The 133,413-nt window shown below is 32.5% G+C and overlaps 14 protein-coding genes and 1 long non-coding RNA gene across 17 annotated transcripts; 7 read left to right on the top strand and 8 right to left on the bottom strand.

Annotated features, from left to right (window-relative positions):
- Positions 1-3,033: 3,033 nt before the first annotated feature.
- On the bottom strand, positions 3,034-6,004 carry LOC118054476 (protein LAZY 1). 2 transcript variants are annotated; one of them, XM_035066073.2, is made up of 5 exons: positions 5,876-6,004; positions 5,723-5,789; positions 4,362-5,179; positions 3,747-4,011; positions 3,034-3,323 (listed from the first exon to the last, which is right to left on the bottom strand). In XM_035066073.2, the coding sequence occupies exons 1-5, from the start codon at positions 5,879-5,881 to the stop codon at positions 3,304-3,306; spliced, it is 1,176 nt and encodes a 391-aa protein (XP_034921964.1). In that variant the 5' UTR covers positions 5,882-6,004; the 3' UTR covers positions 3,034-3,303. The 2 variants fall into 2 exon arrangements, with proteins under 2 accessions (XP_034921964.1, XP_034921965.1); XM_035066074.2 differs by having other exon boundaries at positions 4,374-5,179; positions 5,876-5,987.
- An 11,685-nt stretch (positions 6,005-17,689) lies between these two features.
- On the bottom strand, positions 17,690-19,032 carry LOC118054475 (uncharacterized). Its single transcript, XM_035066072.2, has one exon. The coding sequence runs from the start codon at positions 18,763-18,765 to the stop codon at positions 17,911-17,913; it is 855 nt and encodes a 284-aa protein (XP_034921963.1). The 5' UTR covers positions 18,766-19,032; the 3' UTR covers positions 17,690-17,910.
- A 6,727-nt stretch (positions 19,033-25,759) lies between these two features.
- LOC118054474 (uncharacterized) lies at positions 25,760-29,608 on the top strand. The gene is made up of 4 exons (XM_035066071.2): positions 25,760-26,582; positions 27,033-27,273; positions 28,845-28,962; positions 29,146-29,608. Exons 1-4 carry the CDS (start codon positions 26,002-26,004, stop codon positions 29,235-29,237), a joined length of 1,032 nt encoding a protein of 343 aa, XP_034921962.1. The 5' UTR covers positions 25,760-26,001; the 3' UTR covers positions 29,238-29,608.
- A 10,207-nt stretch (positions 29,609-39,815) lies between these two features.
- LOC118054473 (glucose-6-phosphate 1-dehydrogenase 2, chloroplastic) lies at positions 39,816-44,200 on the top strand. The gene is made up of 10 exons (XM_035066070.2): positions 39,816-40,288; positions 40,700-40,935; positions 41,061-41,155; positions 41,267-41,381; positions 42,268-42,473; positions 42,557-42,706; positions 42,798-42,918; positions 43,001-43,230; positions 43,348-43,548; positions 43,658-44,200. Exons 1-10 carry the CDS (start codon positions 40,069-40,071, stop codon positions 43,905-43,907), a joined length of 1,824 nt encoding a protein of 607 aa, XP_034921961.1. The 5' UTR covers positions 39,816-40,068; the 3' UTR covers positions 43,908-44,200.
- Positions 44,201-48,543: 4,343 nt separating this feature from the next.
- LOC118054472 (transcription factor TCP20) lies at positions 48,544-49,980 on the top strand. Its single transcript, XM_035066069.2, has 2 exons — positions 48,544-49,734; positions 49,845-49,980. Exon 1 carries the CDS (start codon positions 48,659-48,661, stop codon positions 49,565-49,567), a length of 909 nt encoding a protein of 302 aa, XP_034921960.1. The 5' UTR covers positions 48,544-48,658; the 3' UTR covers positions 49,568-49,734; positions 49,845-49,980.
- Positions 49,981-61,320: 11,340 nt separating this feature from the next.
- On the top strand, positions 61,321-64,528 carry LOC118054471 (ACT domain-containing protein ACR4). Its single transcript, XM_035066067.2, has 7 exons — positions 61,321-61,628; positions 61,807-61,852; positions 61,950-62,064; positions 62,163-62,230; positions 62,855-63,451; positions 63,567-63,671; positions 63,766-64,528. The coding sequence occupies exons 1-7, from the start codon at positions 61,558-61,560 to the stop codon at positions 64,108-64,110; spliced, it is 1,347 nt and encodes a 448-aa protein (XP_034921958.1). The 5' UTR covers positions 61,321-61,557; the 3' UTR covers positions 64,111-64,528.
- Positions 64,529-69,230: 4,702 nt separating this feature from the next.
- On the bottom strand, positions 69,231-73,160 carry LOC118054470 (photosynthetic NDH subunit of lumenal location 5, chloroplastic). Of its 2 annotated transcripts, none has more exons than XM_035066065.2 (7): positions 73,010-73,160; positions 72,696-72,923; positions 72,149-72,299; positions 71,950-72,038; positions 70,850-70,904; positions 70,484-70,569; positions 69,231-69,636 (listed from the first exon to the last, which is right to left on the bottom strand). In XM_035066065.2, the coding sequence occupies exons 1-7, from the start codon at positions 73,031-73,033 to the stop codon at positions 69,478-69,480; spliced, it is 792 nt and encodes a 263-aa protein (XP_034921956.1). In that variant the 5' UTR covers positions 73,034-73,160; the 3' UTR covers positions 69,231-69,477. The 2 variants fall into 2 exon arrangements, with proteins under 2 accessions (XP_034921956.1, XP_073264014.1); XM_073407913.1 differs by having other exon boundaries at positions 69,231-69,647; positions 70,485-70,569.
- Positions 73,161-79,213: 6,053 nt separating this feature from the next.
- Positions 79,214-82,915, top strand: LOC118054469 (uncharacterized). The gene is made up of 10 exons (XM_035066064.2): positions 79,214-79,531; positions 79,719-79,790; positions 80,351-80,430; positions 80,896-80,995; positions 81,077-81,130; positions 81,208-81,285; positions 81,444-81,541; positions 81,639-81,696; positions 82,265-82,386; positions 82,488-82,915. Exons 1-10 carry the CDS (start codon positions 79,286-79,288, stop codon positions 82,639-82,641), a joined length of 1,062 nt encoding a protein of 353 aa, XP_034921955.1. The 5' UTR covers positions 79,214-79,285; the 3' UTR covers positions 82,642-82,915.
- Positions 82,916-83,077: 162 nt separating this feature from the next.
- Positions 83,078-84,304, bottom strand: LOC118054564 (uncharacterized). Its single transcript, XM_035066203.1, has one exon. The coding sequence runs from the start codon at positions 84,302-84,304 to the stop codon at positions 83,078-83,080; it is 1,227 nt and encodes a 408-aa protein (XP_034922094.1).
- An 11,747-nt stretch (positions 84,305-96,051) lies between these two features.
- Positions 96,052-97,474, bottom strand: LOC118054467 (auxin-responsive protein SAUR32). The gene has a single exon (XM_035066063.2). It carries the CDS (start codon positions 96,786-96,788, stop codon positions 96,285-96,287), a length of 504 nt encoding a protein of 167 aa, XP_034921954.1. The 5' UTR covers positions 96,789-97,474; the 3' UTR covers positions 96,052-96,284.
- Positions 97,475-105,073: 7,599 nt separating this feature from the next.
- On the top strand, positions 105,074-112,130 carry LOC118054563 (protein MICRORCHIDIA 7-like). Its single transcript, XM_073408371.1, is given in 19 exon segments — positions 105,074-105,247; positions 105,547-105,621; positions 105,719-105,753; positions 105,831-105,909; positions 106,232-106,324; positions 106,408-106,492; positions 106,680-106,755; positions 107,131-107,259; positions 107,951-108,049; positions 108,162-108,263; positions 108,924-109,085; positions 109,161-109,256; positions 109,758-109,809; positions 109,913-110,024; positions 110,113-110,473; positions 110,552-110,670; positions 110,770-110,836; positions 111,589-111,732; positions 111,830-112,130. Coding segments are annotated over 19 exon segments (2,109 nt in total). The 5' UTR covers positions 105,074-105,120; the 3' UTR covers positions 111,926-112,130.
- A 1,847-nt stretch (positions 112,131-113,977) lies between these two features.
- Positions 113,978-115,292, bottom strand: LOC118054465 (uncharacterized). The gene is made up of 2 exons (XM_035066061.2): positions 114,971-115,292; positions 113,978-114,876 (listed from the first exon to the last, which is right to left on the bottom strand). The coding sequence occupies exons 1-2, from the start codon at positions 115,149-115,151 to the stop codon at positions 114,122-114,124; spliced, it is 936 nt and encodes a 311-aa protein (XP_034921952.1). The 5' UTR covers positions 115,152-115,292; the 3' UTR covers positions 113,978-114,121.
- Positions 115,293-115,431: 139 nt separating this feature from the next.
- LOC118054466 (uncharacterized) lies at positions 115,432-115,979 on the top strand. Its single transcript, XR_004688523.1, has 2 exons — positions 115,432-115,549; positions 115,707-115,979. It is a non-coding gene; the product is annotated as an uncharacterized lncRNA (long non-coding RNA).
- A 2,140-nt stretch (positions 115,980-118,119) lies between these two features.
- LOC118054464 (glutaredoxin-C1) lies at positions 118,120-119,125 on the bottom strand. The gene has a single exon (XM_035066060.2). It carries the CDS (start codon positions 118,844-118,846, stop codon positions 118,466-118,468), a length of 381 nt encoding a protein of 126 aa, XP_034921951.1. The 5' UTR covers positions 118,847-119,125; the 3' UTR covers positions 118,120-118,465.
- A 5,648-nt stretch (positions 119,126-124,773) lies between these two features.
- Positions 124,774-126,692, bottom strand: LOC118054463 (exocyst complex component EXO70C1). Its single transcript, XM_035066059.2, has one exon. The coding sequence runs from the start codon at positions 126,682-126,684 to the stop codon at positions 124,774-124,776; it is 1,911 nt and encodes a 636-aa protein (XP_034921950.1). The 5' UTR covers positions 126,685-126,692.
- Between the last annotated feature and the right edge of the window lie 6,721 nt (positions 126,693-133,413).

Below are 133,413 nucleotides of genomic sequence, written 5' to 3'. Positions count from 1 at the left end.
GAAGAAATTGCTCGTTTCGTGTTGTCCTATGATGCTTGGGCCAACTGCCAACTTCACCAGGGAGTAATTGAAATGGTTAAATTCCATTTTCATGCTGATGTAGAAACTAAAGGTTCTCAGGTGGGGATCTGATTCTAGATGGGAATTGACCTAGAAAGATCGTGTGAATTAGGATGTGATACTAGATGGGAATTGATCTAGATAGATTATATAAATGACTTAACATGTGTTTTTATGGACTAATAAGATATGTTTAGATTCAAAAAATCTAGCAATATTAGACTAGATTAGCATTCTAAACAATGATAATGAAATATAATCATTAAATTATGTTTAAATTTTTACAGATGATTTTACATATAGTTTTTCTTTAGATGCATGTCATGTTTTTCTAAAAGGTCATGGTATTTTGATAGCAGATCCATCCAAATGACCTGTAGCTCCTTCCATCTCACAAACATCCAGAACTAGAATTTCAGTAAGGCTTACAATAAAATTTTCTTCTAACGTAATAATCACAAAACAAAAAACAATTGACAAAATAAAGAGAATCACCACACCATCAAAAAACCAATATCTAGCTGAGAACTCTACAACTAGAACCCGAAACTCCAAACTAGATAACCCCTTCCGCCAATACCAAGAATACTGGAGACTTGCTTTCTGAAGCTACCCACAAAAAAGTACAGAAAAAAACAAGAAATCAAAAAGATTCAGCCAAGCTAAGAAAATACTATGAAGAGAATGTGAGGATAAGGTTTTGGTTTGAACAGCTCTCATTGTGAGAGTTGCATTCTTTATTTCTTTATATATTGAAGTTGTAGCTCTTTACAAGGTTAAAATCAGTCATTAATAGTATTATAAAAGGTAAGAGTAAACCCTATCAATTATATCTCTATTTACAATCCCCCCCCCCTTTCTATTTATATATATATATATATAGACACACTAAATAAGGAAACTGCCAACACTTCTTTCATCCATGTTCCTGAAAGTAGAAAAGTGTAATTATTAGAGACTATTTTAGTAGAGAATTAGCTAGATATTATTTACTAGGTTTGTAAAGTTGTGTATTTTGTCACCGTCTCAAGTTAAAAAAAAGATTGTTGCTTTATGCTCTGATAATGTTGGTTCATGCTCTGATAATGCGATCTAATCTGTTTTGTAGAGGGATTCATAAATTGTTTTTTTTTGTTTGAAAAAAATCAAATTAATACATAGATTTTTTTTAATAGTTTTGATATACTCATAAAAAATATTATTTTAATTAAAAAATATTTTTATCTCCACTAAATTCTTAAATACACACTGGATCACACTGTAATATTAAATTACAGTTTCAACTTAGAGTATATTTGGCTTGGAGATATAATGGTTTTTTTTTAAAGATACAACATCTTTTAAACACAATCAATATAACAGCTAATAATGGTATATAACTTTTTATTTTTCTGAATTGCCAATAACATTATTAAAACACCGAAAAGTAGCAACGTAGTGCTCCATATTCCGTTATATAACGAGGTTATTACGTGGGTGTGTGTTGGGATGATGCATGGGGTAATGTTTTTCACAGAGTTACGGTGCTCTGATGAACCTGGGGGCATGAAGGTGTCTCTGTCGAAGTTTTACATGTAAGCAATTTCACGGCGTAATGTTTTCTACCCATTGTGAAACTTTCTCTGATCTCTAAACTTTGCCTTCCGGTATCCTGGCCATCAATTATTCTTTCTGTATTTTACTTAAAAGAGAAAAAATATCGTCTGTCTTGGTCACTCTGGTGAGTGATTGGCTGCAGTGTTTTGGATAGGTCACCTGTCTAGTCATTGATGTATAAAAAGGGTCTGCAAGGTTGAGGATGAGGCTCACCTGCCACCCTTTTTCATTCTGTATGATTCCCAGCTCATGTGTGCAGTCATAGTCAAGGATGATTTTAGCAATTAGATGGTAGAGACACCTCCATGAATATGCTCCCCTTGAAACAGATTAAATTATGTATCAATCTGGTTTGTAGGGATACGGCCAACAATTATCCATAAGACTACCCATAATAAAGACTGGAAAAGGTAGAACTACTCATAAATGGACAAGATTTGACAAAATGTAGCAGCTTGACTGCTGCATCTGCCTCTTGGAGCTCCAAGAAAAAAATCTATAATCAAAACATTTGCACGAATCAAGAGGCTATCAACAGCAAAACAGAATAGTAGACACATGATAGCTGGTATCAGTACCAAAAGCAACACATCTGCAGTATAGGCCTTGATTTGTCTTGATAATGATTAAGCTTAGCGTGGATTCAATTCTTCTGCTGCGTGACCTTATCCATAGACCCACAATAGCAAGACCCACAATAGCAAGACTTTTTTTTTTTTTTTTTTTTTTTTTGTGTTAGAGAATAATATAAATCATATTATGTGATTTCATCTAATAGTTTAAATTTTTAGATTGAGATGATTCTTTAACATGATATTAGAGCCTTAATAACCAAGCGGTTACGAGTTCGAATCTCACAATTTCTATTTATTTGATAAAAAAAAAAAATTAAGTACAAAGTATTGTGAGCTTGTGCAAGTTTCAAGCCCAAAGGGCTTTTACTTGAGAGGGTGTGTTAGAGAATAATATAAATCATATTCTGAGACCTCACCTAAACAGCTTAAACTTTTAGGTTGAGATGGTTCTTTGATATTCTGCTTTTTTTTACAAGCTTCGTGTAGAGTAATTTTTAATAACAATCGTTAATTTAACATGTCATTTAGTGCTGATGAATATATTCTGCGCTTAATTCCAGTTATATTGTTATGTTTTCTTTCACTATCTCACCATGCATGAATGGTTAATTTGTTGTACACTTAGAATAACTTGCTGCATTTCCAAACGAAGCCTTGTGTTAATGTTAGTCACTCTTGTGTAAAAAAGCTTTGGCAGCTTGAGCTACCTTTTGCTTTTACCCTTCTGGCTCGGTTTGGTGTGTGACCTCTTTGTTTGGGGCCAATCTGTCGTTTGCAGCTCATTTACCCCAAGAAATGACGGTTGACATTCGAAATTCATTTGGATTATAACTGCCATTGCTTACCGCAAATAGATATACCTTACATTACATGACAATCACTCAATAGGCAGGTTACTGTGAGAACTGCCCTTTTTATTTATTTTTCCCACACGAGTTCTTCATAATATAATAATATCACTCACATATTACAAGCAACAATCACCTATAAGGACATGTTCTCAAACCCAACGTTACTTCTTTCCAATTGAAGGAGATACTTTAAAACCATACTTGACAGCTGCATTTGCCTTTCACAGCTCCAAAACCAGGTCTGCCAAGCAAAACACACAAAATGAATTAGGACAGTTACAGTTTCCACCAAAACAAGCACAAAATTAGACATATGATGCCAGGTTCTGATGCTAAAATTAGCTGATGCACACTATGTCCCTGAACAATCAATCTTCACAATGCTTGACAATAACATGGAGACCATAGAAGAAGTCACACTTAAAAGAATCTAGAGTAGAATCTCAAACAGAAGAATATCCCATGTAATGTCAAAGAACAGATGTGTTTGTGTTTTCATTGATCATAAAGAGTCAGAAACTGATCCCAGCCATATTTTCCAGAACTCGAGTTCTAAACTGTCAAGTTGTGACTTGTGATGACCACAAATTTAGTGAACATGTACTTGAAGGTTGATTACCCAATTATATTCCCGTAAAAGAGCAGTTCTGACAGGGATACTTACAGTCTGCATCTGTTTTAATCCAGCATTCCCTGCTTTCGTTTGATTCACAGCCAGTTAACGTGAAGTGGGGTGGGTTAGATTGACTCTTGAAGCGTCTTGTGCTCCTCCTTGAAAGGGTTCGAGGAACCATGGTGATGTCCTCATTCGGGAGTACCTGACCCCCATTGTTGTTGCTCTTCTTATTCTCATTTTTTTGGGGCTTGCCGGCCTTCCTCGTGGATGTTGAGCTTTCAGGATGAACTTTCCGGTGGAACATGTGTAGGATCTGCATACCACACATCAAGCAGGACTTCACAACTCAGGATATTGCACTTATTCAGTAAAACTGAAAAAATGCACACTACTTTATCGGGGTCCAAAAAAATGTCCGGTGCACGATTATATGTGTAGTACTTGATCTGTATTTCTGTCTTCGTGTTTGTTTTTTAATGAGGTCATGTCAAGAATTTTCTTTAAATAAGCATTTTGAAGAACATATGGCTGGGAGATAAAAACTGTTCCCTCATCTTACAAACCTCCCATCGCAATCCGTTGGGATTTGAAATTGGGATTCTCAAATTGGCCTACTAATTATATATACTTCCAATAATGATTTTAGTTTAGAAGTTATGATACCTGTAGACATACCTTGCGCAGTTTTGTTTCTGCTGAAGCAGAATCAAGAGTTCCTCCTCCAGCTGAAGTAGAGCTCCTAGAAGAAGCATGGAGCATTTTCTTCTTCAGAGTCTTTTTCACGAGATTCACGGCAGATTTATCAGCTTCCTTCTCCATGCGCTTCTCCTCTCTCTCAAATTTAATCCCAGAATTTTCCTCTGCTATTTTTGTTTTCTGAAATAGCTCGCCAAGTGATGTCCTGTGTTCCTTCTTTGCCACAGGTGTTGTCTCTGACAGTTCAATTGCTGATCCAAAGAGATATCCCTGCAGGGGACAGACTGCATTGGAATCTCGCCCTTCCATTGGCTTGCCACTGAGTGTTATAGTGCTGCCATGACTGCTTCTTCCAGCACTAACATAACTGTTCCTTCCTGATGAGTCATTGCAGCAATCTTCTGCCAGAACCTTTTCCAACTCATCATTAATGAGCTTCAGTTCATTCTCTGTCACCTCAGTCTCTTTCTCAGTTATATTCTCTACAGAGATGGGAAATGTTGGTGTTGATGGGTCGGTGTTGACTGGCTCTGAACCAAAGGTACCGATTGCCAGAAAACCATGGAATAGCTCGGATATTGCAGCTGATGATTCTCCTTCGTAGTCTCCTTCTTCTTCTTCTTTTTCTTCTTCTTCTTCTGCTCGAGCTGCTTCTAAGCCAGAAAAAGAATTTCGAAGCTGCTCTTTCTGGGCTTGCCTAAATGTTCTGGTCCCATAGTTCGGTTTTCTGTAGTGTTGGTGGTCATCAAGTGATGGCTGTCCTGTAAGGCAATTGCAAGCATTGCCTGCCACACACACACACACACACACACACAGAAGAAGGAGAACGTTAAATGAACTTGATTCTAGTAGTGCATTTTGGCAGGAATGCCATGCCTTGGTTCTTAACCGTATTTTGCTAAACTAATGGTACAAATTTATCATTTTTTCTGCGTTCGGGGTCTTATGGATGGTATTCCAGTCATAATAGCACGCAGCATGGAAAGCTATCGCCTTTTCCGAAAGTCTGGAAATAATTCTATTATAATATGCTCATCATTTTTGTTTTCCTTTGGTAGTGGCATCGCACATCAGATCTCTCATGATAGTTAACTACCTTTGCTAGGAGATTAATGAGATCCTGAAAGCCAAGAATCTGTCTTCTGTGCAAGTGTATAAACTGAGTCATGCATGACAACCTATTAATTTTTCACCTGCATTTGGCCTCTTCCTCTACATGGATAATCTTCTACCCTCTCAAAAATCTAATGGTCAACATTTCCATGTTCAAGCCTATTGGAAATAGGAAATGTTTGGCAGGAAAACTAAAAAGGATCGAAGATACTCACCAATAGCAAAATCCTTCAGTGGTTCACTACCATTTTGCCGGAGCTTACGGTGCATCCAACCGAGTAACTGCAATAAAGTGGGATTCAGCAATTAGATCAAGAAGCATTGAGAAAGATTAATATTTTCAATTTCACGAGTATAGTAGAATTTACCTTCATCTTTCTGCTCTCTTGAGAAAACCTCAGTTTCAATCACTTTGGTTGTTATGAGGGGCTAGGATAGGAGTTGCATTTCATAATTACAAGTCGAACTGTTCATGAATAAGATGTCAAATCCAACCTGGAAGCTCCAATGATCTCAGATGAAGGTGGCTCGAGAGAACCACAGAGATAGTTCCAAGATTCGGGTTGGCCATTCCTTGTCAAGATCAAATAATGTGCCCAAATGGACAATGGGTGCTGGACCTTATGAGCATATGATTATGTATAAGCCATGTACTCGTTTGGGTATGAGGTTGATAATTTATTTATTTTTACATGATTTCACATTGATTATTATATCTTTAGCAGCGTTGCAACATCTTATATGTCACAAATCTGATAGACCAGTATTTGCAGATGCATTTTAATGGCATTAGCTGTAATAGATGGCCCATGTATGTGCTTTTCGAATTTGACATGTTTACACGCATGCAATTTCTATATTGTTTTAATATTACCAACTGTTACTCCCATGGTTCTCTACTAGTTACTTCGTGGAAAGACTTCAAATGCAAAAGCGGGGACTGAGAAGAACACCGTGTCGGAGTTTAATGAGTTCAAGGACAAACTGACAAAGAAGAAGATCTTTTCTTATCGGAGCACAATAAGCTGAAATATCCTTTTGCTTTTTCCTTGGTCGACCTCAGGGTGGGGTATTTTAATTTCTGAAAGTCTCTTATCAGATGAACAACACTAAATTGTGATTATATTTAACAAGTATCTTGATTCTGCATTTTCTTATGTCGTAAACTTTTCCATGTTTTGCTTTCGCAGCAAACATCATAGGCATGGCTAAAATCTAAACCTTTTCACAGTTCTGGTGCCATGGAACTCCAAAGAGCCTGGTTCTACTCATGCCAGGTAACAATCCTATTAATCACATTCAGGCCGTATGTTCTACACCGCTTCCTGGCAATTTCTGCCGTGGATGGCTAATTAAGTTGCCAAAAATACTGATCAAGTTTTGTGTTTTCAGAGAAAGCCATCAAATATTATAGTATATCACAGTCATTATATGTGTTTTCTCTTAGATCGTTTGGAAAAAGTCTGTTGCCTGTTGGCTATAAAACAGTGACCGTGCCCCACAGGCAACTTTATGAACAGGAGTCAGCTGAAAAATGAGGAAAAGTGTTTTTAGCTTAGAGACAAAAGGTAATAGGTAGCTAGAGACATCCTTGCTGAGAACAACAATCTTTCCACGATAGCCGAGTAGCGTCATACTATCGAGCAACTTTGGTTTCAGTAAGTGTATAGGAGGATAAAAAAAAGAGACTTTTTAATGGATTCATATAAAACTACTAATCAAATATTTCTAAATTAATAATTGAGACAAAACGCAAAACACATCATAAAAATAAATGTAGCCCTAGAGGGACACTGTGTAAAGCTCCATTGGAACAAACAGATAGTTTCGATAAAAGATCAAAAAAATTCAAAATGATTTCTGTGATGGCAGCGCTTGTAAACCATTTCTGATTGAAACTGGCTCACATGTTCTTCGGCTTTATAAAGCCTGTATTTGGGCAAACCTCAGTTCTAATAACTATCTACTAGTGCTTGGTCTACCGCACCTTCCATGTTAATACCGGTTGCTTCGAGTGGATATCTAGAATTACCTTGAATTTGCTTCCATAAATTTATTTTAACAAAAAAATCCTGGCAGAAAATACTCTATAAATCCTAAATACTAAAGAAGCCTTGCCAAGGACGGAAGCTAGTAAATAATTGTACTGCTGATTGATTGATCTGCTAGTTTAAATCTATCATCATCAATTTGATTTTACTTTTTAAAGTTAATCAAAGATAACTGGGCCATATACTTTGATATTGTACAGGGTCAATTTCATGATCTCAGGATATTGTTCCCTCTTAATTTGTGTACTATCAAATTGATCTTTGGAAAAGAATAAAAGTATGATGATTATCTAAGCATGACCTACTTCGGAATAGAGATTTCAGAAAATACTCACTGATGATGGTGATAAAAAAAAAAAAAAAACATAACCAATAAACCAATCAAATCATAAAAACCAAGAATAAAATAAAAAACCAAACAAAAAAAATGAATCAAAACAATTTAAAAACCATAAAACTAACTTGGTCTGGTTGGGTTTTGATTTTAAAAATTAAAACCAAATAACCAAATCGAACGCAATATAAATTATAAATTCAATTAAAAAAATAGTATAAATAGAAAACTAATGACCCAATTTCACTAACTTTAAAAATTTTCTCCATTTCCACTTCAAAACAACTGTCAATTATTTTTCTCTCATTCCATCTCTCTCTTTCATTATCTCTCCTATTAAAACTTGAGAGATTATTACAAATAACCTCCATCTCTCATGATTTGGTCTTTTCTTTTACTCTATTGTCTTTATTTGATGATTATTGGCCTTGGTTAACGCATTTATTTTTCTTTATCTCAAATGTGTTATTTTCTTTTTTAGTTTTCTAAAGTATTCAAACTCTTATTTTATGTTTCTTAGCTGTATAGAAAATGAAAAGCATGTAATGCATGCTTATTGTTATGTTTTGGCGGGTTAGTTCTTGCTACAATTAGGTTGAGATTGTCTCTTATTCTGGTCACTAAAACTCCCCAGGTCTGTGCTTAATTTCAATAAAAATTTGTTGCCGCAACTTTATGTTTTCACCTTTTTTTCTTTTATTTTGTTTTTGTTTTTCTTTTCTTTTTTTTTGATTTTGGGTTTTTGTTTTGATTTTTTATATGAAATATTTGTTTTTTTTTTCAATTTCAATCTTGAATTAATAAATGTTATTTTTTCCCTTGTTTTTTTTTTTGTTTAGATTTTGATCCTCGTTCTTTGATGTTGTTTTTTTTTTTTGAGGGGCCTTTTATTAAATTGATTTGTTTTTCAATATGTTCTCTAACACTAAAAAGTTATTTTTCTTCTTATTTTGTTTTGGTTTAAGATTTGATGCCTTTTCTTTTGAATTCAGTTTTTTTTTTTTTTTGTAAGAAATTTGATTTTTTTTTTATTTAAAAAACACACCATCACTCTTGGTATTTATTTTTAACACTAGGATTTTTTTCTAGCCCGCCGTGTAGTGATGATCTTGGACTAGTAAATTACTGAACTGAGTTAAGAAGTTGGCAGCAATAAAAGCAGATTTCAGGGAAGGGGAATATGAGCAATCCCCTAGGACATTTTCTCATGAATTCGGCAGCCATGAAAACAAAGATGGGAGATTTAGGGTTTGTCGCGCAATTTCATCCCGAGACAGTACTTTCATCATAAAAATTAAAACCGAGCAAGACTAATGAGGATGTCAATTTGTTCTATACATAGCTATGAAATTTAGTATCAATAATATTCAACATGGTAAGAAGTGGCTCCGCTGTCACATGATAGACTAAAATAAATATGGAAACGCATGTAATCACAATAAAAATTAATAAGTTATGTATTTTATGTCATGATTAATTAAATGTTTAGACAATTACTAAATAGTAACTTAATTTGTTAAAGAGAGTCTTCTAGTTTATACTAAACATAATGTTTATACTAAATAAATATATAATAACACATGGTATTAATTTAGAAAAATAAAAAACATCACCTGATACATGGATATTTTTTTAAAATAAAATGCTCTGGAAATGAAAGCTTGCATATAAAGGAAGCAAACCATGTGTTTGCATCCAAATTATGGGTCAGTTGAGTTTATGTTCCAACCTCTTTTGACTGCCAACATGAAACTAGAATACGAACCCGTGGAAAGTTTACTGCCACGAACATGAGGGGAGCCGACTATGCAGGAGACACTAGAAAAGGTCATCTATTCCCACTTAACATTTTCCTATCATCAAGTCCAGACACACAGATCCCCACGGTGATACGAGTGCAGGTCTGATCCCGAAATACGGTGGTGTTTGTCTCTATCCTAGTGAACTCTCATTTTCGAATCAATTTTGAAGATGGTGGGGCTACCTTTAGTTCTCCCTCTGTTGACCAGGAGGGTTTTTGCTACCAAGCAGCAAAGATAGCGTCAAGCAAGTGGTGCTGATGCACAAACGGAGTCGTGAATGAGGATGACTTCATATTCTTGAATTCTTGCAGGCGGTGTCGATCCTACTGGACGATTGAATCTCGAATAATCGGACATGGTGAAGTACTGGATCCTCTTCGTCAACTTCAGTTGTGGATAGTGTCGAATAGCCATTTAAAGCCTTAAAATTGTAAGGTCATGGATAGCGCAAATAAATGTAGGCAGTAGCCCAATCATGGCTGAGAGCGAGAGGCTCTGATCAACCTCAATTAGCAAAAAAACTACGAGACAATTCATCCCAAAACTACGAGACCTGGGGCCTTTTGAGCTTGTCCTGGATTGCGGTAAAGGAGGCCGATCATCACTCTGTTCCTGCCCGACTGCTCCTCGACACTCATATGCTTCTGTACAGAAGAAGGCAAGGAGGAGAGTGACAGATTCTGGTTTTGATCATAATCAATCCAGAGTTGTCACTTCTGATTTTGTCTAAAACCTCTGTAAGGAGTCCTCATTTCAATTCAATCGCAGGTTTCATATAGTTATTTATTTTCTATTTTGGTTTAGGATGTTCATTATTTTAATTGATTGATTCAAGCATAGTTTACAGTTCAGAGATTTATGCTCTAATCAAGGAGTAATTGCACCAGAGATATCCGGAGAAAATGGTGCACTCACTTATTTCTCAAAACCAGTATACTTTGAAGTTTTCGTCAGGCGAAGAAAATAATGCATGCGCAACTCCCTCAGAACTATTAAGCTTAGCTGGTTGGCGATAGCTTGATACTGTGAAAGCCGCTTGCAATTTGGAATTGGAAAATTCTTGTTTTGTATCTAAGGGTTCACTGAACCATAAACTTACTGCATCAATAATTAAATGGCTGTTGCGGGATTGCAAGGAAAATATTGGGAAAGAAAATATGCGTTTGGAATAAATGATCTTGTTTTCTTAATACCAAAACCATATAATTGTTCTCCATTTTATGCATTTACAGTTGCAGGTTTATCAATACACAGTACATTACAATAGAGTGCAAAAACATTCAAGCACGGTAGTAATGGTTTATCGGCAGAATTCAAATGTTGCAAGTGTTGATAAGATAAAGAAGATAAGGAAGAATCTGGGTGTTAACTCTAAATTGGTAAATATATTTCTTTGAAAAATAAGGCTAATAAAGTTTGTCTTCTTAAAGTTTTATAAGAATTTTAAATAGATTGAAAAACTCTAACCTCATCCGTAGCCACACATAACAATGTTTGATTAAGAAAAAAAAAATATGTTTTACTAGTAGGACTCACATAAATTAAAGATTGAACCGCAGGTTTTGAGAAGCAGCATTTTGCTGCTTCTCGTGGTGAGAAAGGAACCTCAACAGTGGAGCCATGCTCCATTGTGCACTATTTGTTCTTCTTATGAACAATTTTTTTTTTTTTGCAAAACCAATGCGCAAAGTTAATTTTTTTTTTTTTCTGAAAAACTAGTGCAGTTAATTAATTGCACTTGTATTATTCACGTGAACATGAATAATATATATATATTTTTTAAAATTAGTTTAAGGTAAATTAAATTTGTTTGTACTGTAATCTCAATTTTATTCCTGATAATATTTTACCTAATTTTATTGCACATAGGATAAATCATGATAACTGTAGTTATTGTCGAATGAATTTTATATTGTGTTTTACTCGAAAAACTAGTATTTAATATTATTTAATAACACTACATAAATTAAAAGGATATCGCATGATGACGTAGCATTTGTGAAATTTGATCACAATTTCAATTATGTTCTTGTCGGATCTGGCCCAGTTAAAAAAAATCTGTTTTTATTTTTATTTTAATTGTGTTCTATTCAAAAAATTAGAAGGAGATCGCTTAATGACATAACAAAAAATTTAGTTTTTGTTGTTGCGTGCTTAAGAAACCATGAAAAATATAATCTTTGTTGGATAGATTTCATATGTGATGACATTGCACATAGTTTAATGGAATAATAAAAAAATATTTGATATCAATATTATTTATTTCATGATGTAATAACAGTAGTTAAATCTACAATATTTAAATTAAAAATTATTAATATATATATATATATATTTTTTAATTATTGTTATTCTAATTTAGTGAAATCTAACATCTTTTTAGGTTTAGATATATTATACCGCTTTAAAAAACATCAACATAATCTACCTAGATTAAACTTTTATTTAGTTATGAAAAATCCACATTCAAATGCTAAGAAACTTTAGTTTCTACATCATATAAATAAAAATGCACACCAATGTAAATCATTAAGGCACATTGCATTGATTAATTGACTATTATCATGACTCTCAAATATTCAAGAATTAATGTATTCTTTTAGATTAATTGGATACCTGCAAGGGAATGTTAAAATTATCCTAGCATACGTAACTAGTAAAATTTTTAAAATATATATTAATATACTTAATGAGTAAAATTTACTTTATGTGATCTCAACGTGCTTAGAATTACAACGTAGAATGTTTTTTAAAATAATTTTTTATTTAAAAATATATTAAAATAATTTTTTCATTTTAACATTATCATCTAAAAAAACATTAATTTAATATTAAAAAAACTAAAAACTAAAACAAAAATTTTCTCAAACGCCGTCGATATATATAATAGCTTGTAAAGATGTTGCGTATAGTTGGCAGCAATATTAACATGATCCTTATGGCAGCATCCATCACCATCTGATGGGACGTTATGTTGACTTGATTAAACCATTGCACCCACCACCCAAGCGCGTTCTTTAACTATAAAATAAAAGGAAATTTAATTTTTTTTTATTTTTAAAAAAAGCAAAAACAATCTGCCTCAATACAGCTAATTGGATTACATTTACAAGCATCTACAACAATCCACAACCTCATTAAGAGAGGAGAGTGGATACCATCTATCTTATTTGTTTAGTTGCTGCAGTGACTGGTGAAGTTAGGAATTTTTTATTGCGTAGAGGGGGGTTAGAAAATTAATAAAATATTAATTTCTTAATATGAATTAATTAAGTATGAAGCAATTATCTATAAAATTAGCTCAGTAAAAAACAAAAAATAAAGTATCTTCTAATATATGTCAAGCTTTTAGGTTATTGTGTATATGGATGGAAAACACACATGTATCCATCATGAATATACCGGGCTTGTCGAATTTTAACTTCTTCTGTGGGAGCACGCATGTGATATCCTTTCAGATGAATGGATCTTGTTAAACACGGGATCTAAGAGAGAGAAATCACTGTTCGGTTGATGTTTTTGGATCATGCATGCAGGAGTGTCTGTGCGATGCATACATTTGAAACATGTTCTTTAGGTTTTTTTTTTTAGTTTAATGTGGATGTCCAGGGCAGCTTGCGAGCACCTCGACTAATCTCACGGGCCTTGAAGTTAATGACCATGTAAGCCTCCAGTGGCTATTATATGAGCAATCTAGGGCCCAAACCTAAAACTACAGAGAAAACAAATTTTTTGATTCCAAACTCTTATCATTGGTCCACCATCTAGATGATTATGTTATTTAGTTTTTATATCTTAGCAGTGGTGAAGTTCAGGATTGGGCAAATGAAGATGATATCGGGACTCATGTCCGAATCGTTTCTAAACGTAATTTAAGCCACGCAGGGATTGGTGGTCGACTCAATCCATCCCGTCCTGGTCAATATCCGAATTAACCTGCTCTTTTGTCTTTTGATTCAAGGTTCATGGATTTAGAATGGTAACGTCTGACAAGTCCTTAACAAGTTCAAGAATCAGAGGGAAATTGTCAAAAAGTGCAATCTATTATTAGATATATGCATCAAAACTTTCCTTTTCTATTGTCTCCTGCAACCACTGCTCCGAATACAGTAGCTCCAGCTAGCTTAATTATTGAAGATCAGTCGCTGCATAACACGTGAATGCCTCCGAGTCTCAGGCAAGAAAGCCAAGAGGAATTGTTAAAAATGTGACTTGACATCTGGGAAACTATGCTAACTTTTCCGGTTGCCTGAGAGAAACAGGCAGGGTTCGACATTCACGTACCGAATACGTTTTCGGCACCTTGTAGCTGTCAGATACACTTTAGGTCTTTCAATATATGACATTCTATTTTATCCTATGATCCAATTGTATACTGTGGTTTTTTTAATTTTAAACCAAGTATATATTAAACTTGAAATCAAGGTGATTTAAAGCATTAACTGAAAATTAGAGCATTATGATTCTTGTAATTTCTTTCTGCCCTTACATAATCATCCATCTTCAATAATTTCCCAGTCTATTAATCGGCTTATTCCAGCTTACTGCTTGGCATTCTGAAAATTACTACTCTTTGCTGGTAATCTGGAGCATCAATATCGCATGCAAATAAAACATTGTAAGCACCTTTCGATAGCTTGATTAAAAATGTGTATTAAGGATCTAATTTGTCAAACAAGGATTTCTATATATAATTAGCATAATCTTTAGTTCCTAATACATACCTCTTACAGTGATGCCATTACATCATAAAAGAATAATAAAATAGCAGTAATAATTTATGATTTATAGTTTGTAACTATACACGGCACATGTTTGCTAAGCCCAGCCCAAATGTTTTTTAACATAACAAAAAAGTCAAGGAGATGCAAACAAACTAATTTCAATAATACAAGTAAAAAAATACAATTACAATAAATAAAACTTACAAAAAAAAATTTACAACATAAAAAATTAGATAATAGCATGTCAAATTTATAACTTGATTGTAATATTAGGGTAACTTTATTAAAAACAAACCTAATAAAACCATGAATTTTTAATATTTTTTTTATATTTTTTACGGAGCTGATTTTCGATTTATTTTGTCTTCAGCTGATTTTTTTTTTTTTGGAATTAAAATGTATACCCGACAAAGCGCATTTCAATTAGCTAGTTCGAAATTCTATAGGATGTCCGAAAAGGAACAGCATTTTCAATTACTAAAAACAGGAAATAGTATTCTCATTATTTACTTTGCTAGACTTTAGAGGATCAGTAGGGTTTGAATCGAGTCGACAAAAGAGGGCTTGCACGTGGCCCAATCTTATTGTATGGAAGGGGCGCTTTTCAATTAGCCTGAATAAATTTTTAAGACATTATTTTTTAATATATTTTTTCGGATTTTAAGATCAGCATGTAAAATCTTCTATTAAATTATTCTAAAAGCTTATATAGTCCCGGCTTAAGATTCTCGAGACCTATTTCAAAAGGTTATAAAACATTTAAATTGAATTAAATAAATTGTCCATTTTCTAATTAAAAAGTCTCACAAATTGCTTAAACCAGTTCTCCGAAATTTACAATTATTTTTTAGCATGCTTTAAACTAGTTAGACTAGTCTATTATAATATGCTTACCTCATTTATATATTGATTTTGAATTTATTATTACTGGAACAAGAAAAAAAAAAACCCCAACAACATAAAATTGCTATAAAAACACAAAACAATAATATTGCTTGACACTTTTCTGTGTCCACAATTTCACCAGATTTTTTTCCGGTCGCCTTTTTTTTCTAACTGCCCAGCAAAAATCATCTATACTTCCAAACACACACCTCTTGAGAGGTTTGTTTTTGTGGCATAAACGTGCTTTTTTAAAAAAATGAGTTTTTCTTCTTCTTTTTTCTCTCTTTTATTGTCTCAATTTTCACCCCCCCGGGGTTCAATGTTTTCCTTTTCTTCAATTTTTATTCATTCTTGCAACTTAATCAACTCAGTATTAGGATAATTATTTGATGTAATAAAAAATCTTAATCAACATGGCATAAAAAGGATGAAATAAAAATAAAAAAAACTAATAACTTAAAACCCATTAGCAATTGTTATTCAATTTTCTTTTTTGAAAATACATGGAATTGATATAATTTTTATTTTTTAAAATTTATTTTTAATATAAACACATAAAAATACCCCAAAAAAATTAATTTTTTACAAAAATATTTTAAAAAAAAATTAATAAAGGATTAGATTTGAAAGCAGCTTTTTAAAAAAACATTAAAAGGATACTGATTTTTCAATTTTGATTTTTTGTTTTAAATTTTATCTAAACAATAAATGAAATTAACTTATTTAAAAATAAAAATGAAATTATTTTATATGAAATTGAACACCATTCAATCACAAAGTATTTTTCCCAATATCACATAACCATAAAAAAAAAATTCAAAATAAATTATCATCTCTCAAAACTCCAACAAATACACACAATGCAAAGATTAAATTAAAAAGAAAAAAAAAATAACAAAAGATAAAAAAATAAAAAAATCATAGTGTTTCCCCGCAACATTAATTAAGGCCCCGTTTGTTTGCAGGAAAGTGAATTCCTTTTGGAAAATGAATTCCGGGGAAAGTGAATTCCTGGAAAGTGAATTCCGGGAAAGTATTTTCCGATGTTTGGTAGTGTTATGGAAAACACTTTCCAGTGTTTGGTTGTGTTATGGAAAATGAATTGGAAAATAATTTATTAATAAAATAATTTTTTTTTTTTCAAATTTATCTAATATATATAAAATATTTAATCACTTACAATAAAAAAAATAAAAAAAAATGTATAATGATGAATTTTTTTTATTATATTCTATATTCATACATAGCTTATTTTATAAAATATAAATATATATATCATATCATATTATAAAGAAATAAGCTTGTGAAATATTTTTTACTATTCTATGAAACCATTTATAATTTCATTACGTACGAAATACATCCGACAAAAACTATAGTTTTAATAATATTTTTAGCATGTAATAAAATTGGATAAAATATTAAGGTATAAAATTCACTCTAAACTATTTTTTTTTAATGTTAAAAAAAATAGCACACATTAAAAAAAAAAAAAAAAAGTCCCCCCAGGCAAGTGAACAGTGCACTAAAACTGCACTGTTCACTATTTTTTAGTGAACAGTGTATGCAATACACTGTTCATGTTAATTGTACTGTTCAATGAACAGTGCAATTAACATGAACAGTTACGTAAAAACATGACAACGCAGCATTGGCCCACGTCAGGAAAGTGTTTTCCGAGAATTAAAAACGGAAAACACTTTCCTTATGTTAAACTTAACATTTTCCTTTGACTGGAATCCGAGAATTAAAAACGGAAAACACTTTCCTTATGTTAAACTTAACATTTTCCTTTGACTGGAATTACATTTTCTTTGACTCACTTTCCATGTATTGCCAAACATGAGAAAGTGAGGAAAATGGTTTCCAGGAAAGTGAATTCCTGGAAACAAACAAGGCCTAAGTGATCCTAGAGAGTGATTAGACGCGCATTTATAACTACTCTTGAATACTTGTGTTAGAAGCGCACTCTTGGTCCTATGGTAAACACATAGGCTTCAGCCTCTAATCGCCATTTCAAACAACAAGATCTTATGCTATCTCATTGGGCCCCAAACTCCCAATCTGTTTGATGCAGCACTAAATGCAAAAAAAAAAAAAAAATAGCACTTAAAAGATCTAATCGCCATGTCATTGGCCCACCAGCAGCAGTTAACCCAGCCGAGAGGAATCGAAAGAAAGCATAGAAAACCACATTAAAAAAGAGGAGAGCACCGAATAAAATAAAGCAAGCTTCATCTCTCGTGGATTCCCTATATCCCAGTTTATTTTTATGCACAATATAGTGTAATCTCCACCATTTCTTTGGCTAATCACAGTGCTTAGTTCCTAAGCAAACAAATTAATCCATCCATGTCAAATCGGAAAACATCCAAACAACTTCCTCGCCGAGAAAATGACTTGGTGCCGGTGAGTACATATACTTCCCAGCAGCAGTATCACTAATTAATTATATTAAAAGAGAGAGAACTTCTTGAGCAGTGGTTTCCATTGGGAGGGGGCCATCATGCCCATTTACTCTACCCAACACAAAAAGAAAAAATCCAAATTTCTCGAAAAACAAAAAGAAATTATAATAATAATAATTTCTTTTTTTTTTTTTGGAACTTACACATTCGGACTCAAAAGACTCCATAAACGAGAATTTAACAACCCTAACACATCCGGCAATACCTTCCTGGCCAAACCCTTGTGGTGGCTACACACCGCCACCCCATGAGAAGCCGCTTCCACTTCTGTCTCCGCTGCCACCACTTCCTCTGACACTTCATCATAAGGCTTGACGGCCTCCTCCATTTCTTCCCTCTCGGTTATCTTCTCAGGTGACAAGCCATTATCCGGACAGCCAACATTGACAGTGGACACATCAGCAACCGAACCAGTAGGGGGAGATTCATGGGCAGTTGTATTACTGGTCTCCAGAACTGGTAGTATCTCGGGTTGACCCGGAACATCAAGAACCGGTTTTTCACCGGCCCGATGAGCCGTTTTGTCTCTCCTTTTACCTCTAGCACTTTTCCTTGACATTTCACCGCTGGTCAAGTGTTCTTCAAAGGCTTCGATAACTTGATGAATGAGTTCACGGTTAGGAGAAGAATCCCACCTGAACCAGTAGCTTCTGTAGCAGTCAAAGCAATCACAATCAAAGATTGGAGCTCTATGGTTACTATTCTGGCTATTATTATTGTTTTGAGGTTTCTTGGAGGATTTTTTCTTAGAATCTTGAAGGAAAGAAGACGGATTGTTTGTGGTAGTGGTTTTTAAGGACCTCGTAATCATGTAAGCAAGAACTTCACGATCTTCAAGTGAAAGAACAGAAGCTAAAGCAAGAATAGCAGCAGGTAAAAGCTTTAACACAGAGAGAACATCACCATCTCTTTTAGCACCGACAGAAGAGGAAGAAGAGGAGGAAGAAGAAGATGATGGAGATGGATATACTTTACCTTTGTTCTTTATCTTCATTTTCCCTTTCTTGGCCTTTTCTGGAATTTGGTTAGGTTTTTTTCTCTCGATGAAGCGACTGATGGGCACAGAAAAGAATTGGTGAGGGTGGATTTTTTTTGGTTTTTATTGTGATATTTGGTGAGGTGAGAGAGAGGGGAAGGGGAAGAGAAACTAGGGTTTGTGTTGTTTGACTTGAGAACCAACGAAGAAAGAGGTGCTGCGTATGAATTATTAAAAGTTGAAGTTTACGGTAATAATAGACGAAGTTCCTATTTGCCGATACTGTCTGAATTATTAAAGTATGGATAAGATAGTCTCTATGGAAAGTGGAAGAACAAAACGAGAAAATGGAGGGGAGAGGTTTTCTGTTTTTTTTGCTACCGATTTTTGTTTTGTATATGAATGGGGTAATTTATTTTTAATTTTTTTCCCAGTTTAAAATGTTTTTTTTTTATTTTTAATATTAGCATGTAGAAACAAATCTAAAAAAATATTAATTTAATATTTTTATATAAAAATCAATTTAAAAAACACTTTAAAAAATATATATATATATAACAGAGAATGTCTTGTTTTCTTAGTTAAAAGAGAGGGAATAGAAATTTTTAGTATTTACCAAATACATGAGATTTGGAATTATAACAAGTTAATTGCTTTGTCTTGTATTAAAATATTATATTAAACTTTATAATATATTTGTTAGTATGTTATTATTTTATTTTACTCTATTTTATTTTTTATTTTCTTGTTAAACTTTTTAGCAAAGTGGATTATTGAAAAGGATGTGTATTATTTATACTCTAGAGGACACTAGAGTGATTGCAGTGGAATTTTTTTTATTTTATTTTTTCAGGCTCATCGAGTCAAAATAAGTGATTCGTAACCCGGATTCTTTTCTTGGCCGGGTCGAACCCTGACTGGATTTTAAAAAAAGGGCGTCCCCGGCGCGTGGTTGTGGCACCACCACTATTTGACAGATAAGGGACCACTGTCTTGTGATACAAGTGGGCGAAGCAATTTGCCCATCACCTCTCAGCCACGGATCGTACAAACTTTTCTAGCACAAAGTTGGCCTGGTACGGTTTCTTTACGTGCCTAGATTTGATTATCTTCTGGGTCGGAGTTCGGATAAGGACAACCGTCCACGAGCACAGAGAACCGTATAAGAAAAATGCAGTCATAATATTCAATATGTTTTTCAGAGAGGATTGACAGGTGCGGTGTTGCACATGTAAGACTAGGATTGGTCAAAGAATCAAAATATGTATTTTCACTTTCTCAGCTCCTGATTTTTGACTTTTTTAAAAAGGAAACAGACGGAAGGCTAAGTTTTTCCGTTGCAAATGCAAAAGCAACCCCCTCGGTTACTGTCAATTCTGCAGAAGCTGCAATTTTAATAGTCACAGCTTCGTAAATTGTACGCTATGGGCTGGACCTCTCAATTGTAATTGCTGATGTTTTCAAAAGAATTTCTCACTCCCAATGCAGTTTCTGTAACCGAACTATGACAGGTAGAGTTTTTTTAAAAAATATATTTTAATATATTAATATTAAAAACAAATTTTTTAAAAAAATTATTATTTCAATATATTTTTAAATAAAAAATATTTTAAAAAACAATCACTATCACAATATCAAATAAATTTAAAAAAAATTAAAAATTAAAGATATTAATTTAAATAAAAATAAATAAAAATAAAAATAGAATAATTAATTTGAAAGTTTTCTACTAATACATGTACAAATTTTATCAAAATTTCATTTTAATTCTATTGGTAATTTGTTATTTCAACTTCTTACTATTATTCTCATTTTTATTTTCTATTTTTATTAATATTATTATTTTATAAAATAAAATGATGTTAAATTTTCGGTACAATCTTTACTTTTGGATCCATCCTTTGTTATCTAAATTCTAAACAAAACTCCTCGTACAGACATCGCGCAGTTTGATCGACAGAGTTAGCAAATGGCGAAGGTTCTTCCTTTATGTGAGCGGGGAAAACATGCAAGACCACGCAGCCTTGACATTGAAAGATCACCGTATACGTTTCTCCCGGGAAAAAATGCAACATGGAATGGGTCAATTAAGCATGTTGGAAGAGTCAACGGAAATTTATTGAACAATCTACCTCAGATCTGTTTACCTCCCAGATCCTTATAAACTGATGTTTATGTGGTGAGTTGACCTTTAGAGCAGGGGCGAGGTGGCTGCCTTGTTCTATCATTTCCCCTTTTCTCCTGGCATAATGCTCTTCCGGCCTTACCTATCTCATCATCATAATATGCTTTTAAACTGGGTAATGGATCTGCGATATGATACGTTATGATTAAGATTTAAAGTTAATTTACTTGGTAAAAAAAGATATTGCCGGCATTACAAATGTGTTTTTCAGCATCATAACATATTTTTAATGAATAAAAGGATTATATTTATATTTATAAAATAAAATAAAAAATATATATCAACTAATGAATCATGAAAAGAGCTGTGAAGAATAGTTATTGACCAGGCATGAAGCAAGATATAAATGCACATATAAATATTTTACCATTGTTGTCTTTTTAATTTCTAAGTACATATGGTTTTTATTTTTATAGATACATCATATAAATACAATTTATCTATCTAAAATTTAATATGGAAAATTTTAAAGATAGATTACAATATCTTTAATTAATTACCATGTAAAAAAAAGTCAAATTAAATAATTATAAAAAACAAAAGTAATTAAAATTTTAAAAAGAGACCAAACATTGTCAGATCTGAAAGGAAAAAACCTAAGCATGCTTGGTTTTGTTTTTTTTCTTAAGAAAAAAAACAAGTGACACTTTGTTTTCTCAAACCCTTTTCTTTTAATAGAATGGATAACTTATCATTTGTTGATATATTTTATGATTATCTTTATTAATCAAAAAAATCAAGGTACAACAATTTGAATTTAAAATTTAAAATTTTAATTTATTTTTACCTAAAAATATCTTAGAAACCTCCATAAATCTAGTTCAACCCTAAAACAACCTCTAACTGATTTAGAAACCCAAATTCAAACGGAGTAAAAAAAATAATTTTAATCTTTTTGTATTTTTGTTGAAGGGAAAAATTATCTTTATTGAACTTTTTTTTTTTAAACAAACTTATTGATATTAAAATTAAATTTTTTTATGGTCAAAATATGACCTATCGATCTTTTCTCTCTTTTTTTTTTGACAACTTTTTTTTCTCTTCCTTTAAAATCTAATAATGAAAATGTAATAAAAATAAGATTTGAGATTGAAAGGTGAAATTCTAAAATAAAAAAGACCAATCGATGTATAAATAAAAACTTCTTGAAGTTTTTTTGTTTCTTCTAAACACTAAAATTAAATAGGGATTTTATTTTTATAGATGTTAATCTTGATAGTTTTTCTTTTAGTTTTTTAAACTGTAACAAAAAATGTTATTTCGTGATATCAATCCTTAATTTAAAATCAAAATACTCAATAACATGTTAGGTATGTGAGAGCATATAGATTGAAATTGATCCGAACATATAAAACTATGTCAGCATAACTTACAAAGATCAAAGTGTACAAAAATTAAAGAGAAAAGAAAAGAAAATCTATAAACAATAATATAAATAGTAAAACATGAAAGTTGTATAATATAATACTAGTTTTATTACTTGCCTGTGGAGCATTGTCTTCTCAAAGCAAAAAAAGGGTGCAAGCATTGTAATTTTTTTTTTTTTTGTAAATTACCTTTGTCACCGGTACTTTCACTGATTGTTTTGTGACTAAATTAATCAATATTTTTAAATTAACTTGGGGAACCTTCTCCAAATAATAGTATTGTTATTTTATTTTATCATTTGCCTTTTAATTTCTGTTAAAATTTCCCATCATTTAACATCTTTGCCCATCGTGAACCATCATCTCCACCGCATCTCCCCCTTTCTTCTTTTTGTCTGCACAATAACCTTTCTCCTTCACGTCGTAGAAACCCGCTCTGTCACCTTCATCCCTTAATATCCAGCAACTAGAAACTCAAGGCTCGTTTTGAATATTTCCACGTACTGATTTGAAGATGTGAACCTTGTAGAATTGCTAGGAATCTACCTATTGTCCTTGTTGACACTAAAGTTACGATCTTGGAATTGGTCAAATCCGAGTGTGATAGATTTGAAAGTATGCGAGAAATTAGTTGAACGAAATAAATGGCAGCAAGGACGCCCACCACAAAACAGTAAAACACAATAGTTTAGTGAATAATTTTTAAAATTCTGATATGGGTTTTTCTATCTGGGCATGGGCTTGGGTCGTGGGCATATGGTTTTGAGGGAATCTTGCATTTTTCATAGCCTTAATGAACTTGATTTGCTTGTCAGTAGTTTAGGGTCGAGTAAGAGTCGCCAAATATCCGAGTACTGTAAGTAAACCAATGTATAAGAAAAACTATTAACTGTATGTATTAACGTAAAATCAAGAAAGAGTAAGAAAAAAACCATTACTTTCAAAAGGTGTCGATTGCTTGAAGGAAATGGTTGGGTAAATGATGGGAATTGAAAAGATGAGGGCGACAATGGCAGTCACAGTGTGTTTATGTTGTGAAATGATTCAGTTGAAGCCCCTGTTCAGGAGTGTTGTTAGAACAGGAGTCGGCACAATTTTAAATTTCTAAGTAAATAATACTTTAAAAAATAATTAATACCATACTCTCAAATATTATCAAAATCTAGACTATTATTATGAGATAAAATGAGTGTTGTTATGAGTCATGGGTTTAAAGAAGGAGACTGTGATTCTTGACAGGGAGTATGAGATAGAAGAGAAGGTTAGTGGGAAGAGAAAGAATTAAGTTGTGTGGTAATGGTAACAATCCATATTTTAATTCATATGGAGGTATTATTGTTATTTCATTGATTTTCAAAGTTTATTTTAATCCAAGTTGCAAAATATAATATTTAAAACTTATGTATAATGAAAAAAAAAATTATAGGATTCTTTGAATAATTTTCATGTAAAATGCCTTTGATAACTATTAAAGCTTGGTTAGTATTGTAATAGTTTTTTTAAAAATAAATACATTAAAATTATTATTATTTTTTTAAAATTTATTTTTGATATAAATACATTAAAATAATTTAAAAATATCAAAATAATTAATTTCAGATAAAAAAATAAAATAAAAAAATATTTTTTTTAAAAAATAATTTTAAAACATAAAACAACTATTTCAATAAAAAGGGAAAGTTGCGAATACTTTGTTCATGGCCTTGCTGGTAGGCTAATTTATCAGACCAGGGCCCAGGATTTTCGTAACAGTTGAATCCATCTTGCAGATTCAGCGGCAGGGCAGCCGTGAAAGGTGAAATGTGTTTAAGTGTTTTTAGTGGGATCTTTTAAAAAACTAAAACAAAATATATGTATTTTAGCTTTTAATAAGATATAGTTTGTGTTTTAAAGAAATTGCACAATAAAAAATAAAAAAAAGAACTTAGTCTCACCCCACCGCATCTCATTACAAAACATACACAATTGCACACAATACCAATTTTTGTTATCCCCTCGGTAATTGCATTGGTGGCCATAAAACATGTCTAAACATGCCACCGCTTTATTCACTTGGGGAGCGTAAGCAGCCAAGACATTCGCCTAAACAAACTCGGCAATCATGCTTCCCACTCCTACCACAAATTCGTCAAAAATCAACGAAATCCCATTGCCCATAATAAGGAAATTAAGATTCTTATCCCCACTATCGTCTCTTGACCTCTCGACAATCAAAGAATCATGCAATAGTTTTTGAGATTTGCATTGCGGAATACTAGATCGTATATTTGAGCTGTAATGCAGTTGGATCAAATTTATTTTTATGTACTCGTATTGTTGTTGTGTTTTCTAATAAAAAATTAATCATGAATTCAAAATATAATACACATCAGAAAAAGAAGAAGATTGATTGAGAAATATGCTTGTACATAATATACATTATATTTTGAAAGAAGGAGATTGATTGGCAGCTGCTAGACTCCTCCCAGACCAATGCCACGCAATGTCCTCAATCGACCACATGAAATATGTTAAGCTAATTAGCTCTCATTTAAGTTAAATCTTAAATTATTTTTAATATCATTATATTATAACGATTTACAAAAATAAAAAAAAATTATTTTTAATAAAAAATTCAAAATTTATGATAACACGTATTGGGGCCTCACAATTACTAGCCAGTATGCTATTTTCTCATGTTTTTCTTCGTTCATGGTTTGAGATTCTGGTGTTCTAGGCATAGAGGAACCACACCAATTCATTCAAAACTTGGTTTCAATAATTTTCCAATTTGGTTGGATAAAGAGGCGTTGAGGATTTCAATACTCGTTTTTGACCGTTGCTTTGAATGCAACGCCTTCCACAAGTAACGCCTCCCCGAAGCCGCACAGTCTCGCACACACGTGCTTTCACGGACACAAAACCTCATAGGCAAACAGGTCCCACTTGTGATGACTTGGCAAGACGCAAGACCCCATTTGCTCTTCCTAGACACATCAGCATTTACACCCCCCCAAGCCACAAACTTCATTTTTAAGTTTCAATGTTCAAAATTAAACAATTTTATCATCAACCCATTTTTATGATACAAATATAATTAATTATTTCTTGATGAGAGATAGATGGATGATGAAAGTAAAAAATTAAATTTGAAATTCATAAAAATAATAAAAATATTCCCGAAAACTATTACAAAAATATTAGATCATTAAAAATAAAATCAAATCCCATAAAAAGTGGCGACTAACAAATAAAATGACACATGGTTAGGTAATTTTGAAGGAATTAACCATTAAAAATAAGAAAAAGCGTTAATTAGGCATAAATTATATGTTTTACTTGAAATTATATTAGTAATTTTGTTGAAGGTAATTAAGAACTCTGGAAACTGAAAGGAAGCCATCTGAATACTCAATATAATATTTCTGGTTTCAACAAAAAAACAAAAAAAAAAATTTCTGGCTCAGATTTGCCCCTAATGGTCCACCGGCTTACGGTAGCGTCTCCCACCAACCAAGAGCAATAAATTCTGAGACCACATTGATTCTTCCACGTGTTCTTAAAACTCCCGCGTCTTAATCTATCCGTTAAACCTTAACGTTAACTCTCTCTCCTCTCTCTCTCTGCAGCTCACCTCCCCGTTGAAGAAGGAAAAGAAAAAAGAAAAGAAAAATATTCAAGAATTTTTTTTTTCCTGTTATTGATTTAAAGAAAATTCAAAAAATGGGAAAGTTGTTGTGCGATTCAACAGCAGCCGTTGCCGAAACGACATTTCAAACGCCAACTTCACCGGCTGTTCATTGGAGGGACGATCCAAAAGCCACCGTAGATCTTTCAGAACAGACTCTGACCATCGCCGCACAACCTACTTGGGAGGACGTGATTGGGTTGGAAGACCAGCAAAGACGCCACTTACAAAGGCTCCAAACGAAAGGAGTGCTGTGGAAGCATCCCAAGAACGACGATTCATATCCGGCGGTGGTCTTCAGGCTGTCGCACGGGGGAGACGTTTCGGCGGACGGGAACTGCCTGTTCACGGCCTCGCAGAGGGCGATGGCGGCGCGTGAGCTGGACGCGCGGAAGCTGAGGAGTAGGACGGTGAGGAGGTTTGTAGAGGACTTTGGATCTGTTAGCGTAGAAGAGAGGGAAGTGATAAATGGTGCTATAAAGCATATGTATTCGCCGGATCTGAAGAACGGGTGGGGGATACATGTCGTTCAAGAGGTTAAGCTCTTAGCCAACAAAGAAGATCGTGTTTCGCTAGATTCTGCTATCGAGGAGCTTGTTCTCTTAGGGATGCAAAGGTGATTGTTTCACTGTTTCTTTCTCTTATCTTTTTTTTTTGTGTTATTTTTTTGGATCTGTTTGTGTTATTTTCTTTAAGTTCAAGAAATAAAGAAGATTTTTTTGTTTTTTTTTTCTTTTTTTCCTGTCTTTAATTAAAAAATTGTGTTTGTAATTTTGAAATGATATGTTATATTGGGATTTTATAGCAGCAGATGGTTTTTGCCACATTATGTTTTTGTATATTTTTGTTTGTCTAAGAAGAGTATAGAAAGCTATGGTTTGTGGCCGATTTAAAACGAAGTGTTGAGGGTTTTGTCAATGCGTTTCCTTGGATCTGTAAAAAGTGAATCGTCACTGTGTTTAGTCTCAAGAAATTACAACTTGAAAAAAGATTTTTTTTTATTGCAGATGATTGTTGTTGCTTCTGCTTTTTTTTATTTATTAGAATTTATTTTTGTGATTTGAAGAGAAATGGCGGCAGAGTCAATATACAAAGAGAGGTGTATAGCGGTGAATGATGGCCCGAGTTGGGCAAAATACATGTTGATCTCTGGTTCACCTGATGATGAGGATGATATCATCACTTTGCAGTATACCGAGGAAGGTTTATTATCTGTAGATGAGAATAGAGAAGGTCATGCTGCTGCTTTTGGTGATGATATTGCAATTGAGTGTCTAGCAACAGAGTTCAAGCGTGAAATCTATGTGGTAAGGACTAGATTTTGGAAGTTTAATTTGTTGTTCTCTCTCTCTTTTTCTTTTTTGAATCAACATATACATTTAATCATTTATATTTGGGTTTACGTAATTGAGCAATATATATGCAAGTATGCTAGGAATGAATTGTGACAGAGAAGCATGCTTGTAAAATTCATGTAATTCTAAATCAGATGTGTGGCATATTCAACTAGTAATTTAGATAAACTACATTTAGGTTCCAAGTCTGATATTGCAGAAATGCACCATCAATGCAACAGCCTCACAAACTAGTTGTTGTTTGTTACACATACATGTCTTGTCATAGGCCAAAATTATGTGATTGTTTGGCACCATTTGATAATGGTAACTATATGGTTATTTAAGTGAATGCACAATATTTTCCAATCTGTTAACAAAATGGACATTTTATGTTTGTCAGGATATAAAGATATTCATTCTATGTCCCTGAGGCATTTCCTTTGGCCTTTTCTTCCTTTTCTTGTTCACATAGTCTGGTATGCTCTTGGTATTCATTTCTTGAGATCAAACTATCTCAGATGACAAAATCTCTTGTAGCCTAAAATGGTTTGTTACACTACCATGTGATCTAGTGGATTGCCTCCCTTTCTCTTATCACCGATATTAAGTGGCTATTTTTTTTAGTTTGTGGAGCTCCATTCTATGTAGTGGATTGCATGAGTGAAGCTGTGGAACTGATGCATGTCACTGGAGAGATTTGAAAAATGAATTTTTTCAGTTACTGATTGCTGATGGTAGAAAATAAATAATAATAATAATAAAATTCTTGTACACTGCTAGAGTAAAAGCTTTTCCTTTCACTGATATGGAGGAAGATGCTACAGATGGTCAGTTCAGTTGGATAGCTATTGCATATTCCGTTTGTGTTTGTTTAGCAAGCTGCAAGAGGTCATTGTGTATAGCCACTCTTTTTGGAGTTGTTGTTCTGCTGTTTTAATATCAAATTCCTATCTGTGATGTTGATGTAGGACCATGGAGTTCTAGAATTAGGAGTTTTAAAACTCCATGGTCCTAAAATTAAAACTACCATTAGTCTTTTAATTTTTATATGTAAATTTCTATTGATGATGGATCTAATGTTGTATGGCTAGTTGTATGTTGTGTTTTTTTAGAGATACTGTAAAAGCTAACTTGTATTTCTTGTATGGAGATACGGCAAAAGCTAACTGCATTACGAACGCTCAAATTAAATCAGACTTGTAGAAGTTGTATGTTGAATTTTAGGTATTAGAGGTACTGTAAAAGCTAACTTGTATTTCTTGTATGTAGATATGGTAAAAGCTAACTGTATTGCGAACGCTCAAATTTCCTCGTAAATCTGACTTGTAGAAGTTGCCATTGTCTCACTTCAACATTATGTAGTTTTTAGTGCATAGAAAGGAATATTAGGAAAGAAAATTCTTTATCATTACCATGCAACTATGTATTGCTGTTGTTTCCTGATTGAGTTTAGTTTATCAAGTCTTTCCAACATGGATAATTTGTTAGAGAGTTCCACTTGTAATGATTTAGCTCTCATGTTCTGGTCAAACATTTTACAGGTGCAAGCACATGGATCTGATGCAATGGTTGATGAAGAAAATTGTGTCTTCTTTCTCCCACATCGTCCCAGGACTGAAATTTGTGAACCCCCCTTCTTTCTCTTTATGAAAGGAACAGGTAATGAAATTGCCATAATCTATTTGAATGTTCAGGGTGAAAATTAAGTTCATTTTTCATCATGAATTTTCCATATATATATATTGTACACAAAGACAACTCACCACAAAAGGTTAACTATTTGATTGAATTTTAGATACTTTAGTTGCTGGCTAAAGAATTAAATTTTTATTTGTAATACAGGCTGGTGTGGTGCTGGAGCTGATCACTACGAGCCTTTAATTGCTCAGCCATCTTCACTTGTTTCCCAGGAGAAGGTTGCTTTTGTACTTTGAGGGAATTAGTCCCTGCAGTTTTGTGACCTAGAGAGGTTGAATAGAAGTAGCCGCTGAATTTGTTTTTCTCCACAGAGTTAGACTTGCAATGTTCTCCTGATATTTTTTTTCCCAAATAATCAGGAGGATATGATTGCATGACACAATTTTTTTGTTAAGATCATTTAGCATCGATCATCATTTGACTCGCAGGTTCAATGCCAGCACTTGTAGTATTTGTAGTGAGTTTTATCGGCATTTGTTTTGGTTGCTGGGTTTTCATAGGGTGCTTGTATGATCTTGAATTTCTGGCCAAAGATGGAACAGTGCTTGTATGTTCAAAGTTTAATTTGACTGATTAATTTCATCTATGCACCACAATTGTGGAACTATGATGACAGCTTATTTTCTGAGAACTCAGGTCATGGAAATTGCGAGGCACTGAATGAAGGCAAGCTGAACTGTGTCTGAATATTAACTACTCAGCTTGGCTAAAATGGTTTATTTCCATGGTTCTATACAAAGAGAAGCTAAAAAAAATATGAGGCGATCTCTCTACTGTTTTATTTCATTAGCGATCTCCATGGGCCCTTGCGTGGTTCTTCGGTTCTTTTTCGCAGAATGCAATCAAAGCTCGGACAGCTCTCACGATTTTATTAGATTCTGTAATGAATGAATGGTCGAAGATGCAAAACGATATTGTGATGCTCTGTAATGTCACAAAACATTGTAAGAAAAGCAAAATGATTATAATTTCTCCATGGTTTGTAGAAATTCTCTTATAGTCAGCTTCGTGAGGAGGTCCTGATTATTTGCCTTATCATGGGGAGCATTAGTTGCCTTGTCAATTTGAGGGATAAAAAGACAGCCTATGAGCTATAGAGAAGATAAGCGAACTTTAACATATTACTTCTCTCAGAGAAAAAAACAGAAAAAAAAGTTGGAACAAGTTGTTTTAGAAAAGAAAAAACTTAATCATAAGAAATAATGCACCACAACTAATATATGATCAAAATCCACTTGAAATATCAGCAAATAATGATCAATGACAACATGTTAGAAAAGGGCCTTCATGGATAAGTGTTTATGAGATAACAAGAATCAAATAATCAGATGATTTATTTACTTATTTTACTGTATTCTCATATTATGATCCGAAGATGCATTAAGAAAATAAAGTGGCAAAAGATTTTGGATGATAAAATTGATATTATTAAGAAAAGCAATATCCAAGAATTAATGAAGTTTTCAAAAGAATGAAAATTGATGATGGAATAAAATAACGCTTTAATTTTTGTCATTCAGTCTATTTTCTTTTTATTTAAGTTTGTTACAGTCTCTGGTGATAAATGATGTTCAAGACAATATTAAAGAAAAATCCTTTATTTTTAAATTGAGTGCTTAAGAATATTAGTTTAAGGGAGGGATTGTTATATAAAATTCTAATTAATATACGAATGTTTGATAAAAAAAAAAAAGATTTGTGTTGGACTAATTATTAGAATATTTGTTTAATTAAATAATTAGATTTCTAATTAGATTTCAATAGTTAAAAAAGTACTTTTTTATATAAATATAAGACCAATACATCTAGAATTTAAGTGAATTAATAAAAAGTGCTGATATAAGTGTGTTAAAAAAAATTGTTGAGAGTTGAATATCAAACAATAAAGTTTTAGAGATTCAAATAGCTGTCTGTTTTGTTTTGTAGCAACTTTTGCACGTCGTTCTTTCTTTCAGAGCTCTTCTTTTAAGCTTCGAGCGTGTTTGGTAGTGTGGTAGCGGTTGTTTTTTAAATAGCTTTTCGTACTGAAATACATGCCAATGATATTTTTTCATTTTTTAAAAATCATTTTTGACATCAGCACATCAAAACGATCCAAAAAGTACAAACCGAACTCAATTTTAATAAAAAAAAAAATTCAAAATTTGACGAAACACAGGTTGAAACGCACTACCAAACGGTCCGAACGTCATTGTCAAATCACTTCTCTTTCTATCTCTCTACGGTGAACATGGTTCCCTTGGGAATCTAGGAACATTCTTTGCTTGCAAAAGCAAGTGTAAGCCAATGAACCCACAACGCCTTCAAATAAAATAGGTAAAAAGAATGCAATTGAGGTATTGGCCCGTGAAGAGACTTGTTTTTTTTCTTTATATTATGGGTTTAAATCTCATCGTGCACGTCTGTCATCCCCACGGTGCCTTACATGCTCACTGGGTTTGCAGGATGTTCAGTGAGCCGTGAGATTAGTCGTGGTACGCACAAGCTGACCCGAACACCCACATAAATAAAACAAATATATGTAAAAAGAATTATTTAGGAGGTGGTCAGTAATAATAATTTAGGATTAAAATATTTGTTTTTTATGATTTTAAATTTAAGTTTTTTAATTACTCATATGATGGCTACTGGAAACTTACATGGTTATTAACTTTAAAATTTATGAGATTATTCAAATTACATACAAGCTGATCCAGACATCCACGTTAATAAAAAAAAAATAATTAGTAATACTTAGGGTGTGATTTAATTAGTTAAGTTTTAAGTTTATTTTTTTAAAATTACTAGTTTGAATTTTATAAATTTCTAGGTTATTAAAGGTTTATATGGTTGTTAATTTCAGGATCTAAAAATTAATTAAGACGCGTATAAACTGACCGAAAACTAATTTATTATTAATAATAATAAAGGATAACTAGCATTTGTATCTCTGAGAAGGAAGAAATATTTTCATTAACAATATTTAATTCATAGTAAAAATAATAGAAGTAATCGCCGATGATAGTGGATGGAAAATACATGGCGGTAATAAAAATAGTATAGCAATAAAAATAATATATTTTAAAAGTATGAGTGCCAACACAGGACTTTCCTTGGTTTTCTTGACGAAAAAGATGAATTCTCTATGTTAAATGGACAATGGCGTTAGAAAGAGATATAAATGAATGCCATGTAAAGTACTTTTATTTTATGATTTTTATATTTGAGTGCATGTACTGATTTTTTCCCATTATAATACTTATAAATTACTTATTATTTGCTTTTATTACTAATCAACTAACATAATAGTTATCTACGTGGCAGGTGCACCACGTGTCAAGAAATAAAAAAATCACAATTTTACCATTTTCAGCTTTTTTTTTTCTCATAATGATATTAGAAAAAAAGAAAATGAAAATAACAAAAACTTAAAATGAAAAATTTTAAAACTAATTAAGCAAGTGAGTTTATAATTATCTTACTTATTAGCTAAGATTTAATTTTAGGTAAGAATAGAAGCTTAAAAAACAGTACCAATGAGTAATATGAATATAAAATAACCTAATCAATCAATTAGTTTTTTTTTTATTATTTTTTGTTATTTTTCATCTTGATATAAAACCAAAAATATTAAAAGTCATAAAAAATGGTTGCTCAAATCCACTTATACTGAGTATAAGTGCCACATCAATTAATTCATTGATTATGTTCTAAAAATCCAACTAGTTTAGGAATAGGGTTTTTGAGTTAGATAATCAGTTAATCAGTTGACAACTTATACTTGGTGCTTGGTAAGTTAAGGTAGCTTGTGGCCAGTACCTATAAAAGGTTTCTTTTTGTGGAGGTGGAAACTCTCTGATGTTTAAATAAATATATTTTTAGAGGGAGAAAATACGAAAATATTTTAGAGAGAGATGTTCTAAAAATATGTATGAAGTAGAAAATGAAGATTGTAAATCTTTGCTCTGAAGATCTCATTGTGTATTTATAGGTTATGAGTCTTATTTTTTTGTGAAGAGGAGGGTCTAGAGTGCAATCTTACTTTGATAGCATTTAATGAGAGATAAATATCTCTTACATCTATATTAATGTTTAATGGGAATATGATGGGTCCTCGAATGACTTTTATATATCTAAAAGATGTAATCTTACCCTGATAATTTTAATAAGGGATAAATATATCTTACATCCACATTAATGCTTGATGCAAATATGGTGGGTCCTTGGAGGACTTTCATATACCTAAAAGGTGTAAGGAGATTAGGGTTTAAGATGCCAAATGTAGTTGAGCTCATGAAGATTGAGTTCTTTTCCAAGGTTAGACCTAAAGGAGGATGGTGGAAGATGATCACTACCTTAGACTTAATGGGCTGTCAAATTCAAATGTCTTAAGTCTGACATATTTACCAGATCCATACTACCTTGAAATTGGTTATTGCCAAGTTCAAGTGGCGGAATGCCAAGCCCAAGTACTTTGAGTATGACATGTTTTCCAGACCCATGTTACCTTGAACTTTGCTAATTGCCAAGCCTAAGTATTTTGAGTCTGACATGTTTGCTAGACTTATGTTATCTTGGATTTGGCTAATTGTCAAGTCTAAGTGTCTTGGGTTTGATATGCTTGTCATACCTATATTATCTCATTCTCATGGGCTTGCCAGGGAAGAATGATCATTCCCTCGAGCGTTTTAAAAAAGGAAGCGGGTCAGGGGCTTGACACACTGCCAAACCCAAAAACGTCTGGGTCTGGCTGGCGTCAGACCCATATTCCCGGAGCATGGCACACTGCCAAGCTAAATTACATATGGGTTTGGCTAGTGTCAAACCTAGCATGTTCAAGGCTAGGCACACTGTCAAATCTCTGCATGGTTAGGCTTGGCACATCCAAGTCCCCACTCAGGGTATCTTCATTTCTTTGGACATGCTAAAATAAAAATGTCATAAGAATTTTTTAGACTTGTTAAAAATACATTTATCATTTATAAAATAAATTAATGAAAATACTTATCAAAATTCTTGAGTTAAATATTCCAATAAAAAAAATAATAATAAGTACAAGCATTCATGTAGAAATGATCATAACGTACAAGTACTTCATATCTCATTTATCTTTGTCGAATTTTGACATGTGAACTCATTTGATAAAGAGATAAATGTGGTATCAGTATATTGTAACAAAAACTAACTAAGATTTTTTATTAATCCAATTTTATGAGTATAAGTATTTAAATAGAAAAAAAAATAATATAAAGTACAATTACTATTATCTTTGCACCATCTATTAAAAAAAAATCATTCTTGTTCTTTGTTTTTTTCATTTTCCACCTTCTTCATGAAAATTAAACATAAAAAATGAAACTATACATACTCGATCTAGAAAATTTTGTATGTGGGCGAGTCTCTTTCACATGGCTTGTACTGTAACAATTCAAATGTTAAGTTGGGCATAATAAAGTAGCTTTCCATCTATAAAATCAAGCATGGCCATGTATTTGATTGTTAGTTTAGACACTAAAGATCGTGGAGGTGATCATGGCAGGCTGTACATATAGGAATCTTGCTTTGCCTAGTAAAAAATTACCAACCTAACTTTCTAAGTATTTTGACAATGACCTTGATACCAGTGTTCATGGACGCTGCACCTCCTTTACAAGCTCCTTTATCGTCCCCATTCAACAAACGTGCTGCCATCTGCTTTTATTCATTTCTAAATGTTTTGAAAAGTAACCACAGCTATACTCGGTTTCTAGACATACAAAATCATGTCCAAAAAGCATAGAAATGAAATGCCCATTTTCACCACGATTCTCTTAATTCTGTTCAAAAGCTTAAGCAAGAAGAATATTAAACATGTATTTCTTTCTACGAGTAACCTTTTCTTTTCTTTCTTGTTTTCCTATTGAATAACATAGATTGAAACAATGTATTTATGCTACATGCATACTTAATTCTGTCCTAGTTCATGTTTATGTAATGCCTATGGGTTTTACAGGCTGGATTGTTGAATCCAGAAACTAGGGGTCTTCACTGGTTGCCGACGCTAACACATATTTATTAAGTGAAATTCCAGATGGAGAATTCAAAACCATTAACAGAAATAGTGGAAAGCAATGGAGGCTATAACATATTCTCAACCCGCCTTGCTTTTTTACATAAGCAACTTCCTCTACAGTACCTAAACAACAATAAAGTAGGATCTCTTGAATCCCCACCAAAATATCCTTCCATCATTTCCCTTTCCCTCCCTATATAAGCCCTTGTCTCCATTCCACCATTGTCTGTCAGATGCGTGTCCTCACTGAGCCTTTTCTAACTAAGTTCTCATTAGCTTTCCCCATTAAAATCATAATCTCTAAACTCACTAAGAAACCCCACTAAACCTCTTGTTATACCTCTTTCAACAATGGATACTATAAGCAAGGCTAAAAAGATTCAAGCTATGCACAGTTTGAAGACTCAGTTTTATTACAATCTCATGTTTCGTTCTTTCCTTGCCTTGACGTGTAGTTTGCTTTTTTCCTTTCCTCTTTGGTTTCCATCCCTATGTTCATCCATGAAGCTATTTCTATCTCTGTCCATCCGAAATAAGTTTTCCTCCTTCTTTAGCCCCAAGTGCTTGTTTATAATGGTAAATGTCATCGTTGTCTTTCTTGTTGGAGAATCAAGGTTTGGTGGGTCTCACTCATCTCCAGTGGGCGAAATTTATGATGAATATGTAGAGAGGAGCTGGAGTCTTAGAGGAGTGTCAGCTCATCAAGACAAGGCAGAGGAGAGTAAACTGGAGGTGAACTTGGTTGACCAAGAGACTAATGTTCAAGATAAAGAAGTAGTACTGGAGGAAGAAGTTGCTGAATTAACCAACAAAGAAGACAAAGAAGTATCGGTGAAGGAAGAAGATGATAGAGAAGTTAATGAATTAACCAGCAAAGGAAAGAAGGATGCTCATGAAGAGGTTAAAGTAAAAGAAGATAGGCATGAGGAGAAGGAAATAAGTGAAGAAGAAGAAGAGAGTGGATTGCCTCCTGAGGAACTAAACAGAAGAGTCGAGGAGTTCATTGCAAGGGTTCATAAGCAAAGGTGGCTTCAAGCCCAGTTATTAGTCTGTTGTACGGCATGATTACTAGGATCCAGGACAGTACTGTAGTGCCATCAGAAAATTGGAGGAAATACTGTACTCCTTGCTGCTATGGTCATTATTTTTGGCACAATAAATCTGCCAAGTTTTCTGTACTTGGAACTTAGGAGAAGGGCTTTCTAATTAATCTGTACTTGTAAATATTTATCTCTATTGACAAACAGTTTATAAATGAAGGACTCTTCATTTTTAATATTTTTACCTTTTAATTGAAAAGGAACGGCGAGAGGAGGGGAAAAAAAATGCTCTGGTGCTTTAAACAGAAGTGTTGACAATAAATATGGTATTGTAAAGGAAAATTTGGTGTTCTTAATTATCTTAGCCCCTCTGCAACTCCCAGGTTGATCCATGAATTATTATTTTTTTAATTAAGCGAGGTACCTCAATATACATAAATTACATAATTTAATGAATCATTAGAGGACTTCCAGATGACATGATTAAGTGAATTATTCTTATTAATTCCTTGTTTTTAATCTCACATACATGCAAGTTTAATTTTCTTTCTCATTCATACTCTTCATTTTCATTTTAAAAGTTTAATTTGCACCCCAATCATTCCATTTTTTATTACCAAATAACATCATCATGGCTGTGGAATTCCACGACACTTGAAATCATGATCCATTCCCTTGTTAAGTTATCCAGAATAAAACAAAAACTCACAATATAAAGAGGTTTAAAGAGATGGACAGAATTAGCTACCTGTGCAACCTCGCTGTAGACATTGACAGGAAAGAAAACTATTGGTTGTCTGCATAAAATATGCTCTAACAAATAAGATATCTAAGCAAAACCCAGTTATCACCAGCTTGCAGTGTAATGTTGGGTCGTGAGACATGGAAAACATCCAGTTGTTTCTGTTGACTCTTTAGGTGGTGAAAGGTGGGTTTGAAATGTCAAGGGGAATGTTGCTTTTTTAGGAGGCAAGACAGCGCTATTTCAAATGGAACTCCTTGGAATCTGGGAGTATTTTCTGGGCCAGCCTGCACCCATTGTGACTGACTGTGACCCCTGCATGGCTCATATTCCTTCCTTAGCACATAAGAGTACAGTATGTGAGCGGTTGTAGTACCAAAATACTATACGTCAAGGGGAATAATCGATTGATTTCTGAATTGAAGTAATTTGATTTTATTTTTTTATAGACAAACTTGATATAAAAAGTTTAAATGATTGATAAGTGATAATAGATAATATCTGATAATATAGGTGATAAATAATTATAATTAGTAATAGGTGGTGTTTAATAAGTTAGGTGATTGATAAATAATATATGCAAAATATCTTACTAGGTGTGGAGATTTTTTAATTGTAAAGTTAGTAACTTTAGAGAGTGAGAAAATACAATGATGTTTTGCTTCCCGCAATGTTTTGAATCCCATAAAGAAATCTTAGTGCGACTATATGGTCATTTTCGAGTTATTTTTATATGATAGGGTTAATTTATACGTATTTCGATTAATTATATAGATTTTAAAGTTAATAATATTGTAAGTTTTTATTAGCTTTAAAATTTATGGAACTTCAATGGATAATTTTTAAAAAATAAATTAAAAATTTATTAGTTTAACAACACGTAAAAAATCTTATTTATTGAGAAGATGCTAGATGGCATGGTCCATATAATTTTATGTGTGGGCTCATAAACACTTGCAATTTTTTACCCAATAAGAATGTGGGCCCAATATCGTTATGGGCCTCGAAGTTTGCCCGAATACAAGTCTCCTGAATTGGACTTTTACTATTTTGGAGCTCGACTTAGCCCTAGGGTGCCTTGGAAATCCAATGCTCCCAGAGATGAGCAATCCTCGACTTGGTCCTAAGGTGTCATCGGCCCATCACGCTTTCTGCCTAAGCAACCAGCGAGCCAGACGACACATCTCTTGAAGCTCCTTGCCTAAACATAGCCCATTTGTCACCAATTAAAGGAACAAAATATATATATGCAGGCACTCTCTCTCATACACGTGTCATCCTATGGACTGATTAAGCACTCGTCATCAATTGGACTCAGCCTACGTAATCTATAATGGAGACAACTTTACCAGTGGCTCCTTTTCGAAGTATAGGTTTTAAAGTGAAATTGCATGCAACTCACGGTATGGCTCTGTAATTTACTCAAGAATAATATTCTTTGCTTTAGCCAATTAAAAGTGGACAGGTTGTTAGTTAAAAAATAATAATATTTTATTAAGGCATGCTGGGACAGGTCAGATTGTTAGGCCCTTGAGCTCTTTTGATTGCTGCTGGGGCATCGGGCCATTCGGCCCATTTACGAGTTGGTCTTAGAAGCTAGTTTGAGTTTATTTGTGGAAAAATAATTTCAGTCTTTTTTTTAAAAAATAAAAATAATTACCATTGTTGTCCCTTTTATCTTTACTATTTACTAATAAAAATAACAATCATAGTTAATTTTATATCACTGTAACAATTACCATGTCACCATCATCACTCCTCTATTTATCATGTATTTACTATAATGTCACTATGTCATATTATTAGTTTTATATTTTTTAAATTAAATAATTTTTTCTGAAATTTTTTTCCTTCATGTACCTTGTTGAGAATTTTTTTAAAAAAAATATTATGAATAATAAATAAGAAACAGTTTCTATTTTTATAAGATTAAAAAACCAAACGTCCTCTAAAAAAAACGCATTTGATAGTTAAAATGACTTTTTTTTGAAACGCATATTTTCAAATTGTCAACTTGTTCAGAAAATTAAAAAAAAAGAAATCAAAATAGTTGTTTTTCAAATCATTCACTATAAAAACAAGGGCATTGTTTGAGTCACTCAATATTTTATTGTCATTTTGTTTTCAATTTAAGCTACACAAGTCCCTTGTTTTTCTATTTTATAAGTTTTATCATTAATAAACATATTTTCTTAATTTATTAAGAAAAAATATATTTAAAATAAAACTAAAAGTAAACAATTATTTGAAAGCAGCCACTCATAGGGATCGGGAAGGGAAATGAAAAGGAAAAGGAGACTTTTTTTCTTCCTCTACTGTTTAATATACGTGAAAAAAAAATCCACTCCAACAGCTTACTGTAGTCTCATGTACAGTTTAATTTTATTTTTAATAATATAAAAATATAAAAAATATTAATTTAAAATAAAAAAAATATATTTTTTAACTTTTTAAAATATACTTTTAAAATATAAAAATAAATACAACCCTTGTAACCCTTGCTTATACAGTTTAATCGCAGGATTTTGACCACCCGAGAAGCCCAATTATGACCGCACACCAGACTAGATGAGTTTGTTGGTTTTCCATGTAAAATGATATCGTATCGTTAATTAAATTTAAATAAAATTGAACAGTATCTTCACAGAATATTACACCCATATAGCATATTGAAGAATAAAAAAATACAATAAAATATTAAATAAATACATAAACTAATTTTATGCAAATTTACTATATATTAAATAAACTACCAATTGTTAAATGATCCAAATTAATTCTCGACTTTTCTTTTTAGTTTGAAATCGATAATACTTAAAATAAATTGTTAAATCTCTCTTGAATCCTGAATTAACCCGCTGAAACAGCCGAGGTTTTACAATAATGGAAAAACCTCCGGTTTAATTAGAGAGGAATCAAATTAAAAAATAATTTTTTGTTGCCATTTGTCTTCTATTTGTCTCTATAAAGGAGTAGAAGAAGTAATTAATTAATTTATTCTCCTTCTCTCTCTTAAAAAAGAAAATCAAATACAGGTGTTGCTTGCAAAGACAAAAGAGCAGCCTTTCGGAGATCTCAAGGGCCTTGCAATTGCGCTCACCCCTCGACGTTTCCGAGGTTATTCTGAGGCCTCGGTCACCACCATTGCCAACTCCCTCAAAACCCATCTCTTTGATTCTCCCAAAACACACACACACACTTTTTTAAGAGAAAGCAGAGATTGTTATCAATTTACAAAGATAAACAAAAGAAGAATGGCTGCACTTTTTTCGACAACGTGTCGTTCACATTCATACTCTCTATTACCTTCTTCTTCTTCTTCTTCATCATCATCATCATCATCATCATCAATCCATGGGCAGAATCATCAACGATTAAACTTCTCTTCTTATATTGCGAAAAGGGTATTACCAGCTAAGGTTTCTTTTCATTCTCGAAGAAATTATCATTTAAATGTGGTTCTCATGCAAGATGGTTAGTCCTTTTAGTTTTATTGTTCTCATCTTTTTTTTTCCTTTTTTTTTTTTTCTAAAAACATTGTTTTTTTAGTCGTATGAATTGTTTAGCAGATTTATTTGTATATTTTTTGATATGTTTGGTTAAATTGGCTACTTGTACCGTTGTGTGTCTTTTTGATTGCCGAATGCTTGATTTGCCTTTTGTTTTATTGCTATAAAATCCAAGGATGCCCTTTAATCTATATGGCTATATGGCTTCGGTTTATATATATATAATTTTTTTTTTAAAGTATAGAAATCAGAGAATTTTTCTGCTTTTGATATTTTCGCTCGTCATTTTTTGAGATATTACTTGATCCCTCTCTTTGTGAATAATGAATATCTATCCTCTCCTGTTTGTTCTTATTTGAATGGTAACTGATTGCAGGTGCAGTGGCCACTCCAGCGATCCCGGTTGAAAATGAGACTCCTTTTAAGAAATTGAAAGGTGAGTTGTTGACTTCAGTACCATCAACTCAGGAATTCAAGGAAGCAGCTAGTTTTTATGTGAATAAAGATGAGTCAACAGTCAGTATCACTGTGGTTGGTGCATCTGGGGACCTTGCGAAGAAAAAGATATTTCCTGCACTTTTTGCTCTTTATTACGAGGGTTGTCTCCCGAAGGTTCAAATTTGATTTTTTCTTCGTCTGTCTACACTTGAAAGTTTGATTTCAATTTTCGATTGTTTATAAAGTTTTCTTTTTGAGCTCATGATAATATATTAAGTTGTGAAGTTATTTGGTGGCAGCATTTTACAATCTTTGGCTATGCTCGGAGCAAGATGACTGATGCTGAACTTAGAAACATGGTTAGCAAGACACTTAATTGCAGGATTGATAAAAGGTGACTTTGAATCATTTTTTTTGGCCTTGACGTGAAGTTTACATGCTATAAATATCCATGATTTATTTGGAGGTTGGGACATGATATTTACCTCTGCTTCTGAATTTTCAGGGAGAACTGTGATGAAAAGATGGACCAGTTTCTTAAGAGATGTTTCTACCATTCTGGTCAATATGATTCACCAGAAAACTTTGCTAAGTTAGACAAGAAGTTGAAAGAACATGAGGTAATGGGGGTCTAGGTCAGCACCCTAACAGAATGGATTATCTCTTTTAGTAGTAGATGACTTATTGGTGATTGGCATGTAAATTGAACGCTTAGGAAAATTCTCTTTTCCATCTATGGTTATGTGGATTGGAGGGCTTCCTGATAAGTATATCACTTTTGACTCATGGAGTCAATTGGAAACTGTGCATTGTTGTTATCTGTAGACATTCCTAGTAAGGTGCAAAAAATTGGCTGATTGGGTGTTAGGGAAGTTTTAGAGTTCAGATATTTTCTTCAATGCCTAGATTTTATGCACCTTAGCTTTTGCAACTCATTATTGCTGCACATCCTTTAATTGTATTGGAAACTTGCAATGCTATATCATATAGAATATTCTTGCACCTCTATATTGGTGTTACCACTTACCATTTCCAAGCTGATTGAAAGAGTTTCGATGTAATTATGGGTATAATTGTTGGGTAGGTGCATTTAGGAATGAAAAGCAGCATTGCAGTTAATGAAAGAGGTATTTGGTCATATAATTTTCACAACTGGTCATTGTGACTATGGGCATGGCGATTGAGCTTGCAAAGTGGTGGCATTTTATATTGCTGGATGCACCTTTAAAATTTTATCACCATCCTTCATTACCATTTTCATGATTTCGCCTTTAAACTATAATTCACATTGTTCTTTACTATTTTGGTTTTATGTCTGGTGAATTATGCTACCACTGAGATGCAATTAGTATTTTATCTGTTGTTTAGAATATTGTAGAATGTCATCTCTTTTTTTAAAAAAAGGTTAAGATACAATGAGGCTCTTTACAATTTTCTATAAATAGTTCTACAACATGAGCATTTATATAATCGGATTCTGCTTGATAATGAAAGTTACATGTGCAGGGTGGGAGAGTTTCTAATCGCCTCTTTTATCTGTCAATTCCTCCAAATATATTTATAGATGCGGTGAAATGTACAAGCTCATCAGCTTCATCTGGTATTGGCTGGACCAGGGTCATTGTTGAGAAACCCTTTGGCCGAGATTCAGATTCCTCAGCTGCTTTGACAAAAGCCCTCAAGCAATACTTAGAAGAAGATCAGATATTCAGGTAGAAGATTTCTAAACTCAATCAGCTTTTATGAAGGGATTTGGAGCACAATCTGATCAGATGGATATTCCTTTTTTTTTCAGGATAGACCACTATCTGGGAAAGGAACTTGTGGAAAACCTGTCTGTTCTTCGCTTCTCTAATCTCATTTTTGAACCCTTATGGTCAAGGCGGTATATCAGAAACGTACAGCTGATATTCTCTGAAGATTTTGGCACTGAAGGACGTGGAGGGTACTTTGTATTATAAAATGAGAGCATACTTTGCAATTCTGCATTCTATTTAAGAGCTTACAGTTAAAACTTTTGAATTGGTTGCAACTAGGTATTTTGACAATTACGGAATAATAAGAGACATAATGCAGAACCATCTGCTTCAAATACTAGCCCTCTTTGCGATGGAAACACCTGTCAGTTTGGATGCAGAGGACATCAGAAACGAAAAGGTTATTGTTACTTGCTTGAAAGTGAGCCATTTTAGCATAATCTTTTTCCCTTGTTTAAATATCATTTCTTGTTGGATTGCAGGTCAAAGTTTTACGATCAATGAGGCCTTTACAACTTGAAGATGTTGTTGTTGGGCAGTACAAGAGCCACACAAAAGGGGGAGTTACTTACCCAGCATACATTGATGACAGCACTGTGCCAAAAGGCAGCTTAACTCCAACATTTGCTGCAGCTGCTCTCTTCATAGATAATGCAAGATGGGATGGAGTGCCTTTTCTAATGAAAGCTGGCAAAGCATTACATAAGAAGAGGTGAGCATTACTACATTGATGGCAAAATGTACCAGGTGTTTGCTTCAAGAAACTAACCTTTTCTCTCATGACCGAGTAATATGTTTATAATACATGTAATTTTCTTGTTTTTCCCAGGACCGAGATAAGGGTGCAGTTCCGGCATGTGCCTGGCAACTTATACAATCAGGATTTTGGGAATGATCTTGATCTGGCTACAAATGAGCTTGTCATTCGAGTGCAGCCAGATGAAGCTATTGATTTGAAGATCAATAACAAGGTCCCTGGATTGGGAATGAGATTGGACCGTAGCAATCTAAATCTTCTCTATGCAGCAAGGTAATGTTTAAGATCACTTGAATGTTATACTTGAAAAGCCTTCTTTATATGCAGCAAGGTCCATCCAACAACATCTTGATTGCAAATTAACTTGGCATGCCATTTTTAGATATTCAAAGGAGATTCCAGATGCATATGAGAGGCTTCTGCTGGATGCAATTGAAGGGGAAAGGAGATTGTTTATCAGGAGTGATGAACTGGATGCAGCCTGGGCACTCTTCACTCCCGTTCTCAAGGAGCTTGAAGAGAAAAACGTTATCCCCGAGTATTATCCTTATGGTAGTCGAGGCCCTGTTGGGGCTCACTATCTAGCTGCAAGATACAACGTCAGATGGGGCGACCTTGGTATAGAGCAATAACTCGGGGGGTTTTTGACACTTAATAGTGTAGCGGGATAAGACGAGCAGATCGCTTTGTTATTTTTCTGTCATCTGTTAGGGTTACTTAATTTTCTTTATCTTTGTGGGTTACGAAAGAGCTCTTGTATATGAACTCGTTGGACACTAGGAGCATGCCAGTTACTGGTGCAAGCAAGCAAAATTTATCATTGAAGAAAGGAATATTTTTCCTTTTGTTTTTGGCTTTGCCATGTATTGTTGGTTCTTCGAGTTGAAAATTAGAAGAAATACAAATTGAGTTTAATTTTTGTTAACACGTTGTATTTTAGTTTTGTCCTTTCCCTTTTATTCTCTGCTGGGAGGTTTACTGAGCCCGTCGTAATTTAATTTTTTATGCTGATTTCTAAAAAAATATAAATTCAACGTAATTAGATCAATTATAAAAATAGTTAATGATGACTCGACAGTGTAGATTTTAATATGCATGAACAAGAAGAAGAGGAAGAAATTCACATGTATATTGATATTGATCTTAAAGTTGCTCATTTATTCAGGCAAGCCTAATGAATGCAAGTCTCTGGAACAAAATATTTATCTACCTATGATGATGATATTAATGGTAGAAATAAAGTTCTATTGTTTATTGGAGAAGAGGGTTTGAGTTTAGATATTGATGATGATGATATTGGTGTTAAAGAGGGTAAGTTATGGTGTTGAAGTTGGTGTTAGTATTAAAAAGGGTGTTAATGTCAAAAGTTATATTGTTGATTCTTACCTAGGTGTTGATGTGGGTAGTTTAGATATTATAAGAGAAGTGATTGGGTTAAAAAGGTGGTACTATAAATATTACTAGGATGATGAAACTAAAAATGATGAGAAGGATTATGTTTCTTCAAATGAGAGATAAATGGATTGATAACTTATAACGAAAAACCTATTTTGAGGTGTATCAAAGTTGGAGAATGAATGGAAGTTAAACATTAAAGTGAATGATATTGATGTTGAAGTTAGTGAAAACTCTGACAATAATGATGAAAGTAATGAGGATGAAAGCGGCAAGGATAAATAGAAGCAGGAAAAAAAATTATTGATCTTATAATTGACTTTAGGAGTAAGACATTTAAGATGGATGTTGATAAATAGATTAAGTTTGCATAATATCAGATTTTCATTAATGTCACTTACTTCATAGATATTTTGAAAGAATAGAAACATAAATATCATTTGAAAAAAAATACATTAATAAAAAAAAAGGTTAGAGCTACATATATGGATGATGGTTGTAAGTGGAAGATATATACTTATTTGGTTCTCGGTAGTAAGATTTTATAATGAAATCTTTAGGAGATCAACATAATTGTGTTAGTCTTGGAAATATAAAAATAGCTAATTTTAATTGGGTAGCAAAGAAGTTACTTCCAATAATTAATGTTGACTCAAATATTTTCAATGACACTCTAAATAAAACTTTGGATGAAAAATTTTAAATTAAACCATACCTGATATAACTACGAAGATCTAAGACTAAGATTATAGTTTTTTTTTTTTTTTTTTTTATGAAAAGAAGTCATAGTCTTAAAAGAATACATCCCAAGTTTTGATGTGTTAATAGGACATGATCTTAACTAAAACTCTAAATTACATTCACCAAGAAAGTTTTAAAAAATATATGTATGTTTGAAGACGATGAAGTAATGATTTGTTAATGGATATAGACCTTTTATTAAGATCGATAAAATCATCTCAAGAGTCTTAATGGAGAAGTTTATTGTCAACAACTGGTTTGAAAGGTAATAATAAAATTTTCCCCTTGCATAAGTTGTTGATGAGTGTGAAAACAAGGACACATGTAGATGGTTTTATATGCACTTTATTGATAAATCAAGCATAGAATAAATGAGATACCTTTTTTGCATCATGTCTGACAGACAAAAGGTGTATATCCCATTTGCAGCTAATGATTTTTTATGTAACTTTTGCAACCCCTTTGATGTTTTCATCTTATTTGATGCAAGTTTTGTTCACAGAGTCTACCAAAAGCTGTAGCAGAGACTTTCCCAAAGGCAACCCACAGACACTATTATAGACACTATTTCAAATATATTTATGCTAATAGAAAAAAGAAAAGATTCCATGGTTTAGAACTAAAGATGTGATTTTAGGTCGCCTCAAAAGCCTACACAAATCTAGAATACAATAACCATGTGAAGGATATTAAGGTTGTAAATAATGGAGCTTTAAATTGGTTAAAAAATCCCTAAAGGGTAGTATTGCATTTTTTTTTCTAGTATAGATCATATTTAACCACATTAAAGGATCATATTAACTCGAAAACAACACTCTTATTTTCAGACTTCCAGAATGAACTTCGAAGCAGCACATCACTCTCCAAACTCGTTAAATTGGACATAGTATCGACAAGATTTATGATTACACAGAGATGAACAACCTGTTTCTCACGCATACACACTGCATAAGCAACCATGCTGGCTAACAAGGAAGATGAAACTGTCTGTCTGCATAGCCCATGTTTCGTGATTGGTCCCAAAGGCTAAGGAACTGGAGGGTCCACTGCATTTGCATGATCCAAAACTAAATGTAACTCCTGGATTCAAGGCACTCGTTGTCTGCAATGAAAACTCGGCCATGACAGTATCATTGATCCCATGTCCACAGGACATCTAAATTGTTATCCTCACTCCTTTCTTCTTCTCTACTAGAATAGGAAAACTCACTGCTTCCAAGGGTGATCAAATTTGATTCGGATCGGTTTTTATTAAAAAAAAAGTAATCAAACTAAATTTTTTTTTTAAAAAAAACCGAAACCGGTTCGAACTGGTTGGTTTTGATTTGGTTCGGTTTTTTAGGGAAAAAACTGGTTGAAACCGGTTTGGCTTGGTTTTTTTGATTTGACTCGGTTTTTTTCCGGTTCGGTTTATTTTTTTTGTTTTATGCTTATAAAACCGATACCAAACTGATCAGTTTTTTTAAAATTTTAATTAGTTTTTTTATGGTAACATTTTTTTAATTATTTTTTTCTCAATTTTCTTGGATTCTCGTTTTTTTCTCACCATACTGCTTTCACACATTCACAGTCGCACGCGGCCCATAAGTCTACTAACCGACAATCACGTGCTAGTGCTAACTAGAGTGTGTTTGGTATTGTGGTAGCTGTTGTGGTTGTGATTTTAAAAAAGTTGTTTTATAAAAAGTACTTTTAGTTGAGGTTGGTTTGAAAAAATAGATGTTTGGTTAAAACTGTGGTTAAAATTGAGGTTGAAAAAAAAATAATTTAATATGTTTGTTTAAAATAATACTTTTCAAATTGAGGTTATAAAATAATTAATATATATATATATTAATATTGATGATTTTTAATTTAAATATTGTAGATTTAATTACTATTATTACATCATGAAATAAATAATATTGATATCAAATATTTTTTATTATTCCATGAAATTATGTGTAATTTCATAACGTATGAAATCTATCAAATAAAGACTACATTTTCCAAGATTTCTACTACATTTTCCAAGATTTCTTAAGCATACAGTAAAATGTTATCAAGAATAAAATTAAGGTTGTGATCAAATTCTGCAAATGCTATGTTATTAAACGATTTTTTTTTAATTTTTTAAATAAAACACAATTAAAAAAATAAAATTTTTTTAACTGAACCGGAACCGATTCAATACATTTATTTTTAGACCCGGCCGGCTAGAACATTGGAGTTCAACTCCACTGCTCACGTAGTGGAGTTGAACTCCACTGTCAGCTCCATTGTCAACTTTAATTAAGTGAAAAGTGGAGTAAACAGTGGAGTTTACTCCACTGTTCACTTAATTAAAGTGAACAATGGAGAGTTTCATTAACTGTACAAGAACACAGCAGGAAAAAGCATGAAAAAATTGCTTTAGCTTAACCTACGGTGAAAACTCAATTTTGGTGGTCCCCACAAGCCAAACCACAGCCACAACTTATAACCAAACACTGAATATTGAGTTTGAAAAAAAAAAGCAGCAGCTGCCGCGTTGCCAAACGGATTCCTAGTGTGGTCACTCAAAAACCTGAGTCACCCTAATTACAACCTCTATTTTAATTTCTTTAGCTTTTTCATAAGAAATAAGCTAATCTTTTCAGTCTCGTAAAAAAAGGCATGTGTACCGAAATTAAGGAATTTATGAGCATTAACTTCTCGGAAAAGCTTGAACTCCTAATCCTAGTGGATAAAGAAAGAACACTCTTGAATCTTAACCATCAAGCCATCCTTTTGCAGTTCATTATCCTTATAAACACTAAACAACAGCAACATACAGATAATTATTGCCTACCATGTACATTATGTAAGACAAATGGAAGGTAGTATTTAAGTTGATAAGCATAACAACAACCACCACCTTAATCATAGTATCGTCAAATTATGTATTAGGTTCAGCTCATGTGTTAACTGCTTAACAAATAATGTTAGTGGTCAGATCACATAAAAGCTTTCATCCTTAAATCATAAATATTCAAGCACGGTGAACATTAAACTTTTCTGGCTATAATAAAAGATATGGCCCAGTCAAATGAAAGAGAAAAGCGGTTACCTTAATCATTTTGTAGTAACTTTAAGTTGAAACATTGTGACAAAAAAAAAAAGGTTGGAAATTTCAATCTTTGAACATGAAGCCAAATATGTTGACAAATGAGATTGAAAGGACAAGAAAGCAGAGCCCTTTTGAGGTCACCTTCTTCAATCAAAGAGGCTCCTATTTTCCCCTGTTCCCATGGAACCTAAGAGCCCAAATCAATATCAACAACAGATGCCCTCTTTCTTGAATCCTCCACAAGAAGCAAGCATGTCAGAGAACAACATCAGCAACAATAACAACAAGCCTGCAGAGATCGAAGATTTTCAAAATATGATTGCGGACAAAGATGATAGCAAGAAGAAATTAGCACCAAAGAGAAGCTCCAACAAAGACAGGCACAAGAAAGTCGAAGGTAGAGGAAGGAGGATAAGGATTCCAGCTATTAGCGCGGCCAGGATTTTTCAATTGACGAGAGAATTGGAGCATAAATCTGATGGAGAAACAATTCAGTGGTTGTTGCAACAAGCAGAACCATCGATTATTGCTGCGACTGGTACTGGGACCATTCCTGCATCAGCTCTTGCAGCTGCAGGGGCCTCTGTTTCAGAGCAGGGGGACTCTGTTTCAACTGGATTGCATGCAAAAATGGAAGGGTTGGGACCAGGAGTTACTGGGTCCAGAGATAGGAATGATTGTACCATGTCGAATACTAAATTAGGAATATCTAATGTGGCAACTGGGGTCTGGCCATCTGTTGGTGGAATTGGGTTAGGATTTGTTCCCAATTCTGGTCAATCAACATCGAATTTTGGAAACGAAAACTCCAGTACTTTACCGAAATATGGGTTCCAAGGGGTTGAGTTTCCAAATATTAACATGGGTTTAATGAGTTTTTACTCCATGTTTAGTGGCACTAACCAGCAACTTCCTGGCTTGGAGCTTGGACTTTCACAGGATGGCCACAGTGCGATGTTAAATCCTCAAGCTTTGAGTCCCTCTTACCATCAGATGGTGCAGGGTCGTGGTGTCTTAAATTCGTTGAATCAAGAAAAGCAGCAAGAGCAACCTCCTGATAAAGATGATTCCCAAGGATCAAGGCAGTAGAAATACGAGATAAGTTTCTAATGGATGGATATCCATTAGAAATCAGTAGAATAGTAAAGCGTACAGTCCCATATTTTCTTGCCTTTGAGGACTAGAAATGAGTGCAAGACTTGATCTGTACCGGCCAATCTCTTGATCAACAGTTTCATCTAAGTTTACTAAAACAGGTGCTTTTCTGCCTTTCTTTAGTTCTACAAGTCAATGAGTACATATTTTCTTCGTTTCTTATTTGGAAGTATTAATAAAAAATAAACTTCTTCTAACTTGTCATATGCAGGTTGAGATTTGAAGATAACATGGTTTGAAGTTTACATTTGGAGTTTGTTTCATTTAAGTTTTTGCGGGAGTGTTGTTTCACAAATATTTTGGTGCAAGATGATCAAAAGAAAAATATTTTTGCCACTATTAGACCTCCATGTTTCCTGTGTTTTCTTGCCTATATTTTCAAGAATTAATGTTTCTCTGAAAGATAAAATTGAGTAGTTTATAGCCCTGTTTAAACAAGATACACTTTTCTTGAATAGTCACCCTGGGAATCTTGTTAAACCAATTTCTCTGGTTTCTTTCGCTCGATATTGTTTCCTGCATTAACCGCAGCCAAAACGATAACCTTTCTGAATCAAGCAACATATAGCTGGTTGGGTCCTTGAAGTCATCCCTTTAAGCTATTTTACCTTTGGAAACAAGAAAGAAAGTGTGAGCTTCATTGCCTGCAGCGTCACATGGCTACAAGCCTACAAGTTATACATTTCCATTTTGAGAAAAAAGGTCAGTTCTCACCACAGAATGTTTTCCAATCTTAAGCATAGATATTTCATGGCGGTACAGTCCTGAGTGATTTAATAATCAGGTTGAATGCACATTTCCTTGAAACTCACTTTTTTCCCTAGTGAAAATCTGCTTTGCATTATCGGCAGTCAATGCATGAAATTTCGCTTCTTCCTCTCCAAGGAGGAGTTCTCGTAGGTCCTAACACAGATTGACAAATGCCTGCTTAAGTGATCATTATCCAATTAACTTAAATCCTAAGCAGCTAAGACTGGTGGGTATGAAATTGATACTGCATTTCTCCGCGGGGTGAACACAGCTCACCCCCTCAGCTTATGCTGAAACTGACTCTAATTTCCACCTGAAAGATTTCTTCTTCTTCTTCTTGGTGCCAGCATCTAAAAATATCTGGAATTTCTTATAGCTCTCAAAGAAGAAGAAGAAGAAGAACTTGCCCCTTCATTTCAAACTTTGCTACGCTCTTACAATTCCATGAATCTGGAGAATAATGAACGATGTCCATGAAGTCCAATATATGATCCCCCCCCCCTTCCCCTAGTTTTTCCTGAGATAATGTGATATGAACGTCTTTAATCCAGACACTAGTTGAGCTTTATATTTTATTGTAATTTGACAGGCGTTTTGGTATATCTTTTAATCCAAGCTATACCTTGTGGATTTGTAATGTGCAACCAACGGGCGTTGTAGCTCAATGTATTCTCATTTTGCTTGAAGGAGGGAGTGAGGTCGTTTTGGGTTCAAATTATAGTCTTGTTATTTTTCTCAAGAAATCTTCAAGTTCTACTCTTAGTTATCATCCAAAAAAACAAAAAAAAGGGACAAACCTAGGCAAGATATCGAAAAAAAATGATAAAATGAAGCTTACAAGTCCCAACAATATGCTAATGCCTCCCCAGGTGGCTTTATCTTATCAGGATTTGTATATCTTAGATTAGGCAACATGGCCTAAGCCCAACCAGGCATTCGCCAGTATTTGACAGCAGTGACCCAGAAAACTTCTTTAATCCACCTTCACTGGTACACCAATTCATCCCCAACACCAAATAAATTGTCCCCAACCAGTATACTTCTCTTTTTGTCAGGAAATAGAGATCGGAATCCGATATTGCTCGAGGAGAGGAAGGATGTGGATATCAGCAAGGACGGAACTACTTGTTAGACGGGGAAGCCTGGTTTCCGGTCTATCTTCTCTTTTGCTTTATTTTATTTTCAAATTCATCCTCGTGTTCTTTTATATGGTACCCCTAGTTGTGAAGTTTCAAATCTCTCCTGGACGGTAGAAACCCAGGTCGAGATATCCCAAAATTTGATTTTTTTTAGTATTTGTTATTTGTTATTGGGCTTATATTGAGGTGGGTTCCTGATTTGAAGGAGCTGAAGAAGAAGATGGTGAAGATCTCCTCAATCCTTGAGGTGTTGATGAAGTAAGTGCTGACTAATGAGAGGATGGTTTGGGTGTAACAATGGCATGCCTAGAATTCTCTCTGAATTTGAAGGCCAGGACAAAGAATGTTTTTGAGATGACCTGACCATCTGAAAAGAAGACTACAGTCCTGAAAATTACTTTCTTTTCTTTTTCTTTAAAGGACACTTTAGTCCTTTAATTAATTATAACGACAAACATATAATATTTCAAAAAACATTTATTGAGTTTCTTCTCAATCTATAAATTTATTATCAATTATGTTAACAATAATATATAAATACGAGAGAGATTATTCTAAACAAACTTTAGAATGTTTCAGATAATTTTTCACGTCGCTGCTTCCCTCGCTTTCTAGGATTCAAACCTCAAGATGTTGCAACATTCAAGTAAATTAATAGCGTTTAAAGATTGTTTTTTTTTTTTTTAATTAAAGATTTTTAATTTAATTTTTTGTATTATTTTAATATTAAAAATAAATTTTAAAAAATATTTTTATTTATGAATAAATAACATTTTAAAACAAAACAATTACTGCTTCTTTTGAAGTGTGTACACAAAGACTTATCGGGAATGAACATTAACGAATTCACTTTGAGTATTATAAGTGTGTTTGAAAATGTAATTGCGGTTATTTTTTAAAGTATTTTTTATTTGGAATTGTATTAAAATAATTTTTTTTTTATTTTTAACATTAACATATTAAAATAATTTAAAAATATTAAATAAATATTAATTTAAAATAAAATAAAATACAAAAACAAAGAAGTGGTTGGAAACTCAAGACTTCATAATATGCTTGATCTGGTACGTGCATGATGACTTCATAATGTAACCCTATAGCCAGTAAGCGGACAAAATTTATTACTTTTCCGAAAACAACGGAACCGCTTGTTACAAGTGGACAGTTCAACGTTGTGAAGTGGCCAGATTGGCTAGTGGTCCAAATCAAATGGGTTCTTGGACCACTTACAGATGAATTTGGGTCCAGTCCATTAAGGATGATGGCATACAGCACACATTGACACTTCCCTTGCCTTGCCGGAACATGTTTTTTGTTTTTACTCTGTAGGATCCAAATTCGATCCAGCGAAGAGGAGGGTTGGCACTATTCAAAAAACTTTGAATTACCTGGTAAGATTTTTTTAGATCTCTCGAAGAATAAAAAATCCGGGTCATTCTCCTAAATAAATTTCAAAAATCCTGGATAAGAGTAAAAAAAAATAAATTGGGGCGCCCTGAATTTACCCAAAATTCTTTATTGTTTTTTAATTCATTAATAAATAAGTAAACTGTTCATAGATAATTATTATTTAATAAAGCTCGAATTGTCTAGAGTGTATTGAGCTATACTCGGAAAAAATAATCATTTTTTAATTTTTCAAACGAAAACTTGGAAAACAAATTAAGAATTTAAGGAAAAAAAATTATTGACAATTTTTTTTCTCTCGGAATCACCCGAAAGCTCAACCTAGTTAAGAAATAGTGATTTTAAAAGCAAGCTATCTAGAATCACTCTAGAATTCACAATCACTCGTATGGATGCTGATTATGATGTTTTTTTTTTATGTTTCGTTTGATAATGACATTGATTATTGACTAAACTTAAGGAAGCTATAGTCTAAAAGTTTTTATTATTATTATTAATGTGGGTGTTTGAGTCAGTTTGCGCGTATCTCGATTAATCTTACAAATTCTTAAGTTAATGAGCACGTAAATCTTTAAAAATCTATTTTTACTTGCACTACTCATTGTCTCTAAACAAGTCGAGGGTTCATGTTGTCGAATGTTAGTTGCCAAATGGTAAATGTTGTGGAAGGTTTGATAGGATGGACTTAGGTTTTATATATAATCCCTAGAATTGCACTTGATTCTACATGAATAATTGTAGAGTTTCATTTTTAGTAGTTAGGCATTGAGTCCATGCCATTCACAGAAAAATTGGTTCATCACTTATAAATAATTATATATATAGAAATTATGAAATTGAAGTGTTTGGTGAACATACAAGATTGAATTATTGTTTCATGATGTACATAATTTATAAAAAAAGATCGTGTAACATGTTTATCATGTCTTAATTATTATTTTTTTATACAACAACCAAATACTATTTAAAATATTGATTATTTGGATATAAGAGAAATACGTAAGGATTATCAATAGAATTTAAATGGGTTAAGAAAAATAGAGTGTTTAATCTTGTTAAATAATGTAATGACAACATAGATAATCTCTTCCATGTCAATCTATTTGCTTTCAGCTGTGAAATAAAATATGATCACCAAGTTTTCAGAAAATGCTGATAAATTACCTAAAGTAACTGGCATCCATTGCTTCCACTCATACTTCCTTCTTCTTCCTCTTCTTTTCTCAGGGGGGAGGAAGTTAAATTTCGGGAAAAAAAACAATTGATTCTTTACCTCAAGTTGTCACCTGTGAGTGGTGCAGAGGATTGCTCACTGACTATCATCGAAAGGACAAGACATATCACAGCCAAATGAGCAGCGATGATTTTTTAAAGGTTTTTTTTAATTAAAGATATATTAAAATATTTTTTTATTTATAATATCAACACAAGATATTAAAAAAACATTAATTTATTATTATTATTTAAAAAATAAAATATATTTTTGCAACATGTATAGAGCAGGAGCTAAAAGAGGCGGATGACTCCCTTGCCACGGCAGGTGGGCCTTGTATATATAACCTCTACCTCCTGGCTTGGTACGGACATCTGTCCCTTTGTCCTTCCCTCTACTTTTGATTTAAATAAACACCAATGAGCTTGATGGCTTGATGCCATGTAGCATAGGTATTTGGTACATTTAGCATTTACCATAAAAGTTAATTTAGTAATTTTTTTTTTATTAGACCAACTTACACATATCTAGACTAATCCCACGGGTTTTTAAATTAACGATCATATAAGTCTCAAGTCAAGATTGTCAAAAATATTTTTTTGACACGACACGGAATATACAATATAAACTTGAATCGTAAAATCATAAGTAAAATATTTTAACTAATTATATATTAACAATTTCAATCAAGTAATAATTAACAATATAACACAATTAAAATAAACAATAGAAAAATTCAAACACCTTTATTTTGTTCACATTGATTCCTCTATTTCTTGGACAAATCGACCAACTTACTTTGTTATTTACAAGAAATGAATCCCTTTAAATTTTTATAGATCATTTAACATTAATTACTCCAAAAGTCCAACATGCCAATTTGTATTTTTTTTATTTTATATATTTTATAGCTAAAATAGAGTAATATATCAACTGATATGTTAATAGTTTACATAAAAAAGTGTGAAGAATGAATATGTATTTTAATTTTATGAAAATAAAATCCACAAATAATTTATATTGTTAAAAAAATTGTAATAATTATAGTCAAAATCAAGCCCTTGATTTTCAAAATTACACAAGTTTTGCAAGATACAATTTTAAAATAATAAAAATGTTAAGGTGCAGATTACCAAAATACACAATTTTATATTTTTTTCAAACTCGTAAAATCAGTCCGATTTTACCAAGTTTGAATGAATTTGACTGATTTTACTAATTTTCAAGTTTTAATCTCATTTGACACGTTAGATATATGTTGACTGATAAAATCGTAAAATTTAAGAGTTAACTCGTTTTTTTAACAATATTATCTTTAGTAATTATAATATTAGTAATCATATTGCTTAAATTTCAAATCATAAAAAAAACAAATTTCTAGATTCCAAGCTCTTGTTACTGAAGATCTGCTAGATGGTTAGTACTATTAATTTTATTGTTTGCCAAAATTGAGTTCAACGGAATTTTGGTCTATTCAGCTTTAAAATTATGGGGACTCAATTGTCCGATGGGACTCTTTAAAAAATAAAACAATATAATATGGACAACCCCATTAAAAAAAAAACCTAGCTCACTCATGTCACATGTGATACTGTCCGAAATGACCAGAGTTGCATGTAATACTGTCCGAGATTACTAGGACAACAAAAATTTCAACGACTCTGAATCCCTCTAACCTCCATGTGCACAAGAAACGGGCATGGGTGACTCCATTCCTGTGGTCTGCTGTTTTTCTATTACTCCCACATGTTCTCTTTTTTATATACTTAAATTGATTCCCTGTGTTATGTTGCCGACTGCCACGTTGTTTTTAAAAATGTAAAAAAGATGTGCCCACATTGTTAATGTTTCTTTTTTTTTTACTGTTAAAAAATATTTTAACAACAAATTTAAAAATTTATCAATACATTTAATTAAATAAACTAAGAATTATACATATATATATGTATGTATGTATGTATAAATAATACTAAATTTGTTAATTTCATCCAAAGATTGAGTTTAAAACTGAAATAAAAATGTTGTTTTTTATAAGAGAAAAAATCAACACTTTATTTTAGTTTGAAATTGAGTTCTAAAATATTAATTAGTTTGAGTAAATAACATTAAATCTTATTTTACCAAGCAAAGCATTAACTCAACATCAAAACTTATTCTTAACAGCACAAGAGTTCCATATAAATACCTATTAAGAAATTCTATCTTCATTTTTTTGTTTAATTTAAGAGAAATACAAAAGAGTATTTATAATACCTTTAAACTTATAAAATCAATAATAAACTTGTGATTTAAATGATTTTGATTAAATTTATCAATTTTACATGAATTGAATTTTTAAATTTTTGAAAATCATAATTTTACTAGTATAATTCTTTCTTTCAATGAACTTTATCAAATGGTGTGAAAAAAGGTATAAAAGAAAGATGTGCTATCGCTATCATATAATGTTTTCTTGTATCACAGATTCCTACCAGCAGCACACCACTCCCCCCGGTATAAGACACTAAATACATATTCGGATTCCAAGGAGTGAGGGGTGAGAAGGATTTCCATAACCAAATATACTGATGTATAAAATTGGAACATCAAATGATTGTGATTCTATATTTCTGCAAGTAGCCAAACCAGTCTATTTAGGGAAGGGGAGGGTAGATACAAGATTTCTTGTTCTTTTTTTTAAAAAAAAAACTAAAAGGGATTGATATTTTCCATTAATATCCGAGAAGAAACATTGTGAATTCAAGTATTGTGTTAACTATTTTTGCCATTCAATGCATTGAACGGTCACCTGCTTTCAGGGGTGGAGTTGTTTTTTTTTTCGTATGATTAAAATAATATTACTTGTCAATTAGTCGGATGTAATATAGTAAATTTATGTTTTTTAAATTTTATGAAATTACCCTATCACCCTTGAAAGCTAAAAAAATAGGCCTTTGTTGGGGGCTTTTGTGTATTTCCAACTTTAGTTGCATAGTTAAAGGACATGATAACCTTAAAAACTAAAAAATTCTGGCCTTGCAAAAGAATTTGTTTTTTTTATCTTTGTGTATTTTTTATAAAGTAAAATGATATGTCTGGACTTTGACTTAAAAAAAATCTAAGCCTAGCTAGGGAAGGTGTGTCTGTCTTTTCCATACTTTTTTTTTTTTTGATATTAGAATTGTCTCTGGGCATTTTAATAATTTTAATTATTAAAATATTAATAAATCAATATATAAGGTGAATGTGTGCAACGTGTCATTATCTCTCCGTCAAATTAGTGGCACGTGAGACGTATTATGATGGTTAAAATCCATCAATTGTCATGTCATTTGACTCGTCACATGACGGTGCAATTATTAGTATGGCGTGTTTGGCCTGGTTAGCGGCGATTTGACGATGATGAAGGTTTTATTTTCAATTATTGCTCTTTTTTATCCTTTTCAATTTAATAACTATTTATTGTCTTTCAATTATTTTTCTCTGTATGATTTAGTTCTTATTATTTTTATTTTTTATTTTTTAAAAAAAAATTATGATTGAGAATTTTGCTTCATTATTTTTTCGTGTTTGTCTTTTATAGTCATGACTCAATCCACCAGTTTTGATAATTAGCCCAATTTAAATTTCTATCTTTTTTTAAAATCCTTTTTAAAAATTAATTTTTTTTTAATTTTTATCATTTGACATTAACTTGTTGGGTCTTGAGCTTCGTGATTTGTTTTGATTTTTTTGTGAGGTTATCTCCATTTCATATCACCGGGTTGTGGGTTATTAAAGTTCAGCATTTTAAGCATCAAATGGTGTATTTTGATTTTAATTTTTTTTAAAAAAATTTCCTTTTTATTGAACATAGTCCTCACTCACTTGATTTTTATTTATGTTTTGATTTTTTTTTGTGAATATGTGGACTTCAAAATTTTCAATTTGGCCCTTCATTTCAATATTTGATGGTACTTTAGGTTTTGGCTCTCAATATTTTGGTTTTAAATTTTTATTCTTGACATTTTTATCAAAATTTAATTTATTTTTTCTCATCATCTAATCCATAATCTTGGTTTTTTTTTATTCTTTTTATATGATATGGAGGTTGTTAACTTTTTTTTTAAAAAAAAAAAAAATACACTTATGACGCTTTGTCATCATTTTTTTTACGCTTTAAAAAAATCAAGTTGGCCCGTAACAAAACGTTGGCAAGCTATTTAATTTTTTTTTCTAAATGAAGAATCTAAATAAAAAGACAAAGTGATCTCTCCCCCATTATATATGTTTAGTGTGTGTTTGGTAATGTGGTGCAATATATTTTTTTTAAAAAATATCATTTGAAAAAAAATATTAAAATTATTTTTTTTAGATTTTTTTTTATTTTTAATCTGAACACATTAAAATTATAAAAAAAAAATATTACCAAAAACACCATTATGATATATCTTCCACACGAACACATTTTTAAAACACTTTCAAACGCCTTTTCAAATATAAAAATAAATGATGCCTTAGCATCGAGTAAAAGGATGAAAAGTTACTTTTATAATTTTTATGTCGCTTTTACTTGTGTTTGGTTGAAGAAGATGAGAAGTTTCTCGAAGATTAGCATTTGACTTAAAAAATGAGGTTAAGTGTTAACTTTGCAATGAGGGAGGGGTAAGGAAATTTTAAATGGGGAGAATCTTGAAGTCCCGTGTCCTTTCCATTTTTTTAATTTAAAATTATTTTATTCTTATTTTTTTTTTCATTCATTTATATTTCATTAAATCATAAGCCACTTAACACTTGTTATATATTTAATATTTTCATTAAATCTTAATTCTTTAACAATTTTTTTTTTTTTAATTTTAACTTTATACCAAACACAAGCTTATCGAGGAGCTTGCCATTAAACCAAGGGAAGAGAGAGTAACCCTAAATCCAAACAAAATCCAACCCAGATGTGAAGATGATTAATGTTGTCACCCAGATGAAGGGGGACCCTGAAGCGCAGCAAAATCTTGCTACATTTTCATGTGAACCTGAGATGGACCCAAAGTGAAAAAATGGGTGTCAATATTTATTTTTTAAAAATTAATCTTGATACAAGTATATTAAAATAATCTTGAAAAAATAATAATTAAAAAAAATCAATATTTAATGTAACGCCTTTTGAAAACCAGTTAGAAACTCTGAAGTCCGTAGAGTATTAAGACGTAAGACGTTCTATTGACAAAAAGGAGTCTATAAAACCAGGGCAAGAAATGTTGAAAACCCACTTACACTAGCCAAAGAAAAACTTGGAGCCGCCTTGTGAAAGGATACCAATCAATAATCACAAACCCTCAAACGGAGAAGAAGAGTAGACCAAGTTCTGGGAGGAGGGGGCGTAGGTAGGCCCCATGTTACCAGGCGACAACAAGCCTGTTTGACAGTGCCCCGTCCCTTGCTTTCTCCTCTCTTCTCTTATGCTGATTAATCTTTCTTTTCTTTTCTTTTTTCAAGGGATTAGTGTTGTTAATGTGAAGTCCCTCCAAAACTCTTCGTCCAAACCAAGAGCCAACCCAACAAACACACAACACAACCAAGGGCGGAGCTAGGAATTTTTTCTATCCTGGGCTATAATATAAATATACATAAATTATTTTTTAAAATCAATTATTAACTTGTATATATAAATTTATCAAATTAATAATAAAGTTTCAATCCAAATACATAATACAAAATATAAATAAAATAAAATTTAAAGTATATAAAATTGAAAATAAAAATAAAATACAATATCAAAGTTGCATCCTTCGATGTTTTGTAGAATAAAATTCATCTATGATCGAATCCGAATCAATATCTTCAACAAGCTCTTGTTCGAAGTAAATCATTATAGAATACGTTAAGAACTATTCTTTTATTTTATTGCGAAGTACAATTTTAACATGTTTTATAGCTGAAAATATCCGCTCTGTTGTGGCAGTGTAGACAAAGTCAAAACAAGATGAATTAACTTGTCAATCAAATGATAGTGCTGTAATTTATTTGTTTCAGCTAATCCTCGACATAATTCAGAAATGATAGACATTATGGGTAAGCAAAAAATCCAAAAAACCGATTAAATCAAGAAAATAAAAAAACAAATTGAAAAAACCGAACAATAAAAAAACTGATTAAACCGATTAAAATTTTAAAAAAATTGACTAGTTCGTTTTCGGTTTTATAAGCTTAAAACCGAAAAAACTAAGCCAAACCGGAAAAATCGAGTCTACCGATTTGAACCAGTTTTTGTTCTAAAAAACCAAACCAAACCAAAATTGTTCGATTGGAACAAGTTTCGGTTCAGTTTAGGTTTTTTTCAAAAAAAAAATTTTGGTTTGGTTACTTTTTTTTATAAAAACCGAACCGAATCGAAAATGATCACTCTTAGTAGATATATTTTGAAAGCTCTTATGATGAATCACATCAATCTCATAATGCTCTAGCTAAAATCTTAAATAATATATTTCTTGTTCATTGAAATCTTCAGGATAAAATTTCTCAGCAAGCTTGGAAATAGCATCGCTTTAAATGATTTAAAGTTGTCCTTAAGTTCTAAAGTAGAGTTAGATATAATTTATATTTTTTTATTTGAATTATTTTATAGAATTGAAATTTTTTTTTCAATTTCATATCCTTGTAATTTTTAAATTTATTATATTTGATTTTCATTCTTTTGATTACTATTTATTTTATTTAATTTTTTTTTTGCGATTTTATCCTCCATTTTTTATTGTTATGTTTTTAAATTTTATATATATATATATATATATATATATATATATATTATTTCTTACTTTAACATGATCTGGGCTTCTTGGTTGAGCCTGATTTTAGAATTTAATGAGTTGAGAATTTGGGATATTAACCTAAGTTTAGGTGATTTGTCTGAATTTATTTTTTTAAGTTCAAGTTTTTTTATTTCAGTTTCATCTTTCAACATTTAATTTAATTTGTTTTTTTTTTAAAGTAGGGGAAAAAACTCAAAAATTAAGTTGTTTTTTTTTTTAAACTTTACTATGCAAGATAATTGAAATTTTTGTTAAAAATAATTTAGTGGTCGGAAAAAAAAATGATAGAACTCCATTTGCGTTTTAGTCTGTTAAAACCAGACTTGATGGATATTTTATTTCCTAGCTTTTGTTCTTGAAAATATGCTTCTTTAGTAACTGTGAATTTTTTTTTTCCCACCCTGGGCTACAGCCCTCCTCAGCCCTGTAAGTATCTCCGCCCTTGAACACAACATAATTCAGAATTCAGAATCCAAAGGTACAAAAAACTGATGACACTGATGGATAGAAAGTACACCAGCAAACCAAAATAAAGCCAACCCATTTCTCTACGTTTTTGAAACACACAGACATAATCCTCTGCTTTGGTTTTATAAATCTCTCCTTTTTCTTGTTCTTCTTCCTGTTCTTGTTCTAGTTGTTATAGAGAATATGGACTGCTGGTCTCGTCTCACGATAGATGATGAATTTGAGAAGCTTGTAATTCGAATGAACCCTCCAAGGTGAATTTACTTTTGTTTGCTTTTAATTTCATTTAACGTGCGAGTTTTTTTTTGAATTGAAAGGGGTGGTTGTGTTTTCTTGAAATTTTCATTTCTTGAGCTCAAAGTTCAGATTTTTTTAAGGATTTGGCAGTATGCGTGTGTGATATTGTTTTTTTGTCTGTGTTTAATTTTGCAGGGTCACAGTTGATAATGCCTCAAGCAGGAAAGCCACTTTGATTGAGGTGTTTGATTGAATCATTTGGATGTTATTGGTTCGTTTTATGAGCTTTTGTGAGTTTAAAGTCTGTAACTTGATTTTGTTTTGCTGATAATTTTCAGGTTGATAGTGCTAATAAGCGTGGTAGTTTGTTAGAGGTAGTTCAGGTCTTGACTGATTTGAATCTTTTAATCAGACGAGCTTACATTTCTTCAGATGGAGAATGGTTCATGGATGGTTAGTTTTTTGTCCTTTGCCTTTTCATTCAAGTTTGGTGGCTCTGTATGTCAATTAATTGTTGTTGATTTTCTCGTCTTAAAATGGTTCTTTTGCAGTGTTTCACGTTACAGATCAACATGGGAATAAGTTATCCGAGGATGATGTGGCTGAAAGAATTCAACAGGTAGGTCTGCTAAACTGGCCTCCATTTTAACCAAAACTGGAAAATGAAAATCTTTACATTTATCGTTTCCATGTGAAAGTGGAATTAAAGAGACTTTAAAGCATATAACTTTGGTGCTCAGTCCTGACTTCTTTTCTAAATGTTTTATGCCCTAATGGAGCCTTAGCTCCAGCAAGTGCCACTGTGTTTTTAGCCATTTCACTCGTCATTAAATTTTGACAAGAATCCGAGAGCAAGGCCTCATTTTTTGTGCACATTTTTAGACTATAGTACTTCTATTCTCACTGAATTCCAATTTTTCTTTCAAAAAGGAGGTAGAGAAATTCATAGAGAAGTTCAAAACTGTTGAAATTGGTTAGATATATAAATGTCATGGAAGGAACAGACAAGTCAAATTGTATAGAATTCCAGATGCAGTGAGGAAGTCACTGGGCACTTCTTTTTGTGGATCCAAGTCCTTTAAATTAATTATTCTCCTTAGTTTCGCTCAAGGAGATAATGAAAGGAGCAGACGAGGAAGAAATGGTGGCTGTTGTTTGGTCTCTACTATGAAAGTTTTACAACAATATGTGTGGAGCCATGTAAGTCTCAAGTCATGTTCATGAATTAATTTACATGTCACAGTCACTGGGACCAAGAGGACCAAGCTTCCGATCCTTGAGACGGTCTGTGGATGTGCAAGGAGCTGCGGAGAACACAACCATTGAATTGACAGGGAGCGATCGACCAGGCCTGCTTTCAGAAATTTTTGCTGTTCTTGCTGACCTCAAATGTAATGTGGTGGCCTCAGAAATATGGACCCACAATTCAAGAATGGCATCTGTTGTTTACATCACTGATGAGGCTACTGGATTGCCAATTGATGATCCTGATAGGCTCGCTAAGATCAAACAACTTCTCCTATGTATTCTAATGGGTGATAGAGATAAACGAAGTGCCAATACAGCTGTGTCCGTGGGTTCCACTCACAAGGAGAGGAGGCTGCATCAGATGATGTATGCTGATCGTGATTATGACGTGGATGATGCAGATTGTAGCTCAGCAAGTGAACGCAACCGTTTTGTAACGGTGGAAAACTGTGTAGATAAGGGTTACACTGTTGTGAACCTGAGGTGTCCAGACCGGCCGAAGCTAATATTTGATACAGTGTGCACGTTAACTGACATGCAATATGTAGTATATCATGCAATTATCATAGCTGAAGGACCGGAGGCTTGCCAGGTTACTCTTTATTCCTTCAAGATGCATTTAATAATTCTGTTCTTTTTTTTTTTTGACCAAACAAATGCTTTTTAAACATTGCTACGGAGGATCTCATTTGTTACTTGTAATACAGGAGTATTTTATTAGGCATATGGATGGGTCCCCAATTAATTCCGAAGCAGAGAGGCAAAGACTAATTAATTGCTTGGAGGCTGCTATTAGGAGGAGAACTTCTGAGGTACAGATATGCTCAAGTTTGATTTTAATGCTAGTTTCAAACTTGTCAACATCTCACTAGTATTTGATTTATTGAACTGTACGTCTTGATGCAGGGCGTAAGATTGGAACTTTGTTCTGAGGACAGGGTCGGCCTTTTGTCTGACGTGACTCGCATTTTTAGGGAAAACGGTCTTTCAGTCACTCGAGCTGAGGTTACTACCAGAGGTTCCCAGGCTGTGAATGTTTTCTTCGTCACTGATTCATCAGGACATCCAGTGAAGAGTGAAACTATTGAAGCAGTTAGAAAAGAGATCGGTTTGACTATACTTAATGTGAATGATGATGCTTACTCGAAGTCTCCGCCCCAGGAACGTGGGTTCTTGTCTTTAGGTAATATCTTTCGATCAAAGTCAGAGAAGTTCCTTTATCACTTGGGTCTAATAAAGTCAAATTCTTGAGCTGTTCAATTGCTAAACTAGGCTGGTCAGCCACGTAAATGTTGGATTGTTTGACTTAGCTGCACAGGTTGTTCCTTAGAGCTTTAGTTCACTTCCCTGTTGATCTTGGACGAGGCATCAAAGTTGCAATCAAATTTGAATTTGTAAAGCTTGTTGTAAATATCTTGTTCGAGCTTCCTTGTCCCCATGTGACTTTGTAAATATAGTTATACTGGCTCAAAAACTTCATCCAAAATGCAGCGCTGAGGGTCATTCTGCGTGATGGTTTAAGCGCTATGATCAACATGATTTGCATTTTGGATCCTGATGCCATGTAAAGGCTCCTTTAGTGCAGGATGCATTGCAGATTTGATTTTATTGGATCATTGAATTTGAGAGTGGTGATTCCATCGCACAGCTGTGCATTAATTTGATTGTATATTTCCTTTGGTCCCTCTCTTGGCATTTTTCTCATTAGCAGGTAACTCATGAATAGAGAGCAGGCGCTACAGTGCTGAAGATTATATTCCCCTGGCAACATTATGGCCTAGGCATACAAATATCCATTGGTGGGATGTTTTGGTTGTGCTTTCGCCTACCAAGAGTGTACAAAATGGTGATGTGTAATGAGACAGGGAAGTTTGATGGTGGTTCAACTTCCCTGTATATATATAGTAATAAGCCATCAAGATTGACTTTTTGCTGCAATTCCGACTAAAGAAAGTGCTTAGTGCTCATGATTCGATACAAGTTGGGTTGTGGTGGTGACATGCTTTGATTCAGGGCTTTCCTGAAGCAAGGGACACCTTCAAGTGCTCACGAGTAGGTAAGGGGCACTCCAAAAACGGTACACCCCAAACTAATCGCTCTTTTCCATGTGGAACAAGTAATTATGTGGGAACCCATCATTTCAAGGCCAATTTGCATTCCTGAATATGGCATGTTTTGAGGAATCTGTGAAAAAACTTGTTCTTGATTCAATTTATCCAATGCTTTTGGTTTCTTCTGTGCGTCCGTTTATAATTGGAGAGGGGCTGAACATGAAAGTCAGAGCACGATATCAACTAGTATGATTAAATGCCAGTATAGATGATTGATACAATCGATTCTATACTTCTAGCTTTTGATAGAGTTTCCAGTTCGGCCCTTGAGGGGTTGGATCATTCCACAGCGAGGAAAACTTTTAACGAGTAATTGATCAATCCTTAGATCATGCATGTGATAGACAAATAACATAATTATGACATGGGAAAACTCTAAAATGTAGGCTCGGCGATTGGATAAGAACGGGAATCTGAAGTCTAAGATCATAACGATGCAAATAGGAGACTTTGTTAGTGACTTTGTAATCATTTCGTAATTAAGACTTTCTAATGAACAAAGACAGCAGAAAAGTCACCGACAGTTCTCAACGGGGGAGGAAAGATGTTGCGTAATTCCACATCCTCCAGCACTCATTGATGTGTCTCTTTTCCCTTTCTGATTTATAGTTCTTATGATTATGATAGCTGCATCAGCAACGTAAACGTGGCCGGATAAGGATCTCACAAACGTCAGCCGCCAGTACATGTGGGGTCCTTTTTCTGGTGTCGTGGGACCCGGTGGCGGAAGAGGACTGGATCCTTGAACGAATAGAATAAAATGGTAGGTCTCGCAGTTGAGATACTCTATAAATCTTCCTCGAAGCACGTAAGTTGAGGAGATGGAGTGGTAGAATTTTTGAGACAGAATCATTATGTCTACTGTATCATGCATTACATTATTATTACGTTTACAACGTAAAAGACGAGTGTTGCTGGCTGCTTACTATGCAGAGAACGGAGATACGTAGCCAAATTTAACGTGACAACATCGAACAGCTGTTGTACCTGGCTACAAGTATAGTATTAAAATTGATTTTATTATCTTCATTGTTTAGGTTGTGTTAATTTTATGAAAAGTGTTTTTGAAAAACTATTTTTAAAATTTTTTTTTTATTAAAAAAATTAGTCAACAAAAAAACTTTTTAATCAATAGAAAATACTTTTCTGTTAAAGAAAAATTTAGTTTGATTTTCAGGAAAGTGTTTTTCTTTTATTTTGGATAAAAATCACTTTCTAGAAGTTGTGAAAATTTTAAAAATATCATATTATTTACTAATTATGTCAAATTTGATCCTCAAACTTTTGATTGCTATATATTTTGTTTGAATTTTTTTTTTTCAAATTCATCCCTTAAAATTTGATTTAATTTGATTTTTATATTACCTTTGATCTTTATTTTTATGATTGTTATTTACTTTTCTCTTATCATTTTTTAAATTGAAATTTTTTATTTATCAAATTTGGTCCTCATTCTTTTGATTGTTCCTTATTTTATTTAAAATAATTTATGAAATTATAATTATAATTATAATTATTTTATTTTCATCATCTTTTAATTTTTTTACCTGTTAGATTTGATCTCTATTATTTTGATTATTATTTATTTTATTTGAGATAATTTATGAAATTAGATTTTTTTCCAATTCCATTCTCATTCAACCTTTTAATTTGTAAGATTTGTTCTTTATTATTTTAATAAACTTGAAAAAAAAATATTAATAAGTTATTTTTCAGCTCATTTTTCATAACATAACCAAACACTGAAAAGTGTTTTCCAACTTATTTTTCATGACACTACCAAACATCGAAAAATAATTTACTTTTTCGGAATTCACTTTCCAAAAAAACCTCTTTTTTCAAAAAAACTACTTTCTTGCAAACAAACGGGGTCTAAAAAGAAGTTTTTTTTAAAATCTTGTTTAGGTTTCTTGTAAGCATAAGACATCATTTTTTTTCTCTATTTAAATGTTGTGTTGCATATATAAAATCAACATATATAATATTTACTGTTTTTTTCTCTATTTAAAATTGTTAGGAAATAATAGATAGGTATATGTCAATATATAATATATTAGTATTATTTTTATCTAATATAAAGATAAGAAAACCAACATATAAAATATTTCTAGAAAAATATATACAAAGTCAAATTATACAATAATCAAATGTAACAAACATAAAATTTTTATTATAAAATAGAATAGCATAAAAAATAAATTTATTTTCAATGTGTACTTCCAATCACCAATATCTTCTATCTATTTTTTATAATATGGTCAAACATAAAAAAAAAAAAAAAGAAGATAATTTTCTTAGAATTGGTTTTTATAGAATTTTTTATCCAAAAGAGTTTTGTCTCCTTAAGTTTATCAATCAACGCCCCTTCTAGGCTTTTAGCTACCACAAGTTTTTGTTTTTTAAAAAACATATATTAATAGTAGCAAACACAAGTTGATAGGAAAGTGTCGAGAAATAGCCGACTATATGCTCAGCTATTAATTATTTAACGGCAATTATTAAAATAAAACATCAACGACAACATCATCATCATCATCATGATGATGATGATGATGATGATGATGATGATGATGATGATGATGATGATGATGATGATGATGATGATGATGATGATGATGATGATGATGATGATGATGATGGTCATGAAAGTCACCCCACGAGAGTGGCGACGTCGTCGTCGGCGCAGTCATAATTAACAAAATACCAGGAAGCCAATTCCTGACGTGTTAAAGATGGAAACAACGTGCACTTGAGGTCTTGACCCAGCAGTTGAAGGGACTTGTTCCCTTCCTCTGCATTCTGGGTTCAAACCTCACCATGCACGCCTGTCACCCCCGCGGTGCCTTACATGCTTACTGGGTTTGCAGGATGTTCAGTGAGCCGTGGGATTAGTCGTGGTGCGCACAAGCTGGCCCGGACACCCATGTAAATCAAAAAAAAAAAAAAAAAAAAAAGAAGATGATGGAAACAACGTTTGCAACTTGCGGTCATGTCATTTTACTTGACGTACCAAAACTAAACATTCGATGTCTGAATGATTGATGTGATTTACAGTGGTGGTTTTCTGGTGGCTTCATGGAGCTTTTGTATCCTAAGGCCCTACTCGGGCACAAGTTCATCGCAAACCCAGCTGTGAACTCTGTTACTTTTAACCCACTTCCAGTTTATTTTAGTGTTCTTGGTGGTGATTATGCCTCACTTTCAGTTTCCCGTACTGGTGCCTTTCCCCCCACTTTCTCACTTAAATTACCGCATGTTTTAATCGTGCTTGGACTCACCAGAAATCTAATATCTATTAGTACATTTAACGTCTGGTTTTCTTTATTCTATCGCCTTTATTAATGATCGTTTTGTTATATATAATTGAGTCACCAAAGGGATGGTACTGGTGACTTGAAAATGGGCCATATGTTCTTCAGCGTGGACTTCAACCTCTAATTTTTACTGTTAGGGCATCCACAATTCAGGCTGTTCTTTGTTGGCTTGACGTCAAAAGGCATTTCTCAATGGTTTGTCTCTCACCCTATCTTCTTCATGAGACCTTCTTGCTTATTTTGATGCTAATTGGACTGGATGCCCTAACTCAATTTTTGGTCACGCAATTTATTTTAGTGATAATCTAGTGTTCTGGAGCTCTACAACCAATGGTATCCTGATCAAGCTGTTAATCGAAATATCAGGCTATATGACACCCACCGCCGCTAAAATCAATTGGCTTGGTCATCTTCTTCAAGACCTCAAGGTGTCTTCATCCTTGCCTTCGATCAAGCTTTGTGATAGTCAAAGTTCTATCTTTATTGTTGTTAATCCAGTATCAAACAAACATTCAAAACACATTGATTTGGATCGTGACTTTGTGAGAGAATTGGTGGCTTCGAAAAAACTTCAGATTCACTATGTTCCAAATAATCTCTCAATTACAGACATGTTTGCCAAGAGCCTTGGTCGATCTGCTTTCATTTTTCTTCATTCCAAGCTATTTAGGACAGGCTTTAGAGGGGAGGGTATTTCAGTTATACAAGGATCCAAAGAATCCTCTTCAAATCATGTTTGTGACAACTCCTTGACTGTAGGAGATAATATCTAGTATTTGAATTTGTATTTATTTAAATATATTTTATTATATAACAGAATTACTATACACCACAAAGAATTGTGCGGTGATTTCATAACCTTTTCACTGCTATTACCTTGGAATCACATCCCAAGTCCACTCTGAACACTTAAAATAAAAACCATCGCCATGCCATCATGAGCACATTTAAAACAAAGCTGTGGAAGTTCGGATCAATTACTGAAAATGATATGCTCCAACAACCATGTGATTATTTTATTTTTTTTCTATCCGAGAAACAACCCTTTTTGCTCAAGCTTTCTAATGAATACAAGTGAAGAAAGAAACTTTTTCAGAGGTTAATTCCATACTCGTTTAACGAAAGCCCTCCAAATGGGGCAGACTACTCTCATGTTCGATGTTGAGGAGAAGGGATGGATAGAATTGATAGCATCAAGCTTCATTCATGGGAAGCTCACCACTTTCAAGGATCACCACTCTCTTTGTGGGACGGTCTCCTCTGTCTGTCTCTTGTGACTCGATCAATTTAACAATGTCCATGCCTTCCAAAACTTGACCAAAAACAACATGCCTTTGATCTAGCCATGGAGTCTGTCATTTCCCGTGAACAGAAAAACAAAGAAACATGTATCAAGCCATATAAACGTAACATAAATCTGCAAAGATTTGACCACTTGACAAAGCTTTTAACTAGATGGAATTGATCAACAAAATCAATAAGCATTTGTAGAACATAACCTGTCTCCATTAGTGACTGCTAAAAACCACGCTAGCTATAACAAATAGGTGCTAAGCCAGCATGAAAATGGAAGCTACTCTAAGAGAATGGAACATTGTTGGTGAAATTTAGATGATATAGACCATCAGCTACCACAAACCAAAAAATGCATTCCAGTCTTCAAGACCTACATATACTATCTAAATGCAGGTATGGTCAACAAGAAATATAGACTAATTCTGCTTTCTTTGTAATGGCCACGTTGCATACAGAAAAGTCCGGCAGGCAAAACCACCTGCATACTTTCCAGCAGAAAAAGGGGCGTAACCTGGAAAATACACTGCTGAACTTTTTATCCTAATCCTCTTTCCTTCTGGGGAGGTTTTAAGTTAAACCCAATTTAACTACAATTAACAATTTATTTTATACCATAAACACCACCAAACCCAGTTAGTAGCAGGGACATTAGCTTCCTAGCATAGCAAAGAGAGGAAAATTTAGTATATAGGAATTATTTTCCTTCTTTGATCTCTCTATTTGAGATTCTGCACGGATTATATTAAAAAAAAAAAAAAAACATCAAAAATTCAAAACATTCTCAGCCAAATTGAAGAAACTGTAACAAGAGGATATCACACGTTTGTCTGCCCAGCCACAAATGAGCATGCCTCTACACACGTGCATGAGGAATATGTGTCTAAATAAAATGACAATATCTACCTTGACAGTGCAGATGAAAAATTGGCTTCCATTGGTGTTGGGCCCTGCATTTGCCATACTAAGAATTCCTGGTCCAATATGTGACACTGCAAAAGATATGAGATTTCATAATTAGGCATGCAGTGGCACATAGATAAAATATACAACATGCAACACCAAAATTTAAAAATGATGACCAGGAAGAATCAATCACTCATATGGGGAATTTTCAGTTCAGTGACTGCTCAATCTCAGACATGAAGAGAGTGAGAGATGGAGAAGCGATCATCTGTCTTCGACCAAGGAAACATCCTAGGTGAGATTTACAGTTTACTGAGCATGGGTTTCCAAACTAGTACAATAGATACATGAGAAGTATCAACTTACACTTGAAGTTTTCATCTTTAAATGTACGGCCGTATATGCTTTTACCTCCAGTGCCCTGCAAGTCTTTCCAAATATCAGAATACAAATCTAATTGAAAACGCTTACAATGCCCCAAGTACAAAGCTAGTTGGTAGTGGCACAGATGCATGTACAAGATATAACATGAGCTTAGAATATCATTGACAATGTTTCATTTCTTAACAAACACACGGAGAAACAAGGGAACAAAAGCATAGAAATTGAATAAAGAGCAAATTTCAAGGGTCTCATACACTGAACAACACACCTCCTACACTATTAAGAGAATAATTCAATAGGAACTTGAAAGATGAAAATGTTTAGGAGATAAGAAAATATAGGTGGAAATGAGACATTGAAGTTCTCATAGCATACCAGCTCAAAATTCTTGGTTTGTCATTGGATATTAAGCCAATTACTATTTCTAGCAAGCCAATAAAAGGAGGTGAAGATTGCCTTTAAAAATAACAAAGGGGTCAAATTTGCATCAAGTTACAAAAACATATTTGTTACTATTTTTTTAACCTATTCAGTTTATTTATGTTATATATAGGTTATTTAGGAGTCAAATAAGTGTTTTCATTAATTTTTTCTGATGTTTTATTTCGAGTCTACGTATCATCCATATTTTGCACAAATTCGTTTTGCTACTTGCGAAATCATAATATTAGTTTTGTTTTGCTTGTTTTCAGTATCTTATTGATTCTTGATTCACTTTGTGTATTTTTAGGAGAATTATTCAATAGGTACTTGAAAGATGAAAATGTTTAGGAGGTAAGAAAATAGAGATGGAAATGAGAAATTGAAGTTCTCATGGCATACCAGCTCAAAATTCTTGGTTTGTCATTGGATATTAAGCCGATTGCTATTTATAGCAAGCCAATAAAAGAAGGTGAAATTGCCTTTAAAAATAACAAAAGGCCTCTTGCACGGCAAATTAGTTGGTATCTTTGACTGCGTGTATACTTAAAATTTACAAAACAGGGATTCAAATCTCAGCTAACTAACAAAAGAATATATCACAAGACAAAAAAATATCCTTTTAGTTGAGATGCACCCAAAAGTGTGAAGAGAGAACTCACATTTCCTTTGTCAAAGTCCCCTCCTTGAATCATGAAATCTTTAATGACACGATGGAAAGCAGAATTTTTGTAGCCGAAGCCCTTCTCTCCTGATCAAAATACACAATTGAAACCAGATTTAAGAAAATATTCAGAGCATTGATGTTTAGAAAATAAATAACTGATGGATAGTACAGATCTTAAGTTCATATGACACAACCTGTGCATAAAGCACGGAAGTTCTCCACCGTTTGTGGCACATCATCGCCATATAACCCAATGACGACTCGCCCAACAAGCCTCCCTACCGGATTCCCAATCCCTATATCAAAATACACTTTGTTGGTCACCTTTGACTGTAACTCTGCAACCTGAAATTTTTTTTAAGAAAATAATTCAAGACATGGGTATGCAAAACCACATACAAATCAAACTTCATTAATCCAAAAAACTAATTCCACATCAAAACCATCACAAAACAAACTCTAATACACATTTCACATAGCAAATCAAATTTTCTGATCCCAAATCTGTTCTTTGAACACAATGAACAGTTGCGTATATCTCTAAGTGCTCAATATAGTCGTCAGAACTCAAGAAAGTTTTTTTAAAAAAAAAAGTTCACTAAAATCTAAAAAAATCTCACTGTCCAGGTCTCAGGCAAAAAAAAAAACTCTCAATCGATTGAACCGATAAAAACCACGTTATAAACTAGAAACATAGAATAATCCCAGAAAAGGGGGGGGGGGGGCTGCAAAAACCCTAACCTCTGCACTAGCTCGAACGGAGCTGAGAACACGGGATTTCTTCGGAGAAGAGGTTGTGAGAGAAGCAAAACGAAGCGGACCCGAGAAGAAGAAGCTCGATGAAGACGAGGAAACATTTGACGGTAACACATTTCTAGTGGGAAACCTTACCGCATTACACTGGGTGGATCTTACTGATTTTACCTGCAACATAGTATTTTGTGGAGTTGATAGTGAGCCCACATTTGTCTGCAAAAAAAAAAAACACATTTTTTTGTTGGGTCAATAAATGGGGTGTGCTTGGTTACTGAGAAAATAAAAGGGAGAAGGACTACCAGGGTTGTAAAAGAAGCCGCCATTGATGGGTATGTGTCTGAGAGAGAGAGAAGGCGTTAGGCGTGATTTTCCTTGGTTTTAATTTATAGAAATAGAAAAGAAGATGAAGCGACGATGATTGTGAAATTACAGATATTGTGTTTGTGTTTACAAAAATGACAAGTATGTCCTCTCAGAATCTCCTGGGGTAAGTGTCGAATATCCAGGGACCATGACCATACCAATCAAGGGAGGCCCATTTTTTTAAATGAAAAATAAAAAATAAAAAAACTAGCATTGGGCAGCTGAAATTAATGGTAGCAAATCACTGGATATGATATGTTCTGTAATGATCGATGTCTTGGATTTTTTATTTTATTTTTACATTGGATCGGCTATAAATATCAATTAGATTTTAACTTGAGAGTTTTTTTTTTCATAGTATTTTTTTTAGAAAACATTTTTCCTTATAAATAAATTAATAAAAATAATTTCAAATTAATCTCTAGATAGTGCAAATTAAAAAAAAAAATATTATTTACATTTTTTTTTATAATGATCTCACTGTAATCTTTTATTATCACTATCATGAATCAGTATAATTTTTCATCAATCACAAATATTTTATTATCAATATAATCATTATTTTAATATAATTTTATAACATTATCACAATCATTATTACTATAACTTCACCACTATAATCATTATCACTATTATAACCATCTTATTATTAAAATGACTATTATTTCATTATTATTAAAATTGACACAACAACCATCATTTTATAACCATTTATTAGTATCATAATTATCATTGATTTTATTATTATATCTATCATCACCATTATTTTTATCACTAACATTGTAATTTTTTTCTTGTTTTATTGTCATCATTTACAAATTATAATAAAAATTAATTTATTCTACAATAAAATATATATTTTTGATACAGCCAAACAATGAAAACAGCTCATTTTCTATTAAAAAATTTTCCATACTATTTCTCAATGCAAAAGAAAAGAAACACTAAAAATAAGTCAAAAGAAAAAAAATTCAGTCAATCCCTAGATAGCATTAATTTAAAGAAAAATATTTTAATTTCTCAAATGAAATAAAAATATATTTTTTTAAAACTATCAACTTATGATATTCATTGTTATTATTATAATCACCATTACCACCATAAGTTTTTTTTTATTATTAATATAATCATTATTTTATTATCATCTCATCATTACCACCGTCACATATACCCACCACCCCCACTATTTTATTATCAATATAATCACTATTAAGTTTAATTCGAGTTGGATTTTATGTTAAATTAAAAAAATATTGGCCTCTTGAAAGGTTTGGTGGGTTGCTAGAATTTTAGTAACTTGTCAAATTCAATTTGGATAACATTAAGAAAATTAAAAAAAATTAATAAAATGTATTTATTTTAAAAAAAAATAATTGATCTAATTTAACATAGTAACTTGTAGGCTTAACCAAATCTATTTATACTCATCTAACAATCAATTTTTTTTTCAAACTCAAGAATTCTTTATTGTCATTATTATTTTCAATAACCACAAAGATGTAAATCATTATTGCTGACTATGGACACTTAATAATCTTCAAGGGAAAGTATATTGCAATTAATGCTTGTGATTTCTTTATCTATTTAAAATTTAATTATACGATGGACATGAAAGAGCCTTCTAAACAATATATCTAGCAAATCATAGAGGTCCAAAAACCCCTTCATCGTATCCATTTAACTCAACTCATACAGATACTTTCAACTTTAATCCTATAACAAATGTAGATATTCTTTTAAATATATATGACATGTGAAAAACCAATAATATGACATCGTTCTGTCGTAATATAGAAGGGATATTCTTAATATAATTATGAAAATTTCACCCCATAATTTCAAATTACTGTTTTTATTGCATACTATAACGTTCTTAAAATCCAAATCTTTCTGTAAAAAGGTTATTCCATGTAAATTATAAAAAGGTAAAACGAGCCACGCAACTTTTTATATATTATTTAGCTACTATATCGAGATAAATAAAAATAAAAAATAAAATATTCTAAGTACATTTTATTTTGAAAATATAGAAAATCATTCTAAAACTATATCAGATTTATTTTATATTTTTTATCTTTTCAATTAAACACGTTTATGATTCTTTTATGTTCATTTGTTTTTAGACATTAACCCAAGCGACCTTAATAATACATAATTATATTACAAATACTCTAAAAGGTACGGGATAATATTGTTCCCCACATCACGTGGACAAAGACTCATGGGTTCTGTGAATTTACTGCGATCTTGAGGTTTATATATATACTAGCCTTGGTACCCGCGCTATGCCGCGGGTCTTTTTTTTTGTATAAAAATATTAAAAAAAAACAAAAATTTAAAAATTTTGGGTTTGGCTGCAACGCCTGATCTAAAAGTAATATTTATAATCGTAATAATAAAATTAAACTTGCATGACCCAAGTTTAAGTGAGCCTAATTGCAACACCGGACTCAAGAATTTTGGATGTGGGTTTGGCTATAAAGTCGTGTTATAAAAATGTAATAATTAAATAAACTAATTAAAAAAAAACAAAGAAAAAAAATAAACAGAAAGGAAAAAACTAATGAAGAAAAAGAAAAAAAAAATTAATTGGGTTAACCCTTTAAACCAGGTTATCCCGTAAAACCTGAGATTTGCGTAATGAAAGTTTGATAACTAAATAGAAAAAAAATGACGGGTTTACCCAGAATTTATTGGGTTAACCCATCAAACCAAGTTAATCTGTCAAGCTCAGGATACGTATCATGAAAGTATGGAAGTCTGATAACTAAATAGAAAGAAAATTAACTTTAACAAACTAAACTAAATAAAAAAAATAACTCGTCAAATCAGGTCAACCCATCAAACTCGAGATCCGTATCATGAAAATCTGATAACAAAATAAAAAAATTTAACATTAACAAACTAAATCAAACAAAAAAATTCATTAAAAAAAATTAAATTCTATTTAGTTATCAAACTTTCATGACGCAAATCCCAGGTTTTACGGGATAACTTGGTTTAAAGGGTTAACCCAATTAATTTAATTTCTTTTTCTTTTTCTTCATTAGTTTTTCCTTTTCAGTTGATTTTTTTTCTTTGTTTTTTTTAATTAATCTATTTAATTATCAAACTTTTATGACACGACCTTATAGCCAGACCCACATCTAATATTCATGGGTCCGGTGTTACAGTGAGGCTCACTTAAACTTGGGTCATGCAAGTTTAATTGTATTATTAATATTATAAATATTACTCTGCAACGCCTGACCTAAAAATAATATTTATAATATTAATAATAATATTAAACTTGCATGACCCAAGTTTAAGTGAGGGTGGCTGCAATATCAGATCCAATAGTCTTGGATGTAGGTCTGGCTGCAAGGTCGTGTCATATAAGTGTGATAATTAAATAGATTGATTAAAAAAAAAAAACAAACAGAGAAAAAAAAACTAATGAAGAAAAAAAAAAATTAATTAACTGGATTAACCTGTCAAATTTGGAATTCGCATCATGAAAGTTTGATAATTAAATAAATAAAAAAATTAACGGATTTACCTAAAGTTAACTAAGTTTACCCATTAAACCAAGTTAACCCGTCAAGCCAGGATACATGTTATGAAAATCTGATAATTTAAATAGAAAAAATGTTACGAAGAGAAGACTGAATTGCAAAAAACATAAAGAAAAACACAGTATAAATTTTAAAAGCATTTAATACAGAATCATGATGATGTTAAAACATAATGATGTCGCTTTTGTAAGTTAAATATTCTTCAATCTGCTTTGAAGAATATAATAATAAGAAAAGGCTGTGACAAATTAACGGAAAGAGAACAAAAAGTGGACATTTGCAAAGCATTTAAATGAGCAGCAAGCTAAAGCTTTTCCTATTCAAATCATCATGGTCTCATCTTGTCACACAGCACTTCGAAAGAAAATTCTCATCCTGTCATACAACACTTGGAAAGCTATAGCTTTTCCTATTTAAATCATCATGGTCTCATCTTGTCACACAGCACTTCGAAAGAAAATTATCATCTTGCCACACAGCACTTAATTCATCAAAAAAAAATAAAAAATAAATAAATAAGACAGTTAAATAATCTAATCTAATATAATAATAATATATTAATAATGAGTAAAGTGAAGCGTGAAAAAGAATATAATATAATATAATAATAATAATAATACAAATAAATAACACAAAATACAAACACACCCATTAACTATTTTCATTTCTTTTCTTTTCTTTTTTATTTTCTTTTACATCCACAATACAAATACAAATACAAATTCAAAATAAATAAATAAAAATACACCAACACACACATCCCCTTTTGTATTATTATTTTCTTTTCTTTTCTTTTCTTTTCTTTTCTTTTACATTCACATATTACAAATTTAAAATAAATAAACAAAAATTACATTAAAACTTTAAAATTTACAAAATGGTCCCTCAAAACTCCCGAATTTGCACGGAAGGACTTCTGGGTATGCATGAACAGTGACGGCGCGTGGAACCACGCACCACCGCCACTGGCAGCGCGTGGGTTCATGCGCCGTCGTGAAGAAACTTGGGAACAGCAGATCCCGAAGGGCTTGTTCTTCTCTGTCTTCGCCGGCATGACCTGCAACAATCAAAGACGCACATAACAGTTGATTTTACTTTGTTTTTTTCTTTTAGATCAGTTTCGTTTTTCCTTTTTTAGATCTGCAATCAAAGCCTTCTATTCCTGGTGGCTAGTCCTTCCTTCTTCAGATGGCGGCTCTGTCGGAGGCGGGAGCGTTGGAAGTCGGAGCCACAAGGGGTGGTGGCTGCCGATCTGTGGACGGCGTTGCTGTGGCTGGTCTGTCGGTACTGTTGAAGCTGGGTCGGCCGAGAGAGGGGAGGACGCTGGAGGTGGCTGAGAAACCAGAGGACGAAGGAGCGGCGCTGCTGTGGTGGACGGTGCTGCTTCGCCGTTGCTGTTGAGGGAGGAGAAGGTTGGTCTCCGTCCGGTTCGCCTTTTGCTCCTGCAACTGAGAAGGTAAAGGGGTTGTTCTGGTCCAAAGGCTAAAGGAAAATGGGGGAAAGAGGAGTGAAATTAAGGGCTGTGTCGATGGCTCTGTGTTGATGAATGGTGGCGGCTTCTTCGTGGGCTGAGTTTGGCTGGCGAGAAGAAGGAGAACCGTGGGGAGCTCCAGTGAAGAAGAAGAAGAGAAAAGCTGAAGAGGGCGGTCCGGTGAGGAGAAACAATTCAAACCCCGGGGAGGCGGCTGTGTTTGGTTTTTTTAAAGAGAGGAGGGGGCTGCAGCGTTTTCTTCTTCTTTGTTTTTTTTGTGATATTTAACTAATGACTAATGAGTATAGTGAGACCTTTTAAAAACAAAAAATACTTTTATTCATTGATGTACAGTAGGCGTGGGGAAGCTACAGTGTTTTCCCCGCGCGTTTTAGAGTTCTTTAATATAGTAATTTTTTCTTTTTATCTTCCCTTACGAGGGCTTGATTGAAGGCTAGCTTAGCTAAAATTATTAATAAACGGTAAAATTATATTGCATGCGTCATGTTATTCTACTCCATCAATATTTATTTCAATGTTTTATATAAATAGTCAATATTTATTCTTTGATATTATTTCTTATATGTGTAATTTTATATAATAATTTTTTTATTTAATTAATTTTATGTATATCTATTTTTATTATATTTTGATTAAATAAAAAATTTGACTTTGACAATCAAAATTATTAAATACATTGGAGTTAAAAGGCTGTATTACGATGTCAGATATCTTTATCTTTATATGTTTCTTGATTTTTTTTTATTTTTATTTTTATTTGTTATTAATGACTATTTATTTATTAACACCTATAATTCTTAATTTATTTGATTACATGTATGTATAAGTTTTTTAATTTACATTTAAATGTTTTTAATGTACAAAAAACAAGATAATTTTTTTTTTTAATAAAAAAATATATCTCCAACCGCCTGTCGCGAGTAAAATGTCTAATTACATTCCTAAAATCCAAACCCTTCATGAATTACGAAAAGGTGAAAGTGAGCATTCTGTGTGTGTGTGTGTGTGTGTTTTCAAATATTGCTAAACCCCTTTTTTTTTTTAACAAAACCGATATATTGCCAAACCCACTCAAACGCTTCGACTTGCAAAAGCCCAAAGTTCTCCGTATTACCCCAAAATAACAACAACCACGATAACAATTATAACTATAATTTCATCTCACCATGTCAATGACATGTGGCCAATGGTTGTTGAAGCCCTTGGTATCAGCTGCTAGTGCAAGATCCTCTCACTCCTCCCACTCTTATCTGTCTACTGTTTCAGTGTTCAAGCTCTTCGCTAAAGAGACACCAAGTTCACCAACCCTAGTCTCTGCAGCAAGAATGGCCACCAGTAGCGGAGCTGACAACAAGACAAACCCCGCCAAAGTCATTGATTCACACTTGCACGTTTGGGCATCTCCTGAAGAGGTAAACCCAAAATCCCAATATTGTAGACACTAACAGCCTTTTCTTTCGTTTTCAATCTAAGATAATTGCATTGCTTCTCGCCTAATGATGAATACCCACAAGTGCTACTACTTACAAAATTCTCCGTACCGGTCTGATTTCTAATTCCTCTTATTCTTCTTGTATATCTGGTGGGGTGTGTTTGAAGGCTGCTGGTAAATATCCTTACTTTCCAGGTCAAGAGCCCACCTTACGTGGAGATTTGGATTTCTTGTTGCAGGTATATATGTCTTTACATCAACCTACATGATTGTCTGTGTTTAAGGTTGCCTATATAATATCTTGAGATCTTTGAAATTCAAGAATGTCAGTTTAGAAATTAAGTCACTGTTTATTCTCGTATTAAATCGGTTTCTTAATCTAGTACACATTGTGGTCATAGTAAACTGGCATCAACATTTCTTCATTCGACTTGGTGAAATATGATGACTTCTTTTAACTTATTTGATCCCATTGTGCTGCTGTAGACTAAATTCATGACGAGTCATTCCCTATCCCCGTAGTTTGTTTTTTAGTATCTTGATTTTGTTTTCAAGACCAAATCAACTCTGTAAGTAATGTAAATGAGAGAGGTTGTTGCTAACTGAAACCAATCCTTTCATATTTGCTATCTGTATATCTTGTTTGTTAGATGTTCATGTCGATAATCTTGAATTTCAAACTCAAATCAATTCATGTAATACATATAAGGAAAAACTGCTCCCAACCTAAACACTTGTTTTTAATAACTTTCATGTAATAACTGGATAACTTGTGCTGTTCTGTTTTGCTCCGCTACAGTCCTTGGAAGAAGCAGGTGTAGACGGTGCACTCATTGTACAGCCCATTAATCATAAGTTTGACCATTCTCTAGTGACAAGGTTTGTTGAAGTTGTATGTATTCAGTGTTTATAGTTAGTTAATCTGGATGTCATATATTGCATTTGTACATGAACTGGCATACTGTTAGAAAGCCTCATAAAAATGTATGGAACATCCACTGTAATTAATACAGCGATCAGCATATAAACAATTCAGTTTTTCTGAAACCCCTCGATGCTCATATGCAAGAGAGAGAAAGACAGAGTTCAGTAGTCTGGGGTTTAGCAATGTTTGATAAGTTATTCTGCTCGTATGATTTTGGTTAAAGAAATGGCATTTTGATATTTATTATACCCCCTCCAAAAAAAAAATCTGGTGGTTCCATAGCATGGGAGCATGATCCTTAAAGACGAGGACAATAGATGATACTTTTTCTCTAAAAACAAATTTCATTGGCTGTTTTCTATGTACTTCTCCAAAAGTGCTATAAGCTACTGTTTAATGACAGAATTTTCCTTGGCCAGTGTCCTGAAGAAGTATCCAAACAAGTTCGTTGGTTGCTGCCTTGCAAATCCTGCAGAAGATGGAAGTGGACTCAAGCATCTCGAAGAACTTATTTTGAAGGTGTATTCCTGTTATTTCATAGCCGAAACATTGCCTTTGACAGATCATTCTGACATTTTCTTTGGTGTCTATTCATGCTAGGATGGTTATCGTGCTGTTCGCTTTAACCCATATCTGTGGCCATCAGGAGAAAAGGTAATTCCCTGACATATGCAGTGCACTGAGATAATTACCAAGAAAGCTGTATTCATCGAAGTTGGTAAATTATGCAGATGACAAATGACATTGGAAAGGCACTGTTTTCCAAAGCAGGAGAACTTGGTGTACCAGTTGGTTTCATGTGCATGAAGGTATAACCATTCTTATCTATTTCCAATTTTCCACTCAAACCAAAAGCTCAAAAGAACTAACAGAACCCTATTTCTCGTCATGTAAAATTTACTTCCAAGTGCACTGCAATATTTGCCTGAATGTTTGGGATAGCATTTACAAGGTAAAATCTTTACAGGGTCTCGATCTCCATATTTCAGAAATTCAGGAATTATGCACAGAGTTTCCTTCCACAGTTGTATTGCTTGATCATTTGAGTTTTTGCAAACCACCAACGTAAGCTGTCTCTTAACTTCTCTTGATTTGATGAAGCTTTTCAATCTTTATCTGGGTGGAAGACATATTAGCTGTTTTTGTGCATGTTATCGTGCAGAAATGATGAGGAAAGTTTTGCCTTCTCTGAGCTTCTGAAGCTATCAAAATTCCCTCAGGTATGGTTTCAATGCTTGCTTGATTTGCATTTATGACTAATGCTGCCATTTCATGAATCCAAGGCTGCCTAAATTTTAATCAAACCCAGAACAGTGGTATACAGCCTCTACTTTCTTTCCTTTTGTTTTCCAGTTTTTTTAGGAAAAGAATCATAGATGGCATGAAATTAAGACTAGTAGATTTTACTTTCTATTAGATTTCCTTTTAGATTTCTCAAGCTCTATTTAAGGTGTCTTGGACTTTCTCATTAAATATACTCATCTTTTTGCAGACATCTTTTTCTGTCTCCTCATGAGGTTACACATAAAGCTTCCGAGATGATCAAAACATTTCAATCGAATTTGAAGTCAATTTCAATTATTAGTTACACTGTTAAATGCCTTATTCTGAACCTTTTCATCTATTTAATTACTTTTCCTCCATATAGCATCCAAATCATCCAGCTGATGACACAGATTTTTCATTTGTTCCACTATGAAATGCTATTCCCTCTTCTTACATGGCATTCAGATCATCCAGTTGACTTAACTGATTCTCTATCTGTAAAATGAAATTCTATATGTGCAGGTGTATATTAAATTCAGTGCCCTGTTCAGGGTGTCAAGAATGTCATTCCCATACCAGGATCTGGCCCCCCTCCTCTCCCAAGTTGTTTCGAGCTTTGGCGCGAGCCGAGTCATGTGGGGCAGGTAACTGCTTTATCTATCATCTTTCCTATCACCCTAGAGACTGGAGAGAGGCATGCACAGAAACATCAATGGCTATTCTTGACATTTTCTTTTCGCTCCAGCGATTTCCCATATGTTGTTCCTGAATGCGGTTACAAAGGCGGAAAGGAAGCAGTACTATCCATCGCCAATCAAGTACCTTTATCATCATCCGAGTTGGAGTGGATAATGGGTAAAACAGTGATGCAACTCTTCCGAGGCCAATGGGTTCCATGAGCTTGTACAAAAAAGATTACCCCCGCCATGCAAATCACAACAGAAGATGGTTAATTGTATGGGAAATAATTGAGGAATGTTTCTCGTAGCCTTTCACAGGCCCATGCTTGATCCCAAGTCTCCTTGTTTTCAGAGACTTGTGAAGATGCTATTGGATGGTATGGGCTGAACATATAAAAACTCCCCAATCCATCCCGTCCTTCAAATTTTTATTTTTTTTTCCTTTTGCTAGATCATTTAAATCGTATGAAAGGTAGCAACTTTTCCATGCCCAGATGAGATATGCAATACGAAACTTACTAGGGAAAAAGACTTTCCGTCAATGGAATTATTCAATCAGTTGCTCTAGAGCTGGACTGAAATTTACAGAAAGCAAAGGAGCGCAAAACACATTAACAAACATTAAAAAAAAAAAAAAAACTATGCATGTTCCAATTTACAATTTCTTGGGTGTTGATTCCATACAATCCAGTACGCCAGCAGCATTCCTCTTCTTCTTCCTTCTCCTCAACTGGTCACAAATGTAAGCCCTCTCCAGTTGCTCAACCCTCTGCGATAGCGAGCTCAACAACCTTGTTTGCATCTCATTCCTCTCAAATAACTCAGCCATCAATCCCATCATTCTCTCATTATCCTCCAACATCCTCTCCAGTAACTCTTTGCCCCTCCTCCTTGTACTCTCGTCATTGCTTTTCACTTCTCCTTCATCCCCTTTCTTCTCAATTTCCACCCCACCGGAATGTTCTTCTTCATCATCTCCCTCCATCAAACTCGCAGAGGAATCCGATTGACTTTCCGTCTGACTCGTTCCCATACAATCACCATCTTTATCAACTTGTTTTTCCAAATCTCCATCTTCTCCTTGGCAAGCCGTCTCATCATTCTCTGCCTCTTTCAATTCCACAGTTTCATTAACCACTTCCAGCACTCTCTCTGGTTCACAATAATCACTCATCAACGTCGGCACATCACCATCACATTCCACTTTCTTCTTACCTTCACAAGCCTTGTCAACATTCTCCAAAGCTCCATTAAACTCTTCCCGGGCCTCTATCGAATCAGCAAGCACAGAAACAACAGCCTCAGACTCAGCAGCACCATTCTGCAATTCATCAGCAGCATTCGCAACACTGCCATTTTCTTCCTCTCCTTCTCCCGTTTCATCCACACCTTTCTCTCCAGCTGACACAACAGAATCATCAGTATCATCACCATTAGCAGCAGCAGCGATAGAATCAACAGTCTCCTGCAACGCAATCGCCTTTTTAATAACCGCCTTCCTACAATCCCTGACACCAGAATCCACTCCTCGCACCGAATCCAACTTCAACAACAAACTCATTAGCATCTCATTAATCTTCAACTTCTCCTTCTGATCTCTTCTCATTAATTCAAGAGTCTCCTTCATCAAAATCCTCTTCTCAATCTCATCCACTTGTCTCTTTGTCGCCAAAATCTTCTTCATGCTTTTCCTCACCAGGAATCCTCTAAACACCTTCTGGATCTTGATTGCAGATTCGGACCTGCTACGCTCCGACCCGACGTAGCGGACCGGGATTGAAACCACTTTCTTTGGAAGGACCGTCGTCGTTCTGTGATGAACTGGAATTTGAGGTGAAGAGGAAGGGTAGTTACGGTGAATCCTGTAGAATGGAGTATCCATAATTGAAATCGGATCTTGTTGGGTTGGAAATTGAGGTATTTTTTCTTGCTTTTAGTATGGTAAGATACTTTGTGAAGGCTCCATGGTGTGAGATTTATAGAGAAGGATTTTACATTCGTTCCATTCCGGATGGGACTGGCAAGTTCCAGAAGGTTTTCTTCCGGGTTCTACTTCTAGAAAACAGTCGAATGTTCTTTTTGCGCGCGCGTCCAGTGAAATAGACTCTGACGTGTCGCGTGACGATTGCTTGCTTGCTTCCTTTTCTTTCTTAATCCGTCGTCGGTTGCGTGTTTTTGAGAAATTGAGAATGTAACCCTTTTGTGTTTTTTTTTTTTTATTTTATTTACTACGGTGCACCAATTTCTTTCGATTTTGTCAATCAAGTACTTTCCTCAATTTCTAATTTTCCAATATGGTTTTTCTAGTAGAAGTACCTCCAAAATGATATTGTATTTAATTAGTAAAAATATTTTAAATTAATAAATGAAAATATCAGCATCTCATCACTTAAAATTAATTTTTTTTAATATTTTTAAATTATTTTATTATGCTGATGATAAAAATAGATTTTAAAAATAAAAAAAATATTAATTTGATATATTTTTAAACAAAAAAATACTCTAAAAATCAATCACTATAATACCATAAATATTTTTTTAAATGACAGGATACCGAGTAAGATTAAAAAGAAAAAGAAAAAGAAAAAAAAAAGAGCCATTAGGGGAGAGCTGATTTTCGATGCAAGACTCATCTTCTCTCGTTAAATATGAACTCCTTTAGCAAGCACAGCTGCGGTGTCATCTGGGTTACAAGGATTAGGGGAAAGTTTTGGTTTGTCATCTGTTTTCAGGAAGAACTGCAAACATGGATCAGAACCTTCAGAGAAAACAATTAGAGGACATAAATTCATTCTGTTGGGTATGCTAATGCCCAGCCCTCTTCAGAAGTTTGCTCACATCAAAATCCACAATTGAATCAGCTAAGCAGGCCGCAAGCCCAATTTGTCAACAGCTCGCCCCTGCTTCAGCAAAGCAAGTCAGCTGTACAAGTTAAAATAAATAAAAGAAACTGAATTCCGATTCACCGAGCTGCTGCTACTGCTCTTCATCTCCCTTTCTCTCGCGCTCCGTGCTTGTGCTACTGCCTCCTGCTTCACTCTTGTTTTGACTTCCGATAATTGCTTCGATTTAAGGCTTAGATCGCACCGTTTTGCAGATGTTTTAGGGTTAAAAATCAATTTCATCCTTGTACTCGAGGTTTATTCTTAATCCCACCACTACACGAATTCTTGTCATGTATAATGCAGAAAATTATGAATAACCAAACAACAACAACAATAAAATTTTAGATTCTTCAGTTGGGATTATTTTATATTCTTCAGTTGGGATTTTTTTATAGCAAAAAATGATTTTAAGAAGCTTGTATGTTTTATTTTATTTTATTAAAAAGTAAAATTATTAAACTTGATGAGCAAATATCAAATAGCAAGTTTTTACTGAGATACATAGTAAAATATTATTTTAATATATTTTTGAATAAAAAGTATTTTAAAAAGTAATTATAATTACATTTTCAAACAATCTTTTAATAAGTCAATTTAATAAAATATTCTTGGTGTTTTTAGTTATACTATTTCAAAAAAGCTTTAATGTTATCAGTAGTACTTTTTTAATAGTATTATCAACTATACCAATAATTGAAAGGAAAAGGTAGAGAAAAAGAAAAAGAAAAAAGAAAAAACATGAACAAGTGGCACTACCAAAAGGGATTTGTAGACGATTAAGAAACAGAATCAATGTTATAAGCAAAGAGTTCGGGTAACAAGGAGATTCTTATTTAATCTACCCATCACAATTCATGTGATATATTAATTAGCTACATTGATAAAACTATTTTATGTTTCGTCCTTAGTGTGCGGATGTAAATCACCTAATGTTTCTTTCTTTTTCTTTTTCTTTTTGTTTTATTAACATGGATATTCTAGTTAGTTTGTGAATTTCTTGACTGATTTTACAGGTCTTAAAATTAATAATTATATAAACTTTTAATAACGTTAAAATTTATAAAAATTAAATTAATAAAAATAAAAATAAAATTTTTTTGATGTATGATAAATATTATTTTTTAAAGTATTTTTTATTTTAAAATATATTAAAATAATATTTTTTAATTTTTAAAATTAGCATATTAAAATGATATGAAAATATTAAAAAATTATTAATTCAAAATAAATAAATAAATAAAATAATTTTTTTAAAAAAAAAATACTTCCAAGATGTAATGCCAAAATACACTTAAGACCGGCTCCTATACCATCACGTTCTGAGGTGAACCTATTATCTAAACGTTGTAAAAAAATATACATGTTTTTTTTTATAGTGTTTTACTATTAATATAAATAGTAAAGCATTTTAATATATATTTTAATTGTTTTATATTAATTTTGTATTGTCGCTTGAGTGGTTACAAAACTAAGTTCATGAGTTTAATTATCAGTGGGAGTGCTCATATTATTAAGTAATATTCTAAAATGTGTGGGGAAAGCACTGTAGCTTTCCTCACGTATCAATTATTGAAAGCTTCTCTCTTTTTTTGTTTTTCTCTTTTCTTTTTTTTTTTTTCCTTTATGGGTTGTTTTTTTCTTTTTTCTTTGTGTTTTTTTTTGCTTTTAATGAATTTTTTTTTGTTTAATTTAATTTGTTAATGTGAAAAAAAAATTTATTTAATTATCAGACTTTCATGACACAGATCTCGGGTTTGACAGGTTAACCTGATTTGCGAGTTAACCCGAATTTTTTTTTAATCAATTTTTTTTTAGTTTAGTTTATTAATTTTTTTTGTTTAAACTGTCGATTTTTTTTTTCTATTTAGTTATCAAACTTTCATGACGTGAATCCCAGGTTTGACGGGTTAACTCAGTTTCTTCATTTTTTTTTCCTCACTAGTAACAGGTTTATGTCTTATGTTTTTTTTTCTTTTTTAATTAATTTTTTTCATTTAATTTAGGTTGTTAATTTTCAATTTTTTTTTCTATTTAGTTATCAAACTTTCATGGCACGGATCCTGGGTTTGACAAGTAACCTGGTTTGACGGGTTAGCCCAGTTAATTCTGGGATAACCCGTCAATTTTTTTTATATATTTAGTTATCAAACTTTCACGACATGAATCCAAGGTTTGACGGGTTAACCTGGTTTCAAGGGTTAACCTAGTTAATTTAGATTTTTTTTTCTTTTTCTTCATTAGTTTTTTTTCTTTCTATTGATTTTTATTTATTTATTTAGTTATCATACTTTTATGATACAACCTTGTAGCCAGACCTGCATCCAAGGCTATTAGGTCTGGTATTATAGCTAAACATATTGGGTCATGCAAGTTTAATGTTATTATTAATATTACTTTTGGGTTAGATGTTATAGCAAAACTCAAGATTCTTGAATATAGCTTTGCAGAAAAATCTAAAATTTTTAGATCTTAGGTTTTTCTTGATATTTTTTATACAAAAAAATTAACCCGCGGCATCGCGCGGGTCATTTAACTAGTTAACAATATCTAAATGGTGTGGGGGAATCACTGTTCCCTCACACACAAAGCACTGTGGATTACAACAGTAATCCACAGTGTTTTCCTCTCTTTTTTTTATTTTTAACTTTTCCTTTTTTTTTTGTTTTTTTTCTTATTTTTTCAAATTTACTTTTTTTTCAACTTTCCTATTTTTTCTTTTTTCTTTTCATTTCTTTTTTCTTTATTTTATCCAAAATTATTTTTGTTGATTTTACTTTTTAAATATTGACCTGGTTAAAATTTTTGTTTTGTAATTTTTTTATTTAAAATACTGTGGATTGCTGCGATGTTTTTCCACATGGTTTTTTTATTTTATTTTTTTATTTTTCAAAATTATATTTCTTTATTTTTTTAATATTGAGCTGATTGAGAGTTTAATTTTGTATTTTTTTCTTTAAAACATTGTTGATTGCTACAATATTTCTCCGCATGGTTTTTTTTTATGATTTTCTCTAAAATTTTTTTTTTTATTTTATTTTTTAATATGAAGCTGGTTAAAAATTACGGTTACAACATGTGAGGAAAGCACTGTAACTTTCCTCGAAAATTACTGTTGATTGCTACAGTATTTTTCCCCACATGGTTTTTTCCTGTTTTTGTTATGTTTTTTCTTAAAATTATCTTTGTTAATTTTATTTTTTAAATATTAAACTGGTTAAGAATTGCAATTACAAGTAAATACAAGTTTTTCCTCACAAAACACTATGGATTGATACAGTTTTTCCTCACATGGTTTTTTTCCAGTTTTTTTTGTGTTTTCTTTTTTTGTAATATTTTTTTCCAAGATTATCTTCATCGATTTTATTTATTTTAATATTGAATTGGTTAGAATTTAACTTTGTAATAAAGCTTAATCATGTGGGGAAGACATTGTAGCTTTGCTCATAAAACATTGTGGATTGCTAAAGTGTCTCTCCGCATGGTTTTTTTTGTTATAATTTTTTTTCAAATTATCCTTTTTAATTTTATTTTTTTGAATATTGAGTTATTTGTGAATTACAATTATAAGTCATTACAAATAAGGTTAAATCATTTGGGGAAGCACTGTAGCTTTCATCACAAAATACTATGAATTGCTACAGTGTTTCCAGCATGTTTTTTTTTTCTTTTTTTGGTTGTTTTGTTATTTGTTTTTTCTAAAATTGTATCTGTCGATTTTTTTTTTAAAATATTGAGCTAATTAAGAATTTAGCTTTTTAATTTTTTTTCTTTAAAACACTGTGAATTGTTGCAGTGTTTTCCCATGTAATTTTTTTATGATTTTTTCCAAAATTATCTTTGTTGATTTTTTTTAATATTGAGTTGGTTAAAAATTATAATTACAATAAAGCTAAATCATATGAGAAAAGCGTTGTAATTTTTCTCACAAAACACCATGGATTGCTACAATATTTCTCTAAATGGTTTTTTATTTTATTTTATTGGGAAAAGCGCTATAATTTTCCTCACAAAACATGGTCAATTGCTACAATGTTTTTTCTCATGGGTTTTTTTCATTCCAAAATTATCTTTGTTGTTTTTTTTTTTTAATATTAAGTTGTTAGAGAATTTACCTTCGTAATTTTTTTTCTTTTTATTAACTAAAAAAGCTAAATCATGTAGCGAAAACACTGTATTTTCCCTCACAAAACACTATAGATTGCTACAAATCATTTTGTTCAGTCTCTAAATTTATGATCACCAATACAATTTTTTTTCCTGTCATAAAATATTTGCTCCAGCATACCTTTAATTTTTGTTACTTATCTAGCGCTGATTCACAGTTATAACATTATCAAGTATATTTATTTTATAAGCCCGCAGCAGGGCGCGGGCATGTCATCTCGTATTTGCTAAATTGTAACAGACAATTTGTCCCCTGTGCCATTTTTTTCCTTCCAAAAAGATAAAGTTAGGCCAGGTGCGCGACCTGCTACCGGTGAGCTTGGCTCTTTTCTGTATTTTTTTTTCTTTGTTTTTTCCCGACACTCGAAATTGTTTTTTACTACATTCATTTATTTTTTTATTTTGACATAATTTTTAAATATTATTAAAAATATTATTAGAATTTTAATAATTTTTTTGAAAAAATAATAACACTAATAATAAATTTTTTAAATCAAAATTATTTTTTTTAATTAAAATTCTTAAATAGATATGGAACATGATTTTATTATATTTATAATTATTTTAGTTTTCAATCATACAAAATATGAATATGCTATTACGAGATTGTTTGTTAACTTGCTTTAGTAATCATAATTTTTTAAAATATAAACAATTATTTCAATTAAAAATATTGTATTGACTAATTAAGATAAATAAGAGATGTATCAATACAAAAAATTATCACGATATTTGTTTTTATAACAAAACTATTATATTTTCAGTAACAATGCCAATAAATTTCTTGAGACATGCATACTTTTTTTATGTTTTAAAAAACTTGGATCTCCTTGTAGCATAGCGGGATCAAATAACAAACTAATTATGTAATCAAAGTAATTGCAACACCTACGTACTTGTGTGATACTTATGAATTGAGATACTCCTTCTAAGATTTAGAAGAAATCATTTGTTATACATAGGTGGTTTTTAAGCAATTTCTTAAATATTAGTTAAATAAGTTATGCTTGGTTAATATCTCAGTATAAAAGGTATATATTTGTATTTGGTTAGAGAAATAAAGATATAAACATAAAATAAATCTATTCCTAGTCTAATTTTGAATGAATTCAGAATATAAAATACAAAGATATATCCATTTAGTTTCAATTGTTTTCATAATTTATAGATAAAAAGAGTGGGGGAGGGGGGGGTACGGGTTTGCATCTAGAAAAAGAAAAGAAATAAATGCTACCGTTTTTTTTTCTTAGATAAGAGAATGTTACCGGGTGCATATAGCAAAAAAACCTTGGAGGGTCGATTAAGTTGAGATTAATTTCTTGCAGACAGCGTCTTCATGCATTATAAGATCTGAAGACATGTGATCTTAGAAAGTCAACATGCTTAATGCTGGAAATGGATCTATGTACTTGTCTTGGTACCGATAATTCTCGAGTGTTCGAGGGAAGAAGATTCGAAGTGACTGGATGGGTGACCGAGTCAATATTGACGTGTAAATCAAATTGGTCCTGGAATGATTATCACTCCACGATGCGAATTAATAAAAAATTACATCATTTAAATTTTAATGGCCTACTTAAATTAGTTAGATTATAAATTTATTTTTTTATATAAATTATTAATTTAAATTTCATAAATTTTAAAGCAACTAAAAACTTATATAATTATTAATTTTAGACTCATAAAATTAATTAAAGTATATATAAATTAATTCAGATACTCATATTAAAAAATAAAAGAAGATGTACCAATTCTCTCCTATGATGTTTCCAGGAACAAGTCATGAGATGAAAAAGGTTAATGATGCTCCATCAATTCAATGAATATACTCCGTGATTAACTTTTGTTGCATAAGTTTCTAAAGGGGATAGAAAATCTCATGCACGATACTAGAAATAAAGCAATTTGCTTATTTCTAGTCAGCGACAATTACTAATGGTGTATTATTAATCAGGAAAAAAGAAAGAGACAATTGCTAATGGTGTCGCATCGATCGATTACAGCCACGTACATTATATATTATATTATATGTAAAGCTAAATTAACTCTTTGTTTTACTCACAATGAAACAACTTTTTTGTTCTTGGGTGGCAATTTTTTTAAAATTTGGTTCTTGAATTATTTTTTTCACAATTAAACCCTTTTAATCCCACATCATAACCCAAGGTTTTAATAAGACATGTTTTTGGGGAAAAGAAAAAAACAAATAAGTAAAAGCATAACTGTAATTATGTTTTTCATTTTCATGATTTTTTGTCCTAGTATTTTGAATATTGAAAATTTGGAAAAATGGGCAATATTCCAACTTTCTATGGAAACTGATTTGTCAAAACGGAGCCACCGGCAAAGGCCCTTTGGTCAAAAACAAGAATGCAAGCTTGGGGACTATTGCGTATCTACGTTTGGTGGCTTTAGTGGCTCAAAGATGACTAGGTATTTGATCGAGTTAAGGCATCTGTCCAATATCGAAACGTAGTTTATTTATTTATTTATTACTATTTTATTGAGCTTAGAGGCTAAGTGGATTTTTGAATGTGTTTAATGGTTATTATGATATTGTGGGTACCATGATTAAATTGTTTCTGTTTCACCATTGTGGAACCTAATTTACAATGCGGTTTTGAATTGTCACGGATCAAGTTTCACAATCTATAATTAATAAAATGATAAAATTAAAAAAATATTTTTTCTGTAAAATAAAAAAAAATAAAGGGAGGTGACGCTGTCATTATTTTATATCGGTTAAAAGATGAGAATTTTAATTGCTTATTTATCACAAGGATCTATTTTCTCTTCAAGAAATAACTTTTCAATAATAAAATTTACCACGTGGTTGAATAGATATCAGTTGGGACAATATCTCTTAGGATGGTTACGATGTGTGAATATATATATATATATCATTATTAGCGTTATATGTAGAACGTCAGTCATGTTGCCCTATCCTAACCCTTTTCTCAGGAGGGTATAACGATGCTTCATAATCCCACATCGGCTAGAATACAATGATTTTAGTTTGTTATATATATAGCATGAGAACATTCCTCTACTCTGATAGATGCATCTTCAAGGATACGACTTATTACATGTACCTTTTGGAGAGCCTATTGTGCACGAATATGGACATTTCCAGGTATTCCACCTGGAGTTTATTTCTTCAACAAATTTTGTGGCGGCACCAAGACTTTTATTTAGGTAGTAAAATATGGAAAATTATATATCCTGTCATTCAGATAAACTCTGTATCCTACGAAAAGTACATTTTGATGGTGAAATAGAAAGAGTACATTTTGTACACGTACTATTGTAGTGATCCACATATTTGCCAAAAATATTTGGCAACGATATTGATGATGTAATACTAAACAAATTTCAAATAGATTGTTATTATTGAATAAAAAGAAAATTATAGAATTGCAACTTGACATTTGAAAGAGTTCTTGTTAACATCAACCGATTGTCTTTCAGATAATAATTGATCTTTTTAATTATACAAACAACAAATAAAATTCTTTAAAATCTTTAATTTGAATTATTCGTGAGGAACTTGTTGCATTTCACAAATAAACAAAGACATGGATCCAAATATTAAATCCCTGCCAACGGTAGCTGAGATTAGCTAGGATTGGAAGGTGTGATGGCTAAAGGGAGGGAGAGGGGGGGCAGCTGGGCTTTAATTTATTATCAAGAGTATCTTAATGTATTCGTACTTCTTGTTTGCATGTATGTACATAAGCAAAACCTACGACCAACGACTACAAATGGGACATTGATTTCGTCAGGGAAGGAAAATATAAATTGGGCAGGGCAGCACCCCAAGTATGATGTTGTCTGAATGATAATTTAATTGTCGGAGTTATTTAAAAATGGAAACTGTTGATGTCTAGTTGCCCAACTATTTCTATTTTGTTGAAGTATATTGAAACTTCTAGCCAAATATTTCTATTTAGAATACGGCTATATTAATTTAAAATAAGTTTTCGCATGCTCATCTTGTCATATACGGTAAATATTTTAAAACAGTAACATTAATCCTCTATTAACCCAATATTGATCCTAGGAATGTTTACGTTGCTGGCATAAATAATAAAATTTACTTACACATCGCCGTCTTGTACTAGATATGGTTTTCTATGATTGCATTCTGGTTTGGTGACTTACCAATAAAATAAGTTTTTATTAATTAATTAGAATAAATGATTATATGATGTTTAAATTAATAAATACAGGAGAAGTGAAATGTATGTGTGAAAAGATAGCGTGTGGTAGAGAGAACAATGATGTATGTTAAATAAATAAGAGAGCTTGACTCTACCTTCCTTCTTACATGGTGATTTATAGTATTTATAATACCTTATGTCACATAAACTTAACTGGTGAAGAAAAAAAATGACTAGAAATATTTACCTTTCTAGAAATTTAAGTTATTATTAGGTGTACTAAGTTTATTATTGATAATGGATTGATGCTTGTACAAAAATCATCAGTCATAAAGATAATAAAAATAAAAAATAGATAACTACTAATAAAAATAACGACGGAGACTCGATACATATTCATTTTTATTGATAATCATCTATAAAAATATTAGTCTAAAATAATACAAATTGTTTATTGGAAAGAAAAAAATTGATCTAGGTGCAAGGTTCACTTGGTCGAGAAAACTTTCATAAGATATAAGAGAGTTGGGCAAGCTTTCTTCTATTTATGAGCTCGGTTGACTTTTGGTTCGACTTTTCCCCCCATCATGTGTGAATAAATTGTCATAACCATTAAGGGAGAGATTTTGTGTGAATATACGACTCAATATATTAAAATGTGCATAAAAATATCCAGATTGTTAAAACTTAGAAAAAAAAAAGACCTCAAGGCCACACTGCATACAATAATAACAAATGAATAAATAATTAAAATTGGATGCATATAGTCAACTTGGATGGTGGTGTGACATTTGAAATGCCCTTGGCTGGAAGCCCGGTGCAAGAAAGGGTCCCTGGCTGATCATAATTGCTCATTTTTTTATTTAGTAATAAAATATTAGTCACATAAATACTTTTTAAAATAAGAAAAATAGAGAAAACATATTATAATCTATATTTCCAAAATAAAGCTGTCTTTAATACAACAACAACCGATAAACAAATAAAAAATCGATCAAGTTCCGAAATTCGGAAGAGAAGCTAGGATTGACAATGCTGTAGAGGGAGTGCATGACCGTTTATGTTAATAACACCACGAGGGGCCACGTATTATATGTTTTTAAAAACCGACCAAAGCTTGTGATTTCGAGTATAATTAATAGAATACAAGCAAGACGTGGCCTTATTGATTACTCCAACACAACTAATTATTCTCAAAATACATTTTGGACATAGCAGAGCTTAGGATAGGAATCAAGTCAATTTTATTTTACCTAAGAAGAAGTCAATCTCATGATTTGAACTGTGCTGAAGACGTAAACAGGGGGTAAAATCAACTCGTTTATTACTATATTATTTATAATTGCGGTTCAAAGCTAGTTTTGATTTTAAATTTTTTTTCTGAGGTTTCAACTGATTATTGTAATGTATTAACTGATAAAAATTAAAAAAATATCTTATTTTAAAATAAAAAATATTTTAAAAAATAATGTTTATTAAACACGTAAACAATCTATACATGCATGTTATAGCTAGATTAATCCTCTTATAAATTGTAATGTGCATCTCTTCTTTCTTGACTATGATTGATACCTCTATTTTTTTCCCCTTCATTATCGATTTAAGAAACGAAAAATATTTTATTTTAGTTTGTGGTCAGATGGGCGGAGATTCTAAAACTTTATTAATTAATATTAGTCTGATATTTGTCCCTTGAGCGAACCCACAGAGGAAACTGGACAAAAATATCGGCATGTTTTAGAAGTATAATTATAATTATTTTTAAAAAATATTTTTTATTTAAAAATATATTAAAATATTTTTTATTTTTAAAATTAGCGCATCAAAATGAACAAAAAAACATAAAAAAATATTAATTTAAAAAAACATATATATTTTTAAAATATAAAAACAAATTGATACCGTTTGCAACTACCCTGCCTTGGCATAAGACGTACATTTTCAACTAAAATACATTCTCATGTTTTGCCTATTCATAGCTGAATCGTTTGCGGAAAGGAGGATTCATACTGACAACTCCCTCCACCACCTTCATTTTTCCTAAGTCAAAACCAATTAGATCACATACTTCACTTCTGTATACCTTGTTTGTCTAATCAGTTTTCTTTTATTCTTTATTTTTTTTTTAATTTTAAAATACATTTCTTGTAGTTATAAAACAGACAAATTAAACTGATAACCCGTCAACTTAGATTAGACAAGTGAATAACAAAGATGTTCTTAATAAAAAAATATTATTTTAGAGTGTTTTATTTTAATTTTTTAGAAAAAATTGATTAATCTACCCAAATTGTTATCCTGAATTTAAGCTAGGTTGAATCTTATATATATGATTGATGAAATATAATGATTTAATGTTGGGGTTTATATTTCGCATATCAAAATAAAAACAAAAGTAGGAACATGATAAGACAGCAATATTAGACCGCGTAATTAAACAGGAATTCACATAACAGAAGTAAATCTTACATAGATGGCCTGGATATACTTTTCCAGTCCTCTGCTTATCTTGTACAGTAGTAGTACATGATTAAACATAGGATAAGACATAACTTACACAACCTTAAAGGCTTAAACCCACAGCTCACCTTACCACACAAACCTGACAAGCTCTAATTATCGAAACAAGAACACGATTCTACATAGACTTAATTTAAAACTGATTCAAAACAATCATCCTCGATGGGCTAAGAAGGTGATAAGATCCATAATTCTTGGCAAAGCTACATCCGCGATGAATCTTGTTATCAATACCAGTGTCCTCCATAGCCATCAACACCTTGTAGAAGACATCAACATTGCAGGGTAGTGTTAGAGGGCCTTCAGGGCTGTAACCATACTCGGACTCTGCTTCTTCAAGCAGAATCTTGAATAGCGGGTGGTTTGCATACTCTGTCTTGATCACAAACCTTTGTTTCTGGGGTCCAACGTAGACTGAGAAGCAACCTTCAGGAGCTACACGTGATTTCCTGGAATGTTTTTGATCATGGTCGTCTTCAAGTGAAACTTCAATATGCGGGCATGATTTGCTCTTTGATGTTAAAGAACGTTCCAGTCTTGACGTTCTCTTGCTTCCCCTGCCAAACGATATGCATCTCTCCCATGTCTTGATGATCAGATTACCTTTGAACTTTCCTTTGCCCTTGTTCACATCCATATAAAGATACTTGTTTATGATGACACAAAATACACTAGATTTGTGCAGCAAGAACTAATTAAATATACCTAAAGAAAAAGTATTGATAGATATTGCTGGACTTAGCAACGCATACCACCTCCTTAATCCTTATAATTGAAAACAAGGTAAAATAATTGGTGAGATGGGTATGGAGTCTCTACTTAATTAAGAAGAAAATGAGAAAGAATGCTTTGATCATATGTTAATCAGATGTATGGTGGATTCAGGTTAACCTCTATCATAAACCAAATAAACCATGACCTTCATCCTTGGCATCATTGAGTTACTCATATCTACTAAACAAAGAGAAGAAGTGGTCGTGCAAATTAAAGGAAAACAAACAGCAAGAAATTGTTTTGACAGCAAAGTGAAACAGAAAGATGATTCAAGATAAAGTATTAGACATAACTGGAGTATATCTCAAGAATTGGGGGAGGGATGAAGAGGGTGGTGGAAGAGGGCAAATCAAGGAACCAGAACAGAGAGAGTCTCAGAAGATGTTCTCTCACTTGCGTCTTCAAGGGGTCAATCTCGGCATGGAATGATTATAACCAGCTCTGTCCTAGTTCATATATAAAGCCCACAAATGGACATAAAATATTTTTGAAGATGCCCTCTTGTCAACGCAAGAAAGGTCTATTTCTGTTACCTCTCTATCTTTGGCCATTTACGGGTTTCTCCTTCTTTTCTTTTCTATGTGAGAGATTTGGCTTTCGGGATCCCTAAAATGACAAGAAGCGGCTAGTTTCTGTGAATTGAGAAATTTACAGACAAGTGGACAACCAGGTTTTACTTTTTGTTATCATGGCTGTAAAATATTATTTTTATAGATTTCTTCTTAGATCACCTGCTAGAACTGTTTTTGGATCCACGTTGCTAGTGGTATATATTATATTATATATATATAATTTTTGTATTTTTTTCAACGAGGAATTAATCTCTAGCTGGCTAAATACTGCTGACAACTATTTCGCGGACCCAGTATTGGTGAAATGATAAAAACCTGCATTCATTTGCATTTCAAAATCTATGTATTGTTCGAAATTGCATATTAAAAGATAATAAATAACTCATTAATTCTCACAGGATCATTTTATATCAAAATAGCTAACAAGTTTATTTTTAAGAAATTCATCAAACCAAGGGTTTTTTTAAAAAAATCATTGGGAGGGAGACGGGCGGCCATCACCCAAAGATGGAGTTAGGAATTTTAGTTTGAAATGGCGAAATCAAAGAAATTTTGTTAGAAAAACTAAAATTTAAAATTTTTTGTTTTTAAAATTAAAAATCTAATTTATGGAAGAAGAGGTGCTAGAAAAAAAATAAAAAATTCTTGCCGCTGCCCCTGCTCCTGCTCCTGCCGCCACCAGTCATCTAACTCCGCCTCTACTCAAAAGTCAAACCTCTCTCCCTAAAATACAACCTCAATCGTATAATAATAAATTTGAGTTTTGCTTGCACGTGACTTAAGAGGAGTTAAGAAAGCAAGGAAAAAGAATTTCCATTTCATAACCTGACCAGAACCATCACAGTGTTCGTGGAAGATTCATAGAAGCTAGTTACTGCGTGCTAACCAATATAGGCCGCCATCACTTCTCCAACAAACAGAAAAACATGGGCCAAAAACAAAATCATGGACGCTTCATTTTTCCCCTCGAACAGTTTATCCTATTTGAGTAAATTAAAAATAGAATTCATGTTTAAAAATAAATAAATTATGCATGTACTTATAAATTTATTTCAAAACCAGACTATCCTTTTACTTCTAAGTACCTTAAAAAACGTAAAGACACAAATGTTCGCGTTATCTTTGATAAGGAACTCAATTTGATCCAGCAATTAAACCAAATATATATATATATAAATAATATAATTCTTCCCAGATTTTATTACAGCAGCACTGATAATTTAAAAGAAATTCAACGCAGCGACACGAGAAACTCATTGAGAATAGTGTCGGAAATCTTAACAAGCTTTTTTATTCAAGGATGCGTATTTTATGAGGTGGAAAAAAAGGGTTACTCTATTACAGCTTTCTCAAAGTTTGCTTACATCCTTTCAGAGAAGAATTAGATAAAGATTGGCATCGTAAACATGATCGATGAAGAATATATAGCTCATCGAGCTAAGTTTTTTTTTAAAATATAAACAAAATGAGTATAAATGTCAGTATTATCTCTTTAATTTTGTGATTTTTATCGTTATATATATATATATATATATATATATATATATTCATCAGCAAAAAAGATATAAAAACCCTTACAGAATAGTATCCATGGCTGCTAAGGTTGGTGATAAGAAATATATATGTTGCAAGCCACTTTTCTGATTTCTGAATGGTGGATGGCACAAGCTCGAGATTTTATAAAGATTATTGGAGAGCTTAAAAATGGAAGATATAATCTTATTGTTTGTGAGATTATTGACAAGCTATCAGCCTATCACATGCTTGAAAGGAGTTTCAAAAGACTATAAGCCATAAATAAAAAGAAGTGTTCTTAGAGACACTCATTACCCACATTTGAGTGGGGAAAGAGTCTAGAGGACAATATCTAATCATGAAACAAGACAGCTATGGACAATAAATCTAATTTCTGAAAATAAAAAACTTATCTAAAAAAAATAATAGCCTAAAAATACCACATGGAAGTATAGGAAGAAGAAAAATTGGTAGACCTCCAAAATATAACAATGAAAATAGGAAACAAGTATAAAATAACCAGGATTTTAATGGATATTTTATTTGTTACAAGAGTGGATATATTGCTGGAGTTTTTAATTTTTGTTTATGTGAACCTAAAGCTTAGGGCAACATAATAAATAAGCAATTAGTTAGTCACTCTGATAGCAAATAGAAAAAAATATTCTTAGTATCGTTTGGTTTTGTTAAAAATTGTACTAGCTTATCGAATTTTAGAAAACTACATTTTACATCATCTCAACATAAATTTTTAAACTAGATTAAAAAAAAAAAATTATCATTATATATAATATATCACAAACTCAAATAAAAGACAAAAACAAAATTCTCTCTTCCAAACATAATTTCTCTCTCTTCAAACCCTCGAATTAAAGCTCACTAAGAACTCTAATTTTTTTCAATCATCTCTTTGCTTATCTATTTTTTTTAGTTAAATTTTATTTTCAAATTCATTTTTTTAATATTGGATTGATTGATAATTGGATCTAATAATTTTTTTATTTGCTTTCTATAGAGTTATCAGGGTCTTGTGATCTAGGCAACAAATTTGAAAGGTCAAACTAACTTGATTCGAATCAATTTAATAAGTTGTCGTTCCATTATTTTTTTAAAAATTATTGTTTTGATTTTTTTAGTCAAACTATATTTTTATTAGCTGTCTGGATTTTCTTTAAACCTGTTAAGTCGATCAAGTCAAATTAGATCAATCTTTATATATTTTAATTTTTTTATTAAAAAAAACACATTAACAATACCATGATATTTTTTTTTATTTCTAATTTTTTTTTTTTTTATCTAACCCACAGACAATAATCTAGTTTCCTATGTAAAATTTAACTATGCTAGCACGAATAGAGGTATAATGGGTCTTGGCAATATAAAGAGGAGTGGTCTTTGTTTTTGAATCTCATTTCACCCAAGAGTTTGAACCAAGGATAATAGCTCAAGCTTTAATTGACAGGGCAGTTTTATGCATCACAGTTTTCTAACAACTGTTCACTATAAACAACATATCCCGGAGTTACCTCATAGGAAGTGGATGCTAAGAAGGAATATTCCGTTACTACCATAAATGGGCCAGCAAGGGCAAAGAACAAAAAATATAAATAAATAAAGAGAAAAAACCAACTCAAAACTTACATTTTAATTATTATATAAGGCATATCTCCTGTATTTTTTAGTTTAAAAGTACAAAAATTTACTTTAAAAACTTTTTTATAATATATTTATTTTATGTCTTGTTTTTTTAATTAAATATATTTTTATCTTTATTTTTTTATCATGATACAATAACCAAACATTATCTAAAATTTAAAATAAATATAAAGTTTTACAGGAAGAAAACTTACATTTTTGTTTCTTTCTTTTTTCTTTTTTGTGAAAATCGGGGCACAAATTAATGGGTTACTCAGGATACCTATATGCAAGCTTTTATTTCCTATGCTTTTATTTTCAACTAGGTATGCGACCACTCACCCCTTCTGCAATCATCATTTTAGTTTACTTTAAGGAATGGAATTTAATGCAAATCACTAAGATGACATCAAGTAATTATATTCAATCAGTACATTGAATGTTTCAAAATAAGTGCTTGTTCTAAAAAATAAAAAGGTCGTGCAATATCATACTTGGTGGTAACTCTGACCAAAACTTTTATACTGATATTATTAATATTTATTTCGTTTGAATAATAATAACATTTATTAATATTGTTTGTTTTTGTGTTTAAAATTGTGTTTAGATATATTTTAAAAATATATTTAATTTTTTAAAAAATTTTAAAATAATATTTTTAGTGTTTTTTAACTGTTTTAATATGTTAATATAAATAAAAAAATAATCTTAATATATCTTTAAATAAAAATATTTTTTAAAAAAAGCATGCAATAATTCCAAACACATATATAGTGGAGAAGCACTGCTCCTATAAGCATCAAATAATTTCAAAATGTTAGTGGTCAATTCATTAATTGCGGATTATGTATGCAATGACGGACGGTCCATGATTGTATGAAAAATGGCCACCAGACGTACGTCACCTGGCCGGTGGAGTTTGGGTAGTCTCTAGCTAGTTGAATATAGACTACTAGTATTTTATTTTATTTTTTGTCTGCACGTAAGGCTATTTTTCAAAGCCATTTTTTTAAAAAAAATCATAGCTATTAAAATAAATACTTAAAAAAGATTTTTAAGGGTTTAAATTCTAGAGTAAAAGGTATATTTATTCAGTCAAAAAATTTTCTTCTTATTTATGTATTTTTTATTTAACATATCTATAAATTTCTTTTTATCAACAACATATCTATACATTTCTTATTTATTCAGTAAAATGTATTTTCTTCTTATTTATGGTTTTTTTTTATAGAAATTTAAAGCAATTAAAATAAAATTTTATAAGAATTCAAATAACTTAAATTTAAGAGAAGAAATATGTATTTTTTTAGACGAAACTCCCTTTCTGTTATTTATTATTTTTTTTTTTTACAAACAATGCTTCTTTTTTTTTATTAGAAGCTAAGTTTTTTAAATAAGAATTTATTGTGCTCTTCAACCAAAAAAACTAATGTCCCGAATACTATCATGTGAATGTATAAAAAAATAAATAATTCAAGTTTGATATATAAATATTCATAAAATAATTATTTATTTTACCAAAATAAGCTCTAATCTCAATTGAAAAATGTTATAATTATTATTTTTTAAAAATTATTATTAAGTACAAAAAAAAAAGTGCAAAAAACCATTAAAAAACACACACACAAATCTACACTTTAAGACCCATGCATGCTTGGCCCAAAAGAAAAAAGCCCAAGTGTGGGAGATCTGGGAAGCCAAGTACGAGTGCTTGATTTTGTATTTTTTAATAGGTATATGTCACCTAAATATTTTTTTATCATTGAAAAAATAGGTTTCAGGTTTTGAATATTTTAAATTTAATTTTCAATTTTTTTTCATTTAAAAACACCTTAAAATATAGTAAAAACCTCAATAGCCCCATATCCAATATCTAAACACCCTCTAATTACTCTAGAAAATAAAAATTAAACTAAAAACAAATATTTTAGACTCTCAATCTGCTTTTTACAACATAGTTAAAGGAAAAAATCTCTTAAATTGAACTCCTATCTCTAAAACAAATTTATTGATTCAAAAATTAACCTTTCATGGTTCATCAGAATGTGATAAACCAAAATTTCTCTCTTTTTTATTTTTTTCCCAATGATTTTCTCTCTCCCTTCACAAGACTCAAGGATTGAAATGTGATGACAATAAAGTACGTACACGGGCTAAAACATAAAACCATAAAATTACAGGGTCCAAATATATAAAAAAAAAAAAACTTCAAGGAGAAATGCAGTGGTCCTCTGCAATACCGTCCACGATAACTGAGTGTAGGAAAAATAATAAGATGTATGTTAAGAGACATAGATAAATTATTTTATTTTATAATATGATATGTTTTTATGGAATGCAATCTGGCAATGGCCAGGTCCCCAGAGGAAAGCTTTCTTATGGCTCATGAACAATGATAAGCTCTTAACGAATGATCAAACAAGCAGAAGAAAGCTATTATTTTTTGTGATGCTTGCTGGTTTTTATGGAGATGGTGCCGTGATAAGGTGTTTGATCCCCGCGCAGTTCCATATTAATCAGAATCATATGGTTCGTCTTATCTTTTATTCGGTTGATCGCAGAATCATCTCTGGTACTGTTTCCTTTGAACTGGACATCATAAACGTGTGAAATAAAGTTTCACATTGAATAAGTTTTGTTGTTATTCATTTGTTTACTATAGAAAAAGAAGAAGAAAACAAAGAACATGTCATATTTTAAATTGGCTCTAATCACAGCAAATAGCATCACATCCAAAACAATCCTATCAACAAGTAAAAGAGATCTTATCGTCTAATTATTGGCCATTACCGAACCAGCAATTACCTCTGCATGGGAAGACAATGGGAATCTCTCCATGCATCCTCCACTGATCCTGGCGAATCCTGCTCCTGATTGTGATTGTCTTCAGTAAAGCCATTGGCCGGAGCAGCAACATCAGCTCTTGCTGAGCTGAAAAGAAACAAAACTTCTGCTTGCAGTGGAACAACAAATAAATGATTAATGTGGATGACTTGGAGATATCCCATTAATACATGCTACTGCGTTTTAAAAAGAGAAGAAAAGAGACAGTGGAGGGTTTCTATATACAAAAAGCAGAAGAAGATTTGTATTGTTAAATGGTAATGATGAAAATATCATTTTCATCTGATGGGCTTTTCAATCTTTAGATCCAAAACCCTTTACTGTAATCAATGGAGTAATGAAAACTTGTTTCAAGAGAAAATGAGAATTTTAATGTGGCAACAAACAAAGAAATATCATAGTTTTGTGTGTATATATAAACACAACGACACAATCCAAAATACAAATTTCTAATACAAGTCAGCCAGGGTTCGGATTTCAAATCCCCAGTTAAAGTTTATTGTTATCTTGCAAAAGAATAGAAATAATGTTGAATATAATGAATAAGAGCTGAGAGGTTAAAGGCATGGGTTACAAAGTTTTTGACTGTGTTGTTTGGAGACCCGGATTATTTGTGTTGCAGATAGATCTTGATTTTTAAACGGTAACTTTTTTTTTTTTTTTTTTTTTAAAGCTTGCATAGATAAGTTTTGGGTGAACCGAGTCTCCTCTAGTATCTACCAAGCAAAAAAATAAAATAAATTATTTACTCCAATTCAAATTACAAGATAATATTTTTACCTAATACAATCCAATTCATTCAATATTATTCAACATATCAAATATTATCTTATTCTATTAATTATTGTTATTATTTTCGTTTAAAAACTAGTTAACTAAAATTTATAGTAATATAGATTCATATTTATTAAAAAAATATATTACATATTACCATGATGATAATGTCAAAATAATAAAATATTTAATTTAAAAGGAAGTGGCGGTTATTTTGTACTTTCAGCGTATCGAACCAATTCTTTACCGGCAAAACATGTGCGAATCCCTAGATAAACATTAAGAGAGGGTGCGAAACGGAGAGTCGCACCACTCGTGTCTCACAACTCACAAACAGAAGTTTCTCTCCCTCCCGAACTCCCTCTCCTACAATTCCTCTCGGATTCATCTTGACAAAACACTAAAAACCAACAAAAAGTACTCTCAAAGTCATATAACTTGGTTTCAAGTATCAAGAAAGAAATTCTTGAACCTTGTTTGACCACACAGTGCTGCGACTCCATCAAGACAAGACTGCATTAACAACCCCAATATTGTTACATCAAGTTATTTGAGTTTTCTAGTGGTGGGAGTACTTCAAGCCTTCATTCTGATAGTCTTGACAATATGGACGTCAACAATTCCTTTCTTGAACAACAAGTTAGGAGTACCGCTGCTAAACGGAGCAGTAACTCCTTGAATGATTGTGACGGTAATGGTCATAGCTTTTTGAAGAAGAAACCGAAACAAGAGAGAGATTTAGGTTTCGCTGTGCCTGATCGTGGGTGTCTTGCTCCTGTTCCTCTTAGAACGGCACCCCCACCATTAACATACAAAGATCATCAAGAAGGGCATGTCGGTGTTGGTAACAACAACATGAACAACAATAACAATGATAATCAAGTGGCTGCTGTTCCGGTTGTACGTGGTTGTAAGCAGTTTTGGAAAGCAGGGGATTATGAGGGAGGCAGCGTTGCTGACTCATCTGCTGATCATTCAGGTGGTTCTATAGTCCATGCTACTCTAATTAATTTGTGGCTTATAGTTTTTCCTGTTTTGTTTGCAATATTTGTCAGCATGTCATTCTAGTTGTGTTATTGTTTGTAATAGCTACTTAATTCCTGTTTACAAGAACAGTACTGGGCATGCAATGCCCTTTTTAGTTTGTTTTTTGAGTTCTTTCATAATTCGTTGGCATTGGAAAGTCACTTCCTTTACGTCCATTTTATAGAGGCCACAAAATTAAGGAATATGCATTTTGTACTGCTATATTTTCTAATCAATGTATTGATATCCGTATAGTTGGCATGGATCATGTCAGGGTGCACCCCAAGTTCTTGCATTCAAACGCAACCAGCCATAAATGGGCACTGGGAGGTAATTAGTGGTCGTTGAATTGTACTAATATCTATGTGTATATATGTTTGCTTAACTCGAATAGGTGAGTTTTATTCATCTGGGTTCTTATTTGCAGCTTTCGCTGAACTCCTAGACAATGCTGTAGATGAGGTATTCGTTGCTCTTGCATAGTTTCAACGAAAATTTCTTTTCGTTTCTTTTTCTTGACTGCTGGCGATTTTGTTTAGGTTGGTCATGGCGCTACTTGTGTAAGCATAGATGTTCTGAATAACAGCAAAGATTTCTCTAAGATGCTGCTAGTTGAAGGTAGTTATCTCTATAATTGTTCTGTGCTGATATCTTGTCACTTCTGTATTTGACGGGCTTGGTGCATACCAAGTGGTAATGAATTTGGATGCAAATCCCCCTAAGAATTTCTGAAATAAAAGAGTTATTCCTGTTAAGAAGCTCAACTACTCAAGACCCTTCAAGTGAAAAAGAAAAAAATTGAAGTTCAATTGAGTATTTTGTACAGATTCCAGAGCACACAAGAAAGGGCTTCTCGTTGTGCGATGAATTAATGAGGGAATAGTACACATGCCTATTTATTGTGTGACTGGTTTCCAATCTTTGCTTATGTTGATTACAGATAACGGTGGTGGGATGACTCCTGACAGGATGCGGGCATGCATGTCTCTTGGATACTCTACCAAAAGCAAAATGGCTAATACTATTGGTCAATGTAAGCCATTTAATCAAATAATAAGCTCTTACTGAAACTCTGGAATATGCCATTTAATCAAACTTTTGTTTTATATTATTCAGATGGAAATGGCTTCAAAACTAGTACAATGAGACTTGGGGCAGATGTGATTGTGTTTTCTCGCTGTCGGGGGGAGAATGGAAAAAGGTTTTTTCACAACTCCCATCTGGCCAAAGCGTTCATTTCGATCATTTACATGCTTGCTTGATGTTCCGATATAACAATTCTGGCTTGTTAATGTCAATTTTCACCTCGAACAGAAACAAAATTTTTCACTCTGTATATCGATCATGGGCCATTCAGCGACCGATAATGCAATTTTCTTTCTTTGTAGTGTAACACAAAGTATCGGACTGCTGTCCTACACATTTTTAACAGCCACTGGAAAGGAAGATATAGTGGTTCCAATGGTAAGACCTTGATGCTTTGATGCTTGAACCAGATATGAGATGATTATACAATTGGAGAAGTTTGTTATTTGAGGAATTCAGTAAATTGTTGGTCAACAGTCAACACTCTTGGAATTCTCTTTTGATCAATTAAAAAGAATGAAAGTAGGGAAAGATCTGTGTGGTGAAGAAATGATGGAATGTTATTCAGATAGGAGATATAAGAGATTGAGAAAAAGTAATGGACAGCCAATGTTATCCTTTAGTGTCTAACCATAATTAAAATTTCCACTGGACATTTTGTTTTGGATATAGTTTTTGTCTTGCATGGTTTACGATTAATTTGTCATACTCTACTACTGAAAAAAATTAACATTTTCGTGTTGAAATTTCAAGATTGACTTTGAGAAAGGAGGACGTGGCTGGAACAAGAAAATACGCTCTTCTTCAAATGACTGGGATATGAATTTAAAAACCATATCGCAGTGGTCGCCATTTGCAAGTGAGGAAGAACTTCTACAGCAGGTAAGTTTCATGTTAAATCCTTCTCTTGTTTGTACCCGTCTAAGGCTTGATGGAGACGATGTCATATTTCTCCATTCAATGCTCCTTTTCATTCACTTGCTCTTTTCATTCTCACAAATATGAATGAATTTATTTGAAAAGGGAAGAAGATTAAAGGGGAAAAGGACCAATCATTATATGTAGTTTCCAAAATAGAGACAGATTGTGGACTTTTTTTCATGCACATTAACGTATTATATTGCATTTGAGATATTCCATCCAGAATTCGTGAGACAGGACAAAAAAGCTTAAGTATTTTCCAAAAGCTGGAGTGTATGCCCCCTAGGAATTTCTCAGGTTAGGACCTGAGAAGATCTTTCAAATTAATACCATGCCAATGCTTGGGAAAATAGAGGTTAGAGATATATATTGGTCTTAAAATTCTATCTTATAGTCCTTGCTTGCTGATTTCCCTACTATGGTTTCCTTGAACTGCATTTCATTTCATTCGCAAATAATTCAGCGTCCTTCGATGATCTACACGGATCATTTAGCTTCCTTAGTCATCGTCGTCCTGATATAAATGATCAATTTAAATCTCCTCACTGGCAAGGCATCATTGCACAACCAGTTGCAAGTGCAAACATACTAGAAGTTACTTTCCTATTTCATTGTATTCCATTCTATAATCGCATGCTATGTTATGTTGTAGTTTAACTTCCTGAAAGATCAAGGAACACGTATCATCATCTACAATCTTTGAGAGGAAGAAGATGGGCATCTGGAATTGGATTTCTACACCGATGCACATGTATGCCTTCAGCATAGTTACTTTCTGGTCAACATTTTCCCCATCTGGAATTAACCCAGATCTGAAAGTGGTTTCTGATGTGATATTTTTTGGTGGCAATTGGAAATCACAGGACATTCAAATTAGAGGAGACAATCGAGATGTTAATAACGTAGTAAAGGCAGCAAAATATCCCAACTCCGGACATTTTTTAACTTATCAACACTCATTAAGAGTACGTACAATGTCTTTAATTACTTAAATTTAAAATGTTATTTGGATCTCCTTGTTCGTAGACATTTTTCTGTTTCTATTTATTTACTTAGATTTTCTTGCTTGATTGTGTTATTCAGATGTTAGAACTGTATCTTTAAAATAAAGCCTTCTTGCCACTGTTTAATTGGTTTCCACCAAACATTCTGTGTGATTTCCGTTGAAGAAATAATTTGAAGTATGATTTTCCATGACCAATTTGTTCAAGAATGGATCCACCCAAGAAAACCTGGGTTCAAGTGCAAGATAATTAGGGTTAGAAGCAACTTAAGCTACAATAAGTGATACGTGAACATGATCTTTTCATGATTCGTCATCTGCCTGCCTGCAATATATAATTGCATTATATATGGGTGGGAGGGGATCTGTATATCTTTCTTGGATCAAATTAGTAGGTTATGTTGTTTGTGGACTTGGATTGAGGTGACTGGGGCACATGCCTATTTTTCAGTCATCCGTTTTCGCTTGGAAGTTCATGCTATGGCTAGTTATCTCTTTTTGTCTAGTTTTTATCGTTGAAACACAGAAAGAAAAACATAACTTAGCTCTACTTTGAAAAAATCTTTTTATGTATTTCTATAATTGTTGCTGACTATGCTCTTTCGTTTCTTTCCATTTCTAGAGTTATGCATCAATTCTCTACCTAGAACTTCCACCAAGCTTCAGAATTATCCTGCGCGGGAAAGAAGTGGAACACCATGACCTAGTGAAGGATATGATGCTAGAGCAGGATATTTCATACAAGCCTGTGAATGTTCCAGAGAGAGTTCAAGAGAATAAGAATGTAACGTTAACAAACTCCTCGATTTCTTCGGTTTTTGTTGGTTTCCCTCCAGTGACCCGGTTTTTGTTTTGGCAGATGGCTGCAACCGGGAAAATTGGGTTTGTGAAGGATGCTGGCAATCATATTGACGTTCAGGGATTTAATGTTTATCACAAGAATCGACTTATCAAGGTTATATTTCTGCGCATTACATATCATTTTCCACTTGATTGAATCTGGCAATCAAGTTGGAAAGACCAAAGTCTTAATGCAGCATTGCAATAACACTATGCTTTTTATATGCTGCGGATGAAAAAGAATCCATTCCTGCTCCTGTTGGATATATACTTGACCTGCTATTTATAGAGAAAAGAATTGCATTGCTGAGCGACTATGCGAGCTTGAAGCATTAAGATAATCGCTCTTGTTTTCTTACACGATATCTTGAACTAGGCTTCCACAAGATTTAGCTACGATTTGCATGGAATAAAATCCAGGAATAGTAATTTTTATGCTAATCTTGCGATTACGAGCTCCTTTCTGATTGGTTGTCCTTTTCCTTGCATCCTCACCGTATTGCCAGCACAAGCATACAGAACAAAATTATTCATTTCAAGTGCTTGTATCATAATTGTTTCTAGGAATCTGTAATCATTCTAACTGTCATATTTTATCCAAACTCGTGTTCTTCAGCCTTTTTGGAGGGTGTGGAATGCTGCTGGAAGTGATGGTCGTGGGGTAATAGGTATTTTCTTAGTCTTGCGAAGTACTTAAGAGTAAACTGCATTCCATCAACGAGTATATAGCTAAATCTCCGTCTCTCCGGGTTTGCTTTTTTGTTGGAACAGGTGTATTGGAAGCAAATTTTGTTGAGCCTGCTCATGATAAACAAGGTTTTGAGCGCACAAGTGTGCTTTCAAGATTAGAGGCAAAATTGATTAATCTGCAAAAGACTTATTGGTTTGCACTTCTTCACTTGCTTCGCTTTCAGATATTTCCAAGTGATTGACATTTGAATTTTCAAAAACTTTTTTTTGTTGGCATTTAGGAGGACAAATTGCCATAAGATTGGCTATGCTGTGAGGAGGCAGTCTAAGAACCTTTCTTCAGACACAATACAATCAGCATGCAATAAAGACATACACTCTGCCCGAACGAGTCAGAACGGACAGTGCTTTACTGGTGGAAATAAAAGATCCTCGCATGATAATGCAATTTATCAGAACGGACACGGCTCTGAAAGTCGACAGTCCAGAATGAAAAACGGATTGAATTCCTGCAAAATATCAGATGTCAGTGATGCAAGCGAAGGTGTTAGACATAATGCACCCTTCGCTTCCAGGGAATCTCTGCACGACCCCATCAAACATAAAAGCACCTACCTCTTAACCTCTCCTTCATATCCAAAGGTAAATTCTCCACATGCTTATTTTTATTTTTACCCAAGCTTTTTTGCATAAAAATTTATGTAATAACGTTTTTTTTTTTTTTTTTTTGATGTCTATGTCAACTTGCAGCCTATTGTCATCAGCGAGAATGGCCAAATTACCACCAATGGCAACGTGAAGTCTTTATCCAACTCAAAAGCAGAGGATCGTGAATCAAGGTTCGTCTGGAAACAGAGCCTCCATTTTGTTCAGATTTTGGTTGTGCCATATACACGACTTCTAAATACTCTGTTTCTTGTTATTTGCATGTTGAATAGAATCTGTGGGACTGAGAATCATCTTCTGCAATATGAAAGGGACAAGTGCCGGAAACTTGAAAGCCAGGTATATGCTCCTAACTTAACTAATAAATTCAAATTATGCTGCGCTTGTTAATTTGTCAGGGTACGTTGCTTTGAAACAGTGAAATCAAAATTTTACTGTGTCATGGTTTCTTCAATTTCATGCTTAACTAAGGTTTACCAATTCAAATAGGAGTTAAAAGACGAACATGGTCATAGAAATCCACTTCTTGTTTCACATTTTTCCAAGTAAAGCTTAGACAAGAACACAGTTGAAAGAAGTAAGAACGAATTGTATATCCAAGGAATGAAAGTAATTCAAAAGTGTAGACAAGTATTCAATTATTCACATCTGTTTTAAAACGATTACTCTCTTTAGTTTTCCTCACTTTTTTGCTTAATTATCAGTCAAAACATCTTGGTTTTCTTTTAATATCCCCAATTTCTCATTCAAGCATTCTCAACGTGCATGGGAATTTTCATAGCAACAATACTTTGTAAGTTTCCATTTTCAGAACTTTGACTTCGTGGAGTTTCAGATCTTGATCAGAATTTTATGCCACTAACAGTTTAATTTAAAAGATGTTGAATATTGATTGAGATGAGTAAAAAAAAATATCGTATTCTTAGCTTTTCATTATTGAAACTTGGAAGATTATATGAAATTAAAAGAGAACGTGCATTGAAAAAGAACAGAAGAAAAATTAAAGACAAAAATAATTAGTTTGATTTGATTTCCACACCATGGATCTATTCGATGTTCCCCTTTTCAATTTATCTATCTATTTCGTTCAGCTTCAAGAGAGAACAAATGAGCTTGAGGCAGAAAGAAAGAAAACAGAACTGTTGGAGAAAGAGTTTGAGTGTCTTGTAGTTATGATACAGGAAGAAAGGACCAGGCAGACCGAACGAGAGGATGAACTAATGAAGAAGATTAAGGTTTGGATGAGGAGTTTAATTCATTCTAGTAGCTTGATTACCATAACACTATTTCATGATTCTTACAAGACCCTTTTCTCTTTATGGTTTGCTGCAGGATGGATCCCAAGCTATCGAGGATCTAAGAGAGAGGGTGAGACAGCTAGAAGCCAAGGAGCTCCTAAGCTGCAAAATTGAAAAGAACTGCTACTAATTAAGCAATATTCTTGGACTTCGTTAGTATGCAAAATTCATAACCTGGAGATGATCTTGTCAATTACAGTGTTTTGTGTTTTGGAGGTATAGTAAAACCTGAAGATGTTTTAGTTTCTTTTTAATTTAAAATTAATTTAATTTCTGCTGCTTTAATTTTGGGTTTATTGTAAATGTCTGTATAAAGATTCAAGCCCCTTACTTTGTTGAGGTGCCTCGTATATGTTTCTTCTCTAACATAACGTTATGTATGATTACTAAGTTGTTGTGATTTTACATCTAATAGTGTCATGTTTTGTTTTGTTCTGCCATTGTTCTCTGTATGCTTTAACACAACAAGAGGGGGTGGGCGGTGGGGTTCATTGATTTGCATATTATTTCGATTTGATGGCATTAGCGATCCAGCTACATGGCCATTGCAGTCTTTTGTTCCACTTTATTGAAATGATTTAGTGGTTGATGGATCCTTTACTTTTTATTAACCAATGGACTCCTCAAAATCTTGATGACTTTTTTGTTTGCAAAACTTGATTTCTTACTTGCATTGGCTAGATTAACATAATAATATTATTTGTTTTTCAATCAATTGAATATAAAATAATAAAATTGAGTAAAAAAATAGATAAAAACCCGGTGTGAGTCAACTCGAATTAGAATGATAGCTATTTAATATGACAATGAAAGACGAGTCAACTAGGATTAACCTATCAAACTTGCATTCCGAGTCATGAGATCAGGAAAACATAATATAAAAATAAATCAAAGAAAACTAAAAAGCTAAAATTTGTTTTTTAAAAATAATAATGAATAATGAAATCAGAAAATAAAATAAACAAAAAAAGATGTCAACTCACGTTAATTTTTCAAATCTGAAACTTGAGTTATTAGACTAGAAATATCATACATTGAAAAACTATGGAACTCAATCCCAAGAAATCAAACGCTAAAGAATAAATTGAAAAATAACAAATCACACACATAATTGATTTTTTTTAATTAAATTTTGTTTCAATTTCATCATTTAACATTTAGTTTACTAAAAATTAAAGTTCATAATTTGTTTTAATTCATCTTCTACGAGATGATTATAGTCTCATGACCTGACATGTGGATTATAAAGTTAACTTGAGTTAATCCAAATTGATTCAATATTTTTATCTTAATATTTATATTAAAAAAATCTCATCTCAAATATTTATTTGGAATCAAATTAAGTTTATATTGGTTATTTAAATTATTTTTGAATCCATCAAATTAAATATATCACATCAAATTAAATTTTTTCACGTTAATGTCTATATTTTTTTCACTTTAATGTCTATATATTTTTTTTCTTACATTAAAAACAAATGTCTGATCCTACAAAATAAAAATCTAGTACAACATGCACAGTCCATGACTACCTGATTTTCTGGGCTCTTTGTTCCTAAATAATTTAAAATCATAGCTGGCAAGTGGATTGACTTCCTTGCTCCTGTCTATAGTCCATGATTCCCTGGTAAGGGATTTTTTTTTCATCTTCAACAACCATATTTTCTTCCCTTTAGCTTTTAAACACTCATCACACATTTTTTAAGCCTTTTAACTCCTTTATTTTTACTAGCTTCTTAAGTATCGAAGGATCTTCAACTTCGCTAAAGAACTTTCTTTGTTTTGCAGGGCCACCGCAGCCTAGCAACCCACCATCTCAACCTTGTTAGAAGCCACATCTTCAGTAAGGGCTTTATTATAAACCTCATCACCCAGGAATTTGATAATTCCAACATGCAGCATTGATTGAAATTTGAAATTACATCTATGTCTTGGGAATCTTATTTTTCCTTGTAACACTGTCTTAATTATGCTTGCATTTTGTTCCTTATTTCACTTGGAGCAGAGGAATGGCAGCTGACTGAATTTTGGCTTTTTGCAAGCATGCGTGTCCGTACATTTAAGCATAAACTTGTGAGTGCTCGGGTGTGTGTGTGTGTGTGTGCTCTTGCTTTGCATGCAGGTGGGTGGATGGATGGGTAGTAGCGTTTATTTATGCGATGATTTATTTACAGAAAGTCAATGGTAGCTTTAATTATATCATTAAGGGATTAATGGATTACATTGTATTCCTATACTAATCTGTTTTTCATCATACATAGAAGCTTCATATAATTATGAAATATAACATATGAAACATGAATTTGGAGATAACTGGAGCAGAATATCATGGATTTTGGTTCTGAGGGTTATTGGGTGGGGATGGAGGGATGTATGGTATCCAAGTTCTGGGATCTCTTAGATTAAATTCAGGTGGTGGTGGAGGTGCTAATGAAGGGGTATTCGGTATCCATGTCCCTGGATTTCCTAGATTAAATGCTGGTGGAGGTGCTGGATGGAATAGAGATGGGGTAGGTGGGAGGGGTGGAAATGGAAAGGGCAAAGAAGGTGGGCGAGGAGATGGCAAGGGAGGAAAAGGCTGAGATGGCGTAGGTAATGGAGGGAAGGATGGAGATGGAAATGGTGGCAATGGAGGGAAGGGTGATGGTGACATTTTAGGCAAGGTATGCCATGGGAACCCATAGGGTGGGGAGTCAGGGAGAAAAAACTTTGAAGAGTTGAAAGAAATCTGTAACTCTTCTTTGTGTTTCCCACACAAGGTAGCATTTTTTTTGGAAGGTCTGTAAGTCAAAGCATTCATGCTGTAAATACAGAGATTGTTCTGCTTTGACTTGACTGATATCTCGTCTGTTGACATCTTTAAACCAGGAACGTTGCAGGCTGGATATGAGCTCCGTATTAAACTTGCCTGGCATACTAATTCAATTGTCGATCCCTCCGCACAATCAACACCATCAACCTCGGGCACTGTCACTTTATATATTCCATATCTATCTGTTGTTCTGTTAGCAGAGAACATAATCTTCTCTGTAGTTTTTGGTGAGATTGCTTGGAATATACATTGAATGTGAACATCCGCACCTAATCAGTCCAATATGATTGGCAATGAAAAGATTTCAGAAATTTTCGCAGCCTGAAATTGAAGGGTTTGTTATATTAAGAGTTATTAAATTACCTGGCAAGAAGCAGCTGTATCTGGAGAAAGTGTTGGTTGAGCAGGTATCACAGTAGACTACACCAACAATAATGATTCGGGAGGTTGGATTGTTTGCTGGCTGAGCAATGAGAGAAAGCGGGAGAGCAAACAAAGTTGCTAGAAGAGCATGAATAATGATTGGAGCCATGGGAGCGGACATGGGAGAAGCGGGAAGAAGCTTCCACAAAAAGCATCTCTAGTTAGTACTCCTCTATGAAGAGCATATAATGTAGAATTATTCTATAGATCTAGAAAAATATACTATGTCTGCATATAATGAGCCCGTGAGTAGATTGGTGTTAGGACCAACTGTAATAGGATAGCTAAAATGCTTTATCTATTCACTACAAACAAAGACATGTGAAGAGCTCTTTTGGCAGATTATGTAGAAAAAAGATTTACTCCATGTTCACAACTCTGTAGCAGATTGGCAGGTTGTGGCCACTGATTTGGAGGCTCTATTATTTCCCAGATCGGAACAGATCACTATCAGGCAGTCCAAGGTATGAAAGGGCAGCGCCGAAGGGAGTGTCCTAAATTTTTTATGTTTTGCATGAAGTATGTGGCTTTGCTCTCCGACCCATTATTGTTTTTCCTTTCACTTTGCGTTTGTGTCTGCGTTTTCTGCAAGTTTCCGACTAATAGACGACACTCACCGTGCAATTTCCTCGTCGTGCACTATTCAATGACCAAACTGTTTGTTTTTACATGCAAGAGTCAAAACCCAGCTTGAGCTCCTCTCTTCAACAGATGAGAAAGTGTGCTCTTTGGACCCAGGAAGAGTTTAGATGAGGATGAAAAATTCTAATAACCAGATCGACTGGCTGCTAGTGCCTCGTCTGGACCCCAAGATTCTTTGCAATCTTCAAGTTTGCAGCCAAGGTTTTCCCGTGGTGAAGGTTACTTTGTACTTATTATCATTACTCATTAGAAGTATTAAATGCACTTTGTTTTTTTCCATCTATGAAATGAATTTGTTATTTTAAAAGTTATAGTTTATATTTTGAGTCAAAACAATTTTTAAATTTATTTAACACTTTATATCCAAGCAAAGAAAAAAGATGACAAGAAAGTTTAGATTATTTACATGTCTATCATTTTATTCTAATTAATAACTAAAAAACTCTTATATTAAATATTATAATTTTTCTATTAATTTTTTTTAAAAAAAAACTAATCACCTTACCTGCATCCTTTTTCTCGTCGTCAAAATCTGGTCATCAAATTCAACAAATCAAAATAGCAGCACGTTAGACATAAACCAACGAATGGAGATGACTTGTGGTGTGGTCCCAATAGATGAGATCTCGAAAGGAGCCTTGGACGGAGATGATATTAGTGCTCTGCTTGGTGATGTTGATGGACATGATCGATGACTGGCGGACGTGATTTCTTTTAGGTTTATCATCAAATACTTTATTTGCAATATGGGAATTTATAGGAACCCATCACTAAAAGTTACAAGACATGGTGAAAAAAAAAAAAAAAAGACATGGTGTTTCCTCTCACATATCAACGGTAGACACCTCAGCTAGGATTGTAAAATACTCCACTGTGTTTACAACTATCTCAACAGTTATTTTTAAAATTTTAAAGTAGTTTTTATTTATAAATATATTAAAATAATATTTTTTATTTTTAAAAATATATTTTTCATACCAACACATCAAAATAATTTAAAAATATAAAAATATAAATTTTCATTAAATAATGGTTGCAACTGTGTTTCAAATAGCACTTAAAAGCTCGTTTGTTTTTGCATTTCAAAACCATTTTTAAAAAGAATTAAAATATTTTTATTTTTGTTTACTTTAAATTAAATTTTTTAGTATTTACAGATATTTTAATATATTAATATTAAAAATAATTTTTTAAAAATAAAAAACATTTGAAAAAACAATTGATACTAAACCTTTACTCTAAATATGTGTATTTTTTCACCAAAACAACATAAATACATAAATACCCCTTTATGCCACTGGACACATCTAGTCCTCCATTGAAGTATATGCCACTGGACACATCAAGCTCTCCATTGAAGTAAAGTTCATTGAAAGACTAAAACTGACCTCCAAGTCAATCAGAAACCTTCATGTCCTAATCCATGACACAGAAAGAAAAAATAATTTTAATCCGCGACACAGTTTCAACTTTGTTTCTTTATGTCCTAATCAGAAAGAAAAATTAATTTTAATCCATTAGACATGTTTCAACTTTGTTTCTGTCTTCATGAGTGTTTCTTTTTAAATATATTAAAATAAGTTTTTATTTTTTATTTTTTATTTTTAATATAAATACATTAAAATCATTAAAAAAAACACTAAAAAAAATATCAATTTAATATTTTTTTAATACAAACATATTTCTAAAATATACTTTACAGTACCAAACAGTCACGGGCCGACGCTTTAAGAAAGCAAGAAAACAATTGCTTATAGAAGTTGAATGCTTAAGGGCCTTGTATTGTTAATTGCTCAAGAGAGTTAAAGTTCATCAGAAACAATGTCAAAATTCATGTCAAAATTCCTGTCAAAAGTCCCAGATCTTCAAAATTGGTGAGTATGGAGGATATATGCCTTGGATTCTCAATAATAGATTTGGCATATACTAATAAAAAAAAATTGAATTGATTTAGAAAAAGAAAAGAAGTCGTGGTTTTGGGATGGGAGAGGAAAATAATTTTGTGAAATATGATGAATTGACATGTAATATTATAGGTTATTGAAGTGATATTATATATGAGAATAGTTTAGTTGTTTCATTGAAATTTAAAAATTGTATTGATCTAAAATGTGAGTTATAATTTCTAAAAAAATAAAAATAAAGTGAAAAAAATGAATAAGTTGGATAATTTTTCTTTTTTATTAATCTGGTACTCTACAATACACAAAATCAAAATCAATATCGTTGGGGTATTTTTTTATTTAAAAATATATTAAAATTAAAATAATATATTTTTTATTTTAAAAAAAATACATGGATGAGTCCAGAGTCATCATGGCATCCATCCGGCTCATTTATCGTTCAAAACTAAATTGTATTTCTTTAATTTTGAATTTGGTGGTTCTGACGTGGCATAAAGCAAATTCTGAATCTGGTCAAAGTCAACGGAGAAATCATAGCTCGAATGGATTACGTGGCTGATAATCTTGATGACCACGTACAAGAAAGGAAAGAAAAGGACACTCTTCATACAAAGAAGAGTGAGTGGTCAATTACATTAATTTCTTCATTGAACATCCATTCCATTCCATAACATAGTTAGAAAAGCATCACAATATAAGCTTTGATGATTATAATATTCTTAGACTGGAGAGCTGCAACTAAGACAACTAGCTAATGTACGTCATAGAAAATTGAAAAGAAAAGGTTAATTAAAAATTTAAAATAAACTAATCTCCTCTTTTTTCCTTGTAATGATAATTTCCATGTTCAGGACCCAGTTTGTGATGTTAACTTTGCTGAAGATCAAAGTCAAAGCCAGAGTGCTCCAGCTTCCTTGAGGAGGGGCACGAGAGTTCCACTGATATGGGAAGCCATGACTCGTTCCATGGCACCAATTAACTTCCCTCCAATGAACACAACAGGCACAGAAGCTGAATTCCCGAGCAGCCTCGTTAATGCCTTCTCAATCTCTTCCCCTCTCGGGTCATGGTCGAGCTCATAAACGGTTGGGTTCACACCCATCCCACAAAAGAGTCTCTTCAAGGCATGACACATGCAACAGCTACTGATACTAAATACCACAACAGCACTCTCCGATGCCAGCCTCGCAACCTTCTCCAAGGGGTCTGATGCCATGCAGGTCCTCACTGGCACGTGGTAACCCCATGACTCAGCCTGATGATATTGCATCTTGTAATTTACACGCTATCCCGGAGCAGAAACAACAGAACGAAGAAACTGAAGGAGATGTAAGTGTGCGGGAGTGAAACAACTGAATAGAATTGTTGGTGGTGGTGGTGAGGTTTATATTGGGGGGCCTCATGGAGGGGTATGGCTGTAATATCAAGGAGTTTGTCTTTTGTTGTCTCAACAAGTGCTTAGAACTTAGAAGATATTTGTGGTTTTTGCTTGATGTGAAGATTTCGTTTTGATCAACGGGAGAATTGACTTGAAATTAACATTTATTGAGAAGAAAATCTCGTGGTTTTTTCTTTAAAAAGGATCGTTATTTATCTGTATCAAGAGGACATTACGTGGGCACTCATGGAAGGGATTTTAGCTTTGGGTGGAAGCAAAGGTGGCACTTGGCAGGTTCAGAAGGCGGCTATTGAATTCTTTGTCTACTGTAGAGGGGATAGAGTGAACAGGTTTTACCGTTCCTTTTCTCTTAAAGAAAGAATAAAAAAGATTAAAAAGGTGACATCTACTCAGGCATCGAGAGACAACTTAACAGGCAAGGCTTTAAAAACATTAGACAAGCCAAAGCCTGAAGGAGAGTTGTATAGAGTAAACGGCTGCCTCTGTCCTTGTTGTCGGATCACGAGATTAAAAGGTTTGTTTCTGTGACGTCAAGGTTTCGCGCTTTTAAGCCAAACGCCAGGTCTTCATTTATTTGGATTGGAATAAAAAAAACAAAAATACTAATATTGCATGCAGTGCCACCATGATCATCCTTTTCTGGCTTTGTGAATTGACTTATACTGGTCCGTTTTGAGAAGTTCAAGGGCATGCGGTTCTTGGAAACAAAAGCCAGTACGTGCCATAGCCTTGGCCAAAAAACTACTAAATGAGGAATCGCAAGATTTGATAGCTTTTGCCTTTTGGTCCTTTGAAATCTTTGTCTAGATATTACGCTGACATATATGGACATGTTTCTGTATTGTTGCTTTGCTTTGTTTTGTTTCTCCCACCTAGCGTTGCCTTAGTGACCTAATTTTTGTTGTTGTGGTGGACAATGTATATATTATATAAACCTTGGGCACATAATCCATTTTGTGTTGTATTATGTCTATATATTAAGCTTGAATTGGCGTCAACTTCTTCCTTTTACTTTTATTTTGCTCGTCGACATCATCTTCTTCTTGGAAAGTGCTGTTACTACATATCTTGTAATCGATTTCGTTCAATTTTGTCGCGAGCAAATCACCAAAAATAGCAGGAAATGAAAAGCCATTAGGGAGATCCTTAACGTGTGAAACCACTCTTTTGACGTAAAGGTTGAAAAATAATAGAGATGCCATTATGAAAAGTCACTGCAAGAGGTGGAAAATTAAGCGTGCTCGACGTGCTCATAAATATCATCTATATAATGTACCCTCTCTGGACCCTCACAAAACCGAAAGAATAGTAAGAAGAAGAAATATACTCCCTTATTTATTTATTTATTTTACAATGTTATTAACTTTGCAATTAGCTAATTAATGCTGCTAACAACGATCAACGGCGCCAAAAAAAAAACATCAATTTAATTTAGTTTTGGAGCCTTAATTCGAGTGATAAGTGGGTTTGATCTTACATTATCATCCAGTATTGAAATACTAGAAATGAGGTCATGGAGTAAATTAAATTTTCAGCAAATGTACTAGTTTACTTATACATATCTATTTAAAAAATATAATTTGATAGATTTTAGTCTCACTATAAAAAGCAAAGAGATGCCTCAACCGTTAAGATGTGTGTGTGTGTGTGTGTGTGTGTATTACTTCGGTTTTACAATTACAATTTTCATTTTTCACCAATATTATTCAGAAAATATTATACTCGTTTTCAATTAAATAAAATTTATATATCTGTCAGCAAGAACTGCCTTACTGTTTTTGTCCGAGCATTAAAATGATAAGCACTCCTCCCGCAATTAATTGACTAGCTGGCTGATCATTAAAATTATTTGCAGTTACCAGTTATATATATCGTAGCCGGAAAAGATAATTATAACTAATAATTAATGTGACAGAATTAATGAAGCTGCATTAATTAAATTATCAACTCGGTCATCGTTCTATTGTGTGCTCATTCAGGCCACATCATTCCAGCTATACAGCACAGCTCGAGGTTAAAAATTTAAATATAAAGTTTTCTAATTAGCCATGTTTCTACTCTAAAAATTGGCACGTTGGATTATTTAGGAGACGTGGAGGATGAGTATTAATTTGATAATAGATTTGTTTTTTCAAGAGTTAAGGTTAAATTTTTTGGATTAATTTATGTATAAAGTGATGTGAATTTTATTTCCAAATTATTTTAAAAATAATATTCAAAACAATTAATAAATTTTCTAGATATTAGTATAAATTTTATGATGCTTAACCAATAACTAGTGATACACTATTAGTTATTTACTAGGTTTACTTTAAAGAAAATAATAGATATATTTTGAAAAGAAAAGTTTTACAAGTAGATATTTTTATTATTTTTTATGGATCAAGGTTTTATATTCTCTTCCCTCTTTGTATATATGATACTGCTAGTTACTCGTGAAGCATTATAAAAATTTTAAGATATCAACCTAATTTTATTTTTAATTTTAAATTACTGGCCTAGAGTATGAATTTTAAAAAATCAAATAAATGACAGGACTTTATTATCTATCATGGTTGTAAAAAATTACTACAAAGCAGTATTAATATTCAACATTCTTTTTTCTTTTTTCTTTTTCCTCAGAAAATTTACAAACCCCTTGACAAAAATCAAACCTTTTTATTACAACACACAATTAATATTAAATGCAATCAGAACCTGAAAGTTGACCCTGTACATAAAATATACAAAAATCATACCTATAAAAGTTATTTCCACTTTACAGTACACCTCAACTCCAGCCTCTCGGAGGAGAAAATTATATGCATCTCTAAATTCGTACCTTGGGCTCACTCCATGGATGAAAAACTGCAAGAGCATGTAAGCAACCGTAATGGAGGGAAAGAGATCCAAAGGGGTAGGGAAGGGAAGGGAAGGGAAGGGAACAATTACGCTACTGTCTACTGCTAGTTTTATTCCTCTGTCCGTATGTTCTCCTAAAGCAGAGACAAAAAATGACAAAACAACAGGTGCTATCCATAAACGAAGTCTATGAAACCAAACAAAAGAAAGAAAAAGAAAAAAGAAAAAAAAAAAAAAAGGGAAGGCGTGGCCTGCATCACAGGCTTGCTCAGTCGGCGCTGCTGCTGGGTACGGTTGTGCTGACTACCGGCGAAAGATCAGGATTCTTGACGTTCCGAAATCTAGCTAGCTAATCACCTTTTTAGCTTATTACATGCAGTCATGTACTGCCATTTATTCTCTGGTTTTTCTTAGCTCACGGTAATATTTAAGCATGCAACAAAACATCCTTTCCAAGTGTAGTTCACCTTTAATGTCTGAAGGACATGGGCATGCCAGGCGTGATTAACCCCGTTAAATATCTACTGTTAAAGGACTGCTTATCCAGGAGATTGTTATATTCATTGTGATAACTTTTCCATTATTTCTATTTCAGTGTATCAAATTTTTTATTTTTTTATTCTATTTAAAGTGCGTTAACTCTCAGTTTTTTTCTAAAATATTAAAATCTTATTGATTTCATCAAATACATATTGATGTGATCGTTAAATTGACACGTTAGTGTGCTTAGTGTCCGCCGCATATGTATGAACATTTTACTCTTTTGCTAATCGAGTGTATATGTTTTTTCTACGAATGTATGTACTTTTTTTATTTTTTTTATTGAAGTATCTGTATTCTTAAGAAATTTATCAATTTTTCCTTTTGATTTTGAAATCTAAAAACTATCTACTTTTGCAATTTTATATAGGCCTTATTTGATCAAGTTAACTGAAATTTAAGATCAAAACAATGGAATAAATTCACTATTAATTCAAATTAAAATAATAATAACAAAAGACGTAAAAATATAAATTTGTATTGACTATAAGTGACTACGTAAGAAAATAAAAAAAATAAATGAGTAACAATTAAACACACATATAAGAGATCAAAGATCTTATTGAGAAATTGGAACGTGTGTGTGGTGCTAGAGGTTTTTTTTATTTTGTGAGAAAGTGGAGGAAATTGAGTAATTGGGTTTTTTTATTAGATAAAAATTAATCAATATGCTTAGTGGTCAGGTAGTCTTTTATTCTTGTTTTATCTTTAAACATTTTTATCAATTTTTATTGTTTTAATTTTAATTTTATTTAACTTATATATAAGTCAACTTGGAATACACAATTACATAAATTAGACATTTTGTTAATTTTAAAAATGATAATAACTCAATTGATAGATTTTTCAAAATAAAGACACTCAAATAAAAGAAATGAAGGTACAAGTAAATTATAAATATAAACACTTAGAAACAAAGTGAAATGTGTGTATCTAATGAAGTGTCAATTACCAATTGATTAGAAAAGATTTCTAAATTTACACTCTTAAATTAAAATATATATAAAAAAAAAGTATCACACGTCAAATATACAATAAAATTGTTTAGCCAGTGTAGCAGTAATTACATTTGTTCTCGGAAAAACAAAATGGAAAAGAAGAAGAAGAAGAAAGAAGTAGTCATCACAAGTGATGCAGTTGGAAGAGCTCAAATTATTGTTCGATTATTTACTCCGTGTCCTGTATGATCAAATATGAGGTCAAAGCCCCTGGAGTTATAAAGAATTTACCAAGTATATGAACTACATTTAAATCTTTATTTACATCCTTATTATCTTTCAATTAAGTACATGAAAAACAAATGATTCATGGAAAAGGTTTCATTAGGGATGATGGTGATATAAATGTTATAGGTAATTTTGGGTTATTTTTGTTTTTTTTATCACATTTTAAAAAATATATTGATAAAATAGCATATTAATATATAAAAAAATGATAAAATAATACAGTTTATTCATATCATGATTAAAAAATATAATTTTTATAGTTCATTGCTATTTAAAATAACAACATCCATTAGCCCTTTCAATATATCGACTTATTCCAAAAAATATCCATTAAAAGATATTAAATAGACAAATAATAAAAAAAAATAGACTAATAGTAATAATAACTTGTTGATAGTGGAGGCAAAGAAAGGGTAATATGTAATAGTGATAATAATAATAAATTAATAAGAACAATTATTTTTATATTTCTTTAAAAAAAAATTATTAGTGTCGATGCCACAAAAAGTGTGGTGGCGAAAGAATAATAATGGTAATAACTTGCACTGATAACATTTTAAAAAAAAAAATTATCGTCCTGATAAAGGCAGAGTAAATAATAAAGATAAGAAAGAAAGTTTAATACAATAATCAAGAATAATGTATCATTTATTTTTAAAAAGAAAATTTTACTTGAATTCCTTAATTTTATTCTATCCTCTTCCATGAAAATAAATTTTATCTTGAGATTTCTGTTCTCATTTACAATGCACGTTCATATTTCCACTCTTACATGAAAGTATCCAGTTATTTTAAATTATTAAAGAAAATGCCACGTGGATGATGATTACGTGGGCTTTTGATTAGTATCTGATTGACCGTTCATTTGTTAGATCGAACCACATATAAGTTAATTAGGGACCAAGTGATTAGATTGATTAGGTAATGTGGTGACAGAACTGAAATCCGAATTCGAGTCCCTTATGGTTTTGCTAGAGTATTAATAAAAATTAATAAATGATTACACATTCACTCGTTAGGACAAGACCCATGGAGGCATGAAGTAGAATACTTCATTACAGGATGCAGCAAAAGTTCCTGTAACATCACTCTGAGGTAATGTTCATACACAATTTACAGCAAAAATAGAACACGTGAATGAAATCTACTCTACCGTCACTTAAGAAGAAAACAATCCACCCAATGACTTGCTTATGTCCTCCTCCTTGCCATGGATGTAGTATTTCCATCAAACAATTCATCAATCAAGTTCTCAATATCTTCAGGTTGGTACTTAATATACTTCTCTATTTGTCTACCGTGAGCCAAATGCTGTTGGAATCTCCCTACAAATGAACGGTAAGCCGGAGTCACCACTGCCGATACCGAAACCCGAAGCTCAGACTGAAGCTGCTCATCACTCACCACCCATGTGCTCTGCGTCCTGTGTATCTCATCAAACATGGTGGTGAACGTCTTGAACCTCTCTTTCAACACAGCCTTTGAGACTTTCCCGTTTACCTGCAAACCATCCTGGTTTAGACACTGCAACAATTTGGTCCACGTCTCTCTTGTATAAGCCTTGTGGTACTGCCTCAAATCGGATGATCGCTTTCGACACCATGTATCACCCATCATATCATGAATTTCATCAGAACCTTTTATCTTTTGCAAGATGTATCTCCCATTATTCATCAGGAATATATAACTCAACGCAGGATCTCTGTAGAGCTTTGATTTCATGTCAAGATTCTCATCCAGCAAATCCATAACCGAATTCAACTGTGCTGAAAACGGTGAGCTCTTTGGAGTGCCATAGTCGTCGTTGGCTCCACTCTTAATATCCGATTCAGGGCCTTTTGACTCTCCGGATCCTTCCTTTTTTTGGTGCTGCTGAAACACTTGCCCTAATGTTTCCTTATACTCACAGGCGTATTTTAGATAATTCATTGTGTAGCGTGTCAAGGGGTGAACCGCACCACTTGGGACAGGAGTCCTGACATTGTCTCTCTTTATCGAATTCTCCAAATCACAGATAATGCTCACGGCAAATTCTCCAAGCCGGCCTTTCACAGCCCAGATTTGTGATTTTAGTTCTTCAGAGCATTCACTTGAACTAGTATCGTAGTCAAAAACAGGAATTAAATCGCGCAGTGCCTCATACATGTCCAAAATTTTGAACAGTTTCTCAGCCGAACGTTTCGTTAATGCGATTGCGTCTGCAAAATTGAGAAACCTTACAGCAAAGGTTAATGCAATGTGGCTGAATAATCTCTGAGATATTGATGGATACTCAGAAAATACGGAGCTGCAAAGCTTCCGCTCGCCTGAGAAGAGAACTGAGGAACAATGCTTGATTACACTGAGCCACATAGCGATTGCTCCTTCCAATGATTGCCATTGCATTTTTTGTACGTTTTCGGTGCTGATATTTTCATAACCGAGCTTGTCCAATTCGCTAGAGAATGCATTTCTCCTCACCAAGCTGTAAACCATGCAACACTTACTCTCGTAGCCTGATGAGATCATAGCGGTGGCGATTCTGTTCATTTTCGAGATTGCTTCTGGTGCATATGATGGGAATTCCTCATCTTCTCTTGATTTGGATTCTGGTACAACGCAGTAATCAGATTCCGGATGGGAACCGAACGACGATTGTTTTGATGGCTTTGGAGATTTGAGATCTGCATCGTTTCCCTGATTGCAACTTTCAAGAATTAACCGGAACTCACCGTCTAACATGGACATGGCTAGACGCTGGATGGTGCTGGCTCGGTTGAAGCAAGAGGCTGTTGTGGAATTGGAAGGGAATTCGCCAAGAACATTTATCAACTTTGAAATGCAATTCAAAGACTCAATGAATGATGAGTCATCCTCTTGATTTTGGCCAAACTTTGCGTTGGAATCATATTTAGTTATCATTTTTTGAATCATTTTCAACAACGATTTCACAGAGTTCGGAACATCCGGCAGGTTGTTAGATGTATCATGCGTCGAGGATAACGATTTGAGAAATCGACCAACGTCTTCCAAGACTTGAAGCAGGCTTAATTCTGGAGCGGAAGAGGGCTCTTCAAGGACCGCCTCTGATTCAGGACCTGTATTGCCATCCATTTTGGCCATTTAGGTGGTTGTCATCCCCCCTCCCCCTTCTTTTTGTTTTTATATTTATTTAACAGAGAAGATGCAGAGAAAGGGAATAGACATGAAGAGTCGTGGCATAAGCATAACTAATTAAGAATCATTGTGAATTGCTGTTTCTGTTTCTGTTTCTGTTTTTTCGTTTCATGTCTTAATTAAATTTGCGTGGATGTGAAATTGGAAGTGGATGGTGAAGGGATCTCGGTGGAAAATGGGGCAAAGAGAATTGAGGTGTGCAAAGATACTTAGTTTTTTGAGGTTTTGACCGTTAATTTTATGGCTCGGCATTAACTGTTGACCACCCATTTGTGAAGGTCGTGCTCTCCACTTTTTCTCCAAATCTTTATCTTCTGTCGACATGTTGTCACAAAAATGTGCTTAGGATCATGTAAATCAGAACTCATAATTATTACATCGGTATGGGGTTGACCTGGTTAAAGAACAAGGTTTTGAGTTAATTTGAATTAAAAAAAAATATTTAAAGTTTTAATATTTTATATGAAAAAGTTAATTTTATAAGTATTAGTTAAGGTGTGTTAATATCATGACAAAGAAATAGGATGGTGCAATAATATGTCTACATTTTATTATTATTATTATTATTTAAGCTCCTTTGCTATGAACTTCCGAGTTTTTTTGTTTTATTTCGTTTGACTATTCTTCCCGGCTATGAAAGTGTATGATTTTATTGATGCCCAACTAGTCTAGCCACGGTTCCGGTTTAACTTTGAACTAACAATTGACGATATAACAATATATTTTACCCCTAAACCACAAGGGTTGTGATAAAACAAGGTTTGGATTATAAATTTGATCTATTATATTTTTAAACTATTATTTATTCGGCAAATTAAATCTTGTTAAATTTGACCATTAAAACTAATGATCAAGCTTTAACCATTAATCTAAATGCTATAGATAACATTATTTTTTAAAAATTTAATTTTTTTATAAACAAAATAAAAAATGACACGTCATTCGGCATTACATTTTTACAATTCAAACAAATTTAAAAAGAAAAGGCTTTTTGAAATGGTGGTCTTCCTCGTTGTTTGAAATGCTACTGGAAACCTCTTTACCCCAAGAGCCCAACAGAGTTATTTTACGAGTTAAATTACTGGCATGGGTTGGAAGTTATATAAGGCTTCTGGGGTTTCAGAGCCCAGAGTGTCTACTTTATGGACATATAAGGACTTTAAAAATCATTCACTCTCATGATAGACCAACGCCTGATTCGTCATTCCCTGCCCTCTATACTCCGAGACACTTACCATTTAAAACAAAAATTTAATAGGGCTTGGTTTTTTTCTTTTGACCAACGTATATGGCATTGTGGATTAAAAAAAATAATGATAGGAAAAAAAACTAGTTATCACAGATAATATAGTTTTTTTCTCATGGACAAGGATAATATATTCTCTTGCCATTTAAAAAAAATAGAAAAAATTAATGTGCTCTGTTTTTTACTTTGGAGCAAAATATATTGCATTGTGGATTAGAAAAAATAATGATAATTTTTCCTTTTTAAGAAAAAAACCTAGCTATAGGAGATAATATAATATTTTCTCAAGGATTCATTAGTTAATATCATATTGATAAGGAATAAATTAGTCTTTAATTTTTTTTTAAACACAGTTAAATAACTAAATTACCTTGAGCGGCGTGTAGGGGAGTGTTTAGTAGTCAAACGATGGCTTCTGAAGTGGCATTGAAATCATCTTGGCAACCCCTCCATCCCTAGGTTGTGCATGTGGCCGACAAACCCCAAGTTTAGAGCCAATGACCTTTTCCCCTTGTATTTTCTCTCTCCTCCTTGATTTTTGAGTCTCATTCTCCAAGTTTCAAAGCAGTTTTTCAATTTTTATTTTTTTTGGATTTGATCTATGTTCATTTGATTACTATTGATTTTATTTGAAATAATTTATAAAATTGGATTTTTTTTTATCAATTTCATCATCTTTTAATTTTTTTTTTATTTGATAGATTTGATCCTCGTTTTTATTATTATTATTTTTTCATTGTGATAATTTTTAATTTTTTTTATAATTTCATCCTCCTTCAGTTTTTTTTATCAAATTTGATTATCATTCTTTCTCTTGCTACATTTTTTTTTACTTTGAAAAAAATTTAAATTAATAATTTTTATTTTATTTTATTTTTCAACATTAAATTGGTTAAAAATTGAGTTTCTTAATTGAACTCGGGGCTAGCATTTCACAGATTGCAAGTTTGAGAAATTAATTCATATTTAGAAGATTCACTTGAGTTTACTTGATTTATTTTTTTCCTTTTTTAAAAACTTTTTTATAATAATAGAGCGGTTATGATAGAGCAACAATGGGTCTATACCAAGTTTTTTTATTCTTCTTTTCTCGAGTATGATATTAGCAACATATTTTTTATAATTAATTTTTATCATTTCTTCTGTTAATATTTTTTTTAGTCACATTATTAAAACAACAAAGTTTAGTAAATTCAATCTAGTTAATAATTTAACTCTGAAAAATTATTTTTTAAAAAAACACCTACGTTGCTTAAATGTTGTTTTTTATATTAGAAAAAAAAAAATTACGTGCACGACAGCATGGCATGGGTCACCTAATTTGCAACATTTCGCGAGGATAAAAGCGGATTCGTGGCACAAATTGTGTGCCCAAGTTAGGATGATAATCAACTATTCAAGAGGCAAAGTCAACGGGAGTGAAGCCAAGGGGTGAGAGAACCTCAGTACCTTGATTTTTTTATATGCACGTAATTTTATCCTATACTTGGGCTAAATTGATTTTTTTAAAAAAAATTAGCATAGTTAATTAAAAATATTAAAGGAATTGGACAATTAAAAAAAAAACAAAATAACACATTTACATTGGATTGTTTTTAATTAAAATTGTATCGACTCTGTTATTCCTCCAATATTTTTAACAAACTATGCTGAAAACCAAGAATAGCCAGCTAAATTTGAGCAAGGCTTTATTACGAGTATTAATTGTAGCAACGCCGTTTTGAAGTGGGAGGAAACATTATGACTCTCGTCTGTTTGCCCAAAAAAGAGGTGGAACAGTTATACAAGTGTTCAATGTTGTCTTAAAGAGCCCATTTGCAGACATTTAATACCTCCCTGCTCTTGCAATATATGTTCACCGATCATCGATTAGTCACCGTGCCAGTAGGAACAACATGGACCTAATTCATAAAAAAAAAAAATGGACCTAATTAAATGAAAAAAAGAGAGTTGAAATCCGAGAAAGTCGTTGTAGTTTTAGTAACAAATAATTATTCATTGGATTAGTAATTTGATGAAATCACCTCTGGCTCAAAAACCTTTTGCTCTAAACATTGAGGATAAGTTTGTTTTTTCATGGTGATATCATTATCTTCAATAATTTGTGCAGGAAGTTGATAATTTTATTTTTTTACATAGTAAATTTATTGATTTACCTCTATAATAATAAAAAACTAATGCCTTTTAATCATAGGCTTTATGGTCTTTTTTTTTTTAAATAGTTAAATTACTTTGTTAACTTTAAATACAAAATCAACATAGTAAACAAAAGTTTTTTATTTGAAATTATTAAGAATTTGATAAATAAACAAAAGTTTTGCTTTATATGAAATTATTATATTTTTATTTGATTTATTAAGAATTGACCTTCAATTTTTTTTTGCTTGGAATTATTCTAATTTTATGCCCATGGTTATAGAGTTTATGAATTAACTTAGTTTAACATTAAGTTTTTTGATACGCTCATGACAATGACAGGATCTTTTTATTTCTTTGTTAATTTATTTTTTTATTGTTGTATTTTTTTTATTCATATTATTTACATCAAGGAAAAAATACCAACCCTCAATACGGGACAGGTATCTAGTGTCCACTATTTTTGGTGACTTACATCATGCTGCAATGGACGGTGAATTAAATTAAATATTCGTTTCAAAACTAAAAAAAATCATAAATAGTGTATTTTTTTCTGCACGCGGAGGTTTTAAATCTAGTAATTAAAAAGAAGAAGAAGAGGAAAACAACTCCTCAACCTTCGTATTATCGTGCAGCTTCACATGTCCATCCACTAAAAACAATTAATTGTTTACTATTTGATGGGGGACATGGTGGGAGGAGGCACGGTCAACGGGCACTTTTCTACAAGTCAACAAACAACTCCTAGTTTCCCGCAGATAAATAACAACATAAGAAATCAAGTGGTTCTAATCTCTAGTAGAGATGATGATGCGTTTGAAATCAAAGTGTGGAATCATGAGAGAATATCGATATCAGTCAGTGAGTCAGCATCTTCGAGCTGCCTTTATTTCTTGCGTGTGTTCTAATTCGGGGGAATGAATTTCAAGTATTTTTATTTCTGGGTGGGGATTACTTGACGTGCCTCGGTCGAATGAGGAGGAGTGGAGTGTAGGGTTGCCCATGTCACGCAACACGCCGCCAATATCAGCAATGTGATCCTTCCGCCGCTGCTTCTCCGACTCTTCCCTTTTTTCTGGTGCTGAGCTGGGAAATCTGTGATCTCGTGGCACCCTTAGCAAAAGCCACGTGTTCTACGCTTGACTTTAAGTTCACTGGATCTTTCATAACCACCATCGCTTTGGTTTTCGCTGGCTTCACCGTGTCAAAGAAATCTGCACCGCTCGGGAGGTTTCATAAAATCCTTTTAATTTTCCCATTTAGTCAAGGATAGGACATGAATATCAACAATTTTGATAATGATATTGCTTTGAATGAATTTAATTTCTTATATATAAAAATAATTAGAAAAATATAAAAATAAAACAAGCATTAATTTCTAACAACCATAGAAAAATATAAAAATAATGGTAGATTTTAATTTGTTTGGCTAAATAAATGTGGTAGTAGTTATAAAAAGAGAATAATGGCTAAGAATAGCCTTGTTTAGAAAGAAAAAAAAATACAATTGTGGAAGATAAGCATATTCTACAAAGGCAATATAAATGGTATATGTCAAACCTATGAAAATTACAATTATAACAAGTTTAAGGTGCTGTTTTAAAAAAATAATCAAGATCAATAAATATTATTTATTATTTTATAATCAATAAAAAATAGATCAAAGAATTAAACAATCAATGACAATAAATGATTATTTCAACAATTCAATTAAATGAGATGAACAAACATTTTTTATAATTTGTTTTTTTTACTTATGTTATTGTATAACTATATAAACTCTATATAAATCAAAAGCAAAACATAAGATTATCAAATAATATATTTCTCTCCTGTATCTCTCTCTATTCTAAATTTATCATGAGATATGGTTGCAAAACAATAAAATTAAACCGCGGAAAAGGAGGTGCAAACGCCCGTGTTCCCCTAATTCACCTTCTCTCCGGGATACAGTCAATCAATATTTTATTAGTGGAGGCTGGGCACTCCAATTCGAACCGTGGAAAACAATGTCCACCGCGTACATCCAGCAGGATGACAGCCTCGAAATGCAGGGGGCTGAAGCGCACAGCCATCATTCCAAGACTGAAAACTCCGGTTCGGAAAGACCATTTGACCGTCATTCTTTAAGCAAAGACAAAAATTTGGATTTCAGCAAAGTAGACTTTCCCATTTCCTACTAATCTCTAGATCTCCTACAGCCATCCATGGAGCATCCTCGCTCCACTTTTGTGTCTGCCTTTGAAGATTGTCGGTGGGAATGGGGGATGGTAATAATTATAATCCGAAAAAGTAAAAGAAAAAACAAAATCTATACAATGACATGTATCCACCGGTCCAAGTTAAATTCGAAAGGGCAACAATAATTTTGGCATTTTCAAATGCCCACTTGATGAATTTCCATTACGTTTTCTCAGAGGTTGAATTTTCCATGAAGAGGCATCTAACCACAAAAAATAAAATAATTATTTTATTTTTAATATCACAATGTTAAAATGATATCAAAACATAGAAAAATAATTTAAAACAAAAAAATTAATTTAAAAAGTACAAAAGTCTTCCCCAAGAATAATATTTTCTTGACGAGGACTGGATTCTCCGATTTGAACCGTGGAAACCAATGTCTAACGCGTACGTTCCAGCGGGATTGCACACTCGTAAAATGCAAAGCAACTATTTGTTATTTTAAAAAATATATTTTGTAAAATCTATCTTTAATCTAATGCAAAATACACACACACACACACACACACACGAGAGCACGCAAAAAGAAAAAGAAAAATTAACATATAAAACCACGGTAATATAACTTGGAATGATGTAATTAAAAAAATATATAAAGTTAGGTGGCCGAAATAAAAAAAAAAAATTTATATAAAGTGTCATTTATGGAAAGTGAGATAGTAGAGTGTTGTCATCATTCAAATATACTAGGTTATATGTAATTTTCAAAAATAAAAAAGATTATAGAAAATCATAAAGTATTTGGATAATATTCTAGTGATTGTTATAAAAGAATTTCCATATAAAGAAAAATAAGGAAAGTGTAAAAAAAATAATAATTAAGAATATACATATTTAAAATAAAACTTAAAAGAAAAGTTCTTACTTATTTTTTCTCAATACTTAAATTACAAACAAGTAGTCTATTTATAGTAGAAGAAAATGAAAATATTAAAGGACACTAGAAAATCCAAGTGTTATAAAAAACCAACAAACTAAACTCAATAGTCGGGAAGTCTAAAAGATTCTAATTGGCATTTAATATATATATATATATATATATATATATA

This window comes from Populus alba, chromosome 3, assembly GCF_005239225.2.
Source record: "Populus alba chromosome 3, ASM523922v2, whole genome shotgun sequence".
NCBI classification, from domain to species: domain Eukaryota; kingdom Viridiplantae; phylum Streptophyta; class Magnoliopsida; order Malpighiales; family Salicaceae; genus Populus; species Populus alba.
The sequence above is the reverse complement of the archived record's forward strand: the minus strand, read 5'-3'. Positions and strand labels throughout refer to the sequence as shown.

Bases quoted from the DNA above. Each gene is read 5' to 3' on its own strand.
- LOC118054564 (XM_035066203.1), bottom strand. From the start codon at position 84,304: ATGGATACTCCATTCTACAGGATTCACCGTAACTACCCTTCCTCTTCA.
- LOC118054473 (XM_035066070.2), top strand. From the start codon at position 40,069: ATGGCTGCACTTTTTTCGACAACGTGTCGTTCACATTCATACTCTCTA. The intron at 40,936-41,060 runs GTTCAAATTTGA...ATTTGGTGGCAG, and splicing joins ACGAGGGTTGTCTCCCGAAG to CATTTTACAATCTTTGGCTA. The intron at 42,919-43,000 runs GTTATTGTTACT...GTTGGATTGCAG, and splicing joins AGGACATCAGAAACGAAAAG to GTCAAAGTTTTACGATCAAT.
- LOC118054469 (XM_035066064.2), top strand. From the start codon at position 79,286: ATGTCAATGACATGTGGCCAATGGTTGTTGAAGCCCTTGGTATCAGCT. The intron at 81,131-81,207 runs GTAATTCCCTGA...TAAATTATGCAG, and splicing joins TGTGGCCATCAGGAGAAAAG to ATGACAAATGACATTGGAAA. The intron at 81,542-81,638 runs GTAAGCTGTCTC...GTTATCGTGCAG, and splicing joins AGTTTTTGCAAACCACCAAC to AAATGATGAGGAAAGTTTTG.
- LOC118054475 (XM_035066072.2), bottom strand. From the start codon at position 18,765: ATGAAGATAAAGAACAAAGGTAAAGTATATCCATCTCCATCATCTTCT.
- LOC118054467 (XM_035066063.2), bottom strand. From the start codon at position 96,788: ATGGATGTGAACAAGGGCAAAGGAAAGTTCAAAGGTAATCTGATCATC.
- LOC118054465 (XM_035066061.2), bottom strand. From the start codon at position 115,151: ATGTCCGCTCCCATGGCTCCAATCATTATTCATGCTCTTCTAGCAACT. The intron at 114,877-114,970 runs GTAATTTAATAA...TGGACTGATTAG, and splicing joins ATACAGCTGCTTCTTGCCAG to GTGCGGATGTTCACATTCAA.
- LOC118054463 (XM_035066059.2), bottom strand. From the start codon at position 126,684: ATGGCCAAAATGGATGGCAATACAGGTCCTGAATCAGAGGCGGTCCTT.
- LOC118054472 (XM_035066069.2), top strand. From the start codon at position 48,659: ATGGAACCTAAGAGCCCAAATCAATATCAACAACAGATGCCCTCTTTC.
- LOC118054471 (XM_035066067.2), top strand. From the start codon at position 61,558: ATGGACTGCTGGTCTCGTCTCACGATAGATGATGAATTTGAGAAGCTT. The intron at 61,853-61,949 runs GTGTTTGATTGA...GATAATTTTCAG, and splicing joins GGAAAGCCACTTTGATTGAG to GTTGATAGTGCTAATAAGCG. The intron at 62,065-62,162 runs GTTAGTTTTTTG...GTTCTTTTGCAG, and splicing joins TGGAGAATGGTTCATGGATG to TGTTTCACGTTACAGATCAA.
- LOC118054474 (XM_035066071.2), top strand. From the start codon at position 26,002: ATGGGAAAGTTGTTGTGCGATTCAACAGCAGCCGTTGCCGAAACGACA. The intron at 26,583-27,032 runs GTGATTGTTTCA...TGTGATTTGAAG, and splicing joins GTTCTCTTAGGGATGCAAAG to AGAAATGGCGGCAGAGTCAA. The intron at 27,274-28,844 runs GTAAGGACTAGA...AACATTTTACAG, and splicing joins TCAAGCGTGAAATCTATGTG to GTGCAAGCACATGGATCTGA.
- LOC118054464 (XM_035066060.2), bottom strand. From the start codon at position 118,846: ATGCAATATCATCAGGCTGAGTCATGGGGTTACCACGTGCCAGTGAGG.
- LOC118054470 (XM_035066065.2), bottom strand. From the start codon at position 73,033: ATGGCGGCTTCTTTTACAACCCTG. The intron at 72,924-73,009 runs GTAGTCCTTCTC...TTTTTTTTGCAG, and splicing joins CGGCTTCTTTTACAACCCTG to ACAAATGTGGGCTCACTATC. The intron at 70,905-71,949 runs GTGAGTTCTCTC...AAAGACTTGCAG, and splicing joins GGGACTTTGACAAAGGAAAT to GGCACTGGAGGTAAAAGCAT.
- LOC118054476 (XM_035066073.2), bottom strand. The intron at 5,180-5,722 runs GTGAGTATCTTC...TGTGTGTGGCAG, and splicing joins ACTGAAGGATTTTGCTATTG to GCAATGCTTGCAATTGCCTT. The intron at 3,324-3,746 runs GTAAGTATCCCT...TTTGCTTGGCAG, and splicing joins GATTAAAACAGATGCAGACT to ACCTGGTTTTGGAGCTGTGA.